General features: G+C 45.6%; 7 protein-coding genes across 23 annotated transcripts in view; 2 read left to right on the forward strand and 5 right to left on the reverse strand.

The window, feature by feature from the left end:
- Positions 1 to 3,245, reverse strand: part of GTF2H3 (general transcription factor IIH subunit 3) — a 21,414-nt gene extending 18,169 nt beyond the window's left edge. For 2 of the 7 annotated variants that reach the window (XM_086347343.1, XM_086347342.1), the window contains exon 1: positions 3,102 to 3,200. Coding sequence is in view for 2 of the 7 variants with exons in the window: in XM_086347341.1 (XP_086203467.1) it covers positions 3,102 to 3,114 (13 nt within the window). In the remaining 5 variants the exon portion in view is untranslated. Of the gene's footprint in view, positions 1 to 3,101 lie in introns of all 7 variants that reach the window. The other 5 variants (XM_086347341.1, XM_086347339.1, XM_086347340.1 and 2 more) reach the window with 5 other exon arrangements.
- Positions 3,246 to 3,271: 26 nt separating this feature from the next.
- EIF2B1 (eukaryotic translation initiation factor 2B subunit alpha) lies at positions 3,272 to 14,202 on the forward strand. 2 transcript variants are annotated; one of them, XR_015144440.1, is made up of 9 exons: positions 3,272 to 3,404; positions 4,281 to 4,382; positions 6,015 to 6,151; positions 6,283 to 6,399; positions 8,419 to 8,535; positions 9,165 to 9,229; positions 10,490 to 10,565; positions 12,434 to 12,606; positions 13,287 to 14,202. XR_015144440.1 is itself a non-coding variant. In XM_086347348.1 (9 exons), the coding sequence occupies exons 1-9, from the start codon at positions 3,392 to 3,394 to the stop codon at positions 13,449 to 13,451; spliced, it is 918 nt and encodes a 305-aa protein (XP_086203474.1). In that variant the 5' UTR covers positions 3,272 to 3,391; the 3' UTR covers positions 13,452 to 14,202. The 2 variants fall into 2 exon arrangements, 1 of the variants encoding a protein (XP_086203474.1); XM_086347348.1 differs by having other exon boundaries at positions 12,481 to 12,606.
- A 355-nt stretch (positions 14,203 to 14,557) lies between these two features.
- On the reverse strand, positions 14,558 to 31,900 carry DDX55 (DEAD-box helicase 55). Of its 3 annotated transcripts, none has more exons than XR_015144436.1 (14): positions 31,748 to 31,900; positions 28,387 to 28,437; positions 28,208 to 28,294; positions 26,749 to 26,840; positions 26,606 to 26,668; positions 23,960 to 24,109; positions 23,212 to 23,401; positions 20,340 to 20,422; positions 19,010 to 19,141; positions 18,117 to 18,209; positions 17,310 to 17,424; positions 16,690 to 16,858; positions 15,448 to 15,727; positions 14,558 to 15,053 (listed from the first exon to the last, which is right to left on the reverse strand). XR_015144436.1 is itself a non-coding variant. In XM_086347332.1 (14 exons), exons 1-14 carry the CDS (start codon positions 31,853 to 31,855, stop codon positions 14,877 to 14,879), a joined length of 1,806 nt encoding a protein of 601 aa, XP_086203458.1. In that variant the 5' UTR covers positions 31,856 to 31,900; the 3' UTR covers positions 14,558 to 14,876. The 3 variants fall into 3 exon arrangements, 2 of the variants coding, with proteins under 2 accessions (XP_086203458.1, XP_086203459.1); XM_086347332.1 differs by having other exon boundaries at positions 15,448 to 15,743; XM_086347333.1 differs by having other exon boundaries at positions 15,448 to 15,743; positions 28,208 to 28,310.
- A 3,052-nt stretch (positions 31,901 to 34,952) lies between these two features.
- Positions 34,953 to 44,386, reverse strand: TMED2 (transmembrane p24 trafficking protein 2). 2 transcript variants are annotated; one of them, XM_086347353.1, is made up of 4 exons: positions 44,112 to 44,386; positions 42,219 to 42,411; positions 39,710 to 39,817; positions 34,953 to 36,467 (listed from the first exon to the last, which is right to left on the reverse strand). In XM_086347353.1, exons 1-4 carry the CDS (start codon positions 44,289 to 44,291, stop codon positions 36,343 to 36,345), a joined length of 606 nt encoding a protein of 201 aa, XP_086203479.1. In that variant the 5' UTR covers positions 44,292 to 44,386; the 3' UTR covers positions 34,953 to 36,342. The 2 variants fall into 2 exon arrangements, with proteins under 2 accessions (XP_086203479.1, XP_086203480.1); XM_086347354.1 differs by lacking the exons at positions 34,953 to 36,467; positions 39,710 to 39,817 and adding an exon at positions 41,772 to 41,827.
- Positions 44,387 to 62,829: 18,443 nt separating this feature from the next.
- On the reverse strand, positions 62,830 to 64,962 carry LOC147355348 (uncharacterized). The gene is made up of 2 exons (XM_086346146.1): positions 64,815 to 64,962; positions 62,830 to 64,759 (listed from the first exon to the last, which is right to left on the reverse strand). Exons 1-2 carry the CDS (start codon positions 64,960 to 64,962, stop codon positions 63,816 to 63,818), a joined length of 1,092 nt encoding a protein of 363 aa, XP_086202272.1. The 3' UTR covers positions 62,830 to 63,815.
- On the forward strand, positions 64,707 to 107,107 carry RILPL1 (Rab interacting lysosomal protein like 1). Of its 5 annotated transcripts, XM_086347337.1 has the most exons (9): positions 64,707 to 65,269; positions 72,669 to 72,819; positions 81,251 to 81,369; positions 82,033 to 82,254; positions 94,412 to 94,584; positions 97,004 to 97,096; positions 104,008 to 104,095; positions 104,374 to 104,397; positions 106,255 to 107,107. In XM_086347337.1, exons 1-8 carry the CDS (start codon positions 64,961 to 64,963, stop codon positions 104,374 to 104,376), a joined length of 1,158 nt encoding a protein of 385 aa, XP_086203463.1. In that variant the 5' UTR covers positions 64,707 to 64,960; the 3' UTR covers positions 104,377 to 104,397; positions 106,255 to 107,107. The 5 variants fall into 5 exon arrangements, with proteins under 5 accessions (XP_086203463.1, XP_086203462.1, XP_086203460.1 ...); XM_086347336.1 differs by lacking the exon at positions 104,374 to 104,397; XM_086347334.1 differs by lacking the exon at positions 104,008 to 104,095.
- A 4,501-nt stretch (positions 107,108 to 111,608) lies between these two features.
- On the reverse strand, positions 111,609 to 116,397 carry SNRNP35 (small nuclear ribonucleoprotein U11/U12 subunit 35). 3 transcript variants are annotated; one of them, XM_086347351.1, is made up of 4 exons: positions 116,306 to 116,397; positions 115,137 to 115,411; positions 112,836 to 112,982; positions 111,609 to 112,491 (listed from the first exon to the last, which is right to left on the reverse strand). In XM_086347351.1, exon 4 carries the CDS (start codon positions 112,486 to 112,488, stop codon positions 111,751 to 111,753), a length of 738 nt encoding a protein of 245 aa, XP_086203477.1. In that variant the 5' UTR covers positions 112,489 to 112,491; positions 112,836 to 112,982; positions 115,137 to 115,411; positions 116,306 to 116,397; the 3' UTR covers positions 111,609 to 111,750. The 3 variants fall into 3 exon arrangements, with proteins under 3 accessions (XP_086203477.1, XP_086203475.1, XP_086203478.1); XM_086347349.1 differs by lacking the exon at positions 115,137 to 115,411; XM_086347352.1 differs by lacking the exons at positions 112,836 to 112,982; positions 115,137 to 115,411.
- Positions 116,398 to 131,372: the final 14,975 nt, after the last annotated feature.

Raw genomic sequence — 131,372 nt, forward strand, 5'->3', positions numbered from 1 at the left:
ACTTTGTGCGGTGGGATTTTTGTCTCTTTTATCACTGCTTGTCCTCTGCTCTGAACACAATGCCTAGCACAGGGTGGATGCCCAGTAAACATTTTATGACCCCAAAGATACATGCATCATGGATGTCTGGTCAAGGACAGAGAGCACTGATGGACCAGTACCAAGAATCACTAGCAGAATTTCAGGCTTGGGGTAGGGCTGAGTGGGGAGAAATTTAAAGGGAGACACAGAAGTAGTCTGGCTCCAGGTCCATCAAATCACCTTCTAGCAAGGCCAATTAGTAACCAATCTTTAAAAGGTAAAAACCAGTGTGAAAAGCAATGGCTGTGTAAAGACTTTATTGTGAAAATAATTAGGCTACTCTCTACAAAGTGAAAGACACAACGAAACAGGCTAACACATTAATTCAACAAACACTGACACTGAAGTACCGGTGTTAGGTGTTGGGGATACTGGATCCAAGCCCTCAGGGAGACTATATTCTGAGGTGACAGAATGTGAACCAGTAAGCATACGTTGCTATGAAAAACCCAGGATGCTCATTTAATAGCAGAAAGCAGCAATGCCTTGCTTACATACCCGTATCCTATTTACTCTCCAAGGTCCCAAACCTTGCTACCTCCTTATTCAAAAGTCTTCCCCAGGTCTTCCAACAGGTCCTGGCTCCCCCATCTCAGAAGAGAGGAAATGTCAGCCTTTCTGTGTCAGACCTAGCACATGTAATCCTATCTTCCTGTCCCATTGCTGACAGCTCAGAAAGGGACTTAAAGCCGTCTTTCGCTTGTTGTTGTTGTTGCGTCTGACTAAGTTGTGTCCGACTCTTGTGTGACCCCCATGGACTGTAGGCTGCTAGGCTCCTCTGTCCATGGGATACTCCAGGCAAGAGCACTGGAATGGGTAGCCATTCCCTTCTCCAGGGAATCTTCCTGACCCAGAGATTGAACCCATGTCTCCTGCATTGGCAGGTGGGTTCTTTACCAGTGAGACACTAGGGAAGCTATCTTTCACCAATTATAAGATGTACTCCCTCCTTTTTTCTTACATTTGACAGTTGCTGAACTCAGGAAGGTATCTTACCATTATGACGGATCACATTTTTTCTCTTAATGTTATATTAAATAAAATAAAAGCACATTTCATAATCATATTATCTTAGACTAGATGAAATATGGTATTCCTATTTCGCAAGTGAAAGTAACTTGCTCTAAGTCGCATGGCCTGCTAACAAGTAGCAAAGCTAACACCCAGCTCTGAAGACAGATCTGCTTGACTCTAAAGACTGTGGCTAAAAATTACACAAATGAACCTACTTGCAGGACAGGAACGGAGACACAGACACAGAGAAGGGACATGTGGACACAGCTGGCGGGGGGCCGAATTGGGAGATGAGGACTGACATGTATTCGCCACCACGTGTAAAACAGACAGCTAGTGGGAAGCTGCTGTGTAGCACAGGGAGCTCAGCTCAGTGCTCTGTGATGACCTAGATGGGGGCTGGAGGTGGAAGGGAGGGAGATCCGCGAAGGAGGAGATACATGTATACATATAGCTGATTCACTTTATGCTGTTGTACACCAGAAACTAACACAACATTGTAAAGCAATTATACTCCAACAAAAAAATGGAAATAAACACTGTGGCTTTTCAATGCCCTATTGTCTCCTTCTGACCACCCACAGGGCTGTCCCTCTTCTGATGACAGTACTCACGACCTCATTTTACACTTGGCTGTGCTTCTGATCTCTCTTCCCCCCTCAGCCCTCTAAATCGTGGACTTTTCAGAGAATGAGGAATGTTGTGTAAATCACAGAACAAAGTGTTTAGCACAGAAGAGTCACTTAATAACTGTCTCTACACAGGCCCTCACTCTTCTGCCCAAAAGCCTCTGGCCTTATATCTCCATCAGGTCCCACTCCCCAATTCTCAGAACCATACATTCCTTGCTATCATCAAGCCTGAGAAAAACAAAGTGTCGCCTGTCAGGAGAGGTGTGAATCCATACACATGGATTGTCCCTGTGGATTTCTTTCTTTGGGTCTCTACCTTCTCATTTGTAGACACGGGCCATACCAGATCTGCCTCCCTCACAGAGTTGTGATATTATAACAGATAAATGATGCATGGACAATTGTTACTGCCCTTGAAAGGATCTATTTCTATTCTTGCTCTCCACAGTCCATTTCCCACACAGCAGTCAAAGTAATCCTTTAAGATAGTAAGTCAGGGAATTCCCTGGCAGTCCAGTGGTTAGGATTCAATGCTTCCATTGCAAGAGGCCATGGGTTGGATCCCTGGTCAGGGAACTAAGATCTCGCAAAAAAAAAAAAAAAAAAAAAAAAAAAAAAAATATATATATATATATATATATATATCGTAAATCAGTAATACTCTCTTGCTAGGAGCCCTAAAACGGCTTGTATTACACTTAAAATAGAGATCTGGTCCCACAAGGGACCTGCACCTGGCTAGCTGGCTCTCTGATCTCATCCCTCTATCCCACCCTGCTCCCACCACCCTGGCCTCTTTTTTCTCCCTTTAAGACATCAAGCTTCGTAACTGGTAGTTGAATGTATGAACGAAAGTCTCCACCCTCCTCAACCCACAGGTGTCCCCTTTCCGTCTTCCCATTGCAATGTATTGGCTCAATCTGTCACAAGGCCTTCACAGAGCCTTTATAAAATCACTCAAGTCTTAGTCTGAGTATCACTAGTCTTCCCTGGACCCATATCGAAAGCAGCTCCTCCTGGATCATCCCCGAATCGCGATCGACACCATCATTACTTTATACTGTCGTCACAGCTCTGTTACCCTTCGAAATTATTTTTATTTACTTGCCTACTGTCTGTCTCGCTCACTAGACTGTAATCTCCGCTAGTCCGTCATGTTCTCTATGTATCTCCCAGGGCATGAAATAACGCCTGGCACACAACAGGCGCTCCAAAAATATTTACTGAAATGAATGAACGAATGAATACATTTGCTACTCCTTTAAAGAACAGACAGGCTCCACCCAGCCCCCAAAATACAGTCCATTTGGTAGGTCATCGCTGGGCAAAGTCTGCTTAGTCCCGGGGTCCGGATCCCGCCGGCGCGGCCCTCACCGTCTGAGACCATGGCGACCAGAGTCCCTCGGCGAACAGCCACTTGCAAGCAAGCAGACCTACCGAAGTGTATGAACTCCGACTTCCGGCGCCGCCGAGTGACGTAAGAGACGGCGTGGTTCAGGCCGCGCGCCGTACCCACAACCCCGCCCCCAAGGCGCCGGAAGTGGAGTGTAGAGCGTGGCTGCGCGCTGTCAGTCAGTGTGGTGCTGAGTCCGCGCGGCGGCGGGACCAGTCCAGGCGTCTTGTGCGGCTCTGGGCCTCTCAGGCTCCGCGGTCCAGAGTGCACCATGGACAACACGGGTAAATCGGGACTTGTTGGGCCTGCTGGGCCTAGGGCGGAGCCGCGCAGGGGTCCCTCCACCTCACATGCCCAGACTGGGCTCCGGGCGCGGTCAGTTTTCAAGCTCAGGCTGTTTGGTCGGATGTGGTCCCTCTAGTCACAACTAAAACCCTCTCGCTGCTCATGTATCCAGGGAATGGGTCTTGGGTGTATCCCAGACATACCTTCTGCCCACGCTTTCCAGTGCCCTCCAAAAACGTGAGATTTCGGACGAATGTGCGGGTCTTCGAAGTCTTGATTTCTTCATATGTGAAGTATGAGTAAGACTCCCTGAACCTGCCCTGTTGAATATGGTACCAGAATCAAAAGAAAGGCGTATTTGATGTGCCTGTCTTGAGTGGTTATCAAGGTGTTTTATTAAGTGAAGAACAAGGGCAAACTAATATGTATATAGTACCTTTCATGTAAAAAAGCAGAGTAGACTTCTACATCACATACATATGTAGGTGTATGTAGGTAGGTGAATAGGCTTCACTTGGCATAGACTGTCTGGAGGGGTGCAGGAGAAATCAGTAGGCAGGTTGGCTCTGGGATTTTTTGCAGACTTGCGGTCAAGAATAAGGGTGAGAATGACCTTTCACTATCATTTGGTGGGGCTTAAATTTTATTTCATATTACATGGGCTAGATTTTTCAAAATGAGAAAGAGCTTGCAAATAGTAAAGTGATGTCATTTCTATTCCCATCAACATTTTCTGTGTCCCTGAAGCCAAACACCCTGCAAAGGAACTATTTTTTAAATTAGTTTGCTTTTTAAAGTGAGCAGTCATTGATAAGCTCTGTGGTTGTCTCTCCTGCTAAATGAATTCGCTGAATCAATTTTTTCTCCCTTCCCAGAGTTAATCGAATACTTTAAGTCTCAGATAAAAGAAGATCCTGACATGGCCTCAGCAGTAGCTGCCATCCGGACTTTACTGGAGTACTTGAGAAGAGATACAGGTAAAAGGGGTCCGCCTCCATCGCTCCAGGTGTTAGGAAAGTCTGCTTGTAACTGTTAAAATTGTAGAAAGTGAGAGATGGATGTGTGCTGATATAAGGTAATACAGCCTCAAGCTCAGTTTCTCCCTTCGTTTCAGTCCTTTCAACGTGGAGAGAGCCCTCAAGTTAGGATCCAATGGGTCTCTTCTCACAAATGAAATATACTTTGTTTTTTTCTTAAGTTTTTTTTTTTTTAAATGTGAACCATTTTTTAAAAAGTCTTTATTTGTTATCATGTTGCTTCTGTTTTATGTGTTGGTTTTTTGGCTGTGTGGCATATGGGATCTTTGCTTCCCAACCAGGGAGCTGTTTGATAACCAGCACCCCCTGCATTGGAAGGTGAAGTCTTTAACCACTGGACTGCCAGGGAAGCCCCTGAAATGTACTTTGAATCAAGAAGGACCATATTATGCCAGGTTAACTGTGAAGCTTAAATTACAGCCATCGTTCAGCTTTACAAGTGTTTATTGAGCTTCTGTCTTGTGACAGATTCTTTGCAGTTGCTATAGAGAATGTTCTAGTATAAATTCTAGCTTTAATATCATCATTGTGAGCATTGTGAATTCAGTCATCCCAAATGTAAACTTCTGGGTATAAACAAAATAATAATAAAAATAATAAAGTATTCTTTAATTTAAAGGGCTGACCTAGAGATGCATGTCTCTAAGACGACCTCCAGCATCTTCCCATTATACTTATACTAATATCCAAACATCTAAGCCTTATCTGCAGCAGCCTGCAGACCTCTTCTGTCACTACTTAATTTCCTTCCATGCTGTCCCTCGCTGAACTGTGCATCACTCTGGCCTTTCTCATACCAATTTTATTCCCATCTTGGGGCCTTTGCGTTGGTATAGTCTGCATCTGAGGCTTTGCCCACTGCATCTTTACTCAGCTGGATACTTTCTTACTCGGGTCTCTGTTTAAAAGGCCCAGATTCCAAGAGACCATTCCCTGCTAACTTTGTCTGAAGTAGTCCCACCTTTTTCATCATTCTGCTTTTTTCTGTCCTCAATTCAATCTGAATAACTTGTTTATTTCTTTGTGTGCTTATTTACTGTCTACCTGTCCCAGTAGAAAGAGAGTCCTGGAAATTCCCTGGCAGTCCAGTGATCAGGACTCTGCACTTCACTCCCGAGGGAATCAGGGGAACTGAGATCCGCAAGCCAGGCAGCACAAGCAAGAAGAAAAAGAGAAAAGGGAAAGAAAGGCAGCTCCATCAGAACAGGGGCTGGGCACGTTCACTGATGTTATCTCTGGCATCTAGGAAGTGTGTGTGCTCAGTAGCTTCAGTCGTGTCCTACTCTTTGTGACCCCATGGACCATAGCCCACCAGGCTCCTCTGTCCATGGAATTTCCCAGGCAAGAGTACTCGAGTGAGTTGCCATTTCCTTCTCCAGGGGATCTTCCTGACCCAGGGATCAAACCCACATCTCCTGCATTGCAGGCGGATTCTTTATCTGCTGAGCCATCAGACAGCCTGGCTACAGCCTACACCCAGTCCACACTGGCTGAATGAATGAATGAATCGCAGACCCATCAAGGGGCTGTGATACTGAAATGAACATCATGTTGCTCATGTGATCATTCCAGGGGAGACAATCCAGGGCCTGAGGGCGAATCTCACCAGTGCCATAGAAACCCTGTGTGGCGTGGACTCTTCTGTGGCCGTGTCATCGGGCGGGGAGCTCTTCCTGCGTTTCATCAGCCTGACCTCCCTGGAATACTCTGTAAGCCCTGCCCTCCCCCGGTCACCACTCTGCTTCTGTGTTTGGCCACAAGTATTCTCAGCTTGACCTGGATCCTCCCCTTCCCCTGGATCCTCCCGTTCCCCTCATGTTGCTCTTTTTTTTTCCCCTAGGATTACTCCAAATGTAAAAAGATCATGATTGAGCGGGGAGAGATTTTCCTCAGGAGAATATCACTGTCAAGAAATAAAATTGCAGATCTGTGCCATACTTTCATCAAAGATGGGGCGGTGAGTACGTCATGATCGTGGGTGGTGATTGGGAGCAAGGACTTTGGCATCAGACTCCTGGGGTAAAATCCCGCCTCTGCCACTTACTTGCTGTGTGATCTTGGACAAGTTACTTAAGCTCTCTGTGCTGTACTTTTCTCATCTTTTCAAATAAGGGTAATTATAGTACTTACCTCATAGGGCTGCTGTAAGGATTAATGAGATGGTGTGTGTAAGGACTCTGCACTATGCCTGGGACACACTAAGCAGTGTCTAAAAGTAGATGTTATATCATAGGTGGTTGTCGTTTTAAAGAGGCAGAGGAAAACCCTGGGACAGCATGGATGATTCTCGATTTGAAAAGCTGTCTTACTAAAGAAGTGCTTTTTCTTACTGGATATGTACTAAACTGATCTGAATTAAGTCAGCACAGCTCCTGTCACTGGTTTATCCTGACTCTCTTCCTGCCGAAGGTTAGCACTGGACTGAGATTTTTTCATCTTCATTCCAAATGCTGTCACGGAGATGCAAAGCTGCCAGGTGTTGATAACCTAAGTGAGGAAAGACAGGAGCAGCACATTAAGTCAGTCTTCCAGCAAAGGGGTCATAAAACTTTCATGACATCTCTTCGCCAGCACACATCCTTTCTGCCAACTAGGCCTCCACCAACTGTAAAAGTATTTACTTGCATCTGGACTCTGAAATCTTGTCCTCTGTTTTATTACTCCCTTCCCAGCCTCTGAATTATGTTATTAAATAAATGACGTAATAGATGCAGCTGGCACTGGTACAAAAGCCGGCTTCAAGCAAAGCCATTCTGAGACCAGGTGGAGGCAAGCTGGTGACTGCTTCTCGCTGAGGCCTCCTCCTTCCCAGCAGTTGCACGAGAGGGTTCGTTCACCTCGTGGAGTTTAATGTGTAGTAACCACCTGCATCAGTGCTGTTTAGGGTAAATTATGAGCAGAGTGGCTTAAATTCAAGCATGTAGGTGACCCACCTGGAGATCTTTTAAAGTGCATATTCTGGGACTTCTTTGGCAGTCCAGGGGTGAAAACTTTGCACTTCCAATGCAGGGGGCATGGTTTCGATCCCTGGTCAGAGAACTAGGATGCTCCCTTGCCATGCAGCATGGCCAAAAATTTTTTTTTAATATTAATATAAATATGTAAATATAAATTAAAATGCACATTCTGGTTCAGTGAGACAGGTGGGGCCTGAGAACCTGTATTTCTAATAAGCTCTCAGGCAAGACCGAGAAAGGAGCCAGGGAGCTGGTCCCTCCACCTTGCTTTACTCTGTCCTCTGCACTCTGTTCCTTAGAACATCTTGATTCCATCTAAGTATCTACAAATTGTGTCCAGTCCACAGTTGGGTTTTACCCCAAACTGTATAAAAGTTTTAAAAAATGAGTCAACATTGAAATACTGGATTTTAGCTCCTCTAGAAAAATCAGATGATCCAGCAGCAGTGGGCCCCATGTGACAACAGCCGGAGGTCAGCCTTCGTGCTCCGCTGCTGGCCCCACCAGCCCTTTATGCCAGCTGCCCGGTGCTTAAAGGCCCAGGTGTGCAGACTAGGTCTTGGAATTCGGGAAACCAACCCAAAGGAACCTAACAGCCTTCAGACAGAAAGGCTTTTGTATCTGAGTAACACCACATGGAGATGCCACTTCTGTGCTTGCTATGAAAAGAGGAGACCCATGATATATTCCTCTGGCAGAAAACTTTTTCAGATTGTATCAATAGGGACTTCCCTGACCATCCAGTGGTTAAGACTGCAGGCTTCCTTGCAAGGGGCAAGGGTTTGATCCCTGGTTGGGGAACTATGATCTCGCATGCAGCACTGTGTGGCAAAAACAAAAAGTATCAATATATGAGCTTAAACTCACTGTATTGTCAGGGATCTGCTTTCTGATTACAGTTGATTTGTGCGAAAGCATACAGAGAAACTTTAGGGTACCAGGAACACACACTGGAGTGGCAGAGAGTCTGAGTGATCGTTGGAAGCTTGCACTTTTGACAGCGCTTTCTCTACCCACAGAGAATATTAACACACGCCTACTCCAGAGTGGTCCTGAGAGTCTTGGAAGCTGCCGTGGCAGCCAAGAAGCGTTTCAGTGTGTACATTACGGAGTCACAGCCTGACTTATCAGGGCAAGTATCTTTCCCTGTGGTCATGTGCCCAGCAGTCCCTTTAATGAGCAAACTGAGGATGAGACTCCATTGTAAAAGCAGCCAGACGAAGTCCCCAATTTTCTGTCAATCAGCATCGCCTTTCACACTGCCCGTCCCTGCTCCTGGAAGAAAAATCACCATGAATTTGGAGTAGGTCACAGTATAGCGTCTAGGGGTTTTATTTAGTACTTAAATCAGATATAAACTGAAAGGTTTATATCAAGGAATAGATAGTTACATTTCTTATGTATCCAGAACATAATAAAACCCTTTTTTTCCCTGAATTTACATATCCCTGCACAGCCCCAAGAGCACAGTTTTCCTAAAATACATACTTTTAAAGAACCCAAATGCTTCCTTAGTCCAGAATCTTGGGATCATCCCCTTAGTCCATTAACTGAGGGGACTTCCCTGGCGGTCCAGTAGTTAAGACTCCATGCTTCCAATGCAGGGAGTATGGGTAAAATATGGTCCTCATTAAAAAAAAAAAAAATTAACTGAGTTTCTAGCTAATGTGATTTATCATTGTCCAAATTAAGTGACTCACCAGTCTCTATGATAGGGACTTTCTTGAACTTTTTCTAACATTCTCAAAATGTCACTTTCAGTAAGAAGATGGCCAAAGCCCTCTGCCACCTCAACGTCCCTGTCACTGTGGTCCTTGATGCTGCAGTTGGGTAAGCGCCCGGCTCCCCCATCACAATTACGTTTCCTCACCTGCCCGCTCCCAGGGTTGGCTTGGAGCAGGGTTTCTAGATGGAGGGTTCCAGTCTCATTCATAAAACAAGAGTGGGCAGCGTCCTGCCTTCTAATTGACAGCAGCACTAAACCAGCAAGTGTTCATGATAAGAACTGGATGGTGTACACACGAGACAGGGCTGTAAGATGCTGGGGAGAGCTGGATACATGGCATCATGGTGCGTTTAAAAAAAAATATTTATTTGGCTATGTCAGGTCTTAGTTATGGCATGCAGGATCTTTAATTGCAGCATGTGGGATCTAGTTCCCCGACCAGCGATGGAACCCAGACCCCCTGCATTGGGAATGCAGAATCTTAGCCACAGGACCACCGGGGAAGCCCCTTATGGTGCATTTTAAGAGCAAGGTTAATGGGTTAGCATCCGTAATCAGTGCTCTCTCTTCATCTAAAGACACGGGTTGTCGTCAGTGGCACTCCAGAATTTTTCATCTCTTGTGTACAACTTCACTCCTAAAGCTGAGGTGACATGCTCCATGGATTGGCAGTGTGGCTCATAAGAGAAAACAGGAATAACAATCCCTTGGGAAGAAAACACACAGAAGGATGATTAAGGAAATTAGGAATGTGTTTAAGAGTAAATATTTTGGGGACTTTGCTGGCAGTCCAGTGGTTAAAATTCTGTGATTTCACTGCATGAGTATGGGTTCAGTCCCTGGTCTGGGAACTGAGATCCTGCATGCTGCGCACTGTGGCCAAAAAATATGGGGGGGGAGTAAACATTTTGAAGGATTCTAGTAATTGCTTGTTTTAAAAGGTAAATTGGCCCCCACCCTACCTGTAAAATTTTTGAATGGCGTAACATTTTTTTCCGACTTCAGATCACATCAGGTTTTTAAATTTTTGTTTTGTTCGTGTTGATGTAGAACAAAAAATAGTGTGCCACAGGTAATAAAGATAAATGCTGAGTCATGAAATCCTTGCTTCAGCTACACATGTAAGCATGTGCCTACTGGGTGGCGGCATGAGTTCTACACCTTATCGCAGTGTCATCAAAATGGGTTTTGGTGCCCCTGTAGCAGAACCAGTAACAGTGCCAGGGGCTGTCTCGGGTGTTCAGTGCTCTTTGGAAGAAAGTTATGAGAGGAACATGCTTTGCTGAAAATGGGAGTATTAATCTTTGCAGGTGATGTTGCAAGAGCAAAGAAAAGGAGCATTAAAAATTTTTTCATTTCTGTAGCTACATCATGGAGAAAGTGGATCTTGTCATAGTTGGTGCTGAAGGAGTTGTTGAAAACGGAGGAATCATTAACAAGGTAGGAGCATCAGTTCTCCACAGGTCCTTGCTCAGGGCATGGAGCTGCACTAATAATCTCAGGCACCCAACCGCATTGTGTATCATGGTTCATTCCTCTAACCCTGCTTAGCTTCAGGATTCCACCATTGCAACCAGTGGTTTCCCAGTTCCTGAGCCACTGCAGTGGGGTCAGTCAGATTCTGGTCAGATTTCTTTCTGCTTTGGAGATTGATCTGTGTAGATCAGGAGAATGTATTTATACTTATTCAAAACATGCTTTACTTGGAATTGGGTTTTTTCTTTTTAATGGAGCATATTTGACATCAATATATTTAAAATTTATCTGTTGCTTCACATGGAAAGACTTCCTGATAGTCTGTTGTGTTTGATAAAGTATGTACAACATAAAGTTTGCCATCATAATCATTTTTAAGTGTACAGTTCGGTGTCATTAATTACATCCCACATTATGGTGCAGCCATAACCACTGTCCTCAAAACTTTTCCATCACCCAGAAGAACTGTCACAAAACTCTATTTCTCTCTCCCATCCCCTAAGCTATTTTCTGTCTCCATGATTTTTCCCCATTCTAGGTACCTTATGTAAGTGGACTCACACAGTATCTGTCTCTTTTTTGAGTTTATTTCACTTGGCATGTTTTCAAAGCTCACCTTACTGTACAGGTGTCCGTGCTTCATTCCTTTTTATGGCTGCATGATGTACCAATGAATGGTTGGACCAGAGGTGTCTATCCATTCAGCTGTTGATGAATACCTTTTGACTGTTGTGACTAATACTGCTGACAACATAGGTGTACAATTACTTATTTGAGTTTCTGTTTTCGATTTTTTGGTGTATATACTTAAGAGTGGAATTGCTGGGTCACATGGTATTTCTGTGTTTAGCTTTTTGACGAACTGCCAAACTGTTTTCCCCAGCAGCTGCATCATGTTACATTCCCATCAGAAACACATAAGGATTCCAAGTTTCTCTATATCCTTGCCAATACTTGTTTTTTTTTTTTTTTTTTAAATTATAATCATCCTAGCTTGAAACTCAGCATTCAAAAAATTAAGATCATGGCATCTGGTCTCATCACTTCATGGCAAATAGATTGGGAAAAAGTGGAAACAGTGACAGATTTTATTTTCTTGGGCTCCAAAATCACTGCAGATGGTGACTTGTAGCCACAAAATTAAAAGACACTTGCTCTTGGAAGAAAAGCTATGACAAACGTAGACAGCATATTAAAAAGCAGAGACATCCCTTTGCTGACAAAGGTCCATATAGTCAAAGCTGTGGTTTTTCCAGTAGTCATGTACAGATGTGAGTTGGGACCACAAAGGAGGTTGAGTACCAAAGAACTGATGCTTTCAAACTGTGGTGCTGGAGAATACTCGAGAGTCCCTTGGACAGCAAGATCAAACCAGTCAATCCTAAAGGAAATCAACTCTGAATATTAATTGGAAGGATTGATGCCGAAGCTCCAATACTTTGGCCACCTGATGGGTAGAGCCCACTCATTGGAAAAGCCCCTGATGCTGGGAAAGATTGAGGGCAGGAGGAGAAGGGGAGAGCGGAGGATGAGATGGTTGGATGGCATCACCAACTCAATGGACATGAGTTTGAGCAAACTAGGAGACAGAGTTGGACAGGACTTAGCGACTGAACAATCCTAGTGGGTGCGACGCAGTATCTAATTGTGGTTTTGACTTGTGTTTCTGTAATGACTAAGACTCTTGAGCATCTTTTCATGTGTTTATTGGCCATTTGTAGATCTTTGGAGAAATAGCTATTGCTTTCTTTTTTAAAAGATCCTCTTTAATTCCAAAGCCAGAAGTACATATATTACGTTCACTCATAGACTTTCTGTTGCTTCCACTACAGGTGTGCTGTAAGATCTCACCTTTCTCCATTGTTCTCTGACTTCCCAGATTGGAACTAACCAGATGGCCGTGTGCGCCAAAGCACAGAACAAGCCATTTTATGTTGTTGCAGAAAGTTTCAAGTTTGTACGACTCTTCCCACTAAACCAGCAAGATGTCCCAGATAAGTTTAAGGCAAGAGTTTTACATATTATAAGGGGTATTTGAGTCTAAACTGAAACCTTTGGAAAAATGCAGTGCTAAGAATGTTCCAATAAGTTTTTCATTTCACATTGCTATTTTTTCTCATATACAGGATACACAGATAAATTGGTGGTTGTTGAACAGTCTAACTTGTCCCCAGAATTTCAGTCTTTTGTCTCTCACTTAAGCACTAGATATAGGCCAAGCAGGCAGGGAAAGTTGGTAGGTAATGAAGCTTTGGGTCAGCTCTCTGGGCTCACCTGCCATCTCCATCACCTGTTAACCATGTGATCTTAGGCAGGTCCTCTCACTGTAAGGTTTATGAACTTCACTTATCTGTACAGGGCTTGTGATGCTCCAGAGATAATCTATGGAATGTAGCACAGTGCCTGGCACTTAGCTTTCTATAAATGCTCTAAACAGTTGTCTTGAGAGGTCTCGAGGGGTTACCCCAGCACACTCATGAGGGGACACATGGCTTAAGGTTTTCTCTAATGACCTGGCTGACCCAAGCCACACTCGGTCCCCTGGGCAGTGTGCAACACAGTCGGCCTCCCCGTTTCCAGAGGGCACTTTCAGGCAGGAGCACCTCAGTTGCTCAGGCCAAGGCCTCACCAGTTCAGAGCCCTCAGTCTATGGGGCAGACTAATGTTGGTTTCCTGTCTCCTCAGTACAAGGCGGATACTCTGAAGTCTGTACAGACTGGACAGGACCTCAGAGAGGAGCACCCGTGGGTCGACTACACCTCCCCTTCCTTAATCACGCTGCTGTTTACAGACCTGGGGGTGCTGACGCCCTCAGCCGTCAGCGACGAACTCATCAAGCTCTACCTATAAACACCGGGTCCTTTCCTGCTGGTGGACGTCGGATATGGGGAGAAGTCTCTTGGCCCCTTCGTGAGCCAGGCCAAAACCAAATTGTTTTTTCTGAAGTTTTATGGACTAAGGACTTAAAATCCTAACTCTTGGGAAGTTTTTTATTCATTTCAGTCCCATCTAAAATGCATTCATGGTTCCCCTAAAGCCCAACCTAAATTGTGCTCTTATGGTGTTTGCAGACACTTCCAATAAGATTATTGGCTGTTTGACTGATGGATGAAGATGTACCCACTCTCCCTCCCTTCAACTCCCCCACATTCCAGACTGATTTGCCAAAAGCATCCATGAAAGACAAGCAGGCCCAAGAGGGCAGTGGTCCAAACTACAGCCAGGTGCCCATCCAGTAACCAGCAGCTGCCCAAGACCAGGCTCCACGCAGTGCTGGATGAAAAAGGCAGGCAACGCTCACTGAATCAGGCTCCCAGCGGTGAATACGAGCTGAGGGCTGTCATCTCCACAAAAGAATCAAGGCAAAGAGAGTGGAAACTATTGCAAGAACCCAGGAACAGGTATTAATGGCCTCTTTGGCCAGAGTATCCTGCACGGCTCATCAGTTATGAAGATGCCTTCCAGAATATTTGTAAACTTAAAATTCTATATCTGGGAAAAGATGTGACTTGAAACATATTTGGGTCCTGAACAGCTTTTTAAAATCGTTCTTGGGAACAAACTCAGCATCTTTTCAAATAAATTACATGAAAGATTTTGATACGGCGTCGCATTGCACTTCAAGCTGACCCTGGCCCAGCCAGAGGGCTCTGACACTAGATGTGCTGTCCATCTTGGTAAAGACACTAGGCAGCCACCTTCATGTACTTAAGGCAGTGGATTAGAACTACAGTTTATTCAACAGGAGGTGTAATTTTCTCTCCCAGAATGACTTGCTGCTGCTTTTTCATATACTCACCAATAAAACAGTACTACGGGCTGTGTGGGTGTTCAGTGCAGTACATCAAAGAGAGAACCGAGAGTCCAGAGGTGAAGACACCCAGGGAAGGGAGATCAGGTGCCGGAAAACACTGAGTAACTGTTAAAGGCTCTCAAATCAAATCTACTTCAGTAGCTTTATATTAAATAAGTTTAATAAGTATAAAATAGCCACTGAAATATGAGCTCTTTAAGTAACCCATCAAAATAAATATTGACATCTATTATTTACAGTTATGTAAATTTACGTTTTCTTCTCTTAGACTTCAAGGCTGGTATGTTTTTAGTAAAATGCTCACAAGCGTGAAACCCCTCACATTTGCCATTTCTGCAACAGCAGCTCCCAACAGCTGCTGAAGTTCTGATGTTCAGTAGAAGGAAGCTCGAGCTGTCTGCCGAGTGGGGGCCAGCTCCCCGCATTCCGCACTCCTGTGCGTTTCACCTGAGGGGCGGGAATCAGCAGTCATCTTCCAAATCTGAGATCTCCAAATCTGCTTTGTTCGTTGATCTTTTGCCACTTGTCAACAGCCCCTTCTCAAATTCTTCTTCAGTAATTTTGCCTTTTTTAAACTTTTTCAAGAGCCTTGTGTCATTCAGAAGTTCCTCCATGTCTTCATCTTCCATATCAGAACCCTGAGGGCAGAAGAGACAACAAGCTACTGAATTTCTCAGCAACAGTGTTCTAAGTGAAACCAGCAAAATTTGGGGTTTTTTTTGGCCACTCTAGGAGGCTTGTGGAATTCTAGTTCCCCAACCAGAGACTGAATCTGGGCCCCTTGGCAGTGAAAGTGCAGAGTCCTAACCGCTGGACTGCCAGAGAAGCCCCAAACCAGCACTTTTTAATCAATCGGGAACTACATGCTCTTAGATCAGCTTTCACGAACAGCACATTCCCCAACCCAAGCCACCTAGAAAGAACAAAAATCTAAGAGTCTATGCAGTTCCTATTAGAAGGCACTATACACTACACTTCTATGAGATTTGTTCAGTATTCTAAGTATTTAATTTTAAAAATTGCCAGTTTTACCTCTTCCCTTTTCCTTTTTTCAGTCAGTTTCTTCTTCTTTTCCTTTTTGGCCTTCTGCTTTGACCAAGCTTTATTTTTTATGAATTTTCTTCTCCCATCATTTTCTGTTTTCTCTTTTCTTTGCTGCTCCAATAATTGCTTCTGCCTCTGCTTTTCTCTGATTTTGTCTTTAAATGGAATGGTGTCTGTGTTGACATCCACAGGCACGAAATCTGGAAACAGCTTTCCTCTCAGCTCTGGCATCTTGGGCATCCTCAGCAGGGCAAAACCTCGAGCAAGACTAGCAAAATCAAGGTCTGATTAAACCAAAACATCAAGAGTTAGCACACCCGAAACAGGACTCTAAGCATCAATCAACAGAATATTCATAGCAATGGAATTTTTTCTATGTGATCCAGTGGACTCATTTTAACTAGAATTAATTACATTTTTACTAAAAGAATACTCAGCAGGCAGTACCTAGTCAAACCCAAGGAGGACTTTTATTTTTAGTTTTGGGGAGGCTATGCCACACAGCATGCAGGATCTTAGTTCCCTGACCAGGGCTCGAACCCCTACCCCCTGCAATGGAAGCTCAGAGTCCAGGCCAGGTAAGTCTCAGAAAGACTTTTTTTTAAATGCTTGGAAAACATTAACCCTGACATGGACCTAAGACAAAGCAGTTTCATATTTGTGCTCAACACAGGTGCTCAGCTGCTAAGTGGTATCCAACTCTATGACTCCATGGACTGTAGCCCACCAGGCTCCTCTGTCCATGTGATTCTCCAGGCAAGAATACTGGAGTAGGTTGCAATTTCCTCATCCAGGGGATCTTCCCAACCCAGCGATCCAACCCACGTCTCTCATGTCTCCAGCATTGGCAGGCAGGTTCTTTACCACCAGCGCCACCTGGAAAGCCCTTCATATTTGTAATACTTGTGCTATTGCTATTGCTAAGTCACTTCAGTCATGTCCGACTCTGTGCAACCCCATAGACAGCAGCCCACCAGGCTCCCCCGTCCCTGGGATTCTCCAGGCAAGAACACTGGAGTGGGTTGCCATTTCCTTCTCCAACGCATGAAAGTGAAAAGTGAAAGTGAAGTCGCTGAGTCGCGCCCGACCCTCAGCGACCCCATGGACTGCAGCCTACCAGGCTCCTCCATCCATGGGACCTTCCAGGCAAGAGTACTGGAGTGGGGTGCCATTGCCGTAATACTTGTAAAAACCGTCAAATGTTTCAGATGGTGAGCAGATCAAACTTACCCTTTAATCTGAAGATGAGGTTGCACTCGTGCTTGGCATAAGCCTGGACGTATGACACAAAAGCTTTCATGCCCTTCTCAAACACAGCTCTGTCACCCAAGGCCATGGCCTTGAGCTTTGGAAGGAGGTCGGCTGTGTTCTTCTGGAGTTTCATCTCCTGCAGGGGGCACTGCACAGGGACCACATTGTCAATTCTGGCTGGGACCACCTCTCCTAAGGCTACCCCAACAGAGCCAGTGCCAGTAAAATCAAAGGCAAAACCACTCATTTTAATCTTATCCAGTGGAGGCTTTGAAGCCCAAATCCAACCCAAGTATTTTACTTGGTCCAGAAAGTATTTTAAATTTTTTAAAGCAAAGTTTAAAATCAGATTTTACGTAACAATCCTGATTTCTGGTTGGAAAACATGGTAACATAGGTCTGTGTTCCTGAGTAATGATGCTCAGCTGGGGCCAGCAATGGACCCTGGAGCCTCTCCACAGCCTTTTATAAAGCTGTAGACAGGTTCCCGCACTGACACCACCAGCCCAGCCCCTAATCTAATTCTGGACCACTTTCTGGAAAAGAACTTTTCCAACTACCCTGGCTTTGGGAATTCCACAGAAAAAAAGACAGCTTACTTTTTGGTTAATTGCAAGGAAGCTGATGTACGACTCTTCCATGGGAAGGAGAAACACGAGCGCACTGCCGCCGTGGCCAATGCGGGCTGTGCGGCCACAGCGATGCACGAAGGCACTGGAACAACACAGGGCGGGGACACTCACCACCTGACAGCTCAGCAGAGCACTGGCCTGTGGCCACGCAGCTGATGCGCCTAAAGTGACACCAGGAGCCGCCCGACTCCACGCCTCATCCCAACCCTGCCACTTACTAGTTAGAGAAGAGCTGGCGATTAAATACACACACTGCAGACCAGAGAGCAATCTCTTAGACATTTAATGTCAACTATAAAACCTGTAAATGTATGCCCATCTGATGATACAGGTAGGAAGACGTGGTCCCAGCGGAAAATTTGGGAAACAATGAAAAGTAATATAAAAGAGAAAATGTAAGTGATTTTTGAGTCTGACCCCTAACTCCACCCAGAATTAACAAGTATTGCTTAAGAGTTCATATTTACAGGCATTTTCCTATGTTTGGAGGCATTTCCTAGAAATATATGCTTGCTCTCAGAATAACTGAAATCTCCATATGTAGTATATATATTGTTTTCCTTTAAACACTCTATTCATGTGCATTTCTGCAAGAACTTTAAAAAGTATCTGAAAATACAATACAGCATCACTACTAACCTACCGGTGATAATGCAGCAGTTCCCCGACTTTTGCTATTTCATAACGTTTTGACAACCATCATCTTTACCTTCCTCACGATTCCTATTTCATTAAGACTAGATTCCTAGACAGAGCAAGGAATGTTCTCTGTACCTGGCATTACTGGGAGGATCATACTGCAAAACCCAGTTTACTTCAGGAATATCTATTCCTCGGGCCATCACGTCAGTGCACACTAAAATCCCACTAGAAAATAAGAAAACACCAGCTGAGTAGGGAGACCACCATTTCCCCACCATCAAGCAGTTGTTACTAATTTGAAGATGACAGTAAAAACAGATTGCAGAATCTCACGGAAGCAAGTATATAGTAATAACATTTTGATTTTTCCTCCTCCCAAGAATCTCTAGGACTTCACAAGTTCTCAGTGAAATTTGTAAAGAGATGGGGAGATAATGAAAAGATGAATGAAAAATAATGAAAAGATTTTTTAACTAGCATATTTCGACTGGGGAAGAAAAAAAACTCAAAAACACTGTATTTGGTCTAATCCTTCGCAGCCATTTAAAAAAAAAAATGAAATTTTCCCTCTCATACTGAGGTGTAATCATCAAGTCTATCATTTTGCCTAAAAGATTGTTTTTAATATAGCCAGAATGTTTGGTGGTCAAGAAAAACAGAAAAGTATTATTTCTATGCACAAAGTCAAGTTACAGTGTCCAGAGACACAGCTTTCCTATAGTGTAGTCAACCTGGAACCTTCAATGGGTTTCTCCCATCCTGGGCCGGATAGTGGGGAATCCAAGAATGAACATAACACACAGGTTCCCGTTCTCATGGAGCTTACAATTGAGCAGGGAAGTTGACAAAGAAGGCAGTCAGTGCAGCCAAGTGTAATGGGCTCAGGACAGAGGGTGGGGGGAGAAGACGTGATAACCAGGTTATAGAGGAAGAGGGTTCCAACACACAATAAGGTCTAGAGGCAGAGCAACCTGCAGAAGAGCAGAGAGGCTGGAGATCTGCCATGTCCAGGGAAGCCAACCCACCTCTGCAATTTGCGGAACTCCATGAAGATCTTATTTCGCTTGTATTTCATCTTTCCGTGAATGCACATTATCTTCACACCCTTCACCAGGGTCTCCAGAGCCTTTCCGTAGTACTCCACACAGGCGCAGGTGCTAGGAGAGGAGACAGGAGGTTTGATCCCTGGTCAGAGAACTAAGATTCCACATGCTGTGGGGCAACTGAGCCCTCACGCCACAATAAGAGAACCCTGCCCACCACAACTAGAGAAAGGCCATGTGTTGCAACAAAGACCCAACACAGCCAAAATAAAAAATTTTTAAAGATCTGTGCCAAGTGACCGCTGCCGGATTCCCCACCATTTTCCACAAGTCACATCATATATAAGGATGCAGTTTTACACACGAAGGGCCACAACCCACAGATCCTGAAAGTAATCTAGTGGGTCCTAAAATCAATTAGTGAGTCTGGACCAGCATTTTTTAAAAATCAGAGCAGAACAGAAAAGAAAGCATCAGAATGCCTCCCACCTAGCCGAGTGCAGTCCTGTGAAATCTTTGTTTCAGCTGCGTGTGTGTGTGTGAGAGAGAGAGAGAATCAGGTTGTATTTCTATGGGTCAATATAGTTACTGCATTTTATTGGTGAAATGATGGGTGGAAAAGAAACATGAAATTCTTTGGGTATGCCGAAGAACACCACTGTAGGTATATATGGAGGAAAGAACAGCCCAAGAATGCACGCACTCTGACAACAGGACATACCCCAGCGTGGCAGACACTAGGCTGGCTGATTAAACAGCATCCCAACCACTTCCTCCCTCACCTCCCGCTACTGCAGAGGCTGGGACAGCTGCCCACTCATTATCCACCTCTCACAGTGAGGGGCGGCCAGGTGACCCATCTTTGGCCCATGCAATGAAAGCAGAAGTCAGCCAGGGTCAGTGGCAGGTGTTGTCTGGGAAAGCCTTTCCTTTTCTGATTAAGAATCAAATATAGCAAGTACTGCCCTTCCCCCTGCCTTTCCTCTTTTATCTGCTTCCAGTGAAGATGTGACAGGGGTTGTCACAGTGGTCATCTCAAAACTAGAGCTGACCTACAGGAAGGAAAGGCCAAGACACAGAAACACTGGCCTTGATGTTGCTGAAACAGAAACCAATGTTAGGAACTGCCTACCTCTGGACTTCTTTTTACAGGAGAAAAATAAACCCCTCCTGCTTGAGCTGCAGAAGTTGGGTTTTCAGTCACTTGCAGTTAAACACACTTCTAACAGAGGACCAACCTAAAAGGAATTCCAAAACTGAAGGCTGCACGCTCATGCACATTCCAGGTGTAGTTGAACCCCAGAAGGATTACCTGAAGAAGACCAGATGTTTCTCCTGCTTACGATTTCGAAGAAAATGTACCAGTTGATTAAATTTCTCATCTGCCTTACAGACCTGCAAAATAAAATGGAAAACCGATCAAGACAATTTGCTGACAATAAAAACAACCCCACAACTATTTTCAGTTTGGGCCTTAAATTTTAAGGACTCTAACTGCCTCCATGAAGAGGAAGACTTTCACCAGGATGTTACTCAGTCCACTGAGCTCAGAATTAACATCAGCCCCTGCTGCTGTCACATATTAAATCACATAATCATGTAACTGAGGATAGCAAGTCACTCAGTGCATTAAGTACCTCCCAAACCCCAACATGCCAACAGCACCATGCTGGCCGTAACACCACCCCCAGGGGAGGGCTTTACAATACAGGTCCTCAGATACAGCCTAAAGACCACAGATCGCAGCTCTGGAATGGGACCCAAGGGTCAGTATTATTTAACAGCACCCATGAGATTCTCAGGCATGGCCATGTTCAGAAATCACTGCTCTGAGGTTAACAAAGATTTCCAGAATGGACTGCACAGAATTACTTCACAGACCTCCATGGAGACAGACTGGAGCTCCTTTCAGGCTCCCAAATTAAATACATGTAAATCCACTTGAATGCATTCCCCCTATTTTTATTAATACTAAAACCAAATCCTCAATTTGGAATTTCTTTCTCACACACTCAGACATTTCTAAATGCAGTTGCTTAAATGAATGCAAAAGAGCAGAATGCAACAGCAGCCACAGTGGGTTCCAAAGCTAATCTATTAGTACGTACTACATACTAAGCACTGGCCTAAAACCTTCATGTGTTTTAATAAACCAACCCTCACAGCAACCCTATGAAGTGGGTGCTCCCTGAGCCCCCATTTCACTGGTGATGAACTGTAAGTCCACCTGGTTCGGTTAGGAAGGGACAAAGCGGAGCTGCGCGCCTGGGCGGCCTTGCCCTTGCGCCCCTGCTCTTAACCACCTCACCGTCCACGGCCTCCTCTCTCCCTTAGGAAGAGCCAGCCGCCCAACTTTACCAGCCTGGCCGCAAGCGGAAACAGCAGCACCAAGTATAACACCCCCAGTCTGATTTCAAAAACATCCTCCCGACAGCTGCACCAGAGGCATTTTCTGATTTGCAAACTCTTCTGCCTTGACCCGCCTACCCCCAGACCCTCCAAGAACTGACACAAAGAACGGCAACCTCATTGCCCTTACAGTCCCCAGCACTAGGGACACTGGTTTGGAAACGGCCCACTTTCTCTGCAAACACGTCACCGTGCTCAGGAGCTAGGGAGCTCCTCTCGGCCAAAAGAAAAACCCTGTTCCCTGGCTGACAATATAGATGTGCCCTGTCAAGCAGGGACACTGGCCTGGCCACCCTGGCTGACCATCCTCTCTAGATGCCTCCTGGCTTGAGCCAGTGACCAGAGAGGACAGAAGGAGGGGACTCACTACTAACAATCACATTCCGAAAAGCCCTCCCGATGCCTGGTGAGGAAGGGTTAGTAGTGAGTCCCCTCCTGTGAGGAGGGTGAGGAAGGGCAGCAGCAGCTATGATTTACTGCTGCAAATTGAAAGAAAGTGAAAGTGAAGTTGCTCAGTCGTGTCTGACTCTTTGCGACCCCATGGACTGCAGCCTGCCGGGCTCCTCCATCCATGAGATTTTCCAGGAAAGAGTACTGGAGTGGGTTGCCATTTCCTTCTCCAGGGGATCTTCCCAACCCAGGGATTAAACCTGGGTCTCCCACATTGCAGGCAGACGCTTTACCATCTGAGCCACCAGGGAAGCTAAACTGAGCAACTCCCAGCTGCAAAATGAACACACCAAACATTTAGGTTCCAGAGCAGAACAGTCACCCAAAAAGGCTCCTTCAGAGAGTCCATCATTAGGTTTTGTGTTTGAGCTGCTCGTCGGGCTGTGCCCTTCTCTAACTCAGGCTCATACTGACAGGCCGGGAACCCAGTGTGTCCCACGCCTGTACCCAGCACACGCTATGCACATGTCAAAAAGTTTGATCACTTGGGGGTAGGAGGCCCAAGGACACCATCCCTGGAGAGTATGCTTAAAACACAGTTATGCCCATGTTAACTTACTTATTCATTTACTTGCTGAATGACAAGTATCATCACATATACCACATATCCCAGCCCTGCCCCAAGTACTGCACTTCCAAATGTGCCTCAGGGTATCATTTTACAGACTTAGTTACCTAGAAAACTGAAAGCTAATCCATAGAGCACTCATCATTATTAATTTTTGCTTGCTTTTTGTTTTAACTGCTAAGAGTTAACATATATTAGTGGGAACATGGTGTATCATATTATAAAACATACAGACAGTGAAAGTTAAGAAAAAAGTACTTGAAAATCATTTTTCAAATAAGTAAAAACTTACTTACTTGAAAATCTAATAAGCTGTTCAAACAATTCTTACTGCTGATCATTTCAAAGGAAAAATGGAACTAAGCTTATTGAAAGTAGTACGAGTCAAAAAAACTGGTAATTTTTTCAGTAAACTGCTTTGACTAACAATACTGGTTCTACTTTTTTCCAGCTTTACTGAGGTACAACTGGCAAATAAAAACTGTATATATTTAAGCACATTTATATAGTAAAAATACATACATGTAGTAATATATGTTTAAGGTGTACGAGGTGATGACTTAACATACATACACACAGTGAAATGACTGTCATAATCAAGTTAATACACCTATCACTTCACTTCATCTTTTCAGTTTTTTGTGAGAACACTTCAGAACCATCGTTGGCAAATTTCAATCTCAGGTAAACAACACTGTGAACCGCAGCCATCGTCGTCACTGGCCGGCAGGGGTCAGTGCGGACACCCGGCGCTCACCATGTAGTGGTTCTCCAGGCGGGAAGGGGTCTTCTGGGTGCTGCTGGCCGCCACGCCCTTCTCCTTCACCGAGATGCGCACGGGGTTCCGCAGGCCGGCTCTCACCAGGTTCTCCACCTCCTGGGTCTGAGTGGCCGAGAAAAGGCCCGTTCTCCTCTGCTTCGGCAAAAACTCCAGGATGGTGTTTATGCTAAAAACAGAAGGGCTCATCTTAACCCCTTACTTGTCAGCATAAGGAACAAAGGGTGTTTTATGATACTAAACAGGTATTTTAGAAGACTGGAAACCATAACAATATTTACAGTAGCTATTACTGGGAGATGAGATTATGGGTGATCTTTATTTCTTTTTTATACTCTTATTTTCCCAACGTTTCTTCAATATAAACATATAAGTGAACTCTTATAATGGGGGGACAATTAAAAGAGTGAAATTAAAACAAAACTTTTTGAGACTAAAAACTATCGAGCTGCACACTATTTAACTGAGCAAACTGTGTAACATGAATTGGATCCCAATAAAGCTAGTTAATTCTTTAAAACACACAAAAACTTTTAAAGAGCCATGAAGGAAAATGCATCAAAGAACAACTGAAATTTAAACAGTGTGGGAGAATTTGATGGATCAAACAACCTAATGAAATTCCAGTGCAGCTAACAGATACAGTCACCAAGTGATAAAGGAATTCCACCTTGGGGTCCTTTCCACCCTGTGTCACCCAACACCCATTAAGTCCAAACTTCAGTACCTTGTCTCGAAACCCATGTCCAGAAGCCTGTCTGCTTCATCCAATACCAGGACCTCCAGGGACCTCACGCAGCTGGCCAGATCAAGGCCCTCAGCCTTCCTTCGGAACATGTCCTCCAGGCGGCCTGGGGTTGCCACGATGATGTTCCCACTAGGAAAAGAAAGTTAACATTTATTGCACTCAGTGAATCTCAGGGACCTTTGTGATTCCAAACACAATTGCTGTATCCCCCTGTGCATGAGGGCTCAGTCATGTCCCACTCTTTTACGACCCCATGAACTATAGCCCACCAGGCTCCTCTGTCCATGGGATTTCCCAGGCAAGAATACTGTAGTGGGTTGCCATTCCCTTCTCCAGGGGATCTTCCCCATCCAGGGATCGAACCCCAGTCTCCTGCATCTCCTGCATTGGCAGGTGGATTCTTTAACACTGCCTCACCTGGGAAGCCCTATCCCTCCAAAAATGTCATCTAAAATCCCACAGACGAGAAGGGAGACCACCAGAGTGGGAGGAGAAGGCTGCGCCATGAGGGGACAGGTCTGACTTACAGGCTGAGATTGAGGGCTGCTGCTGTTGCTGCTAAGTCACTTCAGTCGTGTCCGACTCTGTGCGACCCCATAGATGGCAGCCCACAAGGCTTCTCCGTCCCTGGGACTCTCCAGGCAAGAACACTGGAGTGGGTTGCCATTTCCTTCCCCAATGCATGAAAGTGAAAAGTGAAAGTGAAGTCGCTCAGTCATGTCTGACTCTTAGTGACCCCATGGACTGCAGCCTACCAGGCTCCTCCATCCATGGGGTTTTCCAGGCAAGAGTACTGGAGTGGGGTGCCATTGCCTTCTCCGGAGATTGAGGGCAGGGCTCAGCAAACACCATTCGGCCAAATCTGGCCTCCACTGTTTCTGTGACTCTGCATCCTCCTTCATTCATGGGTTGCCTCTGGAGGCTTTCACACACTAACAGCAGAGGGGAGCTGTAATGACCCCGACTGTGTGATTGACGAAGCTAAAATAATTACTATCTGGGCCTTTACTGAAAGGACCCTGGCTTTATTCGACTGCTTTAGGCCCCAGGTCACTCACCTATAAAATGTGAATGTCAACAGAACTAGAGACAATTTTATGTAAAGATCACAAACTGGCAGACTTAGGGCCAAATGCGGCCTCCCCACAGACTGGGTCCCTGCAGGAAAGTTATTATTATTTTTTTAATGTGAATTACACGCAAAAGTTAAAAAAAAATCTGGACTACAAAAATTAAAAACCTGGCAATACAGAGTCCTGCAGCAACATGTCAGCTGGAGATGAGTATTCGGGCATAAACTAGCCAGTTTCTCCCAATCCCCACCCAGCCCTACTTCAGATGTTTATATTTTCCTCCGACTCCTGTAGGAACTCAAGTCTGTTCCCCGCCACTGCAAGGCATCTCCCATTGTAGCTGGACACAGCGAGCGCTCAAGAAAAGGAGTTTTCTTTATCAAGAATTCACTGACAATCTGGGCATAAAATCTATTGCTGCTCATTACAAACTATTAGTCATAGTGGGACAATACAATGCCACAGGCTGACTGCCATCGTGTATTCAAACATTTATTCTAAATGTTTAGTAAACACTTGCTGTATGCTCCGCTCCTTGTTAGGCCCTGAAGGTAAAATGCTGCGAGACTAACACCACCCTGACTTTCATGAGCCGCCTGGGGATGCAAAGGAGCCGGGCACGTACAATACCTGGGAGAAAGCCAGCTCAAGCAGGGCAGACTGGGAGAGCACGGCAGCACAGGGTGCCCACACCAACATCAGGACCCATCCTAAGGGCCAGCAGGGGCCACTGAAGCGCTTTCAGTGAGGGACACGACCTGACTGGCACTCTGGTGGCTATGTGGAGAGTGGATAACCAGGGGCTAACAGTAGAGACATAGAGCAGAGGGACTTCCCTGGGGGTCCTTGGTTAAGAATCCACTGTGCAATCCAGGGAACATGGGTTCGATTCCTGGTTGGGGAACTAAGATCCCACATGCCAGCAGGACAACTGAGCCCTCGAACCACAACTAGAGAGCCTGTGTGCTACAACTAAGATCCCAAGCAGCCAAAAATAAATAATAAACAAATTAATTTTTTAAAAAGGTAAAGAAACACACAGGAGAGAAAGAAAGAGCAGTTCCTAGAGTTCAGGGGCGAAACGAGCAGAAGAGGTGGTGATGGAAAAGTTGACCAGTTAAGAGATGTGCTTCAGAGAGAAAATGCCAAGGATCTGGTGACGGTTAACTGAGAGGGGGGATGTGGGGACGGTAAGGAGTCAAGGCTGACTCCCTGACCTCAGGAGGCATACAGGGGAAAGGTGAATAGGAAACACCACATGAGGTACAAGTCTAGGGATGAAAATTCCAAGCTCTTGTTTTAGAGGTTTCCGCAAAAGCTGTGAGATGCCAGTCAGATGCCAGGGAGACAAGTGGATTATCTGGGGCTCAAGGCGAGGTCAGGGACCACCTCGGGAGAGACAAGACCATTAACCAGTGAGCAAAATGGGAGGTTGGCAGGAAGAAAAAACTTTTTATAGGGAGGGGGGTGACTGAAGGGGGCATTTCCAGTTAGGTCTTGATCATGCATCAAGTTCAATGTCAAGAGCAAGCAAAGCAGCAAGGCAACTCACCCAAGCTCCTTAAATCTGGCGACATCTTCTCCAGGATTCCTGCCTCCAATCCAGAGAATCTGGCTGAAATGAGAGAAGGGTCTCTGAGGTCAGGAGGAATTGCAGCCCATGGCTGAAAGTTTGGGACTCTGCCCCCAACTTACCTAAACTGTGGGAAGGGCTTCGTGAAATGAGACAGGACCTCCTCTATCTGAACAGCCAGCTCTCGAGTGGGTGTGATGATTATGGCGCCCACCTAACCACGTGGCAGGAAGGGACATGATTAGCAGAGCCTGCAGCTTACAGAGCTGAAACTCCACAACCGGCACCCTCCACCTCACGGAGGAAGGTTTCCAGAGGAACAGTACTTCCTGGGCTTTTCCAGCAGTGCGTGGCCATAGTGCGTATCAACTAGAGTTGAATCTTGAATGAAGGGCGTGGCGGAGGGTGGTTAGGGGCACCAACTCTTTGCACAGTCGAAAAAGTACTTGTGTTCAGTCGTGTCCAACTCTTTTGTGACCCCATGGACAGGAGCCCATCAGGCTCCTCGGTCCATCGGATTTTCCAGGCAAGAATACTGGAGTGGGTTGCCATTTCCTCCTCCAGGGGATCTTCCTGACCCCAGGACTGAACCTGAACATCCTGCATCTTCTACATTGGCAGGCAGATCCTTTACCACTGTCACCTGGGAAGCACAGTTGAAAATCCACCTGTAATTTAAAGTCGGCCCTCCATGTAACAGGGTATAACTGGTTTGATTCCTCTGTAACCCCATTCCACATGGAGGGATTAAACTACCAGTTGGCAGAGACCTATAGTTATTCACTGCTGATAAAACCTGCACTTAAGTGGACCTGCACCACTCAAACCCGTTGTTCAAGGGTCAGCTGTAGTCTGAATTAGAGTCAGTTCTCTACAAAGCAGCTAGACACCACGGTTACAAATATTGGACCATGCCTCCCAGGGAAGTGGGGTTAGGTTCCTGCGAGCCTCTGGTCATGTTTTTGTCAACCTAACAGTACATAAGCTTGTTTTACACACATGTCTGTTTAAAGACACCTTACTTTGTAAGTCAAGTATACTTCAATTAAATAAAGGTGTCTCATTGAATATACATTGTTGATTCATTAATGCTGACCTCAAAGCCACAGCACTATCATGCATGCCTGAATGATGCTTATGTAACATGTATTTTCTCCGTAAGGTTCATCACAGCCTCCTTGTGCTCAGGAATGCTCAGCAGTGCTTCGGCACTATGTTTGGGGGTCATTTTAAGCAGTGTAGTCACCACATACACACACACACGAAAAGACATCACAGCAGTACGTAGACCAGGAAAAGGACCCGTGTTTACAGTCTGAGAGCAGGAACAAGAAGGCAGCTGGGAACGTGCCATCAGTGTCGCTGCCCCAGGCAAGGCCACGCATGAGCACGGAAGCATTGTGACTGCTGCCTGGGGAGCTACAGATACGTGCTAAGGAGCAGCCAAATTCATAAACACAGGATCTGCAAGTCATTAGCACACACTGTACTTTTCTTCCTTTTTCAAGCTTTTGACTAGCTTTTTCCTCAACTGTGAACTCTCTGATGACTAGGGGAAAATAAAGCGCTTGGTCTCCTCACCTGACTCTTCTTTAACTTCTCTTCCCTCCTCAGGAGAATTTCCACGATGGGGATGACGAAAGCGAGGGTTTTGCCACTACCTGTTACCTGAAAGGGGAGGAAGCTATGGTTTGCTTTTCCTCCAAGTTCGTTCTGGAGGGCAAACGGGAGGACAGGCTAAACTGCCATAACGTACTCACCGCTTCTGCAGCAACGTCTTTGTTTTTCATGAACAGAGGGATAGTTGCGGACTGAAAAGAGAGACAGCAAATACCAGTTATGGGATGCCGTGACACCACAGACGAGGCCCAAAGCCCAAGGAACACAGCACTGGCCTTGGTCACACTGGATCCCACCGCAAAGTGGATTCTGATCAGTCACCACCAGGGACCTCAGTGTGGTAAGGTCACAGGTAACATGGCGTGGTGTCTACACAGATGGCGTGTGGGGGAAGCGAGTTGAGCTGGGAGTTGGGAGTCCTGAATTCTAACCCTGCCTCACCTACTCTTCCTTTCTAGACCAGAAAGGGGCTAAAGACAGTGGTTTTAAGGTTCCTTCCTGTCCTCATAGCACAAAATAACAACTCAAATGGGCTCTTTCATTATAAACACCACCGAGAACCCGCAGGTTTACCAGGGGCCTGGCCCTTTGATTGCAGCAACGAGCAGCTGAACCTGAAGAACACTCAGATCTTGGCTTCAAAGATTCCCCCTGCCCACCGCCCAGGATTCCACTCCTGGTCCTCAGAGCCTGAGCTCACCCACTGCAGCACATGCAGGACTTTCCTAACTGCGTCGGCACAAGTAAGTCTCAGGGAACATGTGGCAGTTATTGTAAGATAACTGCAGATGCTGTAAGTAGTCAGAACGGGGCAGGGGAAGCAGGAGGTGGTTTGTTTCTAGCACCCAGTAAGTAGAGCCCAGAGATGCTGTTAAACAGCCCACAATACCCAGAGCCATTTCATATAACAAAGAATTATCCAGTCCAAAATATCAAGAGCGCAGAGACTGAGAACTCTGCTATGGACCACTGCTGCCCAACAGAAACAAATATGGTAAGAGATCAGACTCGTGGTTGCCAAGGAAAAGTGGGGGAGGGAGGGGACAGACTGGGAATTTGGGATTGATAGATGCAACCTATCACATTTAAAAATGGAGAAACAACAAGGTCCTACTGTATGGCACAGGGAACTATATCCAATCTCCTGGGATAAAACATAATGGAAAAGAATGTTTAAAAAAGAATGTATCTATGTATTAAACTGAGTCACTTTGCTATATAGCAGAGATTGACACAACACTGTAAATCAGTTATAAAAAAAAAAGAAATATAATGTGAGCCATATACTCATCTAGTAGCCACATTAAGAAAAGTAAAAAGAGGGACTCCCCTGGTGGTCCAGTGGTTAAAATTCGCCTTGCAATGCAGGGGCCTGGGTTTGATTCCTGGTCAGGGAACTAAGATTCCACATGCTGTGGAGCAACTAAGCCTGCACACCACAGCTACTGAAGCCCACACAGTCTGGAGTCTGTGTGCCACAACTAGAGAGTCTGTGCCCACAATGAAGGATCCTGCATAATGCAACTAAGAGCTGATGCAGCCAAATGAATAAATAAATATATATATATTTTTTTAAGCAAAAATAGACAAAATGAACTTTTATTTATATTTTATTTAACCTAATATCATCCAAAATCGGAGAAGGCAATGGCACCCCACTCCAGTACTCTTGCCTGGAAAATCCCATGGATGGAGGAGCCTGGAAGGCTGCAGTCCATGAGGTCGCTGAGGGTCAGACACAACTGAGCAACTTCACTTTCACTTTCATGCATTGGAGAAAGAAATGGCAACCCACTCCAGTATTCTTGCCTGGAGAATCCCAGGGACGGGGGAGCCTGGTGGGCTGCCGTCTATGGGGTCACACATAGTCGGACACGACTGAAGTGACTTAGTAGCAGCAGTAGCAGCAGCATCCAAAATATTGTTGGCTTGATGTGTCAGCGATATTTTTTAAATGAATGAGACATTTTTCATTTGTCTTTCATGCTAAGTCCTCAAAATCCATTATAGACTTTTATATTTAAAGTGCATCTCAATTTGGACTCACCATGTTTCAAGTGTTCTTAATAGTCATATGTGAGTGGTTCCCATAGTGGACAGCACTTAGACCACAGACTCTATGGCAAATACTGGGTCCTCTCTGCCCAACAGTCCCAAGGCATGACACACAGCACTGCCTGCTTCCTCCACACCTTTCCTGAGGAGCCTATGCACACCTCAACATTTCAAAACAGGACTCTAGATTTTTCCTTTGAAGACTGTTACCCCTGCTAGCTTTCCTCATCTTAGTAAATGATACCACCAATCACCCAGTCACTAAAGACAGAAACCTCACGGTCCCTCTAGATTCCTCTTCCCTGACCCCCACATCTGGTCCCTCAGCAACCCTAAAGCTTTCTCAAAAGCGACTCTTCAATATCCACAACTTCCTCTCTACTCCAAGCCACCATCACCTCTCACTTGACAACGGCCTCCTAGTGGATGGCCTCGCTTCTTCTCTTACTGCCCTAAAGTCCACTCTACACAGCAGTCACAGCCCTTCTCTTCCTGCAGCCTCCCACGTAAGACGGCTTCTCACTACATTCCGAATAAAATACAAGATCCCACAAGTAAGACCCTGCATGGCCAGCACTCAATTTGCTCATCTCTTACACTACTCATGATGCCCCAGCCACAAAGGCCTTCTTTCTGTTCCTTCAAGCTCATTCCACTTGTACTGGCATTTCTCTTTGCTGGAATATCCTGCCTCCAGTCATCCCTTGGCCGGCTCCTTCTCATTCAGGCATCAGCTTAATGACACCTCCTCCAAGAGGCCTTCTCTATCTTACCTTCTGCCCTGTACTTTCTTGTCACTGTCTCCTCCACAACACTGATCACCAGCTGAAATTACCTTATTTCTTTACTCCCTCCTCTCTCTTCTGCATTAAAAAGCAAGGGCCATGAGTGAGGACCAACACTGCAAAATCCCCAGAGCCTAAAAGAGTACCTGACACAGTTTGTCCTGGAGAAACTGCTGAATAAATGAGTGAGCTGGACCAAGACACTTCACTTAGCCCACAAAACAAGACAACAGGTTACATTTACTGAGTGTCCGTAACATCGTCTTAGGTAATCCTCACAACATCTCTTAGGTAATACTATTTTCGTCATTTCACACGGAAAGGAAATGAAGCACAGAGAGGTTAAGTCATTTGCTCAAGGTCTCACAGATCTACAGAGGGCAGGGCTAGGATAGGAACCAGGCACTTAGGAGCAGGATTCGAGCCAGGCACTTAAGTCTCAGCACCTAAGAGCGGATGGAGGAGCAGTGTTATGAAAACCCTAGTACAGGCGCGCTGCCACCTGCCGCCTCTGCCTGGCGATCATTAACCAGCTAGGCATCACCCAAGTCGGGGAAGAAGAAAGACGACATGACAAAAAAGTCCCAGCTCTGAGTCTCCCTTTCCCAACCTGCCCCCTTCGCACCGAGAGCCCTCCTCCCCCAGGGCCTATGCCGAGTACCTGCACCGGTGTCATGTACGGAAAACCGAGCTCCCGCAAGACACTCAGCACCTGCGGATGCAGCGGCACCGGTAGCGACTCCCAGGAACCCTCCGTTACGTGCTCCATGGTGCGCTCAGCTACCGAGCTACTACCCGGACGCCTCCCGGGAGCACTTCCTCTTCCGGTCGCCAAGCCAGCCGCCCGGAAACCGCACTCCCTTCGCAAAGATCCGGAAGGCGGGAAAGGCGCCTTTGCAACAGAAGAGTGGAAAGCCGACTTCTGGTGAATAAAAGCGGGCGGCGGGAACCCGGCTGGAGTAGTGCCATTCTTCCAGTGCAAGCACCTAGGCTCCGGGCGCCTTTCACACCGAGCAGGCATTTAGGCGGGAGGGATTTTGTCCCGGCTCTCACACTCTCCCCGCCGGTCGGAGGCAGATGGCAGCACAACACCGCGTCCTGGCCAAACGACAGTAGGTCCGGAGGGAGTGGACAGAAATATACCCCAGTCCCAGAGCCCTGGATATGCAAAATAGACTGATGGTGCGGATCCACTGCTTGGGACAAAATAAATATTTACTTCCGATGAAGTTAGGTCAGATACCTAAATAAGAACACTGTATCTTATTCCTGTGTTCACCACTGGATTGTTGTATGCACGTGTAAAATTCATTCAGGAAGCTTTTACCGACCAGCTATTACGCGGTGGGCTTCGCCAGTGGCTAGGCTTCCCTAGTGGCTCAGACGGTGAAGTTATCTGCCTGCAGTGCAGGAGACCTGAGTTATATCATGGATCGGGAAGATCCCCTGGAGGAGGGCAGGGCAACCCACTCCAGTCAGGGACTTCCCCGGTGGTCCTGTGGTTAAGAACGCGCCTTTGGGCTTCACTGGTGGGTCAGACGATAAAGAGTCTGCCTGCAATGGGGGAGACCTGGCTTCCATTCCTGGATTGGGAAGCTCCCCTGGAGGAGGAAATGTCAACCCACTCAGGTATTCTTGCCTGAAAAATTCCATGGATGGAGGAGCCTGGGTGGGTTATAGTCCATGGGGTCGCAAAGAGTCGGGCACGACTGTGTTGTGCTTAAGACTATTATGCTTTGGGCCCGTCTCTTCAGCTTGTCTTGCTCCCTTACATCCGTGAGGACTTTTGAAATGTCACCAGTAATGCCTTCCCTTCCTAATCACTAAAACTTGTCGGGAGCCTCGTTAGGCATTACTGACAAAATGGAGGCACAGCCCCAGACCCCTCTCCTCATTCGGCAGGCACGGCCCGGGATGAAGGAAGGAGTTAGACCTTGTAATTCTGACTTGTCTTTTCCTCTCCTCAGCTGAGTTGACTGAAAAGGAATATTAAGGTGCTTATTGTTCTTGAGAGGAGCATGAGAAGGCACAAAGCCTTCTGCAGCTGTGCTCAGAAAATAATTCAAAGTTAACCACTGATATTTGTTCAAGGACTTTTACAAAAGAGTGTTCCAGGTTGAGCACGTAGACTGTAGCTTGAGGCCATGGGAGGGACTGCTATCTGAAGCAATCCTGTGAGGAGAATGTTTATGGCAAAGGAGTTTACTGAATTTAGGGCTTAGAAATAATTAAAACAGAAGTTAAAGATTTAAGGAATGTTGTAAAGTTAGCATATTTTATAGAGCTTATAGAAGTTAGGAATTTTTAGAGACCCTATAGCTAGAAGCCTTTTTAAGAGATAAAGAGCTCAGGATGTTAGAGGCAAACAGGATTTAGGAAGATAAGTAGTAAACTGAGGAATGTAGCATGAGTTACAATGTAATCCCAACTACAGGATACAGAAGAGGAGGTAGATATTAGATGAAAAGGCTGATTCTGAGACAATCACTGAAGTAGGAACTCTGAAGAGCAACAATGATTTATGGAGATAATAAATCTGGGAGAGGGGGAACTGAAAATGTCAAACCTCTGGCCTAATGTTTTTATAAAAGTATAAAAGAGAACCTTAAACTTGAAATAAACAGACAGTCCAAAAGAAAACTGAAAGGCTGCCTCATCGCCAACACCGTTCATCTTTTCAGGTTGAATCCCTGGCTGCTGGAGCTGGACTCCGGCAAAAACTGTTTGCCCTTTTTTACTTTCCCCCATAACACATTATTAATATGCCATATAATTTATATGACTAGGCTCATCTCCCCCACTAAAAGTGGGATAAAGGGAATTTTCCTCTATTTTATTTCAGTGACTACAACTGGTAGCACCAGGCAGTCACCCAAATATTTTCACTTCAGTTCAGTTGCTCAGTCGTGTCCGACTCCTTGCGACCCCATGAATCGCAGCACGCCAGGCCTCCCTGTCCATCACCAACTCCCGGAGTCCACCCAAATTCATGTTCATCGAGTCGGTGATGCCATCCAGCCACCTCATCCTCTGTCATCCCCCCCTTCTCCTCCTGCCCCCAATCCCTCCCAGCATCAGGGTCTTTTCCAACGAGTCAACTCTTTGGCATGAGGTGGCCAAAGTATGAGTAAATGGGAGTAATGTAAAGTGCAGTCATCTCAAACTAGGTGAGAGTAAAGCCTGAGGCAACATTTTCACTTTAATGGGATCATCACATCCTTAAAATGCCTTTGACAGCTATTCCCAAGCAGGTCTGAAAGCAAAGACAGAGGGAAACAGCATAGCTGCATTTGCATTTGGGAGTCTACTTACTCATTTTCTGATCTGGGGATCTTTTCCAAGACTTTATTTCCATAATGAGGATTATAACAGTACCCAAGGTAATGGATGTTTTGAGAAATAAATGAGACAGACCACCTAAAGCACTTAGCATGGGTGCTGGATAAACCGTAGTTTTATTACCAGCAGGCCCTTAGTGTAATAGAGGAAGAAGAACGGTTCCTAAAGGCAGACATCTAGATTCTGGTCACATCAGTCACTCGTCTGTGAGGCTTGGGTGAATCATTTAATCCCTTTTAAATTTACTACCGACTACCATAAACCAGGTGACTGAGTTAAAATAAACTTGTTCCAAAGAAAAAAATATTTCAGATGTTAATACTGACCCATCAAAGAAACCACACAGGGAAACCTAAAATTGGATTCGTGTTTACTATTATCAAGTTTACAGACATAAAAAGTAACAGATGTTTATAACAGGCATCATTACTGGGAAAACATGACGTCTCATTTCAGCTTTGATTAGAAAGCTGGTATTTAACAAATGTGAATTAATCATAAATATATAAAACACAGAATACCAAGACTGTTTTTAAAAAGAACTGTTTATTTACTGAACCTGGGGCAGATCAGATACACAACCAATTTTAAATTTACATCTTTTAACTCAATTTTGAAGTGTTTGCACACACACACGCACACAAATTGGCATGCAACAGTTGTCCTAAGATAAAACTCAGTCACCTTAAACTGTTGCAAGTATTTTCACCCAAGGTTGAAAAATTGTTTACCCTGAACATGAAAACCTGTAACAAATTTAATTATACAAAACTCGTTACTTGTAGTTTTCCCCTTGCAAAGATCCAAAAAAAAATGTACAAGTAACCAATATACATCAGTCACAACATAATCCGGATCATCCCCACAATAAAACCAGATGCTCCTTGATTTTTAAACCCATTATCAGAGACCAAAAGAAAGTCGTTTCGTTCTATACAAAACAAAATTCACATGTGCCAAAAAAGACCCAAGAAAAACAAAAACCCTAGTACTGACAGTGATGTTCAGTACCCTAATTAAACAGTGGCCAAAATGCCACTGATCAAAAATAAAATAGTGGCTGCAAATCACCGCAAAGAAATCCAAGAGGCTTTAACCCTTTGGCATCGGAAATCCAGATTTTTCCAATTACATTAATGCATACCTCCTACATGCCAAGAGTAGAGAAGGTGGATGCGCCAGCATGGAAAGGAAAGTCATGTCTTCACTGTTCTCATGCATAAGCAGAGTGGACCGTTTGCTACAACACCCAAGAGAACTGGCTTTAATAGACTTCTTACAAGGTTAGGCAGAAACCAAAAAATGGTTATTAGCTGCTTGTGTCAACAATTTTAAGTGGAGGTGATTGAGTTCTAAGGTTCAAAGTGAAACTTTGGAGGGGTGGGTAAAGGTTGTTGGTTTAAGTCTTATCTTTAAAGCAAAAACAAGATAGACAAAGTATAAAAGTACCAACCTGGTCACATACTCTAGTCACAGAGCTCTACCATCAAGCTGGATAGAAAATGTCAAGATTCAGATTGTTGTTTCTCAACAAAATGAATCTTTCTAATGACCTGAACTGTAGGATAAGGGATCCCAAGAAGAGAGTCCTTTTAGTAAAGTACTATCCTGAACAAACTGTATTTTATAATGAAAATAAAAGGAAAGAAAACTAAGGACTCTACACCTATATTCGGCTTATAGTGTTTGAGTTTTGGGAGGGCCTGTATAATGGAGGCAGAATTCAAATATGAATTTATGCCAATCAAATGTCAAATTTTCACTATAGCTTTCCTAAAAAAGTGTTTTCCCCCAGTATCTATTAATCACAAAGAAACAGGCTGTGAAGATATAGTTCAGAAAATAAAAACATAGAAACTAATGACATTATTATGGTAAACAGTGAATTATGAATTTGGGATTATGGGGAAAAGGCTTTTAAACAACCCTCCGGACTTCGAAGAATCTCTTCAGGTAGTAGATCTGTCCCAATGTCATGGCAACTAGAACAAGAGCTTCAAAGAAGGACCAAAGGACCACTCTGCTGTTTGTGTTGTCATTGACTGTTGAGGACAAACAAACAAAATTTAACCACCAAAACAAACAAAAGAAAAGAAAAAGCACAGACATCCAAAATTACCCCCTAGTCTTAACTTCATGTCAAAGTTAATACTTTACACAACATTCACAGTATTCAGAATACCTTTGACTTTTGTCCCCAAGCACTTAAACATACTTAAAAGCAGAGTTTTACATTTAAATGAGACCTTGAAGATTAATGGAGCAGTCAAGTCCACTCTGCTTATGCATGAGAACAGAGAAGAAATGACTTGCCCACGGTCACATTCTAGAGTTAAAACCCAATCCAACCTTCTCTCTTTCACACATACAAAGTCCCCTAATATTAGAATCCTTTTTGCTGAATCAGAAAATTTAACCTTATTCTTTCAAGATAAGTTACCCAAGAAGCACTACCAAGTTAAAATGTTTCAAAGTGCCTTTTCTTTAAACATTTATTCAGTATTTATTGAGCACTCACTATGTATTTGGCATTGGTTCTAGATCGAAAGGTTTCTCAGTTTCACAGACCAATGCTGGCAGCTATTACCAGACAAACTTAAACTAGTCACAGGATTTACCCCATTTGTAAGCTAAGAAATTGGTCAAAGGAATAGTATGGCTGTATTAATTTATTGCACTCAATTTGTGTGACATTCTTTCAAGTTCCTGATCAAATTCCTTAACTTTTAAAAACTACTGGGTAGTTTCTCATTTTTCTGCAAATGGCCAACACTAAAAACAATTATAATTAGCAATTAAGAGAGATGAATAAGTAACTGGCATATATTTACAGGTATATGTATCATTTATAAAAAGAGAAACTAGAATTGCAGTAACTGCTGGACTAATGATCACTCGAAAAGAAGTGAAAATCAATTAAATGACTCCAGAAAGATAAGTTATACTTACTCAAGGAAAGAAAATGACTTTTTTCCCCCAGAGTAAGAATAGACAAATGCCCAAAACCATTAACTAGAATTCCAAAAACCACCAACACTGAAATTTTAATGTTCATTCCATGGCATGAAATTTACTTCTGCTGCAAACTTTATACGGAGAAAGCAATGGCACCCCACTCCAGTACTCTTGCCTGGAAAATCCCACGGACGGAGGAGCCTGGTGGGCTGCAGTCCATGGGGTCGATAAGAGTCGGACATGACTGAGCGACTTCACTTTCACTTTTCACTTTCATGCATTGGAGAAGGAAATGGCAACCCACTCCAGTGTTCTTGCCTGGAGAACCCCAGGGACGGGGGAGCCTGGTGGGCTGCTGTCTCTGGGGTCGCAGAGTCGGACACGACTGAAGCGACTTAGCAGCAGCAGCAGCAGCAAACTTTATAATTCATTTCTAGCATAACTTAATGACTAGCATCTTAACCGTATAAAAACAAGTATTTATCTCTCCCTTCAATAACAGAAAAATGCATCTTTAAACTTAAATAGAACACACTGAAGCATATAACAGGAAACCAATCATCGAAGAAAATATGTGTACATAAGATACTGTTCTCATGTCATTCACATACTTCTTGTTGTTTAGTTACTAAGTCGTGTCTGATTCTTTTGCGCCCCCATGGACTCTAGCCCACCAGGCTCTTCTGTCCGTGAGATTTCCCAGGCAAGAATACTGGAATAGGTTGCCATTTCTTTCTCCAGGAGATCTTCCCGATCCAGAGATTGAACCCAAGTCTTCCGCATTGGCAGGAGGACTCTTTACCACTGAGCCACCAGGGAAGCTTGGTTCACACATTAGCCTGATCTAAAAACAGTACTATTACAACACTGTAGTTTAAAAAAAAATCTCATTATAGCCATCTCTGAGGAGCGAGTGTTATAGGAAGATATACAAAAAATAAACATTGTGGGAACTATTGGATTTATAAAATCAGACTGAATGTCTAAAATTCTATTTTGTTTGTGAAACAAATTCAGGAGTATCTCCACTCAAATTAAGGATGAGAGAAAAAGGTCGGATGCCTCCAGACACCAGAAGATGGGGGCTTCCTCTGGCTGCTGTGCTAGCTGAGCTACAAAGCAGTGAGGGTTCTGAGCCCTTCTCATCACAGAATGGGCTGGCCCCCTCCTGGGAGAAAAATAACCAACAGGTGATGGAGAGAAGGTAGGGATCCTAGAAGGTGAGAAGATTAAGAGCACAGGCCAGGAGAAGGAATGAGGTGGAAGAGGCAAGAGTGGCTGCATATAAGCCTCAGTCCATCTCATGCCCCAATCCACCCCAAAAAGGTAAGAACAGAGGCACCTGTCCAGTCCGTCACATCAACTCTTTATTCTCCCAGGCAGAGGTGAAGTCTGGGCTCTACGTCCTAAAGATGCCTTTCCATCACTGGCAAGAATGGAGACAAGAGGGTGGGAAGAACACAAACTACATCTTGGAGAAATTCAACCTGTTCTCATCTATTGGAGTCACTCCTCCCTCCACTCCCTATCCCACCTTCAGAACAAAGACTTCGCACAAAAGCCACTTTGCATTTACAGACGAGCTCACGCCCAGTGAGGCCCATCCCCAAGGGTGACCTGAAGGACGAAGACACTGGACAGGTGTGGACTTGGGTCTAAAATACAATCATCTCGTCTGTGGATCAATATGGTACCTCTTTAATTTTAAACGCAAAAGTATCATAATTAGTGCTATGCCACGGGTTAAAACAGGCTTTGCAACCTAGGGTGGGATTCCAATTATCAATGTTTCTGAAGACAAACACACTCACAGCTTCCAGTTTGCAAACTTGGGACCCAAACTGATCTTTACCTGGTGAATACCTCTATTCATGTTTTAATGCTTTTTATTTTAATTAAACCATACCCCAGGTTTTAGAAAAACAGCTAAGCCTCGGCATGATTATTGATCACAAAAACTTCAGATATCGGATTTAAAACCAACGTAATGTCCATTTTTTGTTTTTCTTTTCTGCTTTATGAAAACCATTAGCTTACTCCCCAGCTGACCACTCATTTTTTAAAACTCATAAAAGCTAGTGCTGAATCTAAACAGCATTGTTTGGTTTAGAATCAATATCCCAATAATAAATTAGTCTAACACAAAGCTCTACAAACAAATGTATATACTCAAATATCTTTGCATAGGTGCTTTTTAAAAGTCAACCCCTTAATATGTTTATGTGTCCAAAATTTCCAAATGAGGAAGACACAATCCAGCTCTTCGGTAATACAGGTCACCATTTCATGGCCCTCAGATACTGCTGCAAAGTCAAAAGCATTAACTTACTTGCTCTGTGTATTCTCTCTCGAACTTCCATGTATTCCTGTTCATGCTTCACAGCTGTCATCGCCACTGCGAGCTCATTAATCATTTCTTCTAGCTTGTTCTGGTGAGCTACAAAAGGATTTGAAAATGGATTAGAACATATTTGGAAATCTCTTTTTGAAAAATTCTTAAAACCAGGAAAAAAAACAAACACCTCCTCCAGAGAAGGCATACAAAAGCAGCTATTTTTCACAAATGACTCAGACATCATTTTGGACCACTGATGACAATTTAATCCCCCAAGAATTTTTAAAAAGTTCGTTCCCAGTAGAGAAACCTCTTTCAGAGTAGGAAAAATGCTATACAACATTTACGAACTAAAGGAACATAGCCCTAAGAAATGTCTTCTAAGAAATTGTTAAGTGAAGTTCACCAGACTCACTGCCAACCATAGGGGACATTAAGAAAAAGATGGAGGAGGGGCACAAAATACAAATTAAACAAAACCGTAATAATAACACCCTAGTAATAATCCTACAAATAACAGTATTTAAACTAAATAAAAATCTACTCTTGAAAATCATGTAACTCTAATGTTAATTTAGGAAAAGTATCAAAGCTGCCTTTTAATCTTTATGGAGCTAAGCAGAAAAAAACATGAAGATGTTCTAGGGAAAATCTGTACCAATTCAACATTCTAGTACTATAGTCAAAGCAATCATTTCACTACAGTGGGAAATTTAGCAGACACTGCAAGTGAAAATACAAGTTCTCAACTGCTCAAGGTCTAGAACCAGGCATTCTCTTTAGCAAGGTAAACTAACAGTTCTGAAGAAAGTGTATGTTTATAGGTAATGCTGTATTATGGCAATGTACAAATAGGTAGGAAAAAAATATACCACAAGGGAGGACTGCCATCAGAGGAGTCTATTCACTATTGCCCAAAATCCAGCCTCATCTAGAATTCCAAACTGCCACAAATAATCCTAAATTTCTTATCAGAAGTCAAAAGCCTCTACCATTTTAAGGCAGCTGGGCTGGAATCACAAATCATCTCTCACCAGCTTCATGTCAGAAGCCCATGCACTAGGTGGAACCTTTAGAGCAGAGTTTCTCAGGAGAAGCAGTGTGGACATTTTAGACCACATAATTTCTCTGTGGTGGCAAAGTGCCCGATACAGTGTACAACCACCAACCTATTCAGGAAAACAAAAAATGTTTCTAGATATTGCCAAGTATACCCTGGGGAGCAAAAAACATCCTGAGAACCACTGCTTTAGAGGAAAGCTTGATTTTATAGCTGTCATTCACCAACATGAACAAGCAAAAGCGAGACTGTTAAACATCATGTTAAAGGATTATTTAAGGAAAATATTCACACTCACCAGCCAACATTTAAATAGCCAACTGTTTAGAAAGGACTATTTTCCAGAAAATGAAAAAAGTCAAAGCCCCTCCAAACTAATTTTCCTTGACAATTAGCCAAGTCCTGAACTGCAAATGGCCTTGAAAAGCAAGCACAGAAATTTCTGAGTAGTATGATTCTTTAAATTCTATAGATTTCAAAACCTAAAAAGAGTTCACCTTACTTATGTAAATACTCTATGAAGTGCTATCTACGGCAAATTATATCACATTAATACTATGAAATAAACTATTAGTTTCCAAAGTCCTGAAATATACCATGGCCCCCCGGCCCGGCCCACCCCACCCCACCCCAGTCCCCGGCCAAAAAATCCTTATGTGCAGGCTCCTGGTAAACGATTTATCCAGAAGAATCAACTTAGGGCTCACTGCTGATAAGCCGAACAAGAAAAATTAATCCACCTGCAACATACGTCTGAGAAAGCTTTTGTCACCTTATCTAGGGTAGACGTGGCTCCTAGAACTGCATTTCACGTCTAACCAAGTTTCACATGACCTACCTCTGTCTCATATAACAAAATAAAAACCACCAAAAAGTAATCACTCTAAAACTCTAAATTAGTTGTAGGGTTTTTTTAAACTAGAAGAAAAAACACTGTCATGCTAACAGACTGAGGTTAGAAAGGAAAGCAGAAATTAAGACAGTAGGCAACAAAAATATGCAGAAAGACTGTCAGAAAATAATCCACATACCATCCCAGGTATCTCCACCACCTGAAGAAGAGTGTAAGATATAAACACACACATACAAAAACAAGAAGTTTAGCTAAAGTAGTCATTTATACAAATGAGCAACTAAAGATGCATATACTAGCGTAGGCAAATTAACAGAACAACAACCTAGGATATGTGTAACCTGCCTGCTGCCAGAAATGGCAACTGGAAAGAACTAAACATAAACATGAACCTCCAATCATTTCTTTTTGTTAATTAGAAGATCTGGATAAATGAAAAGTATATTTCACAAAAGGTTTTTGGTTGTAATGACAGTCAGTAAACCTAAAATAAGTCATCAAAAATAAATACTACATTCAGGTGGAGAAAATGTACAGGATTAATATTAACTCTGAGAAAGGGATATAAATCTTCAGAATGTTCATCTCACCTTCTGTTTCCATGTCTTGTCCTTTGGGGGCTTCCCCGATATCAATGGTGAACATCACTATTTTTGGAGTCATGGTAGACATCCTATTGCTAAAACAAAACTTATATGTTCCATCCATGTGAGCAGCAAATGTGTATTTCCCACTGGACTCCCGGTCTCCTTTATAAATTCCTTTATTATCAGGTCCTGTAATCTGGAGGCAGAAGAGAAATTCATGAGATAACTCAAAAGATTCAAAATAATAAATGAGGGAATAAATTGGGAGATTGGGATTGATGCAGATATACTACTGATACTGTGTATAAAACAGATAACCTAATGAGAACCTATTGTACAAGGAACTCTACTCAATACTCTGTGGTGACCTAAAAGGGAAGAAAATCCAAAAAAGGGGATACATGTATACCTATAGCTGATTCACTTTGCTTTACAGGAGAAACTAATACAACATTGTAAAGCAACTATACTTCATTAAAAAATAATTTTAAAAATAAAATTGTTAAGTGATGTCTACTGACAGCCAAACATTCGCTAGGAAAAAGGAACCTCAACGTCCATCCACTTCAGTTAGTAACAGTAATCTCTTTGGGCTACAGTTCTCCCATTTAAGAAACAAGGCTCCCTGAATACCTTTCAACTCTGACTACATTTGTCTTAATTTTCCAACTTAATAAAGCAATCAGAAACAGAAACCACACCATACACTTGTCTTCAAGTGGCCCAATACCACCAACAGACAAATATGTAGCTATTAATATCAAAACAACAAAAAAGAAATCTCTTTTAAAACTAAGAACTTTGAGTAAGCCTACACATCGAGGTTCTTCCTGACTGATTACTGCTTACTGGTAAAGGAATCTGCTTTATCTTATATGCCTGAAGACTTAAGGAAAAAGACTAGCCTGGAAATTCAGAGACCCATGTTCTCATCCCAGTGTGCTCGAAATCAGTCGTTAGACCTTGCTCAAGCAGTTCCTCTTATGAAGCCCGTGCCACCTGCAGACTGAAAGACCTGATCTCTTAAGAGCTTAGCTAATTTTAACAGTTATTACCTCCATTATCCCCTTATTTCTGAACTTCACTTGTTTTGTGTAACTCTGCTGACGTTAACTGTTAGATGGAAAAACCCATAGAGACAATTAACCATGCTAACCGGTTGGTTTAAATATTCATTCCACCTGGTTTCCTTAAAAAAGTTAGAAGCGAGTCATTTTTTTTGGCTTAAAGAAAATGATATAGGACAAAATTTAGGGACTGCTGGTTTCTTAAAACGATTTTCCGTTTTCTCCGCAGATACTTTCACTGCAATCACTTCTAAAACGCATAACCCAACTCCACTCTCTTAATCAGAGATGACTAAACGAGGTATCCGAAGGCCTGCGTAAGAACGGGTTAACTCGGGTCGTTTCTACGAAAAATAAAGGCAAACACAACACGAACGTCTACCTAGCATTCCTCAACAGCTTCCGATTTACTTTTTCAGAAGTTTCCATGCCACGTCCCAACTTTAATTCGCGCTAGGAAGGGAAGCAGCTGCTGCCCGGGTCGAGACCTGCCATCAGCTAAACAAGACTGTGTAGCGCCTCCTGGGCCCGGAGATGACACGCGGCGCCTGGTAGACAAAGCTCGGCGAGAGGTTCCAAGGGGAACCAGCCGTTCAAGCTGAGAATCCAAAGCAGCCAAGCAACGGTTCCACCTCCCGAGCGGAGCTCGGAAACCGGGCGGGTGCGAGGGAAAGGGACGTTAGGGGGTCGCCGGGTGGCGGCCCGGGCCCCTCCCAGGACTCGGATAGCGGCCTCCGGGTCCCGCTCTCCACGCTGGCCCCGCGCGGGCCCCGGGCGCCGCCAACCCCCGAGCGGCCGCGGGCCCCCGCCTCGGGCAGCGCGCCCGCACCTCCACGTCGATGTCCAGGAAGCCGCCCTCGGCCACCTCAAAGATGAGGCCCATCTTGGTGCCCGAGGTGACCCGCTCGAAGAAGCACTCCTCTGCATGCGCGTCAATGCTGACGAAGTAGCCCGAGGCCGTGGCCAGGAGGGCGGCCAGGAGCACCAGCAGCTCAGCAAGCGTCACCATGGTGGGGCTGGGGCCGAAGCCAGGACCGGGACTGCGGCCTCCAGAGCCGCCGTCGTCGCTGCCGCCACCGCTGCCTTCTCAGCCGCCGCCGCCTCAGCTCCGCCCCTTCCGGCTGCGCCACCCGAGGGGGCTGATGCGGGCGCCGAGGATTGGCGGGAGCCCGTAGCTGCCACGTAACGGACGCACGGCGGCCGCCGAGGGACAAGACTACTCCGCGCGTCTCGAGCCTGGACGGTGGCTCAGAAGGACCAGAAACCATCGTCTCCGTCACTACTTCCATTCATGTACTGACTAAATTTCCGTGGGCCATGCTGCTGCTGCTGCTACTAAGTCGCTTCAGTCGTGTCCGACTCTGTGCGACCCCATAGACCGCAGCCCACTAGGCTCCTCTGTCCCTGGGATTCTCCAGGCAAGAATACTGGAGTGAGTTGCCATTTCCTTCTCCAATAGAAAGCGATAATATCAAGAAACCTCCTCTGCCTCGTGCGAGACACTCTTAGGATTATCCATAAAGACAGCGGAAGATTTGGAGGTAGCAATAGGAATATAAGGAGGAGATGGGGCTGAAGCCAAAGGGTTTGAACTTTTATGTTCAAAAAAAACCGGGGAAAAGACGGGGGTGCGTATAGATTGGGAAGGGGAACGAGGGAAACGTCTGCGATATTGGAAATATTATATCGTCACTAAATGATGGATACACGAGTGTTTACATATGCTTTTTTTAAAAGCTCAAGCTATATACTTGAGTAGTGCTCCATATTTTTTGCTTTACTGTATGTCTATAATACAACCACATACACACAAAAAATTTTTACCTTGGCTGCTGCTGCTGCTAAGTCGCTTCAGTCGTGTCCGACTCTGTGCGACCCCATAGACAGCAGCCCACTGGGCTCTGCAGTTCCTGGGATTCTCCAGGCAAGAACACCAGAGTGGGTTGCCATTTCCTTCTCCAATGCATGAAAGTGAAAAGTGAAAGTGAAGTCGCTCAGTCGTGTCCGACTCTTAGCGACCCCATGGACTGCAGCCTACCAGGCTCCTCCGTCCATGGGATTCTCCAGGCAAGAGTACTGGAGTGGGGTGCCATTGCCTTCTCCACATCCTCCTAAATTAGAAGTCTCTCACCTCCCCAAAAGTCTTGCTGACACCCTGCAGCCCCTTAAATATTGCCAGCTACTAAGACAATTTCCCCCCCACCCTTTGCCTCCTGAGGTACTCCTACACATCCCTCAAAACCCAACTCAAATGTCAGCTCTAGACTTCCTCCTGCACAATACTAGCCCCTTCCTCTGTGCTTAGAGTTACAGTCATTCACCAGTCTGTCACTCCCGAGGCACTAGTCTTGGCATACCTGTGCTTGTGTGCTGTGCTCTCAGGCCCTACCATAAAGAAAGTGAAGTCGCTCAGCTGTGACTGACTCTTTGCGATCCCGTGGACTGTAGTCTACCAGGCTTCTCTGTCCATGGGATTTTTGTCCATGGGATTTTCCAGGCAAGAGTACTGGAGTGGGGTCCCATTTACTTCGCCAGGGGTTCTTCCTGACCCAGCAATCGAACCCAGGTCTCCTGCATTGCAGGCAGACGCTTTACCCTCTGAGCCACCAGGGAAGCCCCACCAAAAAACCTCACCCATGACATGGTAGTTGACATAGCAAGTTCACTGAACTGGCCTGAGCGTGAGGAGATCTGGGTTGTTACTCCAGCTTTGCACATAGCTGTGTGACCTTATTTATGTTCCATCACCTCTCTGAACCTTAACTTCCCTGTCTGTAAAAAATATGACACCACACTCTTTGCTCATCTGGTAAAGTCATCAATGAAAATCAGATGATGCTATGCGCTGTGCATGTTTGGGGAATTATTTCTTCAAAGACTAACAGGCAATAGGGGGCAGTAGTGGCCCAATATCCAGTTTCCTGGGCAGGTGTCAAGAAATAGGTACAATTAGGGTGATAATGGAAGTTTCCTGGCTATGATGATATGTTATTGAACTCAAGAGTTCTAATAATGGTCCCCTGATTCCGCACCTTGCAAACTGGCAAGGGCCCTGCTTCTCTTGGCAGGTCAGTTCTGTAGTGTCATCCTGGCAGCCATCACTGGAAGGAGGCTTAGCCTAGAGCCTGCTCTTCCAGCTTCACCAATCCATTTGGAAGCCTCTATTTCCCTATAGTGGGCTTCCCTGGTGTCTCAGTGGTAAAGAATCTGCCTACCAATGCAGGAGACGCTGGTTCAGTCCCTGGGTCAGGAACATCCCCTGGAGAAGAAAATGTCTTACCCACTCCAGTATTCTTGCCTGGGAAACCCCATGGACAGAGAAGCCTGATGGGCTGCAGTCCAAGGGGTCACAAAAGAGTCAGACACGACGACTTAGCGACTAAATAACAACGACAACAATTTCCCTATAGTAAATCTCTTTTTACTTATAATACCATCAGAGGTTTCCTATTAAACTGAATTAAACTGGTGAATATCATCTTTTTGACTTCCCAAGCAACCCACCTCTGTAGAAAAGTTTGAAAAACAATTCTGTTTTTATCTAGACATTAAATATTAATTTTCATTTTCAAACTGATTCAATAACATTCTAACCCTACTTGTCAGGGATTTAAAACGTGGATATTTATCATATCACTGGACCACAGTGAATTGTATATTATGGGAGTTTTTTTGGGGGGGGGAGTTTTATTATGTAAGTCAAGGGACTCACTTTAGGGATCAGGCAGTTTATATGAGAGATGGCACCAGCTTAAGGCAATAAGGAGTAGGAAGGACTGTGGCAAACTGGAGCATAGATTCTGTATCTGAATACATTCAGGGGACTGCCCTGGTGGTCCAGTGGCTAAGACTCCAAGCTTTCTATGTACAGGGCACAGGTTCGATTCCTGGTCAGAGAATTAGATCCCACATGCTGCAACTGAGAATCCTACATGACACAACTAAGACTCAGTGTAGCAAATAAAATAAATACATTCAACTCCAGTTTTTGAAAACATGGTGGTGGGCCAAGCCAAAGACGACGCCAGAAGTCATCTATAAATTTTTATATTATAAAAGTAACAGTGCTGTCTAAAAATTGGAAAAGAGACCAAAGTAACTCTAATCACAATACTATATAATCTGGTATATTTTTATAAACTTGGGATATTTTCTTCTTTGCCCAGGTTTTTCTTTTTAGCATCCTTGTCATAATTACTCGAGCTTCCCAAGTGGCCCTAGCCATAAAGAACCTGCCTGCCAATGAACCCGCCTGCCAATGCAGGAGATGTAAGAGATAAAAGTTTGATCCCTGGGTCGGGAAGATCTCCTGGAGGAGGGCATGGCAACACACTCCAGTATTCTTGCATAGAGATACTCATGGACAGAGGAGCCTGGCGGGCTACAGTCCATGAGGTCGCAAAGAGTCAAACAAAACTGAAGCAACTTAGCACCCATGCACGCATGCATAATTGGTCATCAGGTATCTTTCAACAATATTTCAGGATTTGAAAACAAATTAATTCAAAGAACTACAAGTTCTCAGGACTTGTCACCCACAGAGTTGTTCAACCATCACCACTGTCTAGTTTCAAAACACTTCATCACCCCTAAAAGAAATCCTGACCCATTAGCAGTCATATCCCATTCCCCATTCCCCCTGACCATATTTTGTTTAGCCATTCACCCGCTGATGGACTTTGGGTTGTTTCTACTTTGGGGCTATTATTAGGAATGTTGCTATGAACATTTCCATACATATTCTTGATGGATATAGATTTTTCAATTCTCTTGGGTATATACCTGGAGAGGACAAGATCAATTATTTTTTCTGGGAATCAGAAGCTTGTTGTGGCAGAAACCAGGAAACCAGGTTAGACACTGATGAGGCATTTGCATCCGTTGCATAGTCGGTTCTCAGACGCTGACAGGTTTTAAAGGGAATAACAAAGGCTGCTTCCCCAGAAAGGCTAGATCAGCTTTCTGCTGTTTGGGTATTAACATTCCCCTTCCCTTCGGGTCCCACAGAAGTTCTCTTAAAAAGTAAAGAAGAGTAAAGGAGACTAGAGAATTTTCTTTCATTTTTCTTTTCTTTTTTTCATTTTTTAATTTTTAAATGTTACTTTATGAAGAACAATATTGATATAAAAATGAAAATTCAAGACAAGTTTAGCCATAATCTCACCACCTAATCAAATAAGCCGTCCTGGGAGGTGCCGTGCTAGGACCTTCATCTCACACCCATCCTGGCCCTCTCTGCCCACCTTTGTATCACAAGGAAATCTATTTCCCAGGCTCCCTTTCACTCTGCTTCCTGGTAGGTTCAGCCAGTCGCAGGCACTGGTGGAAGACTGGAGGGCCGAGGAAGGAAGAAGCCAGGGCATTTTTGTCTCCCTTGCTGCTTTGGGAAGCATCTCTGCCAGTGACTGCATGTTCGAGGCTCCAGATCCTCTGAAAGTCCAGTTTCTACTGGATGGTCCTGGCTCCTGGGCTCTGATAGTCCTACTTCCTCCCTTCCTTTCTCTAGTCCTAAGTGGATTAATATCTTTCTGCTGTTGATAATCTATGCCTTTGTCTCACAATCTTGTTTGGCTCCTCAGCTCTATCATTGCCTGTTATGATGGTTTCAAAATATATCCAGGAGTTCTGTGACCTTCCTACCTTTAAAAGGTGGAATCTAGAGAATTCCCTGGTGGTCCAGTGGTTGGGGCTCCACGCTTCCACTGCAGGGGCCATGGGTTTGATTCCCATATGCTACAGCAGCCAAAAAAAAAAAAAAATTGGAGTCTAATTGCCCTCCTCTGGAATGAGAGGCAGAACTTAGTGACTGACCTCTAAGAGAATGTGGCAGAGATGACTATGATTTCTGAAGCTAGGTCATAAAAGGAATTGTTGCTTCAGTGTTCTCTTGACACTTCTCTGAGGGAAGCCGGCTACCATGTCATACGGACACTCAAGCAGCTCTGGGAGACAGCCCCACAGGGGAGAGAAACTCAGGCCTCTTATTGACAGCCACGTGAGGGCACCATTTTGGAAGTGGCCCCAGTCAAGCCCTCAGATAATAATGCAGCCCCTGCTGATATCTTGACTGCAGTCTCCTGAGAAATCCCATATCAGGACTGCTCAGCCAAACTGCTCCAGAACTCCAGATCTGCAAAAAGGATGAAAGATAATTATTATTGTTGTTTTAAGCCACTTAGTTTTGGGACAACCTATTACACAGCAGTGGATAACTTAGGCACCTGAGCTTCCAGAAGGAAAGCACTACTTTTACCACAAGCAAATAATAGAGGAAGTCCAATTTACACAAAAGTTCACTGATGGGTAAATTAATAGAGAAAACGTGGTCTATCCCTATGATAGATTATTATTCAGCCATTAAAAGGAATAGAGTACTGATTCAATCTACACAAGGTGGACCTTGACGACAGTAAACTAAGTCAAAGAAGTCAGTCACAAAAGGGTTATTCATTGTATGATTCTACTTAAATAAAATGTCCAAAACAAGCAAGTCCATAAAGACAGAGTAATTAGTGGTTTCCTCAGGCTATAGTAGAAGTAAGGAGCAAACGGGGAGTGACTACTAATGGGGCTTGGTTTTTTGTTTTTTTGAGTATAGTTGATTTACCTTGTGTAGTTTCTTCTGTACAGCAAAGTGAACCAGTTACACATATATCCGCTTTTTTTTAGATTCTTTTCTCATGTAAGTCACTATAGAGGACTGAGTAGAGTTCCCTGTGCTTTACAGTAGGTCCTTATTACTTGCCTATTTTTTTTTTTGGAAGCACCCCACAGCATGTGGGATCTTAGTTCCCCATCCAGAGGTTGAACCTGTGCCCCCAGAATTGGAAGCATGGAGTCTTAACCATTGGATTGCCAGGCAAATCCCCCTAGTTATCTCTTTTATATATAGTAGTGTGTGTATATTACCAGTCAATCCCAAAGGAAATGAACCCTGAATATTCATTAGAAGGACAGATGCTGAAGTTGAAGCCCCAATACTTTGGCCACCCATGCAAAGACCCAACTCACTGGAAAAGACCCTGCTGCTGGGAAAGATTGAAGGCAAAAGGAGAACAGGGCAGTAGAGGATGAGATGGTTAGATAGCATCATTGACTCAATGGACATGAATCTGAGCAAACTCTGGGAGAAAATGGAGGGCAGAGGAGCCCGGCGTGCTGCAGTCCATGGGGTGACACAGAGTCAGACAGGACTTAGTGACTAAACAGTGAGTGTGTATATGTCAATCCCAATCTCTCAGTTTATCCCTCACACACTCCTTTCTCACCTGGTAGGGGCTTCTGTTTGGAGCAATTAAAATATTCTGGGAATTCCCTGGCAGTCCAGTGATGAGGACTCAGTGCTTTCTCTGCCCGAGCCCAGATTTGATTTCTGGTTGGAGAACTTAAGATCCTGTAAGCCATGGGGTACAGCCAAAAAAATAAAAAGACTTGGGACTAGATAGTAGGGACAGGTGCACGTATCTGTGAACATACTGATGTCACTGAACCGTACCCTTTAAATGTGTGGAATTTATGGCATATGAACTATATCTCAATAAGCTATTTAAAACAAGCAAGGGGGACTTCCCGGGTGGTCCAGGGGCTAATAGTCTGTGCTCCTAATGCAGGGGCCCAGATTCGATCCCTGGTCAGGGAACTAGATACTACATGCCACAACTACAACTTCACATACCGCAACGAAGATCGAAAATCTTGCATACCATGACTAAGATCCAGTGCAGCCAAATAAATAAAAATAAATATTAAAAATATGCTTAAAACAAGGAAGAATCTTCAGCTGTCCAAGGTTTGGTCCAGAAACAGCCAGGTTCAGGTGCAAAGGACAGTCAGGAGAGATGGTGCCTTTGAGGTTAGGTCAGGTTCCAAAGTTGGTCAGGGTGCGGTTTTGTTTTTCCCTAGATCCTACTTCTGGGGCTTCCCAGGTGGCGCTAGTGGTAAAGAACCTGCCTGCCAATGCAGGAGACGCAAGAGAGGTGGGTTCAATCCCTGGGTCAGGAAGATCCCCTGGAGAAGGAAATGGCAACCCACTCCAGTATTCTTGCCTGGAAAATCCCATGGACAGAGGAGCCTGGCAGGCTACAAGTCCATAGGGTCGCAAAGAGTTGGATATGACTGAGCAACTGAGCGACTGAGTGCAGCTATCTACTTCCATCTTGAATACCAAACAGCCTTTGCGGCTTTGACAAAGAGGGGGCAGTGCCGGACACCCACCTGCTGACCTGGCATCAGCTGGCCTTGCTGCTCTCCCACTGAGATAACCATTTCACCAAACAAGAGCATCAGCCAAGGCCACTCTGGGACGATGATGGAACAAGACAAGACACGAATGTGGTCCAAGCCACAGAATGCCAGATCCAACCCTCTCCTGGCAAATATGAGTGACAGCTGCTTCTGCACCAGTTACAGCCTCAGCTTCTCACCAGTCTGTCCCCCCATATAGACGAGATTTATTAAGAGCCTCGATCGTAGAGTCATCCTGCTTCCTGCTAGCACCCACTCTAGAGCAAATTCCCAGATCCTCATACTCTCCCCAGAACCACCCAACCAAAGCCCCAGTTCACAACCTACCCCCCTGGACCCAGCCCCAAGAACAGCAACACAGCCTGAGGCTGGCTGGCTGCAGTGGGTGAGCTGTGGCCTCACTGCGTCATTTATACGCAGGAACAGAGGTGCTGGGCAGACGAGGATGTGACATATTTTGGCCACTCACTTCCCATAAAAATCAAAGAACCAAAAGTCAACTTACGCAGCAAGGTTGTTTAAAATAGCCTAAAGCAGGAAATGGCATGAATGTCTATCAAGGGAAGAAATAATCAGGTAAATTACAGTACATTCATAAAACAGAGAACTATACAATCATTTGAAAGAAGGAGGCAGGGATTATCTATTAAAAAAGAAAAAAGAACAAGATATATGTATATATGCTGGAGCTGGAAAGATGATTATAGGGTAACATGAAGTGAAAAAAGCAAATTGTATATTAATATGTTTGTCACGCTTCCATAAAAAAATGTGTTATATATATATATATGTATATATATATATATATATGCATGTTCTCAGGAGAAAAATCAGAAAGAACATGAGTCAAACTGTCAACAGTAGTTACCTGGGAGTGGAAATGGGATAGGAAGAATCCTACTAAATACATAATTTTGTAAATGGCCGGATTGTGGGTGTGGAAACTCCAGGTCCGTTCATCCCACCAGGACCCTCCCCACCCTCACCTGGATACTTGGTTTTGCGGCATGAACAGCACCCGAGGCAGAGCCCTGTGCAGCACCAAGGTCACCTCAGCACCCATTGGATTAAGCAACCAGCTGAGCACTCTTGCAAAGCTGGACCAACTTTGGCGATATTCCACCTTAAATTTGGTCTCCCTCCTTTTCAGCCTCACTTTACTTCTTCCCTAACTCTTGCTTCCCTGGTATTATACCCTCCAACAAAGCATTAACTCATATTCTTTTCAAGGAGCCCATACAAAGTCAATGGGTGATTTTTCTTTTTTTTTTTTTTTTACATTTTAAATAGCTTTCTTTCAACATTTTCTTTAAGAGCCCAACCACTTGGGACTTCCTTGGCCATCCAGTGGTTGAGACTTTGTCTTCCAATGCAGGGGGTGTGGGTTTGATCCCTAGTTGGGGAGCTAAGAACCCATATGCCAAAAAAAAACAAGAACAAAAACATAAAAACAAAAGCAATGTTGTAACAGACATAATAAAGACTTAAAAAATGGTTCACATCCAAAAAATCTTAAAAAAAAAAAAAAAGTGGATGAGGACCCTCAAAGCAGAGAAGTGCTACCAAATGAATATAACTGTAATACAAAATCTGCACAGAGCCAGTATTTACAAGTAACCTCTCTTCAGGTGAAACAGACATTGAAATTCAGAGAGCGTGCCCAGTGCACTTCAAACAATCGTGTTGCTAAGGTTTGATCTTCCTGTTTTCTAAGATGGGTTTGGGGACACTATTATCTTCCATATAATGTCTTTGACTTAGTGAGGGTGACTATTAAGTAGAACAGACTGAGTCTCCTGTGACATTTCTGGAGGGGATTTCCCTGATGGTCTAGTGGCTAACACTCTGCTCTTCCAATGCAGGGGGCTGGGGTTCAATCCCTGGTCAGGGAACTAGATCCCACATGATGCAACTAAAAAAAAAAAAAAAAAAGATCCTGCATGCTAAAAGGAAGATCAAAGACCCCACAACTAAGACCTGGTGCAGCCAAATAAGTAAAATAAATATTTTTTAAAATATTACTAAAAAAAGATGCAATGATGACATCAGAACTGTTCTCAAGTCTATCAAATTAAAGAAGGATGAGGAAAAAAAAAAAAGAAGGATGAGGAGGAAAAGGAGAAGGAAGAGGAGGAGGAGGACAGGGTGAGAAAGAGGAATAAGAATCCAGATTAGCATCTTTGGGAAGTCAAGGCTGCCATGGGTAGAAGAGTGGATCTGAGGCTATTTCAGGATGTCAACCCTTGGAACTGAGCCCAAGAGACAGGGCAAGTAAAGCAGAAGACTACTCGGACTCCTGAAAAATAAGTCTTTGTAAAGTGGTCTGTTTTAGTGTGAACTGCTGTAACAAAAAGACCCATAGACACTCAGAGATCAGCTAATGCTATGGTGACAGTCATATGGCAACACATAAAGGTATCAGATCAACACATTGTATACCTTAATCTTACTTTAAGTTCTGCTTGATTGACTATGCCAAAGTCTTTGACTGTGTAGGTCACAACAAACTGTGGAAAATTCTTCAAGAGATGGGAATACCAAACCACCTGACCTGCCTCCTGAGAAATCTGTATGCAGGTCAAGAAGCAACAGTTAGAACTGGACATGGAATAACAGACTGGTTCCAAATTGGGAAAGGAGTATGTCAAGGCTTTATACTGTCACCCTGCTTATTTAACTTATATGCAGAGTACATCATGCAAAATGCCAGACTGGATGAAGCACAAGCTGGAATCAAGATTGCTGGCCAAAATATCAATAACCTCAGATAACGCAGATGACACCACCCTTATGGCAGAAAGTGAAGGGGAACTAAAGAGCCTCTTGATGAAAGTGAAAGAGGAGAGTGAAAAAGTTGGCTTAAAACTCAACATTCAGAAAATGAAGATCGTGGCATCTAGTCCCATCACTTCATGGCAAATAGATGGGGAAAGAATGGAAACAGTGACAGACTTTATTTTTTGGGCTCCAAAATCACTGCGAATGGTGATTGCGGCCATGAAATTAAAAGATGCTTGCTCCTTGGAAGAAAAGCTATGACCAACCTAGACAGCATATTAAAAAGCAGAGATATTACTTTGCCAACAAAGATCTGTCTAGTCAAAGCTATGGTTTTTCCAGTAGTCATGTATGGATGTGAGAGTTAGACCATAAAGAAAGCTGAGTGCTTTTCAACTGTGGTGTTGGAGAAGCCTCTTGAGAATCCTTTGGACTGCAAGATCAAACCGGTCAATTCTAAAGGAAATCAGTCTTGAATATTCATTGGAAGGACTGATGCCGAAGCTGAAACTCCAATATTGGCCACGTGAAGCAAAGAACTGACTCCTTGGAAAATACCCTGATGCTGGGAAAGATTGAAGGCAGGAGGAGAAGGGGACGACAGAGGATAAGATGGTTGGGTGGCATCAGTGACTCGATGGACATGAGTTTGAGCTTTCAGCAAGCTCCAGGAGCTGGTGATGGACAAAGAAGCCTGGCATGCTGCAGTCCATGGGGTTGCAAAGAGTCAGACAAGACTGAGCAACTGAACTGATACCTTAAACTTAAACAATGTTGTATGTTAAAGTGTTAGTTGCTCGTGTCTAACTCTCTGTGACCCCATGAACTGTAGCCCACCAGGTTCCTCTGTCCATGGGATTCTCCAGTCAAGAATACTGGAGTGGGTTGCCATTTCCCTCTCCTGGGGATCTTTTCCACCGAGGGATCAAATCCAGGTCTCCTGCATTAAAGGCAGATTCTTTACCATCAAAGACACCAGGGAAGCCCATTGTATGTTAACTACACCTCAATTTTTTATAAAGAAGGCCAGAAAATGTACCATAGCCTGGGTGACTTATAAGTGACAAAAATTTATTTCTCCCACTTCTGGAGGCTGAAAGTCCAAGATCAAAGCACTGTCAGATTTGGTGTCTGGTGAGAACCCCCTTTCTGGTTCATAGACCTCTGTCTTTTCACATGGTGGGAGAGAGAAGGAATTTCTGTCATTTTAAAAAATTTTATTCATTTATTTTTAAACTTCGGCCAAGGTTAGCAACATGCAGAATCTTAATTTCTTGATCAGGGATCGAATTCACGACGCCTGAAGTGGAAGGGTGGCGTCTCAACCACTGGACCACTAGGGAAGCCCGCAGGCATGTCTTTCTTTTATAAGAGCACTAATCCAATGCATGAGGGCTCCATCCCCATGACCTCATGACCTCCCAGAGGCCCCTCCCCCTAAAATCATCACGTTGTGGCGTTAGGTTTCCAGCATATGAATTTGAGGGGCACAGACTTTCAGTCTTTTAGATAGTCTATGGCAACAGCACAGGGAGCTATTCTCTGGTGCCCCAAAGTTCCCTCTCAAGTCCTAGTGTGGTTTCTCAGGGGCTGGTGGCCTGATTTTCCAGGAAGCAATAACTTCTCCTTGCACATAATCACTGCTTCTCTCTGCCACGTGCCCAGGCAACTGGCTCCAGGAACCTCTGGCTCAGTTCTTCCTTCTGCAGCTAACTGTGGGAGCTCCCAGCACCCACTCACCCTTCTCCCCACTCCAGATTTTCCATTCTTGTTGGTGGCATCAAGTCCCTCTTCTTTTACCCATGGCTGAAGCAAAACTCATCCCAGGAAAGCTAATATTTTGTCATTCACTCAAGCCCACAGTCTGTATTAATTTTTTTAATTTGTAATGAAAATGTTCTAATATTATAGGAGAGAAAATAGTATGATGGAGTTCCATATACCCATCACCCAGCTTAAACAATCATTAACAAAAAGGCAAGTGTTCATCTTCTCCACATTCCCAACCATCCCACCCTCCCAATGGGTTATTTTAAAGCAAAAAAATCACAGACATTACATCATTTTATTCATGAATATATCAGCAAGCCCATAGTCTTTATTTATTTTTTAACTTTTTTGGTCACATGGCATGAGAAATCTTAGTTCCCTGACCAGGGATAGAACCCACATCCCCTGCATTGGAAGCACAAAGTCTTAACCACTGGACCACTGGGGAAGTCCCAGCCCATAATCTTTGAATAGCTGTTCCATGTTATTGGGAGGGAAGGTTGAGTACTGTGTGTAGAGTAGATGGAGAAAGAGACCCTCTAGTGAACTGACCTTTAATCACCTTTCCATTATTTCCCAGCAATTCCGCTCTGACTCAAATTTGCATGCCCTCCTCAACAAGTCATATGCTGTCTCCCACTCAGCACCTGAACTCGCTTTCTAAGTTTGGGCTGTCCATCCCTATGTGATTTTTGATGAAAGCAGAGTTTTATTCCTTCTATGGAAGTTTAAAAAGTTAAACTTAAGGGAAAAAAAGGAACAAAAAAGGTTAAACTTCACTTCCCTTGATCATGGGCTATGACCCAAGCTCAGCCATTTGGATGCTCTCACCAAGGATGTGAGTTTGGACTAGATGAACCATGTACATAGGACTAAAGGAACAGAAGGGTGGCTGGTGCTCAGACAGTGAGTTGCTTAGGTGTGAGGTGAAGATGGACTATGAAAGTTATGTCAGCCTTGGGAAGGACTTTGGGCTTATTATAACTTGGCCTTGATACCTGGTGTGATACAATGTATGTATTTATCAAGATTATTGAATGCCGACTTCCCCTGTAGTCCATTGGTTAAGACTCCATGCTTCCACTGCAGGGGACACAGGTTTGATCCCTAGTCAGGAACATTCCACATGCCATGTAGTGGAGAAAAAAAAAAAGATTATTGACTTTTGAGTAGAAGATTAGAAGGAAGAAGGGATGAAGCAGAAAACTCAGTTAGAAGCCTACTGTAGCCTTCAGGTGGTGAAATAATATTAAGTGGGGCTAGGGTGCTAGGAGGGACATGAGGAAGTAGAAGAATTTCTGAGATGCGTTGCAGGTGCAATTGATGGGACTTGGTTGCCCTAATTTCTAATTCCTCTAGTAGCTTCAAACACCACAGTAAGAGAACAGTGTTGATTCCATGGCGTCAGTGTTCTGAATGAAATGCTTCAGTGGTGACAGTGACAGCAAATGTAATAGTAACAACAACAATAATATAAAGAGCAGCAGCTAACATTAATGTAGCTCTTACCACGTGCCAGCCTCTGATCTGTTTTTTTTTTTCCATGTGGAGTCTTAGTTCCCCAACCAGGGATCGAATTTGTACCCATGGCCACTCTCTAATCTCACATTTTCATTAACTGCCCCATAAAATCCTGTACCTATTAACAGTCACCCTCCATGCTCCTCTGCCTGAAGCCCACGGTCACCACTAACCTTTCCGGGTCTATAGATTTGTCTATTCTGAACATTTCATATAAAGGAATTATATATTATGTAACTTCAGGTTTGACTTCTTTCACTTTTTTCACTTAGCATCATGTTTTTCAAAAATATGTATTTCTTTTTGTTTACTGATTTGGCTGTGCTGGGTCTTAGCAGTGGCATGTGAGATCTTTGATCGTCACTGCGGCATTTAGGGTCTAGTTCGATCCTAGATCGAACCCAGATCGAATCGAACCCAGACCCCCTGCACTGGGAGAGCCGAGTCTTAGCCACTGGACCGCGAGGGAAGGCTCTAGCCTCGCGTTTTTAAGGTTTGTCTGTGTCGTAGCCTGTGTTGGTGCTTCATCCCTTCTTATAGCGGAATCCTGTCTCATTGTATGGATGGACCGCATTTTGTTTATTCATCTCACAGTGGACTCCTGGGTTGTTTCCACCTTCTGTGTTGTTTTGCCTGTGGTTAGTACTTTTCTTCAGATCACTTCATAGGAACAGAACTCCTCGTTTCTCTGAGATAAACCAGGCTCCAGAAGAGGGTAGGTAGAAAAAAAGAAAAGGCCCTTATCCAACCAGGAAGCTCAACTATTGAGTGAGTACCTTTCGTGTGCCAGGTGGGGCAGCCCTGCGACTACCAACCTGCTTTCTGTGCATTTGCCTATTCCGGACATTCTGAATAAATGGAATCATATGATACGGAGGGAATAAGAGAAGACCACAGCCCATGTGTGTGAAGCCCAGGGAACAAATGTGCTCTGTTTGAGTGTGAGTCAGGAGGCTGAGCATAGATTGGATGGGGCAAGTTGGGGAGCAGGGGGAGGGCGGTGGAAGAGAGGACCAGAAATTGATTCTGGGTCCAAGTTCACATTTGATGCAGTAGGTTTGTTTGTTATATGACCTTTGGTGAGGCACTGAATCATTCTTTGTCTCAGTTTTTCATCTGTAAAATGGGAATAAACAATTTTTGTGGGGATTAAATGAGTTAAAGGGACTTCCCTGGTGGTCCAGTGGTTAAGACTCTGCACTCCCAATGCAGGGGGTCTGGGTTCGATCCCTGGTCAGAGAACTAGATACTAAATGCCACAACAAAGATCAAAGATCCCGCATGTCATAACCAAAACCAAGCACAGCCAAATAAATAAACAAATAGAAATATTTTTGAAAAACATGATGCTAAGTGAAAGAAGTCAGACATGAGGTCACATAGTATATGATTCTTTATGTGAAACGTTCAGAATAGACAAATCTATAGACCCAGAAAGCAGATTAGTGGTGAACAGGGGCTTTGGGCAGAGGGGAATGGAGGTTGACTGTTAATAGGTACAGGATTTTATGGGGCAGTTAATGAAAATGTGAGATTACAGGGTGGTCGTGGGTCTTCCCAGGTGGCACTAGTGATAAAGAACCCGCCTGCCAATGCAGGAGTCGTAAGAGACACTGGTTCAATCCTTGGGTCGGGAAGAACCCCTGGAGGAGGGCATGGCAACTCCCTCCAGTATTCTTGCCTGGAGAATCCCATGGACAGAGGAGCCTGGTGGGCTACAGTCCACAGGGTCACAAATAGTCAGACACGACTGAAGTGACTTAGCACACAAGCATAATGCCTGCACAACTTTGTATACTTACTAAAAACTACTGAATTGCACACATTAAAAGGGTCAGTCAAATGGCACCCCACTCCAGTACTCTTGCCTTGAAAATCCCATGGACAGAGGAGCCTGGTGGGCTACAGTCCATGGGGTCGCTAGGAGTCGGACACGACTGAGCGACTTCACTTTCACTTTTCATTTTCATGCATTGGAGAAGGAAATGGCAACCCACTCCAGTACTCTTGCCTGGAGAATCCCAGGGACAGGGGAGCCTGGTGGGCTGCTGTCTATGGGGTTGCAGAGTCGGACACGACTGAAGCGACTTAGCAGCAGCAGCAGCATCACTGCAGGTGATTTACATCTAAACAAAAAAGAATCTTTCCTAACAAAAGGAAATGCTAGAACACATTACCACCAGATAAACTGAATTCAAATCAGATCAACCTCTCAGTCCAACACCAGTCTAAAGAAAAGACAGGGAACAAACATATTAAAGGGCTTTACAGAGGTAAAATTATCAGAATCTAGACTGAGAATCGCTATAAGGCAAACAATCCTGTTTCATCATCAAACTGATTTCAAGGGAAGGAGAAAAAAGAAGAGATGGAGGAGGATTTAAAGAGACGAAAGGACATATCAACCAATTGGAATATGTGGATATGATTTGGATCTTGAGTTAAACAAACTTAAAAAATAAACTCATGAAACAACATTTCAAACATTGGATGCTTGATATGAAGAAATTATTAATTTTTTCAAGTGTGATCATGATACTGTAGATTTATCATTTCATTATGTTTTAGAAATACATATTAAAATATTTGTAGGTGAGACAATATGGTGTCTGGAACTCTTTTTTGAAATTGAATTGTGTTAACACATCTAGTTCCTGTGACACACTAATTTGCTAATTCCCCTCCTCTTTCTCAACCCTCTCTTGTTCTATCTGAAATTAGTTTATTTTTGGTTTTACTTGTTTACCATCTGTTTCCCACAAGAGCAGTAATCCTGTCTCTCAGATATTGTCATAGCCCACAGGTTTAGCAGTGAAAGTGGCAATTTATTAAGAGCTAAATATTTATTGAATCAGTGAATGTCAATATTGGTCTTACCACATCAACTGCTCTAGTCCTGAGTTTCAGCTCCACGTCCCTGCCTGTCAACTGGACGTCTACACCCAACCCAGACATCTCCCCAGGTTTCCTTTTTTTTTTTTGGCCATGCCATATGGCTTTTGGGATCTTTGTTCCCTGACCAGGGATCAAACCTGGACCCCTGCAGCGGAAGCATGGGGTCCTAATTTTGGACAGCAGGGAATTCCCGCCTCCAGGTTTCTTTCATCTTCATCATCTTCATCTAGTTTTTCTATAGAACTTTGTGTGGCTGGCTCATATGCTTATTTGTTTAATAATCACAATTACCCTTTGTGACCCCATATTACAGAGTGGGAAGCTGAGGCCCCAAAGAGTCATGTGACTTGCCCAAGGCCACACACCCTATCAGTGACTGCACCAAGCTTAGAATGTAGAGTGAACTGGAAGCTTAACCATCAGAGCTTAACTGCCTCTCCCTACTTAAGATTGTAAACATTCTCTGAAGAACTCAGGCTCATCATCTGGCGGGGGGAGGTCACCCTGGACTCCTGCCTCCCCTTTCCCTTCCTGGGGTCTTAGTTGTGGCATGTTGTGGCAAAGTCATTTCCATCTCCTCCACTCTCCCATCCCCTTCCTGTCCCGGTCCTGAGGCTCAAGCTGCTGGCTGACACTGTGGCTCCTCTAGCCTTGTCCCCTCCCAGCAGATTCTCAGTACATCTTTGCTGCCTGCTTTGAGGAAGGCAAAGTTGCCCCAGTCTGAGCATCCATTACTTATCTCTTAGTTCACCGTGGGGGCACACCAGGTTCAGCTCCATCCCTCCTAGCTGTGGGCCCCTAAACAAGTTACCTAACCTCCTGTGGCAAGTTGAATGGTGCCATCCCTCCTGACACTCGTCCCCCCAAAAAACAAGTTGTTTCCGTCCTAATCTTCAGAACCTGTAAATGTGACCTTATTTTTAAAAGTGTCTGTAGAGATGTGATTAAGGATCTCAAGATGAGATCATTCTGGGTTGTGTGGGTAGGTCCTAAATCTAAGACAATTGTTCCTTTTTTTTTCTTTTTTGCAGCTCTGAGCAGCATGTGGGTGGGATCTTAGTTCCCCACTAGGGATCAAACCCTTGCCCTCTGCAGTAGAAATGCTGAGTCTTAACCAGCGGGCCATCGGGGAAGTCCTGTAAGTATTCTTGTAAGAGACACAGAGAAGACAGACCTACAGAGAAGGCCGTGTGAAGACAAAGGCAGAGACTGGAGTGATGCTGCCACGAGCTATGCAAGCCAGCAGCTGGAAGAGGCAAGGATGGATCCTCCTCTAGAGCCATCAGAGGCAGCACACCTTGACTTCAAATTTCCAGCTTCCCAAACTGTCAGAGAATGTTTCTATTGTTTGAAGTCAAGTTTGTGGCAATTTGTTACAGTAGCTAGAGGAACTTAATGTCCCTCCCTATTCCTCACTGTCCTTGATTTAGGGTGGAGATAATCATAGATCAGAGCTTCCCAGGTGGCCCAGATGGTAAAGAATCCACCAGCTAATGCTGCTGCTGCTGCCGCTGCTAAGTCGCTTCACTTGTGTCCGACTCTGTGCAACCCCATAGACGGCAGCCCACTAGGCTCCTCTGTCCCTGGGATTCTCCAGGCAAGAATACTGAAGTGGGTTGCCATTTCCTTCTCCAATGCAAGAAAGTGAAACGTGAAAGTGAAGTTGCTCACTCATTCCCGACTCCTAGCGACCCCATGGACTGCAGCCTACCAGGCTCCTCCATCCATGGGATTTTCCAGGCAAGAGTACTGGAGTGGGGTGCCATTGCCTTCTCCCCAGCTAACTCAGGAGACTTGAATTCAATCCCTGGGTTGGGAAGATCCCCTGGAGAAGGAAATGGCAACCCACTCCAGTGTTCTTGCCTGGGAAATCCCATAGACAGAGGAGCCTGGCAGCTACAGTCCATGGACTCACAAAAAGTCGGACAAGACTTAGTGACTAAACAACAAATCATAGATCCACTTTACGGGATGCTGTGCACAGATCTGACCCCGGCTTTAACACTTACCAGCTTGTCTGACCTCGGGCAAGTGATTTGACTTCTCTGTGTCTCAGTTTCCTCTGTTGTAGACTATAACAATACTTCTTAGGAAGTAGTAAGGCAGCAGTTCTCAAACTTTTCCCTCTCAGGGACTCTTAAGAACTGTTGAAGACCTTAAAGAGACCTTGTTAAAATGTTACATCTATTGATATCTACTGTAACTAGAAATTTAAGCTGTTTTTAAAAAACACTGATTAATTTAAAACAGACACATGACATGTTAGCATGAATTTTTTCGATAAAAATTAACTATGCTCCAAAACAAACAAGTGCTGAGGACAGTGACATTGTTCCATATTTTTGCAAATCTCTTCAAAATCTAGCTCATTATCAGAGAGCTAGCCCCTAAGATCTGTATCTGCACATTCAGTCAATCATGATATGCTGATTTGTATTACCTATAGGAAGAAGATGCAGCCTGTCATTGATGTATAGCTAGCAAAGGGACCTGAAAGAGACCCTTTGGGTGTTGAGGAACCCTGACGGTCATGAGGCCACACTTTAAGAAGTAGTAAGTTAGGAAATATTTGTAAAGTACCTGGAATAATGCCTGACACATGATAAACACTACTTTTAAACTAAATATAAAGCAAATGCTCAATATATTTTAAACTAAACATTTTTAGAGTTTCCCTGGTGGCTCAGTGGTAAAGAATCCGCCTGCCAATGCAGGATACACAGGTTCAATCCCTGATCCAGGAAGATCCGACACGCTGCGGAGCAATGAAGCCCGTGCGCCACAACTGCTGAGCCTGTGCTCTAGAGCCAGGAGGCTGCAACCACTGAGCCCATGTACCACAACTACTGAAGCCTGGGCACCCTAGAGCCTGTGCTTCACAACAAGAGAAGCCTGCGCACTGCAACTAGAGAAAAGCCCATGCAGCAACAAGGACCAGGCACAGTCAAAAATAAATACATAAAAATTATATATATATATATTTACATAAACTTTAAGCATTTTTAGTTTTAAATAACGTGTGTCAAGTTGGGGTGCACTTTACAGCTACAATGGCGTTCAGGGTTTTTTCTGACTTCAAGGAGCTCTGAAGAGGGAAATAAGGGTAACCTTGGTCAAAACTCACTGTGTTAAGAGCAGCTTTATAGGAGTACGAGATGGGATGTGGGGATGCAGAGGAGGGGGTGTGAAGGATGGGGTTGTGGCTTCCGGGAAGGCTCACCTGGGCGAGGAAGGATGGTCTGATGGACTAGCAGATTCAGCCAGGTCAAAAAAACAGGGGGCTTGTGACAAGAAAGCTGAAATTCAAACCCTGTTCTCACCGCCTCTATGAAGTGGTGTAGGTGTCACAAAGAGCCGCTAACGGATGTGGCTGGCCAGCAAGCGGGGCAGCCCGGAGGCTTAGGGACCAGAGAACCCCTCGTTCTTTCTGTCCCTCTCCTGGGCGCCTCTTCTGAAGCTCAGGGCCCGGCGCCGCCAGGTCCGCCCGCTGACCCGGTCGATGGGGAGGATAGGCGAGCCGCCGGGTCCTCGACGCTTTCCCGGGATGGGCCGCATCCCGGAGTCCACCTCCTGAGCCCTCCATTTCTCTGCAACGCAGAGTGGCCCCCCGGCGCTGTGAGTGGTCCCAAGAGATCTGCGACCCGCAGCCCCACCGCCTCCGCACCCCACCACCCACCTTGCTTCTCCTCTGGGCTAGTCTCGACCCCTCCGCGACGGGATTGGGAGAGGAGGAGCTAGGACCGCGCTGGAGGCGGGGGTGGCGCCTCCGGACGCGCTGGGGGCGCCGGCTGGAGGCGGGGAAGGAAGGTCCCGCGGGTGGAGCGGCGGGAGCGGCGCGGGGGGCTGCAGAGTCGGAGGGTGGGGGTGTGGTGCCCGCGGGGACCCCAGGGCGCCCTCGGGCGGCGGCAGCCGGGCGCGCCCCTCTCCAGGCCGGGATCGGGGCGGGGCGCGCGGCATCCCCGCGGGGGGAGCTGGTCAGCCGGCGTTGCCGCCGCCAAAGTTTCCCGGAGGAGCCGCGGCCGCCCTTCCTTCTCAGGCACAGGGCGAGGGAGCGAGCCCTCGGGCGAGGACTGCTAGCGAGAGGGCATCGTAGCCCCCTCTCCAGCCAGACCCCGCGCCTCCATTGCGCCCAACTCGGATTCCCAACTTGGGAGGCGCCGCGGGCCTGCGCACGCGCGCGCCTTCCTCGCCGCCGCCGCCGCCTCCTCCTCCCCTCACTGGGGAGCAGGCTCCGGGCCGATCCGGGCGCCGAGACCCGCACCCTGATCGCTCACCTCCGGCTCCCGGCCCACCGCCTCCGCCCATGCCGACGCCCGCCGCCTGCCAGGTGCGCCCTCGCCCGAGGGCCAGCTAAGCGCCGGCCGGCTGCGGCGGCGAAAGGTGGGCCCGGCCCCGGCGCTGCCCTCGACAGCGGCAAGTTTGGGAGTTGCACTAGTTTGCGGGGTAGGGGAGAGGCTGGGCGGGGGGGCCATGGAGGAGGACCGGGGGTCGGCGCTGGCGGCCGAGTCGGCGCTGGAGAAGAACGTGGCGGAGCTGACGGTCATGGACGTGTACGACATCGCGTCGCTCGTGGGCCACGAGTTCGAGCGGGTCATCGACCAGCACGGCTGCGAGGCCATCGCGCGCCTCATGCCCAAGGTCGTGCGTGTCTTGGAGATCCTGGAGGTGCTCGTCAGCCGCCACCACGTCGCTCCCGAACTGGACGAGCTGCGCCTCGAGCTGGACCGACTGCGACTGGAAAGGATGGACCGCATCGAGAAGGAGCGCAAGCACCAGAAGGTGGGAGGTAGCCTCAGTCTGCCCATCCGGGCAGTGGGGCCGCTGGGACCTAGGGGGCCCTTCAGCCCTGGGGTTCTGTAGGTGCACACGTACGTGTATACAGGGAATAGATGAGAGAAGATCCTACTGGATGAGGGAAGGAGCGAGGCCCCTGGCCCTCTCTTACCCAGCCTGGGCACCTGGCATGTACCACCCACAGAGATTAAGGGTAGTTGGTTGGAGTCAAACCTGAGTTCCAACCCCACCTTTACCATTTAATAGCTGTGTGACCTTGAGTAAGTTATTTCACCTCTCTGTGCTTCATTTCCTCACATATCAAATGGCGATAGGAATAGGACCCGCCTTATAAGAATTAAATGGAATAGTATCTAAAGTGCTTAGATAATATTATTCTTTTCCAGAAATGAAATAAGCGCCCCTACCTTTCAGTGCTACCCAGAAGGTGTGACACAGGGCTCCTTTCTTCATAGTACTCCAGACCTTTTCAGAGCTAAGGGGATGGGACCTCCAGCCACCGAGTTCATTGACCCTCAGTCTCTGGGCTCTTGATTGCCAATGACTCTCCAGAGTTCCTTCGAGTTTATTAACCTAGGTTGGTTTCCCCACCTTGACTTTACTCTGTGAGGTAGGGATAATTCCCTTCATTTTACAGATGAAGAAACTGAGGATCCGCGTGGAGGGATTTGTCCCAAGTTAGTGCTGAGACTCCCAGCCCTCGTGGAGATAATTCTAGTGTCTCTTCCCCACCCTCTTTGAATTGGAGAAAGATGAGTTGGGGTGCCTTTAAGGCTCAGCCTCTGCTTGTGACCAAGGATCCTTCTGGGCTCATGAATCAGGGACTCCTCGCAGTCCACATGAGGTGGCCGGGGAAAAGGAAGTGGGAGACCTGTGGTTTCCTGTCCCAACCTCAGCCCAGGGAGGCTCCTAGCAGATCCTTGAGACTGAGAATGAGAGGAAACGCTTCTCCTTGGAGGATCAGGGTGTCTGAGCAGACTCTGACTCGCTGTGTGTCCTCGGGAAAATACCCTTGGCCTCTCTGAAACTCTCCGGCCAGCCATCAACCTACTGTGTGCTTTGAGGTCTGTGTCTTTTCAAGGAAGAGAGCCTGGGCTGTGTTCACAGTCTTAACCTTAAGGGCAGATCCCTGGGTGATTCAAAGTACTCATGTTTTGGAAGTGTGATTGTGTTTGTCCTCAGAGGTCCTTGAGTCCTGAGGTCAGGTAGGAAATTCAAGCTCCCAAGCCTTAGACAGGGAGCTTAGACAAGATCTCACAGGGAGCTTGAAAATGTCCCCTGCCCTGTAATTAAAGTCAAGATTCCCAGGGCCTTTGGAGTTAGATAGCCTGGTTTAAAGTGCTGTCACTCACGGGCTGTGTGACCCTGGGCAAATCACCTCACCTCTCTGTGCCTCAGCTTCTGGGTTATACAGTGGGGAAATATTAATAATAGGGAATATTAATAATAGGCTATACGATAGGGAAATACAATATTGATAATACCCATCTCATAGGGTTATGGTGCTCTGGACAAAACCTGGCCCATTTTGAGGGCTTCGCCAAGTGTTGACTTTTGTTTTGGGGTCAGGAGGGGATTTCACAGAGTTCTCTTAGGCTGATGTTGGAAATGTTTCCCCTACCCTAGGTACCCGGACTCCTACACTTTCCATCTCTCCCAAAAGGTCGAGGAAGGAAGGCACCTTGAGATGCTCACATACAAACTGCTTCTTACTGACAAGGACTAAGGGCCTTAGCCCAAGTCACACAAGTCCTGGCACCTGTGTCCCCATCCTTGGCATTTTAAGTTCTGCTGCACCTGGGCTGGGAGACACCCTTGGGAGCCATCGGAGGCCACTGGGCCTGGAGTCAGGTGGAATTCCCAGCCAGCTGCACTTGTCACTTCTGGAGTGCTATTGGCCAGAAAGTAAATACCAGTGTGTTCAGAGCCAGGGCTCGTTTGTAAACACTGAGGATGATCTTTTATAATTTGGAGGACGAAATCCTTTTTTCTCCCATCCCAGCTCCAGTCCCCTTTACTTCATATTCTTGAGATCAAGAGAGACTCCTCTTATTCCCTCCTCCACCCCACGCCCACCCCCTCATAAGCCTCAAAGGATCTTCAAGGTGTTATTTCCACAAAAATCTTCTTAGCATGTCCTTGATCTTATCTGTCTGTTCATTCCTGCCTCCCACCTTTTCTGCCTCCCTCCTTCCCTCCCTTCTTTCCTTTCTTCCTTCTCTCTCTTTCAACTGGCTCCAGGGACTTCCCGGGTGATCTGGTGGTTAAGACTCCAAGCTCCCAATGCAGGGGACACCAGTTTGATTCCTGCTTGGGGAACTAAGATCCTGCATCCTGCATGGCGCAGTCAAAAAAATAAAAACAAAGCAAATATGGCTCCAGTAAAGCCTGCACCCTCTCTTCTACTCCTCTTCCCAAAAGACCTCCAAAAGACTCAGTTCTGTTCATCACTTAGACCTGGGCCACAGTCTTACCAGGTACTGCCTGGTTGCTCAGTCCGCAACCCCGCTGATTGACTACAGCTTGCACAGTGCCTTCCCAGGTAACACAGGTGATGCAAAGGAAAGGAAGACCAGGTCCTCATCTCAGGCAGCGAGTGCATAACAGGGAAGACGGGAAAACACAGAGAGAGACTTTAGAAAGCAGTGGCAGGTGCATATCATGTAAACAGCATACGTTATTTATTCATTCGACAGATAAATTTATGGAGTACCTACAAAGTGCCAGGCACTGTTCTGGGCCACAGTGGTGACCACAAGAGATGAGGTCTTTGTCTTCAGGGGTTTGACTTTCTAGCGCAGTGTTGTTCCGTAGAAATAAATGTGGTGTGTCACACTGATACAAAGACATAGGTAAGGTTAACGTTTTTTTTTTTAACCTCACCTGTGGCTTGCGGATTCTTAACTCCCTGACCAGGGATTGAATCTGGGCCCAGAACAATGAAAATACCTAGTCCTAACCGCTGGACAACCAGGAAATTCCTCAGATGAAGTTAATTTTAATAACATACCAAACCAGCCTTTCCAAAATGTTATTTCAACATGTAATCAATGTAAAGGTACTTTTTATTGAGATGTGATTGACAGATAACACTATTTTAGGTGTACAGCATTATGCTTTGATATATGTGTGTATTGTAAAATGATTACCACCTAAGGTCAGTTAACATCCATCACCACACAGTTACCAAAGTATTACTAATAAGGTATTCTGCATTCTTTTTTTCCTACCATGTCTTTGAAATTCGGTGAATGTTTAACCCTCACTGCATGTTTCAGTTGAGACCAGCGCATTCCAAGTACTCAGTAGACACATAACAAATGGCTACTCTAATAGAATTATATGATTCTAGCGTGAGGAGATAGATTTTTTTTTACAGTTTAAAACATTTCAGCTTATCATAAGTGCCATGAAGAAGATAAAATGGGGAAATATAAAAGAGACTGGTCAGCATTGGGGTCTCATAGATGGAGCAGTCAGGAATGCTTTCCCTGAGAAGTGCCATCTGAGCTGAGATCCAATGAAGGGTAGGTACCAGCCATAGGGAGATCTGGGGGAGGGGCGTTCTGGGCAGGAAGTGCAGCAAGTGCAAAGGCCCTGAGGTAGGAGGTTGGTGTGTGCATGGAATGCAAAGAAGGCTGGTATGACGAGAGCAGAGCAAGTGAGGAAGAGGTCAGGGAGACATTGTTTGGTGGCTCAGTTGTGTCCAGCTCTTTGCAACCCCATGGACTGTAGCAGCCAGGCTCCTCTGTTCTTGGGATTTCCCAGGCAAGAATACTGGAGTGGGTTGCCATTTCCTTCTGGGGATCTTCCCAACCCAGGGGTTGAACCCGCATCTTTTGTACCTCCTGCATTGGCAGGCAAGTTCTTTACCACTGAGCCAACTGGGAATCCCTCAGGGAGGTACAGGGATCTGATAACTCTGGGCCTCATGGGCCGGCATAAGGAGTTTGAAAACAGTGTCAAGAAAAGGTGAAGGAGATGATCAGTCAGGGGCCACTTCCTGGAAAAGCCTTTTTAGCTGGTGTGGAGGCAAGATCAAATTGTCCTTGATCAGCTCAGGGGCAAGAACCAGCTCCCCCAGCATCAAGTTCAGCTCACTGAGAGAAGAATAAAAAAAAAAGAACTGAGGGATAATAGATAAATTGTATTCATCTAGTGCTACTGTAGCTAATTTCCACAGCCTTACTGACTCAAAACAGAAATTTATTATCACATTGGATAATATGATACTATGAATAATATCAATATGAAGAATACTGGATAAAATTCTGGAGGTCAGAAGTCAGAAAGGAGTCTCACTTGGGTTAAAAACAGGTGTCAGGAAATTCATTCCCTCTGGCAACTTTAGGGGAGAATCCTGGCCTTTTCCAGCTCCTGGGGGCCACCTGCATCCCTTGGCTTGTGGCCCCTTTCTCCATCTTCAGAGTCAGTAGTGTGGCATCGTCAAATCTCTGACTCTGATCTCTGCTTCTGTCACCACATTGTATGTGGGATCTTAGTTTTCTGACCAGGGATTGAACCCGAGCCCCTGCAGTGGGATTGTGGAGTCTTAACCACTGGATCACTAGGGAAGTCCCCCCATCATTCATCTCTGATTCTGCCCTTCCTGCCTCCCTCTTTCATGTTTAAGGGCCCTTGTGATTACATTGGGTCCACCTGTGATAACCCAGGAGCATCTCCCCATCTCAGGGTCCCTTTTGCTGCACAAGGTCACATATTCTCAGGTTCCAGGGAGATGAGGTTGTGCACATCTCTGGGGGGCGTTGTTCTGCCTCCTCCAGCCATTTACACTTGACTGATAGGCTGATAGCACTGGGGCCCTCTGTGTGCCCAGCCTTTGTCAGGTGGGAGCAGAGAGGACTGGGGCAGGAGGAGCCTGACTCTACTTCTAGTCCATACCTGCATGTGGGAAGGTCCTATGGTCGCTCCATCTTTTTTCAATCACTGCTTCTGCCCTTTGGCCCCACGCTTCACCTCCCTTGGTGACCTTGAACCAGCTGTCTGAATACTTAAGTTATTACCTCTCATTTCCCAAGTTCAGCAGGCTTCCTGATGAAGGCGATGGGATTTAGGAACTTATTTGAAAGATGAACGGAGGCGATGCTGACATCTGGCCACCTGGGCTGGCTTGGGATGGGTTGTAGGAGGACCAGAAATCAACAAACATGTTTAGCATTTTCTGGGTACTGGGCACAATTCCAAATATCTACATATATTAACCATTTAATCCTCATGAAAACCTGCAGGGTAGATATTACACTATCTTCCTCATTTCCAAGGCACCCAAAGATTGAATAACTTGTCCAAGATCAGCTAGTAAGTGGCAGAAATTAAATTCATGCTCAGGTCAACAGGCTCCAGTATCCATGCTTTAAGCAAGCATTCTATACAGTTAATGGTTTTACAAAATACTTGTTTTTTTGGCAACAGCTTTATTGAATATAATTCACATGCCATACAGTTCACCCATTCAGAGCATACAATTCAATGTTTTTTTTAGTTTTTTTCCCAGACTTGTGTTACAATCAGTTTTAGAACATTTTCATTACTCCGGAAAGAAAACCCAGGCCCATTAACAGTCGTTCCTTATTCTCCACCAACCCTTCTGCCCCTGTCAAGCTGCCAATATACTTTCTGTATCTGTGCATTTTGTGTGTCCATCTGTATCATGGACATTTCCCATCAATGGAATTACACATTGAGTGACCAATTGCATCTGGCTGCTTTCGCTCAGCATCGTATTTTCAAGGTTCATCAAAGCTGTAGCTTGTGTCAATGCTTCATTCCTTTTGTCTGAATTACATTCCGTTGTGTGGATACACCACATTTTATGTACCTGCTCATCAGCTGATGGATGTTTGAGTTGGTTCTGCCTTTCGGCAATTATGAATAATGCTGCTGTGAAGGTTCGTGTACATGTTTCTCTGTGGACACATGTTTTCATTTCTCAGACCCTACAAGTGGAATGGATGGGTCATATGGTAACTATGTCTAACTTACTGAGGAACTGCCAGACTGCTTTCCACAGTGGTTGCACCATTTTACATTCTTACCAGTGATGCAGGAGGGTTCCAGTTTCTCCACATCCTTGCCAACACTTGTTATTATCTGTTTCTCTGATTACAGCATTTCTCTGATTACAGCCATCCACAAAATTATTTAATAGGCATCTTGTTTATCCTCACATTCAACCAGTAAGCCTTTAATTTTTTTTACTGAAACATAGTTGACACACAGTATTATATATTAGTCTCAAGTATGCAGTGTAGCGATTTGACATTTACATATATTATGAAACGATCTCCATGATAAGTCTAGTAACCATCTGTCCCCATGCAGTTATTGCAATACTAGTGACTGTATTCCTTATGCTATGTGTTACATCCCTGTGGCTTATTTATTTTGTAACTGGAGGTTTGTACCTCTTAACCCCTCTCACGTGTTTCACTCCCTTTCCAGTCCCCTCCCTTCTGGCAACCACCTGTTTGTTCTCTGTATCTATGTTGTTTGTAGATTCTGCAAATAACTGCAATCATGTGGTATTTGTCTTTCTCTGTCTATCTCATTCCACTTAGCGTCATACCCTCTAGGTCCACCGGTGTCACAGATGGCAAGATTTCATTCTTTTTAAAGCTCAGTAATATTCCATTGTGTAAATAGACCTTATCTTCTTTATCCACTCATCTATCAGTGGACACTCAGGTTGCTTCCAGATCTTGATTGTAAATAATGTTACTGTAAACAGAAGGGTGCATGTATCTTTTCAAATTAGTGTTTTTGTTTTCTTCACTGTGAGCCTTGATATTAGGGCTCCCCAGCTAAGGGAAGCTGAGGCTCAGAGTTCTAAAGTTAGTTGCTCAAGGCTACTTGAAGAGGTGCCTGTTTCAGGTATACTAGGAGCTTCAGGCCCAGGGAACATCCTTGGGATCTTTGCAGCCCTCTCTGTCTCTTGGAAAGAGGTGTGTCCTGCTGGGATGGAAAGTCTGTCTGAGGATCAGGGATGTGACCTCCCTAGAGGGCAGGTACGTTCAGGCCCCTGTAACCTGGGGCTGCCCCTCCATCCTCTGTCTCCTGTCTGGGTTGTTAAAAGGTGCAGATCCGGTGCCGTGGTTGTCTTCAGGGCAGTTCTAACCTGCCTGGGGCCTAACAGTGTAAGTGCGGGCTTTGCCCAGAGGAAGGGCGTCTTCTAGTTTTTGTGAAGTTGCCTTGTAGGCTGGAGATGCCTGAACTTCTCACCTGCTGATGCCTGGTTCTTGCGGAGAAGGGAACAACCCCAAAGCTCCAGCATCTCTGAGCTGCTCCTGAGTGTCGGGGTAGGGTGGGTGAGGCTGTTGCCCTGGGCAGGCAGTGAGTGACTCACACTGGCCCCTCGCCCTTGCAGGAGCTGGAGCTGGTGGAGGACGTGTGGCGAGGGGAAGCACAAGACCTCCTTTCTCAGATCGCCCAGCTGCAGGAGGAGAACAAGCAGCTCATGACCAACCTCTCCCACAAGGACGTCAGCTTCTCCGAGGAGGAGTTCCAGAAACACGAAGGTAAGGGAGGGGCTGGCACGGGAGGTGAGGGGAAAGGCACTTCCCATCGTCATCACCAGTATCACCAGTGAGTCCTGAGGATGGTCCCAAGCGTTGTGTCTCATGTCACGTGCATTTACACCATCACATGCCAGGCGTGCGTGCTCAGTCGCGTTCGACTTTTTGTGACCCCATGGACTGTAGCCCACCAGGCTCCTCTGTCCATGGGATTTCCCAGGCAGGAATACTGGAGTGGGTGGCCATTTTCTCCTTCAGGGGATCTTGCCAGACCAGGGATCAAACCTGTGTCTCTTGCATTGTCAGGCGGGTTATTTACCACTGTGCCACCGGGGAAGCCGTTCCCGCCATCACTCTGCCCGAGAGAAATTGTGTAGTCTGGCTTACAGGTGATGAAACTGAGCAGTTCATTTAATAAATTGTTAGAGGTTCCTCACTTTTCCAGACTCTTTTCCAGGCACTGGGGATACATCTTGGACAAGACAAAGCCCCAGCCCTCATGAAGCTTATGTTCTAGTGCAGAAGAGATAGACGATAAATATGTAAACAGATAGCACAGTCCTGATTCTGACCCACGTTGTGGAAGAACTGAAAAGGAAGGTGGGTGGAATATGATAGAGTTGACTTGGTGAGGAGCTTTTTTAGATACAGTGATCAAGGAGGGCCTGTCTAATGAGGTGACATCTGAGCCCTAGTTAAGTCATGGAGCGAGCCATGCAAATATCTTGAGGGGAAAGCAGGTACGAAGGCCCTCGGGCATGACTGTTTATGGAAAGCCAAGGAGACCAGCATCACAGACCAGCATCACAGAAGGCCAAAGGTGGTTAAAGATGAAGTCAGAGGGGCCAGCAAGGATCAGATCACATAGCCCCTTAGAGACCTAGGTTTGGATTTTATTCTGAATGTGCTAGGAAGAGATTTGATGTACATGTCATGGGCACACGTTTAACAATGAGCAAGCCGGGATGGCCACCCAGATCTTAATGGCGCTGGAGCACCCCAGCTGTCATTGATCTTATTAACAGTTATCTAGAACCTTCACTCCAGGCCCTCTGCTGGTGCTGGGGAAGCAAACACAGGAAGATTTGGTCTGGTTCCTGATGAGCTGCTTCAGCTTAGGGCACTTGAGATCTTTAGTTACAGCAGGCAAACTCTTAGTTGTAGCATGTCTAATCTAGTCCCCTGAAAAGGGATCAAACCTGGGCCCCCTGCATTAGGAGCTTGAAGTCTTAGCCACTGGACCCCCAGGGAAGTCCTAGAGCCATCTCTTTAGTCTGAGTAAACTCCTTGGGTCCTGACACAAACCCCTCCTCATGTTTGTTATGAAGGGGAATGGACTTCCAGGGAGGAGACCTGAAGTTCAGAGGTTACAACTCTCGTGAGTATAAAGTACCGCACTGTATAAGGACCGTAGGGACCAAGGAGAAAGGAAATGTTTGATCCAGGTGCTGCCGTCCTCTTGTCCATGGGTTTCCTTTGTTGAGACATGAACGGTGCAGTGAAAACAAAAGTCTTAGCAGTGATAAGCATTGGTGCTCAAAGCGTGCTAACCAGGGGTGATTCCTAACCTGATAGTTACCTGCTGAGTGACCTTGCTCAAGTCATTTGACCTTGGTGTGCCTAAGTGCCCCATGTGAAAATGGGGCAGATAACCCTGTCTCTGTCATCAGATTGTTGTGAGGATTAAATGAATTAATACATGTAAACTGCTTAAAATAGTACGTGGTGCCCACACGCTGAAAGTTTTTAACTATTGTCACTATGAGCTATTGTTATCCAATCTCCTTTTTGAAAAAGAGGAGGAAAACAGGCTGAGGGGGTGCAGCCTTCCTCTTCATGGCTTAATAATATTCCCTTATCTGTTTGGACAACATTTTGTTTTTATCCATGCCTCCACTGACGGACGCGGGCTTGTTTCCAACTTGCGGGTGTTGTAAAGAATGCCACTGTGAAGGTTCTGGTATATGTTTTATGTGGACATAATGTTTTTGGTGTTTTTTGTTTTCTTTTAAATAAATCGTGGCTGTCCTGTGTCTTCGTTGCTGCACTCAGGCTTCTCTAGCTGGGGCATTTGGGCTCTTAGTTCCCCGACCAGGGATGGAACCGAGGTCCCCTGCATTGGGAGCGTGGAGTCTTATCCACCAGACCCCCAGGGAAGTCCCTGTTTGCGGTGCTTTGAGAGGTATATACCTCCAAGTGGACTTGCTGCAGCCTGTGGTAACTGTTGGACTTCACGAGGCACCCTTCGCCATCTTTTGGTTTGTGATATTTCTGGAGGTCACCCAGTAGGCTCCAGGGATGATGTGGGAACTCCCCTGCCTGCCCCAGTGATGCCCCAGAGGCCTCGGGTCTGCCAGGTGTGGGTCCCAACACCCGGAGCTGCTTTCTCGGGGCTCGTTGCATCTGTGTATACGTGGCACCCTCTGTGTGGGAGGGCTGTGCCTCGGCTCTCTGTGTCCCTGCTGGGCTCTTCATCAGACAGCCCACACAGGTGCCATCTGAGACGCACTTAATTGGCATCTCACGTGGGTCCAGCTCCCAGGGCTGAGCTCAGGGAGGCTCGGGTGTTCTGCACGGCTGCAGCCCCCACCCAAGTGGAGAAACTGGGCGGATGCCAGGCATGCCTCTCACGGTTATTTTTATTTTGCACAGGAAGCTATGGGAACATAACAGGGACAAGAGCATTTCTTCCACCTTGGAGAGGAACAGACACAGGACAGAGGGTTCCTGGGGAGAGGTGCCCCCATGAAGTTAGACTATGTGTTGGGCATCACTTGGGGCAAACTAGAGATATAGGGGATGAGGGGGTGGGGTGCCTGCTTAGAAGAGCCGGCCCTGGAACTTGCCTGGCGGTGCAGTGGTTGAGACTCTGGCTTCCATGGCCAGGGGTGTGGGTTCGAGTCCTAGTTGCGGAACGAAGATCCCACATGCCGCGCAGGGCAGCCAAAAAATAATTTTTAAAAAACACTATGAAAAGAAAAAAGAGGGCTTCCCTGTCGGCTCAGGGATAAAGAATCCACCTACCAATTTAGGAGACACAGGTTCCCTCCCTGATCCAGGAAGATCCCACGTGCTACAGAGCAGCTAAGCCACAACTGCCGAGTCTGTGCTTTAGAGCCTGGGAGCTGCAACTGTTGAGCTCATGCCCTGCGGCGACTGAAGCCTGTGCTCTGCAACGAGAGAAGCCACCGCAGTGAGAAGCCCAAGCAGCACAACTGGAGAGGAGCCCCCGCTCACTGCTACTAGAGAAAAGCCCACACAGCCAGAAGACCCGGCTCAGCCAAAAATAAATAAATAAAGTAATTAAAAAAGAAAAGCAAAACAAAAATAAGAGCCAACCCGCCTGGAACAGTGGTGCTTTCCCAGCCATCGATACTGGGCGCTGGGCTCAGAGCACCCGCCAGTCTCTCGTCTCCAGCTCCCCGAAAGTCTCCAGATGAAAAAGCACTTTACTGCCTCTTGTATTTGGAAACCGTCCTGTCAGCACTTGGAAACTACTAGTTAGCACATGCTGAGATGAATTACAGATATGGAAACGATGGGGGGTGGGGGAACAAAAATATGCTCAGGCCTCTGGAGAAAAACTCCTGGGCTCTGGACAAACAACTCTTGTCACTAGGAGAGGCTGAAGACTGACCACTTAGCCATTGTCTGAAGGGAAGCTGAGACATCTTTTACCTTTTACCAAAAACTGTAGGCAAGTCACAGATATGACTATAATTTTTCTAGGGGTGGCATTTAAAAAAGTAAAAAGGTGAAAGTAATTCCAATTTAAACCAATAGGCCCAAGGTATCATCCTTCAACATGTTATCAATTTAAAAAATCATCAGTAGAGGAATTCCAAGGTGGTCCAGTGCTCAGGACTGCACGCTTTCACTGCCAAGGGTCTGGGTTCAGTACTAGTCAGGGAACCAAGATCCTGCAAACTGCATGATACAGCCAAATCAATAATTATCCATAGGATATTTTGCATTTTTTTCATATTAAGTCTTTGAAATTTGGTAGTTTATTTATTTATGTATAATCACTGCAGATGGTGACTGCAGACATGAAATTAAAAGACGCTTACTCCTTGGAAGAAAAGTTACGACCAACCTGGATAGCATATTGAAAAGCAGAGACATTACTTTGCCAACAAAGGTCCGTCTAGTCAAGGCTATAGTTTTTCCAGTGGTCATGTATGGATGTGAAAGTTGAACTGTGAAGAAAGCTGAGCACCGAAGAATTCATGCTTTTGAACTGTGGTGTTGGAGCAGACTCTTGAGAGTCCCTTGGACTGCAAGGAGATCCAATCAGTCCATTCTGAAGGAGATCAGCCCTGGGATTTCTTTGGAAGGAATGATGCTAAAGCTGAAACTCCAGTACTTTGGCCACCTGATGCGAAGAGTTGACTCATTGGAAAAGACTCTGATGCTGGGAGGGATTGGGGGCAGGAGGAGAAGGGGACGCCAGAGGATGAGATGGCTGGATGGCATCACTGACTCGATGGACGTGAGTCTGGGTGAACTCCGGGTGATGGACAAGGAGGCCTGAAGTGCTGCGATTCATGGGGTCGAAAAGAGTCAGACACAACTGAGGGACTGAACTGAACTGAATGTTATATTATATGTTGTTGTCGATATTTAGTTGCTAAATTGTGTCCGACTCTTTGTGACCCCATGGACTGTAGCCCACCCGGCTCCTCTGTCCAAGGGATTCTCCAGGCAAGAGTACTGGAGTGGGTTGCCATTTCCTTCTCCAATATACATATATGTTTTATTTTTATTTATTTGTTTTTGACTGCGCTGGGTCTTCAGTGCTGTGCTAGGGCTTTCTCTAGTTGCTCTGAATGGGGGCTGCTCTTGTTGTGGAGCACAGGCTCTAGGAATGCCGGCTCAGTAGTTGTGGCTTGCAGGCCCTAGAGCTTGGGCTCAGTAAGCAGTTGTGGCATGCGGGCTTAGTTACTCCGTGGCAGGTGGGATCTTCCCAGACCGGGGATTGAACCTGTGTCCCCTGCATTGGCAGGTGGATTCTTATCCACTGCACCACCAGGAAAGTCTTATATATGTTTTGTTGTAGTAATCTGTACATAATATTTATCATCTTAACCATCTTACCCAGTGTACAATTCAGCTGGGTCTAGTACATTCACATTGTGCAGCCGAACTCCAGAACTCATCTCATCTTGCAGATCTAAAACTCTGTCCTGTTAAATGATAACTCTCCATGCCTCCCTCCCCTAGCCCCTGGCAACTGGCATTCTACTTTCTGTCTCTATAATTTTGACTACTCCAGGTATCTCACAGAAATTGAATCATGCGATATCTGCCTTTTTGTGACTGGTTTACTTCACTGAGCATAAACGTCCTTGACTGAGCGTAAATGTCCTTGACTTTCATCCATGTTGTATGTGTCAGAATTTCCTTCCTTTTTAAGGCAGAATAATATCCCATTGTATGGGTAGACCACACTTTGTTGATCCACCCATCCATTGTTGGCTGATGTGTATTTTACATAGAGCACTTTGAGGGGTGATAAAGTGGTTGCGAGAGTGTGGACCCTGGAGCCAGGCTACCTGAGTTTCAATCCTGGTTGTCGTTGTTCAGTTGCTAAGTCGTGCTGACTCTTTGCGACCCCATGGACTGCAGCACACCAGGCTCCTGTGTCCTCCGCTGTCTCCCAGAGTTTGCTCAAGTTCATGTCCATTGAGTCAGTGATGCTGTCTAACCATCTCATCCTCTGCGGCCCCCTTCTCCTTTTGCTTTCAATCTTTCCCAGCATCAGAGTCTTTTCTAATGAGTCGGACCTTCGCATCAGGTGACCAAAGTATTGGAGCTTCATCTTCAACATCAGTCCTTCCAATGAATGTTCAGGGTTGCTTTCCTTTAGGATTGACTGGTTTGATCTCCTTGCAGTCCAAGGGACTCCCAAGAGTCTTCTCCAGCACCACAGTTTGAAAGCATCACTTCTTCGGCACTCAGCCTTCTTTATGGTCCAACTCTCACATCCATACATGACTACTGGAAAAACTATAGCATTGACTAGACGGACCTTTGTTGGGAAAGTGATGTCTCTGCTTATTAATACGCTGTCTAGAATCCTGAACAGTGCCTAAATCCTGAATCCTGGTAGTGCCACTCCTCAGCTGTGTGACCTTGTGTAAGTTCACTAGCTACTGTGCACCGCAGTTTCAACTGTACAGTGGGAACAGCAGGATTCCTACTTTGTAAAGTATTCTGAGGATAGAGTGAGCTAAGCTCTGTTTATATCAGCATCTTCTATAAGGAGACCCTGAGATGAGGATGTTCCCCTGCAGGTGATTGATTAAGGATGTCCCCCCTAGACAAGACTATTGGGGGAAGTGGAGGGATCAGGACAGGGAAAGGAGGAATCCAAATAAAGTCCGTGCAGGGCAGTGAGCTCTGGAGTGTAAGTTACACCTAAGAGTCTCCCTACCCTTGGGCACAAGGGTGCAGTTTCTTTTCTTAAATATTTTTATTTACTTATTTATTTGGGTGCACTGGGTCTTAGTTTCAGCATTTGGGATCTTCAATATTCATTGCAGCATGCAGGATTTTTAGTTGCAGCATGTAGGATCTAGTTCCTTGACCAGGGATCAAACCCAGGCCCCCTGCGTGGGAATATGGAGTCTTAGCCACTGGAGAGCCAGGGAAGTCCCCTGAATGTCTCGTTAATTTAGCTCCCAGAGTCTTGAATTGCTGGGTGACTTAAATAATTGCTCAGATGGTAAAGAAGCCTTTACCAAGGCAGGAGGCACAGGAGACACAGGTTGGATCCCTGGGTTGGGAAGATCCCCTGGAGAAGGAAATGACAACCCACTCCAGTATTCTTGCCTGGGAAATTCCCTGGGCAGAGGAGTCTGGCAGGCTACAGTCCACGGGGTCACAAAAAGTTGGACACGACTGAGGGAGTAACAACACAACTCCCGGCTTTTATCTATGTCTGTGAATCTCTTCAAAACACTTAACCTTTTAGTTTTTCAAACCACTTCTCCAGCACTCTCGGACTGTGTCTTAGCAGAGCGTTTGGAGCAGGGAGAACTGGTATTTCTCTTTTATAGATAAAATGACACTTGGAGACACTCACTCTGGGCCAGGCCTGTTGTGAGCACTTCACGTAGATTAACAGAGGCAGCCTCACAAGAGCCCCCCAGATGGGGCCACCACATGACCCCCATTTGCAAGTCAGAAAACAGGCACCAGGTCAGCTGCGAATGAGTCCAAGTAGCCTAGCCCCAGACTCCCAGCCCTTGACCATGTGTTCTCTGACTGCTCCATCCTACAGCCACCAACACCCATGAAGGTGATGGATGGCGAGTTCCCTGGTGGCTAGTGGTTAAGATTCTGGACATTCACTGCCATGGCCCGGGTTCAACCCCCAGCCTGGGAACAGATCCTGCAAGCCATGTGGTGTGGCCAAAAAAAAAAAATCCTTTCTTTGGGAATTCCCTGGTGGTCCAGTGGTTAGGACGGGCTGCTTTCACTCTGGTGGCCTAGGTTCAGTCCCTGGTTGGGGAACTCAGATGTAGGTGGGTCCCAAATACAGATTTCCTTTCTCTGGACTTCATGCTTCCCTGCCTCCATCCCACTTGAGTTCTACTCATCTGATTCCTCAGAGTGGAATGTACCCGCCAAGGATTAAATTGATTGAGCTAAGCCCCTGATACTCCTGCCCTGGGGTTTTGCAGGATGGGGGCTCAGAGAGAAGACAGCAAATGTTTTTGTGGATTTTTCACAGATTCTGCCTGCACCTGATTTCAGAACCCCCTCCCCTACGCAGACAGAGATACACACACACACTCGCTCTAGCATTATGTCTAAGGTGTGGTTTTTCTGGAAATGTTAGTCATGTCTTCTTGTTCCACTACCCCAGGCCCAGGTCCTGCCTCACATCAGTTGCCCAGGAGTTTTGAGAGAGGGATACCCAGTGCCCAGAACCCTCAGATGGCCCTGTGATTCCCCATCAGCAGTCTGGGGGCCTGGCAGTTAGGACTCCAGCTGAAGAGTCTCCTTTGAGGAGCAGGGAGTGTCTGGAGAAATAACTGACTTGATCAATTTCAAATGCAGCTGGTAGTCGCTGTTTCTCACTGCTGTGCAGCGTTCCATTGCCTGTCACTCTCAAGGTTTATCTTTTCATCCTACTACTGACGGACATTTTGGCAGTTTCCAGTTTGGGGCTATTACAAATAATGCTGCTATGAACATTTTAAAAATATTTATTTATTTAGCTTTGCCAGGTCTTAGTTGCAGCATGCAGATTCTTTGCCATGAAATGGAAATGTGAGATCTAGTTCCTTGACCAGGGATCCAACCCACGCCACCAGCATTGGGAGTGCAGAGTCTTAGCCACTGGACCACCAGGGAAATCCCTACCGATGGTTTAAGCAGGAGAGGGAGGTAGACTCACCTGCTGGTCCCTCTCGCCCCTCTCTAGGCATGTCAGAGCGGGAGCGGCAGGTGATGAAGAAGCTGAAGGAGGTGGTGGACAAACAGCGAGATGAGATCCGTGCCAAGGATCGGGAGCTGGGGCTGAAGAACGAGGATGTTGAGGCGGTAAGTGCTGAACCCCGCCTGCCATGTCCACCCCTGGCCAGTAGGTACCAGCAAGGGACTCCACCCTCCGCTCTGAAAGCTCCCCTTCTCCTGCTCGGTCTCACTCCATGGGCTCCATGATGTAGGGATCCTGCCCGTGGCTTGGTGGGCCCAGCCCTGAAACAGTCGCTATGGATAGGCCCCTCAGCCAAGTCTTCACTGGAACAGTAGGAGGGAACGTGGCAATGCCCACTGACCTGACTGTTGCCACACACTGAGGAAGTTCCAGGGCCTGGTCAGCCTTTTTCTGACCCTGAGGCTTCCTCCAGTCCACCCCTTTCATGGCCTGGCATTGTCCCGGCCCCTTCAAGAACCTATACTTTGTCTCTGGTTAAATTAAAAAAAGACACCCCTTTCTCAAAGTGTGTTACTTCCTTCTGTTGGGAAATTGTCATAATATACTAACAAGACCCTTATCTTCCACCTGGCATAAAATTATCATAGTAAATATATAAATTGCCCATCTCTGGCATCAACAGAGTTGTAAGAATGTGAACAAATTTCAAGCAAATCAAAGCGTGTACAGTATGAATGGCATGCCTGTAGACGGTTTGCCCTTGTTCAGTGCACAACGTGAGCTACTGTATGTGGCGGCCTCGTCCAGTGGGCTTTCTCTCTCTACAGCTGCAGCAGCAGCAGACCCGGCTGATGAAGATCAACCACGACCTCCGGCATCGCGTCACAGTGGTAGAGGCCCAGGGGAAGGCTCTGATTGAACAGAAGGTAGAACTGGAGGCAGATCTGCAAACCAAGGAGCAGGAGATGGGCAGCCTGCGGGCGGAACTTGGGAAGCTGCGAGAGAGGCTACAAGGCGAACTCAACCAAAATGGAGAGGAGGAGCCTGTGGTGAGTGGGAAGCCGGCCTCTGTAGGCTGGCTCGAGGTGGGCCAGGCTGCCTTGCTTTCGCCATTATACTTGAGGGAAATAGGAGGCCCAGAGAGAGCCAGCTTCTGGCCAGGAGACACACAGCTGGACAGAGGTAGTGCTGGGCCTGGAACCCAGGACTTCCATCATTCTAGCCCCGAGTATCCAGCTCACTGGTGGTTACTGGGCATCTGCTGTTCATTCATTCATTCAAATAATTATTGACTATGTTATAGGCATGGGGGATGAAATGGAGACCTGGTTCCTGTCCACATGGGGCTTACAGCTAGTATGAGAGACAGACATTAGACAGATAATCACATAATGTACCATGCGTGCATGCATGCTCTGTCACTTCGGTTGTGTCCAACTGTTTGCGACCCTATGGACTGTAGCCTGACCCTATGGACTGTAGCCTGACTTTTTGCGACCCTATGGACTGTAGCCGGCCAGGCTCTTCTGTCCGTGGGATTCTCCTGGCAAGAATACTGGAGTGGGTTGCCATGCCTTCCTCTAGGGGATCTTTCCAGCCTAAGGATTGAACCTGTGCTTCCTGCCTCTCCTGCAATTACAGGCAGGTTCTTTACCTGCTGAGCCACCTGAGAAGCCCTAATATACCATATGACCCAGCAATCCTACTTTTAGGTATATGTCCAAGAAAACTGAAGACATGTGTCCACCTAAGACGTGTACACAGGGATTTCCCTGGGGGTCCAGTGGTTGGGAGAATGCCTTCCAATGCAGGAGACAATGCAGGGAGCGATCCCTGGTCAGGGGACTGAGGTTCCACGTGCCACAGGGCATCTAAACCTGCGTGCCGCGAGTACTGAGCCTGCGCGCTCTGGAGCCCATGTGCCACGGCTAAAGAAGCCCACGCGCTGCATCTAAGACCCAACACAGCCAAATGCAGGAATGTATTTTAGAAAGGCCTGTACACACGTTCATAGCAGCACTAGTCTCAACAGCCAAAAGGTGGAAACCACCTACATGTCCATCAGCTGGTGACTAGATAAACAAAATATGGTCTGTCCACATCGTGAAATATTATTCAGCCATAAAAAGGAATGGAATACTGAGACAGGCTGCAATTTGGATGAACCTCAAAAACATGCTAAGTGTAAGTAGCCAGACAAAAGGCCACATGTTGTGTGAGTCATTTGTTTGAAATATCCAGAACAGGCAAATCCATAGAGAGAGAAAGAAGACGGATGGTTGCAGAGACTGGGAGAGGGGAGACTTCTAATGGGTACAGGGTTTCTTTTGGGGGCGATGGAAATGTGTCTGGAATTAGATAATGGTGATAGTTGCACAGCCTTGAATGCACTAAAATGTATTCTGATTTTTATACTTCAAAAGAGTGGATTTTATGGTATGTGAATTATATCCCAAAAAGCAAACCAGCAATTTATGTTAAAGGAGAGCCATAGTGCCAGAATGCCCCAACTGCATGGACTCTAGAGCCAGTCTGCTTTGGTTCACATCTACTCTACTCCGTACTACTGCCATGACTTTAGAAAATTATTTAGCTTTTTCACATCTCAGTTTTCTCGTCTCTAAAATGGGAATACTAGGGAGTTCCCTGGTGGCCTTGTGATTAGGATTTGGTACTTTCATTGCAGTGGCCTGAGTTCAATTCCTGCTCAGGAAACTGAGATCTCATAAGTCATGTGGTTTGGCAAAAAAAAAAAAATGGGAATACTGATAAGAGTTCTTACTCACAGATTGTTATTATGAGAATTAAATGACTTAGTTCATTTAGAGTGTTAGCTGTTATTATTACCATGATAGTCTGAGGGAGTCAAAAAGGCTTTGCCAAGGAGGTAATGGAAAGAATGAGAGTGAACTAGGTGAAGGGGGGTGGCTGTACAAAGGCCCTGTGGCAGGGGAAATTGCAGTGCAGTCAAGGAAGAATAAGAAAGAAAGAGTAAGGCACTTCCTTGGTGGTCCAGTGGTTAGGACTCTGCCCTTCAAATGCAGGGGGCAAGGGTTCGATCCCTGGTCAGGGAACTAAGAGCCTACATACCACATGGCGCAGCCCAAAAGAAAAAAGAAAGTCAGGATGGCTGGTGTGCAAGCTGACAGGGAGGGAGAGGGTCTGAATGCGGTCAGAGAGGTTGGCAGGGGCCAGTGCTGCAGAGTGGAGCTTGGCTTTTATCTGCAAGCACTGTGCTGGGCGCTGTGGAGGTTTGAGGAGCTTACAGCCCAGTGCAGGAGACAGTCTTGGACCCCAGCAGCCACACTCAAGGTGGGACGGGATTGTCTTCGCACTAAGAAGCTGTCTCTGTCTGGGTTCCCTCGAGGCAGAGCTTGAGAAGAGAAGTGTGGGCAGGAGGTTAACTGGGGAAGTGATTGATCTCAAAGACCAGAGAACTGACACAGGGAAGGAGGAAAAGGGAATTTGAGGGTGTGTCACTGAGGTTGCCATGGGGAAGCTCAGTCCCTCTGGGACCTCAGAGAAGACCTCCCAGAACAGTCTTTCTGGAGGAGAAAGTCTTAGAGCAATGATGTACAAATGCCTGTCCCCAGTTACTAAGGGGAGGTGGGGTCCCCAGGGGTGTTATCCCTACCAGTACTCCCAGGCAGAACTTGTGGAGCAGAAACTGGGGGGGAAATGGAAAGACAGGGCACTTCCCTGGTGGTCCAGTGGCTAAGATTCCAAGCTCCCAATCCAGGGGGCCTGAGTTTGATCCCTGCTCAGGGAACTAGATCCTGCATGCCACAACTAAGATCCCACATGTGGCAACTAACACCCAGTACAGCCAAATAAATAAATGAAGTAAATATTAAAAAAAAAAAAACTGGAAAGACATCCAGTGTGTGCTCGAGGTGGGGCTCTGTCCACATGAATGGAACCACACCACAGCTGCAGCGGAAATCCGGGTGGGCCCAGTATGTGACCCAGGGCACCAAAGGTATCTCCCACGTAGATGTGCCCCTGGGATATTCCAGGAACATAGAGATGGGGCAGTTAATCCTGATGGGGGTGGCATGGAGTTTCATGGACCAGCTGTTGCTTCAGCTGAATGTCAGTGATTACAATGCTAAGATATTGATAGACAGATGTAGAAGATGGATATACTGTTTCAGAAAAGTGTAATGAACTGTTAGAGAAAAACTCAGAGCTTCCCATTTCTTCCAGCACATATTTTTTGACTTTCCAGTTTGCAGGCACTGTGCTGGTCTCTTGGGTTCCAGGTGAGGGAGGTAAGATAGACGAACTTTCCATCAGGCTGGCTCAAGTCCCAGCAGAGTCATTAAGTATCTTGTGAATTTGGGCCATACACTCCTAGGTTCTTTGAAGGACAAGAACCTGCGAGATACAGATAGGAAGGAAGAGAGAGAAGTCTTAAAAGGGAAATTGGAGTAGAATCTTTTGGCTACAGGTGACAAAAGCTTAACTTAAAATGGTTCAAGGATTAAAAAAAAAAAAGGAATTTGGGACTGTGTAACTAAAAGCTTTGAGTTAATGACGGCTTCAGGTATAGCTGGTTCCAGGTGCCCTGATGACGCTGGCAGGAATTTGTTTCAGACCTCTCTGTGTTGGTGTCATTCTCAAGCAGCCTCTTGCCATATAGTGGCCCCTACTCAACCAGCTTTGCAACCGCAGTGGAAAGAAATTGCTTCTTTCTCAAATTCTCAGCAAAAGTCTCAGGAACCTTCTCATGACCTCACCTGAATCAATCACTGTGGTCTGAGGTCTAGATTATACATGTTGTCCATTTCTGAGCACATGGCTCTCCATGATGGTGCCAATCCAAGCCACATGCACGGAGAGTAGGAAAGAGGAGTTTCTCCAGAGGAAGGCTGCCGTGACCCAGCCCAGAGATGTGCAGGCCAGGCAGGACAACAGCTGTCGTCAGTGTCAGAGAGTCAGGGTTGAGAATGCCACACACAGAACTCTGAGCAGTGAAGGCTGTGGATTCTTTCACAGGGTTTCAGCAGGGGAGTGGCAGGATCAGCTCTGAGTTTATGGCGGACAGTTGAACAAGGAGACGACGGCAGCCATGGCTGTCAGGAGCCCTTGGCAGTAATCCAGGCAAGAAAGGTGAGGGCTGGACCAAGTCGATAGCCTTGGGATGGAGGGGGCGCCCAGCAGGCGAAGCTTGGGGTGGTCACTCCCTCCCACCTCCCCTGGGTCCCCCTTTCAGCCTCCTGAGCCCCACGAGAGCTCAGGCTCTGTCTCTGGCTGGTCCAAACCTGGGTCCTGAGGACATCACCCCTAGCCACAAGACTCTGAGCCCTGTTCCAGATCTCTTTCGGACAAGGACATTTCACACCTCCTTGGCCTGGTCGCCGGTAGGTTTCAGTTTCCTTTCTGGCTCCACGGAGGTGGGGCAGAAACAGAGGAGTAAAATCCAGTAGCAGTTATGACTAACCCACTAAGCTTCTCTGCAGCATCTGTTCCTGAACTCAGGGTGTCTTTTGAGGGCTTGACAACATCCTTTGGAGTTGAGTGGCGTTCAGGATGCTTGTCACTCAAACAAGGAAGCTGCAGGTGGTGGTGGCCTCGTCACCTGCTGCCGTGTGACTTGGGGCCCGTCCATCTCTTTGGTAATAGGTTCTCATCTGACAAATGAGGGACATGAACTTGACTTGATTCAGTAGATCTAAAAGTTAGCATGGCTGGCACTAAAAGGAACAAAATGGGGTCATTTGTAGAGACATGGATGGACTTAGAATCTGTCATGCAGAGTGAATTAAGTCAGAAAGAGAAAACAAATATCATATATTAATGCATATATGTGGACTCTAGAAAAATGGACAGATGAACCTATTTCCAAAGCAAGAATAGAGACACAGAGGTAGAGAACAGACATGTCGGCACAGGGTGGGGGAAGGGGAGGGGGGTACAAATCGGGAGATGAGGACTGACATATGTACACCACCATGTGTAAAACAGATAGTAGTGGGAAGCTGCCATATAGCACAAGGAGCTCAGCTCGGTGCTCTGTGATGACCTGGATAGGCGGGATGGGGATGCTGGGGGAGCGGTCCAGGAGGGAGGGGTGTATATATACAAACAGCTGATTCACTTCATTGTACAGCAGAAACCAACACAATATTGTAAAGCAGTCATACTCCAATATAAAAAAAGTTAGCATGGCTGGATAGAGGGTGGTGATCAGAGAAGGGCACAGTGAATTCGGAGTGTAGAGGAGATGGCCATGCAGGGCTTCAAGGCCTTGAGAACGGTCTATGGGCTGGGTAGGATGTCCGGGGATGGAATGTGGGGCAAGAGGAACAGCATAAGTCAGACTAGAGACTGTGCAGGGTGAGGCTGGGGTGGTAGTTAGTCCTGGCACCAGATCAGTGACGGAAGATGGGAGCTATGCAGGGATCCAGAGCCAGGGAGGAATCCATTCTTTTTTTTTTAAAACTTTTATCAGAGTATGTACTGTGCTGTGCTTAATCACTCAGTTGTGTCCAGCTCTTTGCGACCCCATGGACTGTAGCCCGTCAGGCTCCTCTGTCCACGTGGATTCTCCCGGCAAGAATACTGGAGTAGGTTGCCATGCCCTCCGCCAGGGGATCTTCCAACCCAGGGATCGAACCCAGGTCCCCCGCATTGCAGGTGGATTCTTTACCAGCTGAGCCACCAGGGAAGCCCTTTTGGCATATAGTTGCTTTACAACATTGTGTTAGTTTCTGCTGTACAGCAGAGTGAACCAGCTATATGTATACATGTATTCCACCCCTGACGTTTTTAAAATTTCCTTCCCATTTAGGTCACCACAAAGCATTGAGCTATACAGTATGTTCTTATTTATCTATTTTATACATAGTATCAATAATGTATATATGTCAATCCCAATTTCCCAATTCATCCCAAACTCCACCCCATCCCCCTCGGTATCCACACATTCTCTGTGTCTCCATTTCTGCTTTACAAATAAGATCATCTGTACCATTTTTCTAGAGTCCACATGTATGCGCTAATATACGATATTTGTTTTTCTCTTTCTGTCTTACTTAACTCTGTATGACAGACTCTATTTCCATCCACATCTCTACAAATGACCCTGTTTCCTTCCCTTTTATGGCTGAGTAGTATTCGTTTGTATATATGTATCACATCTTCTTTATCCATTCCTGCGTTGATGGACATTTAGGTTGCTTCCATGTCCTGGCTATTGTAAAGAGTGCTGCAGTGAACACTGGGGTGCATGTATCTTTTTGAATTATGGTTTTCTCTGGGTATTTGCCTAGAGGAATCTGTTCTTAACATTGCCTCTTGATTCATATGATTCTTTCTGAGATGTTAATGCTGTCATTTCAGTGTGATCTCCAGTAGGCAGGTCTCTTTGTATATTTTTATAACATATTTATTGAGAGGTAATTCACATGGTATACAATCCATCCATTTTAAAGTGTACAGATAAATTTTTTTATTTTTTGGCTGTGCCATGTGGAATCTTAGTTCTATCCAGGGATCAAACCCGCACCTGCTGCCTTAGAAGCACAAAGTCTTTAAAAAATAATATTTATTTATTTGGCTGTACAGGGTCTTAGTTGCAGCATGTGGGATCTAGTTCCCTGACCAGGGATCAAACCCAGGTCCCTTGCATTGGGAGCTCATGGTCTTAGCCACTGGACCAGCAGGGAAGTCCCAAAAGGGCAAAATCTTATCCACAAGACTTCCTGGGAAGTCCCCAGGTCAGTGGTTTTTAGCATTAAATATATTCACTCTATTGTGTGATTGTCACCACTATCTAGAACATTTCCATCAGCCCGGAAAGAAACTCCCTACGCATCAGCAGTCACTCCCCATCTGCCTCCCCCAGCCTCGGCAACCACTCGTTTACTTTCTGTTTCTGTGGATTCGCCTCTTCTGGACATTTCGTTGAAATGGACTCATGCACCATGTGATCCTGACTACCTTCCTACTCAGCATGTTTTCTAGCTCATCCAGCTTCTCACAGTTTAACTGATGGCTGTCCTGCCTTTGACAGTTGGACATATAAACCCTAAGAAAATGAAGTTGGCTTCTTGTCTAAAGGACTTTATATAAAACCAGTAAGAAAACTTAAAGGTAATAGTACCTCCTCGATGTCAGTGTCTCCGCCTTTTAAGTTATGATTTCTTAGTAAGTTGGGGTTTTTGTTTGTTTGTTTGTTAACTTTTTATATTGGAGTGTAGCTGATTAAGATGTTGTGATAGTGTCAGGCACACAGTAAAGTGACTCAGCCATACCTATGCATGTATCTGTTCTCCCCCAAACTCCCCTCCTGTTCAGGCTGCCACATGACATACGGCAAAGTTCCCTGTGCTACACAGTAGGTCCTTGTTGGTTATCCATGTTAAATTTAGCAGAGTGTACATGTTGATCCCATACTCCCTTACTATCCCTTCCCCTCATCCTTCCCCCCTGGTAACTGTAAGTTCATTTTTTAAGTCTGTGAGTCTGTTTCTAGTTGTTTGTTTGTTTTTAAGTGTACAGGAAAAGCAGAGAGGGGCCTGATGGCTGGCCTGTGAACCAGGGTTTTGGGCACTGAATTTATCCATGGTAGCCTGGAGCTACCAAGGGTGACCAGAGCACAGTCATTCCCCACTGCTGGGCGAGGGCTGCTCAGAAGTATGTTCCAGGGGCCTTGGGAGCACAGGAAGTGATCTTGCTAGACCCAGGCAGTGGTGGGGTGAGGGGAGCATGCCCAGGGGGCCAGGACTCAGGATGGAGCGCCCTGATGGAAGGTATTGTCTCCCTAAGGCCTCTGGACAGGCCCCATTGCTTGTCGGCTGGTCTCTTGGGCCTCCCTGGGGAGTACCTGGGGCCTCAGGCATCTCCCTCAAGCTGTGCCCAGAGAGCCTCAGGGGACCACAGACAATCAGCGATAACCCGAGCTACCTCTGTGGTCCCTCATGGGCTAAGTCTAGAAGGCTCGCTGCCGATTGACCCGATTGCCATGTTGGGAAGAGCCTTGGCCATGTCTCTCGAGGACTGGGCTGCCCAGGGCACTGCAGCAGTGCCTGGTGGCCTCCGGAAAAGCTGAAGCCCCAGTCCCATCCTCTTCTGCACTTCCAGGCGGCAGTCCCAGAAATCAGGACTTTTTTTCCACACCTGTCTCGGCATCTCTCAAGCTCTAAGGGGATCAGGTTGTTCCTCTGATAAAAGAACTGTCTTTTTGCCAGAGATAAAGAACTCAGGTTCTGAGCAAGCCCTTTGGTGTCTTGGGTGAGGACAGCCCATGGAGGTGAGCAGGGAACTACCATACCCTGAAAGCCTGTATTCATAAGAATGCCTGATGTAGGCGTGGGAAGACCCCTTAGAAATATTAATGGGTTTTTTAGGGCTCACTGGGGAAACAGGCCTGGAAAGGAGCAGGCAGCTTGCCCAGAGCCCTCTGGGAAAGTGAGGGGTTGGGACCCCTCCTGAAGGGCTTTATGTCTTCCCCAGGCATGTGATCATCTGTCAGCTGGCACTTCCCAGAGACAGAAAGAGGCAGGGGACTTGCCCAGCGAGTGTAAGAGCCTGGGTTGTTTGAAGGAAGGGCTGGAAGGGAGTGTGTGAGCCTGAGATTTCTGTCTACAGCTTTTAACACCTATGGCATCTAGGCAGAGAGGGAAAAAGGAGAGATGAGTGTGCAGCCCTGGAAACAGCGCATAAAAGGACGTAGCTGCCACACAGCATCAGCCCAGTGTTGCCATGTAGACTCCATGTGACCTAGTTTTCCAATGTTTTTCCCAAAAAGAAGCCCGAAACCCAAACTTCAATGTGAAATCTCCTGATCTAAAACAATTGGCAACTACTTCAAAGGAGTTTTAGAACACAGAATCAAATAAAAGGCGGGTGGGGTGGAAGTGGGGCCACTGGGGTGGGCCCAGAGTTCTTGGTGAACTCCTACACATCCCTCAAGACCCTGTGCACAGAGACCACATCTGCAGTAACATCTTCTGTGGTCCTCCTCAGAATTGATGTCCTTGCACCTTTCATTATATTATCTTATAAATTTCTATTTGTGTGTATCTTTCCTCCACCTCCACCTGTCTGATTCGTCTTATTAGCTCAGTGACCAGCAGGCACAAAGTTGGTGCTCAGTCATATTAAGTGACTATTAGACCTGGGTTTGATCCCTGGATTGGGAAGATCCCCTGGAGAAGAGAATGGCAACGCACTCCTGTCTTCTTGCCTGGAAAATCCATGGATAGAGGAGCCTGACAGGCTACAGTCCATGGGGTTGCAAAGAGTTGGACACAACTGAGTGACTAACACACACACACACACACCTCCGAGGATGCTCTGTGGTTAACCTGGGCAGAGGAAGAGAAGAGAACTGCCATTAGTGAGTGCTTGCTGTGTATTAAGCATTTGTTCTACATGGTCTTGGGTAGAGGATACTGTCTGAATGTATGGTCATCAGGTGGTCCAAGGAGCGGCCCCAAAGGCTCTGCAGAGGGAGTTAAACACTGAAGATGGACTTCCCTGGTGGTCTAGTGGTTAAGACTCCATGCTTCCAATGCCAGGGGCGCAGGTTCAATCCCTAGTTGGGGAGCTAAGATCCCACATGCCAATGGTACAGCCAAAAAAAAAAAAAACCAAAACCCTTTGAAGATGTACCCTGAGAACACAGTCCTTTGCAGGTGTGGCATCAGTGACCACCTTAGAGTGCCTTCCTGGGGTGTTAATCCCCTGTCTCCTCCCCAGTTCTTGGGCAGGAAGGGGCCCCTCTCAGCTGGCTTGGGTGGGCGGCGTGTGTCAGGTTTCAGTTTCCCGCCGCCTCCAGACCCCTCCCCTGCTGCCCCTGCTCGCGCTGACTCCGGCTCAGACCCGCTTCCCATCCCACGCCTGCCGGGTGGCTCTGCCGTCACCTGATCTCCTCTGGTGGGTGGTGTCTCCTTTCAACTGTCCTCTCCCAGAACAGCACGTCCCCGACTCTCTCCAGACGTGAGGCATCTCAGCTCTGCCTCCTGTAGTCCTTCAGCCACCTGGCCCATCTAGGCTGGAGTCCCTTTCTCCTTGTGCTTCTGTGGGGTTTTGGTGGGGTGGGGAGCCAGTTCTGTATTTCAATCCCTTTCCCTTGGTCCAAAGTTTTCCAACTGTTGTCCTAAGCTTTTGTCCACTCCTTCTGGACAATCATGGGACATTGGCAATGCAAGGCTGTCAGGAATTGTACACTGCCTGTAGAGTATGGGCCACCTGCTGATACGGCCAGCTTGGACCTGGAAAGCTTGCAAAAACTTCCTTGCTATCAAAAAAAGAAAAAAATGTTGGCAAGGATGTGGAGAATGTCAAACCCCTCCTACACTGCTTACAGGAATGTAAAAGGGGGCAGCCACTGTGGAAAACAGTTTGGCAGTTCCTCCAGAAGTTAAACATAGAGTCACCATATGACCCAGCAATTCCACTCCTAGATGTATACCCCAAGGAACTGAAGTGTTCAAACAAATCTTCACACACAGATGCTCATGGCAGCATTGTTCATTTACCGAAAGGTAGAAGCAATTTAGATGTCCATCAGTGGATAAAAGGATAAACAAAATGTGGTCTATTCACTCAGTGGAATATTATTTAGCAATGAAAAGGAATGACGTGCTGATACGGGCTACAATGTAGATGAATCTTGAAAACATGAGTGAAAGAAACCAGTCACCAAAAGCCACATATATGATTTCATTTCTAGAAAATGTCCAGAAAAGGCAGACTCATAGAGAAACAGAAAGCAGATGGTGGTTGCCAGAGGCTGGGGAAAGGGGGACTGCTGATGGGTGTGGAGTTTCCTCTGGAAAATGTTTTGAAACCAGTTAGAAGTGGTTGCACTGCACCAAGAACGTGCTACACGCATGCACGCTCAGTCGTGTCCGACTCTCTGTGACCCCATGGACTGTAGCCCGCCAGGCTCCTCTCTCCATGGAATTCTCCAGGCAAGAATACTGGAGTGGGTTGCTGTTTCCTTCTCCAGGGGACCTTCCCGACCCAGGGATTGAATCTGTGTCTCCTGAGTCTCCTGCATTGGCAGGCAGGTTCTTTACCATTGTGCCATCTAGCATCATGGAATTGTGCGTTTTATTTTTAACAGGGTTTTGATTTTTTATATTGAATTTTATTTTCTTTTTAATTTTTGGCCATGCCAAGTGGTATGTAGGATCTTAGTTCTCCAACCAGGGATTGAACCTGGGCCCCCTGCACTGAGAGTGCAGAAGCTTAACCACTGGACCACCAGGGAAATCCCTGAATTGTGCATTTTAAAATGGAGATTTTATGTTAAGTGGATTTTTATCACAATTAGGAAAAACAACCACAAAACTCCTTGCTGTGGAAGAGAGCAGGAGTGTGGGGTTTGGGTCTGGAAACTTAGCAGACTAGGATCCATCTGTGTGATCCACGTGGAAGAGACATAAATGGCTGCAACATTAACCTCCCACCTCCACCCCTACCAGGGCTTCCACGGAATGCCAGTGAATAGATCCCCGCCACCCCTGGGGAAGGCCAAAAGGCTAGTAACAAATAGGAAACTGTGTACAACTTGTTATCAAAGAAAAAAGGAATAGAGAATGGCACACTGGATCTGATTCCAGCGACTTTGGCCAAATTAGCAGTAGCCTCCGTTAGTAAGGGCTTCCTAGGAGGCGCAGTGGACACGAGAGGAGATACAATACGCTCGGGTTTGATTCCCAGGATGGGAAGATCCCCTGGAGGAGGAAATGGCAGCCCACTCCAGTATTCTTGCCTGGGTAATTCCATGGACGGAGGAGCCTGGCAGGCTAGAGTCCATGGGGTTGCAAAGAGTCAGACAGGACTGAATATGCCAATTGGTTAGAAAATGAAGCAAGAACATGGGGAAGGGAAATCAGGCAGACTTACGAGGACGGTGGCACTGGGGGAGCATTGCGTTTCTTCTCCTCTGACGCCTTTTAGTGTTATTTGTAATTAAAACCCTGAGTCAACTGGGGAGGCAATGGGACTGTGGGTCTGGGTATTGAGAAGGCAAACAGTGCACAGGTGGCCACTGGCTGTGCTCTCCCCAAGGATGAATGCTGACTGCACAGAACGTGAGCAGAGGCCGCCCGCAAGTTCTTAAAATAGCGCCCTCGGCAAGCTGCTCAGGCCCTGGGGAGGGTGGGAAATTCAGGCTCCGGCAGGATGCAGAGTGGGTGCTAGTGGCTGTGGCCAGGAATTCATTAGCAGCATCTCTGCCCCCTCCAGGCGGAGCTGGGCGGAGAAGAGTGTGTCTCCGAGGCGGAGAAGGTAGCCATGGATCTCAAGGACCCCAACCGCCCCCGGTTCACACTGCAGGAGCTGCGGGACGTGCTACATGAAAGGAATGAGCTCAAGTCCAAGGTGTTTTTGTTGCAAGAAGAGCTGGCATACTATAAGAGGTGAGTGTTCCGCGGAGCTCCCAGGCTGGCTCCATTCTGAGGTTGTTCAGAGTCTGGGGACAAATTCACACCTGGAAGACAAGGACTGCACCTGTGTTCATTGTGGGCATCGTCGCTGGCCTGAAGCACTTACATACCAACTCAGAATTCCTTTCTGAAACTGGGGCTCAGATTCCTCTTATAATTCAGAACTTTTCCAGCAGTTAAAAAGGAATATTATAAATACTGTATTACCTTATGATCTTTACTACATGTGAGTTCTGGGGCAGCTCCCCCCAAATCAAACAAAAGAATATTTTTGCAGCAAAAGATGTGAACATTCATACGAAATCAGTGGGATCAGTCAAGATGATAAACAGCCTCACGAGATTTCATTTCAGAGTTTGCCACCAAATGAATGACCAAAAAAGCGAATTTTGGTTTTTAGAGCTGTTTGGATTTGGGAATTACAGATAAGAGATGGTGGGGGATAAAAAGGAAAAAAATTAACAGAGATGATGGAGCTACCCAGCCTAATATTTTTGATCATTTAGTTCATCCGTGATCAATGAAGTCCTTGCACATACAGTAGCCACTAGCCATGTGTGGCTATTTAAATGCATTAAACTTAAGTAAAATGTAAAATTCAGTTCCTCAGTGGCACTCACCACATTTCAAGTGTTCCATTAGCACTTGTGGCTGATGGCCACATATTGAACAGTGAAGAAAAACATTCCCATTCTCCTGCAAAGTCCTATGCACAGCACTTTTCCGACTTAAACAACTGTCTCATACCATGCCACCTCATACTCGTTCAGCTTTGTACATGTGCTTCGTCGCTCAACTTGTGTCCAACTCTGTGTGACCCTGTGGACTGTAGCCTGCCAGGCTCCTCTATCCATGGGATTCTCCAGGCAAGAATACTGGAGTGGGTTGCCATTCCCTTCTCCAGGGGATCTTCCCAACTCAGGGATCGAACCCATGTCTCATGTTTCCTGCATTGGCAGGTGGGTTCTTTACCACTAGCGCCACCTGGGAAGCCCCAGCTTTGTACACATTGCCCTTCTATTGGTTCCTCAAAACACACCTTGCTCGGTTCAGGTAACTTCAGGACCTTTGCACATGCTGCTCCTGCAGCTGGAAAAACATTCTGCATGACTCTTCCCGTAGTTGGCTCCTGGTCACACAGGGTTTGGGTCGGGTGTCACATCCTGAGAGAGGCCTTCCTTCACCATCGCCGCCCCTTCAAGGAGTGCTCTGCCCTAGTCACAGTCTCTCATTTTACTCAGTTTTGCTTTCTTTTTGGCTGTGCTGTGTCTTCATCGATTTGTGCAGGCTTTCTCTAGTTGCAACAAGCAGGGGCTGCTCCTCGTTGTGGTGCTCAGGCTTCTCATTGTGGAGCACAGGCTTCAGTACTTTTGGCTCTCGGGCCCTCATGCGGGCTTAGTGCTCCACAGCCTGTGGAATCTTCCCTGACCAGGGGTCAACCCATGTCCTCCTGCACTGGCAGGCGGATTCTTATTCACTGCACCACCAGGGAAGTCCCACACCCCCCTCAGTTTTACTTTCTTCATGGCTTTTTTCACCATTTCACATTCTCCTGTTCCGGAACGTGCTGGTTTTATTGTCTGTTTCCACACCAGACTGCACCATCATGGCACCAGAAACCTTACTTGTCTTGTTCATGACTAAGTTCCCAGCACTCAGGAGGCAGCTTAGCCCAGAGTAGGTGCACAAGTGCCTGTTGAATAGAAAACTGGAAGGAAGGACCAATGTGGTCCCTGCCCTTGTAGGGAAGATAAGACATCAGAGAAAATACAATGCCATACATGCTTATTGAAAACCCACTGCGAGTCTGCCACGTAAGAAAGTTTTATGACAGTGTGTGCACTGGCTGCTTGAAAAAGAGAGAAATCTCTTCTGGCTTGGGGATGGGGTGGAAATCAGGAAGGCTTCCTGGAGGAGGTGGCATTTGAACTGGGCCTTCTCTAAAGGACAGGGTACTTCTTAGATATGGGAGATGTGGGTGGCATATTCCAGGCAGAATGAATCGCAAAGGCATGGAGACAAGGAAACATTTGGAAAGAATAGGAAATAGGAAATCATTCTATTTGGCTAGACTCTCCAAAGTAAACTTAAAGTAGAGATGTGGGTACCTTCCTGAAATTTCTCACTCATGGCCAACTGGGCCAAAGGGGCTGCAGACACCTGTGTGCATTGCCTCCGGGACATATCCTTCCTCTTAACTGGCCATTCCAGAAGCCAGCCCCTGAGGCAGAGAGCTTGTGGGGCGAAGGCCACTGTTGTCCTCCTGGGTCCCTTATTATCACTCCTTTGTAAAAGTATGTGCCCTCTCAGACCACCAGACAGTGCCCTTGAAATATTCCAGCTTTCATGGAATTGTTGACTCTCTAATCTCATGTCTCTCAACTCCTTCCAGTGAAGAAATCGAAGAGGAGAATCAAATACCCCAACCTCCACCCATTGCCCACCAGAGAATGTCTCCCCAGCCCGAGTCTGGGATCAAGCGACTGTAAGTGCTGCGCTTCCGGTATCTGGAGCTGCTCGTTGCCGGCTGAGCTGGTGGTTCACATGACCTCTCACTTCTCCTGGGCACCTGCTCCAGGCCGGGGCTTGTCACTAACCACCTTCCGCCGAGATGGACCTAACCCTGGGGCACTTTGGGCCTAGCCCTTGACTTGGCGTTCACCTCTATACCTTGAAGGCTGAGTTCCTCCTAGGGGGATGGGGGTTGGTCCCTGGGCAGAGAGGTTTGGGGAAGGCTGAGAGTGCGGGAAAGGGCTGGGACCTATGGCTGACGCTCAGGGCTTGCTTGAGTGTATCAGGTGGGGCATGTCTCTGAAATACTGCGTGGTGGGGAAGGTTTGTGCATCTTAAGGGCTTGAAACCCCAGCTCTGAGATGTCCGAATGGCCCCAGGTCCACCCTATCTATGCTTTTCTGTGATGACTTTATCTGTCCCTCCATCTCTCTATTAAGTATTCATTGGTGCATAATACATGCAGAGCCAGGTCCTGGTTGCTGTGGGGAATACACAAGAAAAAGAGCAACCTAGTCGTTGCCCTCAACTAGACTTAAAGCTACTTCAGGGATCCTCGCATCAAAAGACTCCTTTGAGACTCAGATGAGAGGTTGCAGACCATTTCCTGGAGAGGTTGGGGGAGGAAATCATACAATTTTGCAAACAGTTTTTGGTTCATTGACCCCTGCAACCCTTCAGGTAAAGGGTTAAAGCTCTAGTCTCATTAGCTAATATCTACCAAGAACCTACTATGTGCTAATATCTACTAAGAATGTACTATGTGCCCAGTACTGTCCCGGCAGATTGAGTCCTCACCATAGCCCTGTGTTATTGTTCAGTCGCTCAGTCACGTCCAACTTTTTGCGACCCCATGGACTGCAGCACGCCAGGCTTCCCTGTCCTTCACTATCTTCCAGAGTTTGCTCAAACTCATGTCCATTGAGTCAGTGATGCCATCCAACCATCCCATTCTCTGTCGCCCCCTTCTCCTTCTGTCCTCAGTCTTTCTCAGCATCAGGGTCTTTTCCAGTAGCCCTGTGAGGTGGGGGTATTGTCATTCCCATTTTACAATTAAGGAAACTGAGGCACTGAAGTCAGTCACCTGCCCAGGGTCATACAGCTAACAAGAAGCAGAGTCAGGGTTCAAACCCAGGCACCTAGCCCACAGTTCCCATTTTAAACTGCAGCAGGGCCTCCCACTCCCAGCTGTCTTGTGGCCTCCTGTTCTCCCCTAAGAGGGTCTTCCTGGCTCTCAGCCTTACAACTTATTGTAAAAGAGGCCTCAGTTCTTCCACACAAACCCTGGTAGAAGCTTTGTGAAAGCAAGTGGCCTGGGTTGGAAAGCTAGCTGGGATGTTTGGAGAGGGGAATTGGGGTGTTACGTGGATGCCTCAAACTTTAAAGCCCATTTATGTTTGAAAATCCTTGACTAGTTCTTATCCTGTGAATTGACTTAAGCCTCAGCGTTGAGGGATGGGAAGGGAATGCAAAGTGTGTGTAACTGCTGGACCTTCTGCTTTTAGTTTTTGTTTGGTTTTATTTGGTTTGGGTTTTTGATTGAGCTGGGCGGCGTATGGGATCTTAGTTCCCTGACCAAGGACTGAGCCCACACCTCCTGCATTGGAAGTACAGTCTTTTTTTTTTTTTTTTAAGATTTTCTTTTTCATGTGGACTATTTTTAAAGTCTTTATTGAATTTGTTACAATATTGCTTCTGTTTTATGTTTTGGTTTCTTGGCCTTGAGGCATGTGGGATCCTAGGTCCCCAACCAGGGATCGAACCTGCACCCTCTATGTTAGAAGTCCAGTGGTTACTGGACCGCCAGGGAAGTCCCTGGGTTGGTTTTTGTTTTGCCCTTAGAAACGGATGACTTGTTCAAATGTTGGGCCCTGGGAAAGGCTGGCCTCCCTGTAGAGTGTGGGGTTAAAGATGTGGGTTTCTTCCAAGCCACTCTTGGCCAGCTTCACACGTTGGCCCTCCGTCTGCTGGATTTGGGGGGGGTGGTCCCCAGTTCTGCTTAGGGATAAATATTTCCTGGGGGTGAAGCTTGGAACTATTCATTGATAGGCCTCCTCTGGATCTCAACACCATGTTGGCCATGTATTAGTTTGTAATCTTCTGATGGCACTTGAAACGCACCTGTAAGTAACTTAAGATAAACTGTTGGTCAAGCAACTAACAATTTTCAGGTCATCTTGGCTTTAGATTCAGCTGGATCCAGGCCTTGTCATCAGGGCTTTGCCTCGTTCCCTCCACCTCTACCCCAGTTTTCCTTTCTGTGTGCTGTATTCTTGGGTGGCAGTACAGCCACCATCAGCTCAGGCTTCTGCTTTCTGGTATGAAACTTCAGTGGGAAAAGAGAATCTCCCACAGGGTCACAGAATTGAGTCTCATTGGCTCTGACCAGGTCACATGACCACCCCCTAAGCCAATCACAGGGCAGTGCATCCATAGGTCTGGTCTGGTCTGTTTCTCACACCTGAAGCTTGGAGCAGCTTTAACTGCATCCAGTTCCCACAGAGAAGTTAAGGGAGGGACAGACCCCAAGCAAGATCAGTTTGCTGAGCAGACAGAAGTAACCAGCGTTCACTGTAACCTCATCTTTGGGGAGAAGGAGCCCTTTGGTCTTGATTCTCTGATGTACTCAGTATCTTTGGTTAAGATTTCCCATCCAGTGCTTGGTAAGAAGTGGGATTCCTTTCGCTGAGACCCTGATCTGTCCTCCAGCCCCACTTGCATGTAAGGATGAGCAGAAAGTGAAAAGAGAAAGTGTTATTTGCTCTGTCATGTCCAACTCTTTGCAACCCCATGGACTGTAGCCTGTCAGGTTCCTCTGTCCATGGAATTCTCCAGGCAAGAATACTGGAGTGGGTAGCTATTTCCTCTCCACGGGATCTTCCAAACCCAGGGATCAAACCCGGGTCTCCTGCATTGCAGGCAGATTCTTTACCATCTCAGCTACCAAGGAAGCCCTAGGACAAGCAGAAGTGATCTTACATGCTTTGGCTTAAATCCTGGGGAAGTAGAGAAAACGTTTATGAGCTCACACAGTCCCTCCCTTGGCTAAGGGAAGGATAAGACCAAGAGAGCAACATCTTCTTCCCTCAGCAGCTCCTTCCCTTTAACAGCCAGACCTTTCCATCACCTCTGCTCCACCAGCACTGCATGTACAGCATCTCCGGCACTGTAATTCCAAGTCACGTGTAATTCTAAGGCTTCCTTCTGAAGCAGTGTGGTTCTGACTTTCTAGTTTTCCACTCCAGCCCCCTCTCTCTAAAACAGGTAATTAAGTGTTGGTCTTTGCAAATGGCAAACTAGGTAAAATCCAGAGGAAAGGAATCAGAATTAGCCAACACTCTTTTTTCTACTAGTTCTTCTACAGACACTTGAGTTGGCTGTCGTGTCTGGTCCTCTTTTTTCCCAGATTGTTCCGGAAAGGACTCTGTTCTCAAACCCCATTTCCCCTTTAGTTTGGCCTCTGGTTGCTCAGCAAGACCTGGGGTCTGAGCCTGGCTGGAGAAGCAGCTGGAATCTGGGAGCCAGAGACAGAGAGGGAGAGGGAATTCAGATTCTCTCTTCCATGGGGTGCAGGTGGCTAGTCCCATGGCTGCCCCGGTCTTCTAGGGGATAAGTGGGAGATCAAACTGGCACAAAAGGCTTTTGACCAGCCCAGACAGGACAGCAGTCGCCTTTGTCCGCCTCGGCCGCTGACCGGAAGCTGCATCAGGGTGACCACGAGCTCAGAGCCTGGGGCAGAAATGGATCTTCCCTGGAGACCAGGGAAGGGAGTGGCCATTCTTAAGATGGTTCCACGCCTGTCTCCCTCTCCATCCTTCACTCTCAGGCACCCATCTGGGTCTGTCTGGTCCCTTTGTCCTGGCTTTTGTGGAATGTTAGTCATACAGCTTTTTTTTTTTTTTTAATTTACTTGGCTGCTCCAGGTCTTAGATGTGGCACTTGGGATCTAGTTGCCTGACTTAGGGATGGAACCCGGGCCCCTCCGCATTGGGAGCGTAGCATCCCAGCCACTGGACCACGGTGTCCAGTGCGTCGGGAAATCCCGACACAGCCTTTTTAGTGCAGCTCACAGCTCTTCTCCAGCTCAGCTTCCTGCTCTCCACCACTTTCCCCACCCACCAATGAGTAAGCAGTAACTATTTAATACCTTGGAGGTTCTGCCCTGTCGGGAGATTCAGAGCTGGGACTGTTAGCACCATTTCTCAGATGAGGAAACTGAGGCCCAGGGAAGCCCACTGACTTCACTGCGATCACTTGCTGGGAAGGATCAAAGTTGGGATGGATTGGAACCCATGCCTTGTTTTGCCACCCAGCCCTGTGCTTGCCCCAACTGCCTCATTCGGCCTCCCTGCCCCTCCTTTTCTTTACCTCCCCCACTTCCCGAGTCACCAGCTATGGGCTGACTGCCCAGTTCCCTTATCTTTCAAATGCACCACCAGCCAAAGACTCCAGAGTCTACATTTCTGGGCTGAACTGGTCGAGGGAACCAGAAACTCCAACTGCCTGTCCAAACAGAGTGCCCAGAGGACGTTCCAAGAATAGCTTGTGATTGAGCAGCTGCTGGCCAGAGAGTCTGGGCTGGCACTGCCTGGGAAGGTCACGAGGGAGCGCCTGAGTGGCTCCACCCTCGTCCCCAGTGGACACCAGGCACCAGCGCCCCCTTTGTGTCACTCGCAGCTCTCCATCACGGGCTGACAGGCACACACAGGGCTGCTGAGCGGAGGAAGGGGGCTGACCAGCTGGTAGTGGGCACAGAGGCTCAGCCAGGGAAGCTGCAATCAGAACAGCTGGCCTCACACACCAGAAAAGCTGGCCCTTGAAGCAGGTGGTCACCTGAGTATCCAACGGTAGTGACAACGGTGCAATCTCTCCCTGTCCTCCTACCTGCCACCCTGCTCACTGCAGCCCAGAAATAACTTCTTCACAGCCGCCCATTGCACTGCCTGAAATGCCACTGTTAGAACCTCATTTGCTTTGAGTCTTCCAGAAATAATTGTTGCAGGGTGGGGCGGTGGTGGGGGCTGGTGGGAGCTTGAAACCAGCTACATTGTATCCAGGATATAACTTTTGACCAAAACAAGCCAGTCTTTTTTCATGGCAGTGGCTGTCCCTTTGGAGGAGGTGGCTTATGCAGGGAGGCACCTGGAATGGGGAGGGGAGGGGGCGCCGTCCATGTCAGGGATCCCAGCGAGACCCACAGAGTAGCTCAACCAGAACCCCCTCCTGCCTCCCCGCCAGGTGTCCCAAGGCCCTAATGCATCAGTCTGGCCCCTGATTGGGCCCCAAATGAAGTCCAGCATTTCCCAGCAGGCAAACATCTATCCAGGAAAAATACCCAGCCCGCATATCTGGGGCCATCCCCCAAACAACGACTGTGTCTGTGGGGGCTCCCTGTTATGCTAGAGAGAGCATAAAGGTGAATGCAGAGCCTTATGGCCGAGAAGCTAATGATGCCCGCTAGCCTGGCCTCTGTGGACTGGGCCCATTCAGTAGGAAGCCCCTCACTGTCACCATGAGAAGCCGTTCAGATCGGTTCTGCTGAGATGCCAGCTCCCAGCTACTTTGGGGAGTTGCATGAAAAGTGATCCAGACAGAATTCTCAAACCTCATTTGAGATCATCATATTATTATATCTTTTCCCCAGCCAACCTCTTTAAAAAAACAAACAAAAACAAAACCAAGCTGTTCAAAATAAGTTCTGGAGACGTGGTTGGAGTTTCTTCATTTTCCTTGCCCAGACAAGGAACTGATGAGCATTCATTACTGTTTGTTGTTCAGTGGCTAAGTTGTGTCCGACTCTCTGCAACCCCATGGAGCACGCCAGGCTTCCCTGTCAGCCACTGTCTCCCAGAGCTTGCCGAGTAGGCTCTGGCTCATCCAGGGGAGCGATTATGCAGCCTGTCTCCTGCCCGGCCCATCCTGGCTGCCTCATCTTCTCTCCTGCGTCTCCCCTGGCTGCCTTCAGGATACAAAGCCTGCAGTTTGTGGCGGGTGGGGGAGACGGGCTGGAAGATGCCCACGGATGTCACCACTGAATCCCACAGGAGGTTTTGATCTACCGTTCTTCACATCCAGGCCTGTGTTTTCAGCCCTTGAGGCCAGCCTGTCTTCCCTACGTGGTTGTCACATGCTATTCATTTGCTAGGGTTGCTGTACCACAAACCAAGCTGGTTTAAACAACAGAGATGTATTGTCTCACAGTTCTGAAAGCTAGACGTCCAAGATCAGGGTGCTCGGCGGGGTCTGTTCCTTCAAAGGGTTGAGAGAGATCGTCTTCTCCATGCCTCTCTCCTAGCTTCTGGTGGTTTGCTGGCCATCTTTGGCCTTTGTTCACTCATAGAAGCATCACCCCAAACTTTGTCTTCATCTTCACGTGGCCTTCTTCCTGTATGCATGTCTGTGTCCACACGTCCCCCTTTATAAGGACACCAGTTGTATTGGGCTGGGGCCACCCTACTCTGGTATGACCTCACCAAAACTAGTTACATCTGCAAGGGTTCTATTTCTAAATAAGGTCACATTCTGAGCTACGGGTTAGGACTTTCCAAAATATGCACAGAGGCGGGGTGGTAGGTGGGCAGCACAGTTCCACGTAAACCATAAGCAAACCCTTCAGCTGACCTGTCTGTGGAGAGTGTTTCTTTTTCACACCTTGCCCTTGTTTTTTTAATTGGGCTCCACTGAGTCTTTTTTGCAGCATGCGGGATCTTTAGTGGAGGCATGGAAACTCTTAGTTACAGCATGTGGGATCTAGTTTCCTGACCAGGGGTCGAACCCGGGGCCCCTTGCATTGGGATCGCGAAGTCTCAGCCGCTGGACCACCAGGGAAGTCCCAACCTCCCCTGTTTTTATCTTCTCTGTGTCTATCTGTACTTTTCTAACCAGGATCTTTACAGCCATAATGCCCATGGTAGCAGCCGGACTGATAATAGATGACCCCACCCTGCAGCCTGTCCGACGACTTGTGTCCCTCGTAGGCACTGGATTTTTTTCTGGTTTCCTCTTGAGCTGTGCCTTTGCAGTGTCTGCTGCGGCTATCGCTGGGGCTGGCCTGTCTCCTCTGGCCCCTTTAGCTGCATGGCCATCCCCCTGCGTGTTCCCATTTGAAGTGGGTGTTGAGTGTGATTTCAAACGTGCCACTCATGAACGCTCCATCTGCACGAGTGAGGCCTTGGAATTCTGGGCTCTGTCACCGATAATTCTTTTTGTCTTTTCTGTTTCCATTCTAAAACCACCTTGTCCATGATCCAGTAAAGAAGGTCCTTTAAATGACGGGTCAGTAAGCCACACCCATCATGACCCACCCCGAGTGACACTAACCCTGTGTTTTTCGATCTTCACACCCTGGCTTTCTAAACTGCTTTGTTTTGCCAAGCCATCGTCAGCAAGCCGTTTGAGCTTGTTAACAGGAAAAGCAGAAGAGGGGACTTTGTCTTGATTCTTTCTGTGTCCCCTTAGACAGGAAGTGGCAAGTGGCTTTCCTGCTTGAATCAGGCAGACATGATATGTATCAGTGATGAATGCTGCTATATTTCTGGCCAGCTTAATTGCTTCGATTACATTACAGAAAGAGCTCTCAAATAACCCAGAATGAGAGTCATTCCTTCATTTGCCAGTACATATATTGGCTGCAGGAAGAAAAAGAGGCTTTACATATACATGCCTGAGTCCCTTCGCTGTTCACTTGAAACTATCACAACATCGTTAATCAGCTATACCGCAGTACAAAGTAAAAAGTTTAAAGACAAACAAACAAAAACAGTCCAAGAAGACATCGTTAAAAGAGAGAGAGAGACTTTAGCTAGTACAGAGGATTTCTCCAGGCAGACTTTGCTTGCCCCAGCTTTACAGTGAAAGACTACTTCATTCTAGGTAGGAAGTGATTGTAGGATCCAGTAACCACAGAATAGGAAAATCATTTTCACCCAAATGTGATTGAAACTGAACTCCATAGGCCACAGCACCAAAAAAACAGAAACAAAACAAACAATAAAACCTAATAGGTAAACAGACAGAGGGAACTAAAAATAGTTGAAGCTTTGATTTCTCAGGGGTTCCTTCCTATTCCTGCTCTCAGAAAACATAACTGAATTACTATAACTCTGACCAAGTTCAAAAACCAAAATTCAAGAGTAGAGGAACTTAGTAAGACTAGAAATCATCTTTAATTAGAAGCTGGGAGTACAGGAGGACAGTTGGCAGCTTAGAAAGGACTTATCGGAAATACTCAATGTGGGCCAACTCGGGTTGACTGCCCTGGGTCCTCGACTCTGTTGAGGTGGCGTTTAAGCTGACTTTGTTTCAAGCAGGCCACTTTGTCGGCTTTTGGCCTGAGCTTTCCACTTTTATCATTCAGGCATCTGATGGTTCGCTCTGATTGATCAGTGAGCAACAGTCACAGCTATTTGAAAAAGACTTCATGGTCTACTGTAGCCATGCAGATAGTAACTGTGACAACTTCTAAAGGCTCTCACCATTAGATCACTTCTTGTCACTTGTCCAAATTGATGTTTCCAAATTTCTTTCACAGTCTGTATTCACAGTGTTTATCTAATCAGTGCACATGTGTACTATTACTTTTTCTTAATATGTATTTTAATCTCTTAACTACCTACTTTCAGTTCATTCTAAGCAGTAGAAATATCCATGAAATTTGGACTTTGAGGTGCTACTTATCTAGCTTCCCAGTTCACGTCACATAAATACATATTTACTTTAAAACATTCATCTCTTTACATCTGAATCATCTTACATTTCATATGGCTTCTGAGTATTCCTTTCTCTGCATCATCGAGGTAAAGAAACCCATGACGTATGTTTCCAGTAGCTTTTATTTCCACTGCTAAGGAGGAGAAATCCCCTTCAGTGCTTAAGGGGGGAGGTACATCACACATCACCTACGCGCACGCCCTGCTCACACTGTGTCACCTCCAAGGTACCGTGACGGTCACATGCAGAATCAGCCCCCCGCTGCTTTCTGGAATAACTCTGACCCGCACCCCCAACCTTTTCTTTCACACCTTGAGTTGATTCGCTCCCCTCACGTTTGCTGCTGTACGTCCTGGCAATTGCAAAACCTGTGGCGTGCACAGCCAAGGGCAGCCTCTCATTTCCGTCTTTCCCTTCCCAAAGGTTTAGCTTCTTCTCCCGAGATAAGAAGCGTCTGGCCAACACGCAGAGAAACGTGCGCATCCACGAGACCTTCGGCCAGTGGGCCAACTGCCACCGCGATGACGGTTACACGGAGCAAGGACAGGAGGCCCTGCAGCACCTGTGACCATGACTCACCTCTGTCCTTGGACCTGAACCACCCACCCCCAGGGGCTGCCATGAAACACGGCCACCTCGGGTGTCACACCCTCAAAACTGATCCCTCCAACAGACTGTCTGCTTCGAGGGAGCACGTTGAAAAACTGATGCCAAACTCTAAAGAGACGATTATTTATACCAGGGCTACCACCGTTTCTAATAGATGACTCCAATCCCTTAAGATATATATTTAATAAGACCATGAGCGGAGGCCGACTTTTGCATTAACTTCAGTAACACGAGCTTCGCCAGATACATCACCTGCCGTTCTAGTTGCTGTTTGACTCGCTTTGTATGAAATTCTTTGTGTAGAAATTTTATGATCACATTTGGCATACTGACATGGGAGGCAGGGAACTGGTAGGTTTTTATTAGTTGCGTTCATGATATTGTCATGGTGGTAGCAGAATATATAGGATGCATCAACTAGACAGGGAGGGCCTCCGAAGCCACAGGACACATTGGCCCGGCTCAGACACAAAGCAACAGAAAACAGGGACAACAGTCCTCCCACCCAGAAACTGGAGACAAGTTTGCAAGAGCCTGTGGTTCTCTATTGCACCTTGTTACTGATAATGCCTAGAGCATGTAGCAATGTTCAAGGCCAGTGCCTTGGAATCTGCTGTGAGTTATGCAGTACTAACCAAACAAAGTTGCTAAGGATGAGACACTGCAATGGTTCTTGTGTGTGTTCTTTTTTATTGGCGTCTGGTTTCTTTTCAGCATTTACTGTATCAAATACTTAGTCCCCTGGGAAGAAGACAAAGATCCCAAAGTGGATTGTGAGTGGGGTATGGAGCGCTAGGGAATGCTGGATGGTGGGTGGGGTAGACTTGGCAAAGAGAGGGTGGTGGGTGACGATGGCTTGGGGATCACTGATGTCTGGCTGACTTCTGGGGCTGTGGTGGACAGCCGGATGCCCTGTCTGCAACTGCCAAGTTGGGGATTTGCCCAAATAATGCTTTTTCTCCACCCAAAGGGGTACCTAGGGTGCAAGACTTGAAAGAGATACCATTTCCCAACAGAGCACTCAAGGACATCTGACTGGCTGCTTTCTGCACGTTTTACTGTGTCGTGCTAAGAAATCATCAGGTTGGTTTACAGAATCTATATGAACTCTGTTTACAGATCACTAAGAAAAATAATCAGATAGGATAATGTTGGTTTAGAGTAGTGGTTCTCCAACCTGACTGCCATTAGAACTACTGGAGTTTACTCTCAGAGAGTGTAAAAGCCTGCCAATGCAGGAGATGCAGGTTTGATCCCTGGGTCAGGAAGATCCCCTGGAGGAGGAAATGGCAATCTACTCCAGAAGTCTTGCCTGGGAAATCCCATGGACAGAGGAGCCCAGCAGGCTACAGTCCAGGGGGTTGCAAAGAGTCAGACACGGCTGAGCAACTCAACAACAAAACTGATCCGCCATCAAACTCCCTCCATCACATTTGACTGCCCTTCCCTGGGGTAACCAGTGTTGGTAGTTTCCTGGGTGTCTTTCCTGAAATAATAAATATACATCAGTTCAGTTCAGTTGCTCAGTCGTGTCCAACTCTTTGCAACCCCATGGACTGCAGCACAACAGGCCTCCCTGTCCATCACCAACTCCCGGAGTCCACCCAAACCCATGTCCATTGAGTCGGTGATGCCATCCAACCATCTCATCCTCTGTCATCCCCTTTTCCTCCTGCCCTCAATCTTTCCCAGCATCAGGGTCTTTTCCAATGAGTCAGCTCTTCACATCAGGTGGCCTAAGTATTGGAGTTTCAGCTTCAACATCAGTCCTTCCAGTGAACACCCAGGACCGATCTCCTTTAGGATGGACTGGTTGGATCTCCTTGCTGTCCAAGGGACTCTCAAGAGTCTTCTCCAACACCACAGTTCAAAAGCATCAATTCTTCAGTGCTCAGTTTTCTTTATAGTCCAACTCTCACATCCATACATGACCACTGGAAAAACCATAGCCTTGACTAGGCGGACCTTTGTTGACAAAGTAATGCAGTCATGTAAAAAAACATGTATTTCTGTTCTTTTTACATAAATGGCAGCATATGATACACTCGTCCTTCTGTACTTTTCATTCCTTAGAATACCCCGGATATAACTCCACAGCAGTATGAGAGACATTGAGTCTCAACCAAGGGTGATTTTGGCCCCCAGAGATATTTGGCACTCTCTGGAGACATTTTTGGTTGTTACAACTGGGTGGGGGGCGGTGCTGGTGCGGGTGCTGTCATCCATCCTGGGTAGGCCCCAGGGATGTTGCTAAATATCCTACAACGCATAGCCCAGCACCCAATACCAAAGAACATTCCAGCCCCAAATGTCGATGCCAGTCCTGAGGAACCCTGGTCAACCATACAGAGTGTAATGTGTTTGTGTTTGTCCAGGCCCACGGGTGGACAGATGGCTTCCAGTTTTCCTAAAACAGCACTGTGCACTTTCATACTTGTGCATCGGCCTGCAGAATGAACTAGAAGCAGAACTGCTGGGTCAGAGGGAGTCGGCCTTTGCCATGTCGATGGCTACAGTCCCTGCCAGGGTGGCGCAGAGGGGGTAAAGGGAGGTAGTCCTACTTTTTTTTTTTTTTAAGTTATCAGGGCTGATACAAGACTAAACCCAAATGTCCAGAGGCAGGGTCTGGGTGTGTATATTTTTTTCCACCCATTCATGTTCTGGTACTCAGGGTTGATAAATGCCAGCTTAGACTAAACACTGCCACTGGAGACTTACCTGGTGGTCCAATGCTTAAGGCTCCATGCTTCCAATGCAGGGGGTGAAAGTTCGATCCCTAGTTGGGGAACTAAGATCCCACATGCTGCGTGGCACGGTCAAAAGATAAAAATTAGAACTAAACAAAACACTGCCACTGGATGTGTTACTTCTGAAGCCATCTCACAATTCATGTTCCTGGATGGGGATCTCTCGTTTACCTAATATACCTGCTAACTCTAACTCTAGCCCATAACAGATGTTTTAAATGAAATGTGGGTGAAATCAGAAAGGTGTTCCTGCAAGATGGTTGCGATTTGGGAGATTGTAAATTATTGCACTGGAAATCGAGAAACAGTATATTTTTTCTAAAATGGTTTTAACAGTTAACAGTAATTTTAAGATACTGTAGGTCCCCAATGTAACAATGAGATTCATACTCCTGATGCCAAAACCTAGTAATGAATGTGTGAATCTTGATACTAAATCAGGCATTTATTCTGCATGAGACATCCTGAATTGTAAGAACTTAACTTTCAAATATAGTCATGGATAAAACAAAAATGTTAAATGTCAGTTTCTTGAAAACCATAGGAATAGTATGGCACTTATTCAAAGTCCTCAGAAGTTAAGGTCAATATATCCAGCTTTTAAACAAACCAGAGGCCAGATGGTGGAGGGAAAAGGCAAATCAGTCCATCAGAACTAGATACTGACCTTTCGTGGATTTCACTTTCATTTCACTCTCATTCTCTTGAACTTCCTCTTTTCCAAGGGCTGGAAGATTGCCATAGTCCATAGCCTCACATCCCTGCAACTTTGGATTTTCATTTTAAATGCCAGTCACCCCACCAAAAAAGGAAAGGGAAAAAAAAGTAGTCAGCACTTGGCTGGAGAATGGAGTTATATTTGTTCAAGAGAAGCTGGCTATTGACCCAGAACACTGCTAGGACTGGCTTTTGGTTCTCTGTCTCTGGACAATCTCCTTGAATTCACTTTTCTATCCTATTTTTAATTTCACTCAACCAAACCCTTGCACTATGGACATAAAGATGGAAAAGATACAACTTTGATCCTGACCAGATTCAGGTTCCTGAGAGTCACAGATCATTGCAAATAGTTTCCAGGCATCACCTCTTTTTGCTACACTTTCAAAAAGGTCATTTCCAGTAGATGGGAGAAAAAAATCAAAACAAAGCTCTCTACTACCAAATTAAATGAGTGATGGTTCCTTACACAGGTCTTTCTGTACAGATGATAGTGACTACAAAATTGTTTCTCAAGCTTATCAAATAACAGGTCCTTAATCACTGCAGATGGTGATTACAGCCATGAAATTAAAAGACACTTACTCCTTGGAAGGAAAGTTATGACCAACCTAGACAGTACATTAAAAAGCAGAGACATTACTTTGCCAACAAAGGTCCGTCTAGTCAAGGCTATGGTTTTTCCAGTGGTCATGTATGGACGTGAGAGTTGGACTGTGAAGAAAGCTGAGCGCTGAAGAATTGATGCTTTTGAACTGTGGTGTTGGAGAAGACTCTTGAGAATCCCCTGGACTGCAAGAAGATCCAACCAATCCATCCTAAAGGAGATCAGTCCTAGGTGCTCATTGGAAGGACTGATGTTGAAGCTGAAACTCCAATACTTTGGCCACGTGATGCAAAGAGTTGACTCACTGGAAAAGACCCTGATGCTGGGAGGGTTTGGGGGCAGGAGAAGGGGATGACAGAGGATGAGATGGCTGGATGGCATCACCAACTTGATGGACACGAGTTTGGGTAAACTCTGGGAGTTGGTGATGGACAGGGAGGCCTGGCGTGCTTCGATTCATGGGGTCACAAAGAGTCGGACACGACTGAGCGACTGAACTAAACTGAAAACTGTAAGATGAAGGGAATGCCCTAGAGATAACTCTGCACTCTCACTGCTGAGGGCCCCCGGGTTCAATCCCTGGTCAGGGAATTAAGATCCCTGCAAGCTGCCCATAAGCCCAAAAACAAAAACAGGGTAGTCCAGTGATTAAGATTCCATGCTGGCAATACAGGGGACCCGGGTTCCCTGGCTGGTAACCAATATTCCACGTACCATGAGGTATGGCAAAAGATTTTTAAAAATAATAAAAACTGAAAAAACTGTAAGATGAAGAGGGGCTTCCCTGGTGGCTCAGATGGTAAAGAATCAGCCTGCAACGCAGAAGATCCAAGTCCGATCCCTGGGTTGGGACGATCCCCTGCAGGAGGAAATGGCAACCCACTCCGGTATTCTTGCCTGGAAAATCCCATGGACAGAGGAGCCTGGCAGGCTACAGTCCATGGGGTTGCAAACCTCAGTCGGACATGACTGAGCAACTAACACACACACTCGTAAGATGAAGAAGAGAAAATTCATACAATATCAGTGTGTTCAGCTTGAAACTGGGTTCCAGAATCAAAAGAAAACTTAACTCAACCCCATTATCATCGGAAAGGTTTTGTTCTGTTTTCGTTTTCATCAGTAAGTTTTATTCAACCACTGGACTTAGACTCTGTACACAAGCAATGCGGTATCCCTGCACTCTTACTGGTCCTGCACTTTCCTTTGGGTTTGGGGAGGAAGAAGGGGAGGGATGGTCTACTTGCTTCTGTCCCTCTTCTCCCTCCCCTTGACCCTGTCATCTCTGAAGTCCCTCTCTCTCTCCCAGTCACCTTCTGGCCATGCCCTGGCTGGTTCTCTCTCCTGCCACCTTTTTTCCCGACCCCTGTCATGGTGGTCCCTCATCCTGGAGTCCCAGTGTCTTTCTCGGGACCGAGACCGCTCCCTCCTCTCCCTCTTCCCCTCTCGGAACTGGTCATTTTTCACAACTGGCAGGTTAATGGGTTTGCGAAAAGGCCGATCTCGCCCCCCAAATCTCAGCTGCCCAGATTCCTTCTTCCCACCCAGACCTCCTCCGAGTCGCCGAGGAATCCACCCTTTGAGAGTCCTCTCCAGCTCATAGTCCACAAATATTTCGTGCTGGTCAATGACCAGGCCGTCAGCATCCCGGTAAGCTTTGAGCAGAGAACGCTCGTCTTTGTATTCAATGAAGGCGTAGCCCTTCGAAAAGCCTGTGACCAAGTCCCTCACTAGCCGAAGCCGCCGGATGTCCCCGTAGCGGGAAAACACTTCCTTTAACTTCTCCTCTTTGGTCTGCAGGTTTAGTCTCGCCACAAACAGGGTGAGGAGGGGGTCCCCTGTGACGCCTTTGTTGGGGGTGTATCGTGCCAGCATCGCCCTCCAGACAGCGCGATCGTGTGGGTCTTCGTCAGTGCCATCAATGCTGCCAGCTTTGAGCGGGTCATACTCCTTGGCAATGGGCATCCAATCATTCATGTTCTAAGGAGGGGCACAGCAAGCAAGTTTATGTAGCACCTACTAAGAGCTCTGCCTTCAGTCCTCCAACAACCCCATTAAACGGATACTATTTTAAATCCCTTATTGCAACAGGGAAGGAAGCAAAGGCTGAGGCCTCCCAGTTAGAAAGTAGGGGAGACAGGGTCACAGCCGGGCAGTGGGCCTCCAGGGTGCTCTCACCCACCTCCCCACCCCCGCTCCAGGGAAGACAACATGCTGAGGTCTGAGGCATACATTTATTATCCAGCTTAGCCATAGTAGGGCATGTACAAACTCTTTTAATGTGGCAATATAGATCAAAATCCAGAATCAAAATCCAGGCTTACCTTTCAGAAACTTTAAAACAGTCCTAGGAAAACCAGCCTGGGAACTTCTATGGAAAAGGGGGTTTTAAGAAACTCTTTACATGTGGTCCAGTGGTTAGGACTGCCAGGGCAGGGGTTCAATCCCTGGTCGGGGAACTAAGATCCTCCCTGTAAGCAGAGTGGCCAATAATAATTTTTTAAAAAGAAAACAAAAACCTCTGACTACCAAGAATTTCAAACACATACTAACATAAACAATGGCATAACCCTCCATGAATTTCTTACCTGGCTCCAACTATGACCCACACCTGACCCATCTTATTTATTTATTTTTTTTTTTTTCTCCTTTATTTTTTTTTTTTTATTCTTCCAATTTTATTTTATTTTTAAACTTTACATAATTGTATTAGTTTTGCCAAATATCAAAATGAATCCGCCACAGGTATACATGTGTTCCCCATCCCGAACCCTCCTCCCTCCTCCCTCCCCATACCATCCCTCTGGGCCGTCCCAGTGCACCAGCCCCAAGCATCCAGCATCATGCATCGAACCTGGACTGGCAACTCATTTCCTACATGATATTTTACATGTTTCATTGCCATTCTCCCAAATCTTCCCACCCTCTCCCTCTCCCACAGAGTCCATAAGACTGTTCTATACATCAGTGTCTCTTTTGCTGTCTCGTACACCGGGTTATTGTTACCATCTTTCTAAATTCCATATATGTGCGTTAGTGTACTGTATTTATGTTTTTCCTTCTGGCTTACTTCACTCTGTATAATAGGCTCCAGTTTCATCCACCTCATTAGAACTGATTCAAATGTATTCTTTTTAATGGCTGAGTAATACTCCATTGTGTATATGTACCACAGCTTTCTTAGCCATTCATCTGCTGATGGACATCTAGGTTGCTTCCATGTCTTGGCTATTATAAACAGTGCTGCGATGAACATTGGGGTACACGTGTCTCTTTCCCTTCTGGTTTCCTCAGTGTGTATGCCCAGCAGTGGGGTTGCTGGATCATAAGGCAGTTCTATTTCCAGTTTTTTAAGGAATCTCCACACTGTTCTCCATAGTGGCTGTACTAGTTTGCATTCCCACCAACAGTGTAAGAGGGTTCCCTTTTCTCCACACCCTCTCCAGCATTTATTATTTGTAGACTTTTGGATCGCAGCCATTCTGACTGGTGTGAAATGGTACCTCATAGTGGTTTTGATTTGCATTTCTCTGATAATGAGTGATGTTGAGCATCTTTTCATGTGTTTGTTAGCCATCTGTATGTCTTTTTTGGAGAAATGTCTATTTAGTTCTTTGGCCCATTTTTTGATTGCTGACCCATCTTATTTAATCTGTGCCCCCCACTCACATCTCCCTCCCAGATTATTCTGAACCTAATTCAAGATATTACATCATTCATCTGTAAATATCTCAGTGTCCATTATTACTAAAGGATAAAGACTTAAAAAAAAAAAAAAGCCATAAGGAAAAATGGTGCTCTGAATGCAGTAAACAGGTAGCAAAGTCAAAATAACAGTGACCCAGCCTCAGGCTCTTCAGTTCAAAAGGAAGATGGGGTTTCTTCTCAGTTCCCTAGCTGATAATCCATTTATGCTTTAGGGGTTGAGTATTGACTGCAATGGTAATTTGAGTCCAGCAAGCACATAGTCATCCATTCATTCTGATACAAGATCTCTCTCTCTTTTTTTTAAAGAGTGTAGGTAAGGTTAAGTCTGACACATGATAACTGACTTATGTGAATCTGCTGGAATAAATCAGATCCTGCTAATAATATGACCACCTCTGTGAAGCTTTAGAGCCAATGCTGAAATATGTTAGTTAAAAATCAGGGCTGTTTTGAATATATCTGGTGATCTTCATTGGCTATATTTTTTTGTTTGTTTTTTTTTTTTTGCCTCCTGGCATGCAAGATCTTAGTTCCCCAAGGACAGATTGAAGCTGCACCCCCTGAAAAGGAAGCAGTCTTAAACCACTGGACCACCAGGAAGTCCCATCCTTGCCTTGTTTCATTGATCTCTGCTCTGGTATTCTCTAAATGGCCCTAAAATTCTTAAAATTCTAATCTTACTTCCTGCCTCCATCACAAGGTTGCAGAGGGAAAAAACACACACACACAACAAAAACACCCTAATAATCATAGTTATCTTGTATAGAACACTTAGGAGGCGTCAGGCACTGTGCTAAGCACTTATCTCCCTTCACCTCTCAACAATAACAGGACACACGTAATTCTATTGCCATTTCAGATGTGGAAAGTGAAATGCAAAAAGGTGTCTTTTGTCCCAAATCACAGAAGTAGCTCACCTGTGGAGTTAGGACCAAGGGCTTTTTTGATCCCAGAGCTTGAGCTCTTAACTATTTCCTTAGATGGCTATCGTAAAATATAAAGCTTGAAACAGGGATAGGAAAAAGCAGGCTAGGTCTGGGTGTTGAAGGCTGACGGCGACTCCAATCAAGTGAGAAGGAAACCCGTCCCCATTTCACAGGAAAAGGTTGCAAAGATCCACCAAATGAACCTGACATTATGGTACACAGTCAGAGCTCCTGTTCAAAGCTGTAAGAATTCTTCAAATTAAAATCTGGAGAGAATTACAAAGGTACAAAAGATGAATTTTGTTTTCTCCCTCATCTGCATGCTCCTATCAATACTAAATACCAAGCGAACAGCGGACTTCACGGGTTCTCATTTATCTTTCTAGGTGTGTTTCCTCCGTTGTAACATTACGTTGAGATTTCCTACAAATTTTTAGACTCTCTCTGGCTTTTTCAATTCTCAGTCATTACTTCATAAACGGGAATGGGGATGAATCGTGCGAGGTGGAGGTGGGTTGGGCAATTAGCCATTAAAAACAGAAGTGTGCAAACTGAAAAAGCTCTGGATTGGGAGTCAGAAAACCCAGGTTTAAGACCTAGTGCCTTCTTGGGCAAAATTTAAATCATTTGTTAAATGCTGCTAAATGCCTCTTCACCGCGTTTTATATGAAGATGAGATAAGGTAGTGTCTTTGAAAACGCTTTATAATTACAAATTATTATGCAAGTAAAATCTATTCTTAAAGAAGCAAATAAACAACGAACGCCTCCCCAGGTTGAATCTGCAGAACGAAACTACCCGCGGTTCCCACCAGGTGGGAAACCTTGAAGGCTGGGTCACTGAGCCGTCAGAGCATGCGTAGTGGGGACCTGGGCGCTAAGGCGGAAGTTTCGGTGAAAAGGCTTATGTTTCCAGTCACTACTGCAGCCGCCGGCCCTGGAGGCTACCTCCACCAGCTCCTCATTTGGGTGCGCAGAGGAGGAAAGACTAACCCAGCTATCGCCCCCGCTCCCCGCAACACAACCCCAAGAGGTTCCCCGCCACCGCCTTGCCCGGTTTCAACATGGCGGCCCACGCTCGAGCCGACACACGATCCAGGCAGATTCCCCTCGTCCTTCTCGCCAGGGTGGGCCCTACTCCACCTGGCCGCTCCCTCTCACCTCAGCAAAGCTCGGTCTTCCTTTCCCACCGAGGCCTGCCCCGAGCTCGTCGCGACGGAAGATTCTTCTTCTTAGACCGACCGGACCTTAACATCTGAAGCAGCAGATTCGTCACAGGCCGTATTTCCGTCTTTCCTTTTATTGTAGGAAATTTAATCACAGGCATTGAGCATCAAAGGCGTATCGTCTCCGAAGAGAGTGAAATTTCTGCTTTTCTAAAATTTTTCATGAAGATTAAAAAATGATGAACAACTAACGAAAGTGCAGCTAGTTGACTGAAAGCCGCTGAATTTCCGTACGAGGAGACGTTTCAGCGCAGGGAGTTTTAGTTCTTAGACACACTTTGAGAATTCATGTTACGGTTTTTTCCCCCGCTCAGAAAATGCGTGTCCAACGAAACGTTGTACATATTTTTTGCCAGAGTTTTTCTAACAATATTGTAAAGCAGTTATCCTCCAATTAAATAAATTTTAAGTTTTAAAAAGAAAATGAGTTTGGAGACTTTAAGAATCTCTTGGGAGCTGGTTTAAATGCCTTTCCCTGGCGCTCGTAGCGATCTATGAATTGAAGGATCTCTGAAAATTTGCATTATTATTATTTTTTTTTTCAAGTTCCCAAACGGTTCTTTAGGACTCCTGCCTTTACGGTTAAGAAGACTAGATTTAAAACCTGGGGGCGGGAGGGGGAAGGGAGGGCCTTGCAATCCGTAAATTTGTATAGAACCAATAGATGTGTAGTTCAGAGTATAGGTTTTTTGTTTGTTAGGTTAATAATATATTCGGGTAGACTACGACTTGCGGTACAACTTGAAATGTCTTGATACAGTTGTGCTTTTCTTGATGAATGTCTCGTGATTTCTTCAACCACTCTTTAATTCTTACAAGTGGGTCATATCTGCTAACATCTGATCTCATTTTGATTCCAGTCTTATTCCTAGAAGGTAAGCCAATCACCAACAAATACGGATGTATTACTGTTACTTAGTATTTTTTGAATCTTTATTATGTAGGTGAAGCATAGGCCCTGAATGTCTATAGCTTTCATTATAGTAATATATTGAGTTAAAAAAAAAAATCATCAGGGCAGGCCCCTGGCAGTCCAGTGGTTAAGACTTCACCTTTCAGTGCAGGGATGCGTTTATGTCCCTGGTCAGGGAGCTAAGATCTCAGGTGCCTCATGGCCAAAACAAAGCAGAAACAATATTGTAACAATTCCGTTAAGGCTTTTTTTTTTTTTTTTTAGTGGTACACTTTTTTTTTTTTTTTAATGAGCAGTATTTGGAGAAGGAAATGGCAACACACTCTGGTATTCTTGTTTGGGAAACCCCATGGATAGAGGACCTGGCAGGCTATAGTCCATGGGTTTGCAAAAAAGTCAGACATAGCGACTAAACAACAGCAAGCATTCCTTAGGTTTTGAACTTCTGGTGTTATCCAAAACTCAAGAATCGGGTAGATTCAGATAATGTGGTTTTTGTACTCATGCTATTTGAACTCCCATCCAAACTCAGGAGCTGAATACATTAAGATAGTGATATATTACTTCTATATTTTGAGGAAGGAAAATTAAATTTGGGGTGAAGGGCAAGCTGCTAGGAAAAAATGAGCAGCATCTATAGTTTAAAATTTCATATTTAAAAGTGTGTGTGTTATATACATGCAATGGAATACTGTTAAATAGGAAGGAAATTCTGATAATTGCAACTTTGGATGAACCTGGAAGATGGTAAGTAAAATAAGCCAGACACAAAAGAACAAATATTTTATGATTCCATTTATATGAGTGACCGTCCCTTGGACTGCAAGGAGATCCAACCACTCCATCCTAAAGGAGATCAGTCCTGGGTGTTCATTGGAAGGACTGATGTTGAAGCTGAAACTCTAATACTTTGGCCACCTGATGCGAAGACCTGACTCGTTTGAAAAGACCCTGATGCTGGGAAAGATTGAGGGCAGGAGGAGAAGGGGTCGGCAGAGGATGAGATGGTTGAATGACATCACCGACTCAATGGACGTGAGTTTGGGTAAACTCCGGGAGTTGGTGATGGACAGGGAGGCCTGGCGCGCTGAGGCTCATGGGGTCATAAAGAGTCGGACATGACTGAGCGACTGAACTGACTGACTGACTGAGAATAGTCAAGTTCATAGAGACAGAAAGTAGAATGGTCATTACCAGGGGCTGATGGTTGGAGGAAGGGGAGCTGTTTTATAAATACAAAGGTTCAGTTTGGGCTGATGAAAAAGTTCTGGGAATGGATGGTGATTCTTAAAGAACATTGTGAATGTACTTAATGCCATTGCACTGTCCACTCAGAGATAGTTAAAATGGTAAATTTTATGTATGTTTTAACACAATAAAAAGTTTTAAGTATAGGTTTGCACTCCAGTAGCAATTGACACAACCTAGCACCCAGATTGGAGAAGGAAATGGCAACCCACTCCAGTGTTCTTGCCTGGAGAATCCCAGGGATGGGGGAGCCTGGTGGGCTGCCGTCTATGGGGTCGCACAGAGTCGGACACGACTGAAGGGACTTAACAGCAGCAGCAGCAGCACCCAGATCTTGGTTTTTAATGTCTTCCAATAAAAGGAATCAGAGCACCTTGGAAAAATGGCTGGTTCTAGGACTGGGGCAAGAAATACACAAGATGAACTTGGAGGAACTGGTAATACCAGAAAGTAAAGAAGTGCTGAAAATAAACCAAGAGACCCACTGATAAGGACATCGAAGGGACACAGTAGAGCTCCCAACAGCCAAAGAGGAACAATTCCAGCAACAAAACAATGTTATAGTAGAACCCAAAATATAAAACAAGTATCTATGAGTCTATACTGATATAAATAAATGGTTAAATAAACTGAGTAGAAGAAACACATCTCCCATGCAGAACCCCAAATTGTGTCTCTAGACAACTCCTCTCTCAATACCGTGGAGCCAAAGTGCCCATTTCTTAAGTCTGGGTGGGGCATAGTGACTTTTGTCCAAAGACTGCAATATGGAAAAGAGAGAAAGGGGAGTAACTCTACAGTGGAGAAACCTGACAAAAACTGCCGAAGCCAGCTGATTGAGGTCAGCATCAACAGTATAAGTCACTAATACGAACCTTTAAAAGGATGTGATGGGGACTTCGATGGTGGTCCAGTGGCTAAGACTGTTGTTCCCAACGCAGGAGGCCCAGGTTCAATGTTTGGTCAGGGTATTGGATGCCACATACTGCAACTAAGATCTGATGCAGGGAAATAAAATAATTTTTTACAAATATTAAATGTACTGTCTTAATCATTTCTAAGTGTGTTCAGTAGTGTTAAGTATATTTACAGTGTTGTGCAACCAATCTCCAAAACTTTTTCATCTTGCAAGACTGGAGTTCTGTTCCCAATAAACAATTACTCTCTATTCCCCTTCCTTCCAGCCCCTGGCAACCATTATTCTACTTTCTGTCTCTATGATTCTGACTATTAAGTACCTCATGTAAGTGGAATCATAAAGTATTCTTTCATGACCAGTTTATTTCACTTAATGTTCCTGAGGTTCATCAATGTTTTCATAATTCCCTCCTTTTTAAGGCTGATTAACATCCCACAGTATGGATAGATGACATTTTTTCTATCCATTTAGCTGGTGATGGACTCTTAGGTTGCTTAGACTTCTTGGCTCTTGTGAACAGTGCTGCCACATACAACATGAATGGGCTTCCCAGGTGGTGCTGGGGGTGAAGAACCTGCCTGCCAACACAGGAGACAAGCAGGTATGGTCCCTGGGTCAGGAAGATCCCTGGAGGAGGGCATGACAACCCACTCCAGTATTCTTGCTTGGAGAATCCCCATGGACAGAGGAGCCTGGCAGGCTACTGTCCATGGGTTCACAAAGAGTCGGACACAACTGAGCGACTTATGCACACATGTGCAACGTGGTTGTACAAATATTTCTTCTATTCTGCTTTCAATTCTTTTGGAATATGTACTTTTCTATCCTTTTAAATCACCTATGCCATAGGAATAAATGGTAGGAGGAAAGTTAATGTTAACTGTTTTTAATGAGTGGGTAAATGGAATTGAGCTTTTAAATGTTGGGAGTGAATTTGTTCACTTAAATGATGACCCAAGTTTTGGTGCATGTCTGTTCCTACGAGGTGAAGTGCATTTCGTAGAATAAGCTGTTATCACAGATCCGCGTGTCGCTGGTACTCTAAGGCACAGCAGTCATTAGACGCAAAGGTGAAAACAATCAAGCATCACAACTCAAAGGGAGCTGACCGGAGGTGACATGCCGGTGGGGTTGTTTGTTAGAGTGCTAATAAAGATTTTCTCTTTTAGGTTCTTAGAAAGTTGTCTCTGAAATGATATTGTCTTATCCTTTTGAATACAAATCTCTTGACCTGACTTAATTGTGAGGAGGAGAGGAAAGGAGCCCCTTTAGCTCCTTAGTAATATTCCTTTGACACATTTCTACTAACTCTTCAAAGAAGGAAAACCAGCTGAAATGTTTGCTTTAACAAACATATTTTAAGTCTTTGGGGTCAGTTTTCTCTCTCTCTCTAATTAGGCTGTATACTAGGTGGCGTGGTGGTAAAGAATCTGCCTGCCAATGTAGGAGACTCAAGAGAGTCAGGTTTAATCCCTGCGTAGGGAAGATGCCCTGGAGTAGGAAATAGCAACCCACTCCAGTATTCTTGCCTGGAGAATCCCATGGACAAAGGAGCCTGATGGGCTACAGTCCATGGGGTCACAAAGAATCAGACATGACTGAGCACCTGCTCACACCCTGAAGTGGAATGACTGGATCATAAGGTTATTCTAAATGTTTTTAGTTTTCTCAGGAACTTCCATACTGTTTTCTACAGTGGTTGCACCATTTTATGTTCCCATTAGCCCAAGAGTTCCAATTTCTCCACGTCCTGGCCAACACTTGTTATTTTCTACTTTTTGTGTGAGTGTGTATTTTTAAATAATAGCCATTCTCATAGATGCAAGGTGATATTTCCTTGTAGTTTTTATTTGCATTTCCTTATGATGTCAAGCATCTTTTTGGGGGAGGTTGCGAGGAGGGCTGTGCAACATGAGGGATCTCATTTCCCCAAACAAGGATCAAACCTGTGCCCCCTGCAATTCATACTGAGCTCATCTTTTCATATGCTTGATGGCCTCTTGGAGGGTAATCTGAAAGGTTATCTCCATGACTGTCAAATTTTAAAAATATGATTAAAATGCAATTATATACAAGATAATTATACAGTAAAATGCTTTATCAACCAAGCTGAAGATCTGGGGGACAACAAGAACTACCGTACTAGAGATTTCTATATAAGTTTCACACTAACGGAAGGTGTTTTTTTTCCAGTTTTACTGAGATAACTGACCCACAGCACTATATAAGTTCAAGGTTTATAGCATAATGATCTGATTTATGTCTATCATGAAATGTTTATCACAGTAAGTTTAGTGAACATTCATCATCTCATATGGATACAAAATAAAAGAATCAGAAAAAACATTTTTCCTGGTGATGAGAATTCCTAGGAATTACTCTCTTAATAACCTTCAGATATAACAGGCACCCCTAGTACTAATTTATCTTAATTAATAATAAGTGGAAATATGTGCATTTTGACTGCTTCCATTCAATTCGCCCATCCTGATTCCTCACCTCTGGTAACCGTAAGCCCGATCTCTTTTTCTATGAGTTTGTTTTTTAAATATTTATTATTTAATTTTCTATACTGATTTGGCTGAGCCTGGTCTTAGTTGTGGCGTGCGAGGTCTTTAGTTGCAGCATGCAAACTCGTAGCTGCAGCATGTGGGACTGAGTTCTCTGGGGATCAAACCCGGGCCCACTGCATTGGAAGCTCGGGTCTTAGCCACTGGACCACCAAGGAGGTTCCTGTTTGTTTTTGAAGTATAACTGACCTACAACACTATGTTAGTTCTTCGTGTACAGTATTATATTCGCTATTCATGTACATTTCAACATGATCACCATCACACGCATACTATCTTAAAGCAAACATTTAGCATCCCCTGCTAGGCACTGAGCTAAGTTCACTTCATTCTTTCAACAGCTCCTTGTGGAGTGTATTGTTGCCTTCCAGGGTGGAACAAGAGCTGCCCTGGAGAGTAGGTTGGAAGATTTAGTCTCCTTTAATGTTTCCCGTACCCACCCAACTGCATTCCTCCCCACACCCCCCATCCTCCACTCACCACCCTGAATAAACATTTCACCTAAGTTAAAAAAAAAAAAAGTGTTCTGCAAACACCAACTGAAAACAAGTGCTCCGGGCACCACCCTTCCTTCAACCAAATTCTTTTCTAAAGAACTTTGCCTCAGAGAGATGAAGTCACTGACCCAGAACTACAGGCATTTAAGCCAAACTGGGAAATCTCTCAAATCCTTGCTGTTTCTATGCAGGATTTAAGACCTGAACGTAATTTAGAGAACAGGAAGAAAGACATACTGAATGAGCCACTCAGGAAGTTAGTGATGCTGCAGGTAATCAGAAGAGCATGAGATTTACGCTGCTTGATGTACCAAAATAGGACCACTAGATATTTCCTATGGGTGGAATTAACCCCCAGAAACTTATGGTTCCATTTTTATAAAACGTGACCCACCCACTACTTCTGATTCCCACATCACTTTTTCCTCTCACCATGCATAGGGCATGACCTTACTTTCGCGCCTTTTTGCAGTCAGTTTGGTTTCTGCTTAAAGGCAGAGGGGGAAGAAAGTGCATCTCAGGGGATGAGTGTTTTTGAAATTATTTTTAAAACTTTGTATCGTGATACATCATTGGGACTTTTTGAAAAGCTTTGTTGTAGACAGTCTCTGTATGTTAATGACCCAATTCATATCTTGTTCCCAAACATGAACTTAGGGAGTTTCTTGTACTTCACATTTTGGAGATAAAAGTAGTTTATAATAATAGTAATCCTTGCTTCCTTGGTGGCTCAGTTGGTAAAGAATCTGCCTGCAATGTGGGGGATCCAGGTTTGATCCCCGGGTTGGGAAGACCCCCTGGAGATGGGAATGGCTACTCTCTCCAGTAAATCTGGCCTGGAGAGTCTCATGGACAGAGGAGCCTGGCCCACTACAGTCCATGGGGTTGCAAAGAGTCAGACATGACTGAGCGACTAACACACACACACACTGTGCACCAGAATTACCTAGAGGACTTGGTAAAACAGAGATTGCTGGGGCCCACATCAATGTTTCTGATTCAGTGGTTCAAGAATTTGCATTTCTCAAAAGTTTCCAGGTGACGCTGATGCTGCTGGTCCCTGAAGCACACGACGCATGCTTTAAGAACCTCCGCTGGCTTAAAAAGAAACAGGCCCCAAATGGAATCACTTGTGCTAAGTCCCATGGCAGAAATAAAAACTTTAATATCTCATTTCAGTTTCAGCTTCTCCAAGAGGTGGGACTTTAAACCAATCAGGCTGGAATTTCCTGATCATCTCTAGTACTCTGCTTGATAGATTCCCCACCTTTCCCCTAAAGGAAGGTAGCCTTACCGAAAATAATCCTTTATTTTGTTCATGACTTTCTGGTCTTATCCCCTCTTTCTGCCTTTAAAAATCTTCTATTTTGTACAGCTACTCTGAAACTATTTTCTATTTGCTAGATAGGATGCTAATTCATGACTCATCAAATAAAGCCATTGAGTTCTTCAAGTTTACTCAGTTGAATTTTTTAAAAAATGTATTTCATTGCTTCAGGTCTTATTTGATGCATCTTCAATCGTTGTTGCAGCATAAGAACTCTCTTAGCTGCAGCATGTGGGATTTAGTTCCTTGACCAGGGACTGAGCCCTGGCCCCCTGCACTGGGAGCATGGAGTCTTAGCCAAGGGACCAGTAGGGAAGTCCCTGATTTTTGTAAATACAGTTACAGCTGTAACTCAGAATTGTTTTCATAATTTCCCAACGGAGAGGGGGGTCATGATTATCTACTAACAGATGGTTCCAATTCTATGAGGGATCCAAGAGTTAAGATCATTAATACTTTATAATAATAAGAGCTAAGATCCACTGATGCTTCTGGTATGCTAGACATTGGATGAGGCACTTGTCAGCACCTTATCTTATCTAATCCTCACACCAAGTTTGGGGGAATTACTTTTATTTTTCCATGTTGACTGTAGGAAATGGGAATTTGGAGCGATTAGGGCATCTAACTTACGTACCAGCAAATAACAACTGTGAGGTTCAAGTTGAAGACTACTTAACTTCACAGCCCTCTTGATGACTGCACTACAGTCTTGGCACATAGTAGGTGCTCAGTAAATAAATGGTTAAATGAATGAACAAAAGAATCTTTTAAAAATAATATCTAAAGCCTAAATACTCACTGGAAGACATTTTGACATTGTAAAAGCGTCATTTACTAGGTTTCACCGTGTAGCAAAGGAGGGAAGATATGGCACCTCAGAGGATGAATTTCTAGAGAAGTTTCAAGGCAGAAGAAACTTTGAAAAGGACAGTGGCGGAGAAGAGATTCATACCAGCACTGGTGGCTGCGAATTCTAAAGGTAAGAAAGAAAGAAAGGTAGCCGTATTTAGTTCTTTCTGATAGCATTGTTCTGAGAAGTCTACGTTCCAAGAATGATGTTCTGTGGGTTTTAGTATATTCACAGAGTTGTACAACCATCACCACTGTCTAATTTTAGAACATTTTCATCACCCTGGAAAGAAGCTCTGTCCACATTAGCAGTCACTCCTCATCCCCCTTCCCCCACCCCACTCCCACCCCCGCCGGCTCCAGCTCTAGTCAACTACTAAACCGCGTTTGCTGTTGCGCACATTTCCTATACATGGAATCATACAAGAGGCATGTATGGCTTTGTGGCTGCCTTCTTTCACTCAGTAAGATGTTTTCAAGATTCATCCACATTGTAGCATCTGTCAGTGATTCATCCTTTTCCTCCTCACCAGCTCTTTACGGAGATATAAATTACCCAAAGGAAATACACAAGGTTAGGCATACAGTCCCCTAACATTTCACCTATGCATATACTCATGTGATTTCCACCAAGATCAAGACGTGGCACATCTTCATCACCTCAGAGAGTTTCCCCAGAGAGTTATCATGAATTAAAACCAAACCAAACCTGGGACTTCCCTGATGGCACAAGGGATCAGAATCAGCCTGCCCATGCAGGAGACACAGGTTTGATCCCTGATCCGGGAAGATTCAGAGTAGCCCCACACCACAACTACTGAAGCAGGCACACTCTAGGGTCTGCACGTCGTTAACTAATGAGCCCCTATACCATACCTACTGAAACCCACAGTTAAAGCCCCTGTGCCGTAACTACGGAAACCCTCTTGTAACTACTGAAATCCATAAGTAGCAGTAGTCACAACTCCTGAGCCCATGTGCTGCGACTACTGAAGCCCGTGCACCTAGAGCCCACGCTTCACAGCTAGAGAAAGCCCGAATGCAGCAATAAAGACCAAGCGCAGCCAAAAATAAATAAATATGGCAGTGCGTACATGTCCTATGGTGAGTGCGTACTTCACCAGAAAAAACTTATTTTACCATCTTAACTGTTTTTAAGTGTACAGTTCAGTAGTAGTAAGTACATTCACATTGCACAACCAAACTCTAAAACTTTTTCACTTTGCAGAACTGAAACTTCATACTTACTAAACAACCAGGCTTCACTCCCTGCTCCCCAGCGCCCCTGACAACTACCATTCTACTTTCTCTGTCTATGAATTTGTACACAAGATATCTCATATAAATGAAATCATATGGTTACTGATATTTTGGTGACTGGCTTATTTCACTTAGCATAAAGTTCTCAAGGTTCATCGATGTTGTGGCATGTGTCAGAATTTCCTTCCTTTTTAAGGTTGATTAATATTTCATTCTGTGTGTATACATTTTGTTTATCCATTCATCTATGGATGGACATTTGGGTTACTTCCACCTTTCAGCTATTGTGAATAATGCTGTTGGGACCATGGGTGTGCAAATATCTCTTAGAAATGCTGCTTTCAATTCTTCTGGATATGTACCCAGAATTGCTGGATCATATGATAATTCCATTTTTTATTTTTTGAGGAACAACCATATTGTTTCCCATAGAGGCTATGCCATTTTACATTCCCACCAACAATGCACAGGAGTTCCAGTTTCTACCCCATCCTCGCCAAGACTTGTTAGTTTCTACCTTAAAAAAAAAATTGCCAACCTAATGGGTGTGAGGAGATACCTCATTGTGGTTGTAATGAAATTAGTGATTAGCCATATTGAGCATCTTTTCCTGTGCTTATTGGCTACTTCTATATCTTTGGAGAAATGTCTACTCAAGTCCTTTGCCCATTATTTTTTAATTTTTTCATAGCAGCTTCAACAAAATGTAATTTACATACCATACAATTTTCCCAAAGTGTGAAATTCAGTGATTTTTAATCTATGCACAGAGTCATCACCCTAGAAAGAAACCCCATACCTCCCCCGCCTTAGGGAATCACTCATCTACTTTCTGTCTCTATGGATTTGCCTATTCTGGACTTTTCATGTAAATGGAATCAGACAACACAAGGTCTTTTGTGACTGGCTTTTTGACTTAGAATAATTTCCAAGTAATGAGTTGTGACATGTGTGAAATATTGTCTATGAAGGAAGCATCAGAGACTCCGTGCCAAAGGTTTTTCTTGTACCTGGTCCTGCAGGTACCACCTGCCTAGCACATTCATCATAAGCCGTATTTTGTTTGCACATATGGTTAAGGCATTCTTATCAGTTGGGGTGGTAGGAACCCTCTGCACATTCAAGTTCCCAGATCCTAGCCAAGGCCAACCTTGCAAGAAGTATTTTCAAATGATAGCATTCTTGGGCCTGCTATGTTAACTGTATTCTGCACAGATTTTTAAAAATATAAACCTTTAATTTCATATTGGAGTATAGCTTCTCTGGTGACTCAGTGGTAAAGAATTGTCTGCCAATGCAGGAGATGTAGGTGCAATCCCTTGGGAAGATCCCCTGGAGAAGGAAATGGCAACCCACTCCAGTATTCTTGCTTGAGAAATCCCATGGACAGAGGAGCCTGGCAGGACAGAGGAGTCCATGGAGTCACAAAAGAGTCGGACAGACTTAGCAACTCAACAGCAACAATAGCTGATTAACAATGTTGTGATAGTTTCAGGCGCACAGCAAGGTGACCCAGCCATACATTTACATGTATCTATGCTCTCCCAAATTCCCCTCTCATCCAGGCTCTGCACAGATTTTTAAAAACTATTTATTTATTTGGCTGTGCCTGGTTTTAGTTGAGATACTCAGGATCTTTGATCTTCACTGGGGAATGTGGGATATTTTTCTTTTTTTTAGCTGTGGCATGTGGGATTTAGTTCCTTGACCAGAGATCAAACCTGAGTCCCCTGAATTGGGAGCATGGAGTCTCAGCCACCAGAGCACCAAGGAAGTCCCTAATTGTAGTCTTTGATGCACAAGTTTTAAATGTTGATGTTGGCAACAAAAATTCAATTAACAATCAAGAAGAAAAAAGAATTTTATTCAAGTCAAACTAAGAATTATAACCCAAGAGACAGACTCTTGGAAGTCCTGAGAACTGTTCTGCCCATTAGAAAGCACATTATACACATTTTGGGGACAAAGAATCTTACATCAAAATGACATACTAAAAAGATATCTAGTCCAAGTATGCAGGCAGCAAGTCACCATGACTCCCTACAGCCCTACAGAGTTTGCAAAAAACACTATTTGGCCCAGGGTCAGGGTTCGGGGGAGCCATTCCTGTAGAATCTTAGTTCCCCAACCAGGAAATGGTAAACCAGTTGACCTCAGTTTAAGCACAGGTCTTAACCACTGGACTGCCAGAGAAAGGAATGCCAATCTTTCAAGAAGTTACTGGAATTCCCTGTTGTCCAGTGGTTGGGACTGTTTGATTCCACGGCAAGGGACCAGGATTCGATCCCTGGTTGGAGAACTAAAATTCTGCATGCCACGCAGTCAGGCCAAAAAAACACACAGAAAAGTTACATTGCTAGCATCAGAAGAAAGGGGAAAAAAACTGATCTTTGCAGTCAAGCAGGCATTCGCACCTTTGAGGAGGTCTGGTTAATGTATAATGTAAATACACCTTGCATATGAGGGAAGGAGGAGACCCAAATGGATAGAGAGAGATTTTGTGTTTACATTTTCTTGTCCCGCCTTAAAATGTGAATTTTATTTCATCAATGTAATCCGATTTATCTATTTTTTCTTTTGTTGCCTGTGTCTTTTAAGAAATCATTGCCAAATCCTTTGACATAAAGCTTTTTCACTACGTTTTCTTCCTAGAGTTTTATAGGTTAGGTCTTTGATCAATTTTGAGTTAATTTTTGTATAGGGTGTAAGGGAAGATACTTCACACTTTTGCATGTGGATATCCTATTTTGCCAATACCATTTGTTGAAAAGACTGTCCTTTCCCCAATGAATGTTCTTGGCACCCTGGTTGAAAATAATTTGATCATATATGCAAGGGTTCCTTTCTGGACCATCTATTCTATTCCCCCATTCCTTTTTATGAATGAATAATATTCCATTGTATCTGACAAATGATTCCATTCCATCCGACAAAAAGTGGTCCACTGGAGAAGGGAATGGCAAACCACTTCAGTATTCTTGCCTTGAGAACCCGATGAGCAGTATGAAAAGGCGAAAAGATAGGACACTGGAAGATGAGCTCCCTAGGTCGGTAGGTACCCAATATGCTACTTGAGATCAGTGGAGAAATAACTCCAGAAAGGATGAAGAGATGGAGCTAAAGCAAAAACAACACCCAGTTGTGGATGGGACTGGTGATGGAAATAAAGTCCAATGCTGTAAAGAGCAATATTGCTGTAAAGAGGATAGGAACCTGGAATGTTAGGTCCATGAATCAAGGTAAATTGGAAGTGATCAACAGGACATGGCAAGAGTGAACGTCGACATTCTAGGAATCAGTGAACTGAAATGGACTGGAAAGGGTGAATTTAACTCAGATGACCATTATATCTACTACTGCAGTCAGGAATCCCTGAGAAGAAATGGAGTAGCCATCATAGTCAACAAAAGAGTCCGAAATACAGTACTTGGATGCAATTTCAAAAATGACAGACTGATCTCTGTTCATTTCCAAGGCAAACCATTCACTATCACAGTAATCCAAATCTATGCCCCGACCAGTAATGCTGAAGAAGCTGAAGCTGAACGGTTCTATGAAGGCCTACAAGACCTTCTAGAACTAATACCCAAAAAAGATGTCCTTTTCATTATAAGGGACAGGAATGCAAAATAAGAAGTCAAGAAATACCTGTTGTAACAGGCAAATTTGGCATTGGAGTACAGAATGAAGCAGGGCAAAGGCTAATAGAGTTCTGCCAAGAGAACACACTGGTCATAGCAAACACCCTCTTCCAACAACACAAGAGAAGACTCTACACATGGACATCACCAGATGGTCGACACTGAAATCAGATTGATTATATTCTTTGCAGCCAAAGACGGAGAAGCTCTATACAGTCAGCAAAAACAAGACTGGGAGCTGGCTGTGGCTCAGATCATGAACTCCTTATTGCCAAATTCAGACTCAAATTGAAGAAAGTAGGGAAAACCACTAAACCATTCAGGTATGATCTAAATCAAATCCCTCACGATTATACAGTGAAAGTGAGAGATTCAAGGGATTAGATCTGATAGAATGCCTGAAGAACTATGGACAGATGTTCGTGACATTGTGCAAGAGGCAGTGATCAAGACCATCCCCAAGAAAAGAAAATGCAAAAAAGGCAAAATGGTTGTCTGAGGAGGCCTTACAATTAGCTGTGAAAAGAAGAGAAGCTAAAGACAAAGGAGAAAAGGAAAGATATACCCATTTGAATGCAGAGTTCCAAAGAATAGCAAGGAGAGATAAGAAAGCCTTCCTCAGTGATCAGTGCAAAGAAATAGAGGAGAACAAAAGAATGGGAAAGACTAGAGATCTCTTCAAGAAAATTAGAGCTACCAAGAGAACATTTCATGCAAAGATGGGCACAATAAAGGACAGAAATGGTATGGACCTAACAGAAGCAGAAAATATTAAGAAGAGGTGGCAAGAATACACAGAAGAACTGTACAAAAAAGATCTTCACAACCTAGACAATCACGATGGTGTGATCACTCACCTAGGGCCAGACATCCTGGAATGCAAAGTCAAGTGGGCCTTAGGAAGCATCACTATGAGCAAAGCTAGTGGAGGTGATGGAATTCTAGTTGAGCTATTTCAAATCCTAAAAGATGATGCTGTGAAAGTGCTGCATTCAATACGCCAGCAAATTTGGAAAACTCAGCAGTGGCCACAAGACTGGAAAAGGTCAGTTTTCATTCCAATCTCAAAGAAACGCAATGCCAAAGAATGCTCAAACCACCGCACAATTGTACTCATCTTACATGCTAGTAAAGTAATGCTCAAAATTCTCCAAGCCAGGATTCAACAGTACATGAACCATGAACTTCCAAATGTTCAAGCTGGATTTAGAAAAGGCAGAGGAACCAGATATCAAACTGCCAACATCCATTGGATCATTGACAACAGAGTTCCAGAAAAACATTCTGCTTTATTGACTATGCTATGTTGTGTGGATCACAACAAACTGTGGAAAATTCTTTAAGAGATGCGAATACCAGATCCCCTGACCTGCCTCTTGAGAAATCTGTATGCAGGTTAGGAAGCAACAATTAGAACTGGACATGGAACAACAGACTGGTTCCAAATAGGGAGAGGATTACGTCAAGGCTGTATATTGTCACCCTGCTAATTTAACCTATATGCAGAGTACATCATAAGAAACACTGGGCTGAATAAAGCACAAGCTGGAATCAAGATTGCTGGGAGAAATATCAATAACCTCAGATATGCAGATGACACCACCCTTATGGCAGAAAGCAAAGAAGAAGAGCCTCTTGATGAAAGTGAAAGAGGAGAGTGAAAAAGTTGTCTTAAAACTCAACATTCAGAAAACTAAGATCATGGCATCTGGTCCCATCATTTCATGGCAAGTACATGGGGGAAACAGTGGAAACAGTGGCAGACTTAATTTTGG

The sequence above is a fragment of the Bos grunniens genome, chromosome 17 (genome assembly GCF_055505025.1).
Source record: "Bos grunniens cultivar Pamir isolate PY7600 chromosome 17, Bosgru_T2T1.0, whole genome shotgun sequence".
In the NCBI taxonomy this organism is placed as follows: domain Eukaryota; kingdom Metazoa; phylum Chordata; class Mammalia; order Artiodactyla; family Bovidae; genus Bos; species Bos grunniens.

Coding starts and splice junctions, on each gene's coding strand:
- EIF2B1 (XM_086347348.1), top strand. Junction 6,152..6,282: donor TGACCTCCCTGGAATACTCT/GTAAGCCCTGCC, acceptor TTTTTCCCCTAG/GATTACTCCAAATGTAAAAA. Junction 12,607..13,286: donor ATGTCCCAGATAAGTTTAAG/GCAAGAGTTTTA, acceptor CTGTCTCCTCAG/TACAAGGCGGATACTCTGAA.
- DDX55 (XM_086347332.1), bottom strand. CDS start 31,855: ATGGAGCACGTAACGGAGGGTTCCTGGGAGTCGCTACCGGTGCCGCTG. Junction 28,295..28,386: donor AAGACGTTGCTGCAGAAGCG/GTGAGTACGTTA, acceptor CTCCCCTTTCAG/GTAACAGGTAGTGGCAAAAC. Junction 16,859..17,309: donor TCCTTGCAATTAACCAAAAA/GTAAGCTGTCTT, acceptor GTCCCTGTGCAG/TGCCCCCTGCAGGAGATGAA.
- TMED2 (XM_086347353.1), bottom strand. CDS start 44,291: ATGGTGACGCTTGCTGAGCTGCTGGTGCTCCTGGCCGCCCTCCTGGCC. Junction 42,412..44,111: donor TCCTGGACATCGACGTGGAG/GTGCGGGCGCGC, acceptor TTCTGCCTCCAG/ATTACAGGACCTGATAATAA. Junction 36,468..39,709: donor AGAGAGAATACACAGAGCAA/GTAAGTTAATGC, acceptor TGTCCTCAACAG/TCAATGACAACACAAACAGC.
- RILPL1 (XM_086347334.1), top strand. CDS start 64,961: ATGGAGGAGGACCGGGGGTCGGCGCTGGCGGCCGAGTCGGCGCTGGAG. Junction 81,370..82,032: donor AGAACGAGGATGTTGAGGCG/GTAAGTGCTGAA, acceptor CTCTCTCTACAG/CTGCAGCAGCAGCAGACCCG. Junction 104,398..106,254: donor GAAGGTCCTTTAAATGACGG/GTCAGTAAGCCA, acceptor CCCTTCCCAAAG/GTTTAGCTTCTTCTCCCGAG.
- LOC147355348 (XM_086346146.1), bottom strand. CDS start 64,962: ATGGCCCCCCCGCCCAGCCTCTCCCCTACCCCGCAAACTAGTGCAACT. Junction 64,760..64,814: donor CTCGGGCGAGGGCGCACCTG/GCAGGCGGCGGG, acceptor GCCGGAGGTGAG/CGATCAGGGTGCGGGTCTCG.
- SNRNP35 (XM_086347352.1), bottom strand. CDS start 112,488: ATGAATGATTGGATGCCCATTGCCAAGGAGTATGACCCGCTCAAAGCT.